Source organism: Microtus oregoni, unplaced genomic scaffold (genome assembly GCF_018167655.1).
Source record: "Microtus oregoni isolate MIOR12 unplaced genomic scaffold, Mior012 000008F_ref0000371, whole genome shotgun sequence".
NCBI lineage: Eukaryota > Metazoa > Chordata > Mammalia > Rodentia > Cricetidae > Microtus > Microtus oregoni.
In genome coordinates this window covers 26,012,501-26,130,604 of record NW_024543067.1, presented here as the reverse complement: position 1 = coordinate 26,130,604, position 118,104 = coordinate 26,012,501, and the positions used below count along the sequence as shown (strand labels likewise).

The 118,104-nt window shown below is 42.4% G+C and overlaps 2 protein-coding genes across 4 annotated transcripts; both read left to right on the top strand.

The window, feature by feature from the left end:
- The first annotated feature begins 707 nt into the window (after positions 1–707).
- On the top strand, positions 708–63,352 carry Cep126 (centrosomal protein 126). Of its 2 annotated transcripts, XM_041656732.1 has the most exons (11): positions 708–1,035; positions 2,139–2,258; positions 20,287–20,432; positions 24,262–24,373; positions 32,205–32,403; positions 33,750–35,886; positions 42,468–42,580; positions 45,811–45,880; positions 52,229–52,438; positions 55,474–55,538; positions 62,897–63,352. In XM_041656732.1, exons 1-11 carry the CDS (start codon positions 923–925, stop codon positions 62,957–62,959), a joined length of 3,348 nt encoding a protein of 1,115 aa, XP_041512666.1. In that variant the 5' UTR covers positions 708–922; the 3' UTR covers positions 62,960–63,352. The 2 variants fall into 2 exon arrangements, with proteins under 2 accessions (XP_041512666.1, XP_041512667.1); XM_041656733.1 differs by lacking the exons at positions 708–1,035; positions 2,139–2,258; positions 20,287–20,432 and adding an exon at positions 29,544–30,655 and having other exon boundaries at positions 24,309–24,373.
- Positions 63,353–88,298: 24,946 nt separating this feature from the next.
- Positions 88,299–114,317, top strand: Cfap300 (cilia and flagella associated protein 300). 2 transcript variants are annotated; one of them, XM_041657652.1, is made up of 7 exons: positions 88,299–88,408; positions 88,639–88,720; positions 96,967–97,042; positions 107,923–108,089; positions 109,242–109,414; positions 111,685–111,751; positions 112,975–114,317. In XM_041657652.1, exons 1-7 carry the CDS (start codon positions 88,299–88,301, stop codon positions 113,101–113,103), a joined length of 804 nt encoding a protein of 267 aa, XP_041513586.1. In that variant the 3' UTR covers positions 113,104–114,317. The 2 variants fall into 2 exon arrangements, with proteins under 2 accessions (XP_041513586.1, XP_041513587.1); XM_041657653.1 differs by lacking the exon at positions 111,685–111,751.
- The last annotated feature ends 3,787 nt before the right edge of the window (positions 114,318–118,104 follow it).

Genomic DNA, 118,104 nt, shown 5'->3' with positions numbered 1-118,104 from the left:
ACCAGGAGAAACAGATGCAAGATGGAAGAGAGAGAACGCCACATGATAGAACATAGATTAATATAAATTGGGTTAATTTAAGTTCTAAGAGCTAGTTAGGAATAAGCCTAAGCTATAGGCCAAGCTTTCATAAGTAATAAGAAGTCCCCAATCTTATCTGCTGGCAGTCCAATGAGAAAGTACTATCACACAACTCAGCTTGCTTTAACTTACCTCAATTTGCTTAGCTCAGCTTGCTTCAGGTCATCTCAATTTAACCTCAACTCCCCTCAGTTTACCTGAGATTACTCAGTTTGCCTCATTTTACCCTCGTTTATCTTCAGCTTGCCTCAGTATGCTTCTGCTTAATTAAGTTTCTTAAAAAAAAAAAATCTGAGCTTGCCTCAGTTTACCTCATCTCACCTCAGTAAACCTGTTTGGCTCCACTTGCCTCAGTTTATCACAGCTTCCCTCAGTTTCCCTCAATTTACAGAGGCTTACCTTCCCTCACCTCAGTGTACTTCAGTGAACCTCGGCTTCTCTTGCCTCTGTTTAACCCCGGTTTGCCACAGTTTACCTCAGCTGACTCCAGCCCGCTTTGAACGATCAGGGCCCCCATTGGCCGCTCAGGCCCCTCTCCCGCAGCCCCGCCCCCTGCCCGCAGCCCCGCCCAGCGTTCCCCCTGGTTTCCGTCGCGAAGGACGCGGCGTCGGTTGGTTGTCAAGATGGCTGCGGCGTGTTCGCAGCCGCCACTTCTGCTGTCGCCCCGCGAGGTCGCCGCTCTTCCCGCTGTCGTCGCCACAGTCGCCGCGGCCGCGAAGCCAGGACCACCGCGGCCGAGCCTGCGACGCCGGTGACGCGGTCGGGAGACGCGCGCGCGCGGGTCCGGAGCGCCGGGGAGGAGGGAGGCCGAGCGGCCATGCGGGCTGCGCTGGGGTGAAGGATGCTGGCGGGCAGGCCCGGAGCCCAGAGCGCAGGCGCGGGTCTGGGAGCCGGCGCCTCGGACTCGCTGGGCGCCCGGGACGGCAGCGGACGGCCGCGACCCGGCGCCTACCTGTATCCTTCCCTCCGCATCCCGGCGGCACCTGAGACTCCCGGGAGCACGCACGCAGGGGCATGGAAACTGGCAAGTCATTTCCAGTGCGGGTGTTCCCTTTAGCAGCTGCCACCCCACCCCATCCTGCCCCCGACCTAAAGTTACACTTTAGGTAACCACCACCCTGGCACCTCGCATCCACACTTGGACTTGGCTGTCACATTTTTGTGAATTTTAAAATGCATCGGCCCTGTATTGGATGGGCGAAGACTCGCCTTTTCGAATTACTCTTTGCTTTTATAGACACTCCGCACTTAGTTGGGGCTCTTAGAGAAATACACAGAGAGTAAAATCTTGTGCTATTCCTTTTTAGTAGTTGACCCCCGCACCCCGCACCCGTCCCAGAGCTGCTTAACCCAAGCACGTTCTGATCTTTCTGTTTCCTTTTTTCCCCCGTTGTGTTGTTAGGCATAAGAAAGACAGAGCAGGGAACCTGAAATTTGACAGACTGGATTATTTCTGATTTTTTCCCTGAGAAATAGTCGAGCTCCCATTTGATGTTACTGTTGGTAGCATAGTGGGAATGTCAGTAAGCTTTGCCTTTAAAGTATATAAAGCATCTTTATTCTTCCAGAGAACGTTGTGATAATTAGAATTGCGTTCTCAAGGGACCTTTTAGCTGACAGTGATGGCGTTGTATGGTCATCTCTGTTTTTTTCAGGGAATGGAAAGTCTTCACTTGGGTTCCTACCACCACCACCATCTCTCTCCATTTCCTTACTTCCTTAGGTCCCAACTTCTGGAATTTTTTTTTCACTCTTTTACAATTTTAATAGCAAATCATCAATTTTCGCTAAGGGTCTTCTCTTCTGCAGACCTTGCTTTAGGTTCTAAGGATGCAGATCTCCTGGGGAAGACAGGTATGTTAGGGCTCCATTAATGCCAAACACCATCTCAGCTGGTGTTTATGTATATAGCATTTGCTGTCATATACCAACACTAATATGTACGCATATTAGTTGTCCCACAAAAACATTATAGTGTCATTACCATGAGACTCTAATTTTATCGGACCTTACTCACTAAAGATACACTGTTGTTCTTAACTAAATGGCATCACTAGAGATATGAAAACCCATCTCGAGAAAAACTTAGAAGAAGAACGCCAGATACTACTACAGCAACAAAAAATATGTCGGAATCGAGCACGTAAATATTTTGTGGAGTCAAACCGGAGAAGAAAGTAAGTAATTGTATTTTATTCAGAAGTGTGAATTTGTTTTGTTTTGCTTTGTTTCTTAAAGATAGGGTTTCTCTGTGTCAGCCTGGCTGCTCTGGAACTCATTCTGTAGGCCAGGGGCCTCGAACTCACAGTTTGATATCTTCCCTGCCTCTGCCTCCAGAGTACTGGGATTAAAGGCATGTGCCACCACCCACCACCTGGTTTAAATTTTTTAAGATATTGCTATTTTTATTTTAAATGTGTATGAGTATTTGCCTGAATGTATGTAAGTGTACACATGCATACCTGATACTCACTTAAAGACCAGAAGAAGCTGTCAGATTCCCTGAACCTGAAGTTACAGATGGTTGTGAGCCACTATGTGGGTGCTGGGAACTGAATCCAAGTCCTCAGCAAGTGCTTAACCACTGAGCCATCTTTCCAGTCAGCATGGTTATCCAACATTAAAATGTTTTCGTTAGAGCTGTCCCCATATTACTGTAATTTATGGTAGTAGAGACCCCTGGGGCGCATTAGCCATGTCATTGGGCACATGCTGCGATCCCATGTGGACTACAAAATTGTTCACCTGGAAGTTCTTTCTGCCGTTGTATTTCTCTTGCACTTAATCCTTCCATCGTTCATCGATGTTGAATTATTGAATGAATAACTCAATAACTTTTTGGTTTTGTTAGTAAGCTCTTGGTCTTCTGGTACTTTTTGGCTTCAGAGGATCATATAAGGCACATGACAGCTGTCAGTAGAGATGACTATAGACTTTTATTTTATCCTGTCTGCTCAAGTTAGAGTCAGAATTGTAAGCTTTTTAGCATTTAGTATTTTCCCTTCAGACAGAGAAAAATCACCTGCCATTTTTTTCATTATCTTTGGAAGCTATCTTTAACTGTTTAAAATGTCATAGACTAAGAATCTCTTAAGATTTCATATTCTAGAAGGTAAAAAGTAAAAGACATATTCTTCCAATCAGATTGATAATAATATAGCAATGAGAGATGACACTCAGTAAGTACTGTGGTTAACTCTCATGTGAAGCAGAGCAGAAGTACATCTCATAGACTATAGGACAGGAAGAGTCCCTGGAAGAATAGTTAGCCACTGTTAGCCAAGGGACATGAAAGGAGCCATGCTTTCTGTAGCTAGAATAATATAAAGAAAGTCTAATGTTAGAAAATGTGTCAGAAGATATATGTACATGTTATGTGGAAAATGTGGATGAGGATCAGATGATAGGAGGTAATTTATGAAATAATATGTATTCCAATCTAAAAAAATTAAAGAATTTGCCCTGTGCTAGATTATAAAGAAATTATCTACATTATAATAAAGAAACAAAATTAGAGATGTTCCATGATTTAAATTTATAAATTAGCTCATTATAGCAAAGAAGAAGCAGATGAAAAAAAAACAGACTTTAAACCAAAAGTACAGTAGAAAGCTGTTCCCCTGTCTAAGCCAGTGCATAAGCATAGAGACGGATTCAGGACTGAGTAAATAAGGTCAGGAGTCAAGAGCCAGCTACAAATGCTCATGAACAGAATTGTCAGAATTCTTACAGAGCAAGAAAACTTAACATTTTAATGTAAATCTTTCTAGAATAACTTAACATGTTAAGCTTTATATTCATTGATAAAGGTAGTTTGATTTTGTACCTTAGACATATGGGTATAGCAGACATGGAATTGCCTATGCTTTTATATTACTGTATTATTCTTGAGCTATTCTGTTTTTCTGTCCTCTTCTTTTCATGTCTTTAATTCTTTTAACTATTAATTGCTTGCACATTGACTTATTCATTGTGGTTTTTTCATACATGCATGCAGTGTACTATAAGTGGGCTCTAACAGATAACATTGGTAAGATCTTTGAAGATTTTCTGTTTATAACTTTTTTGAAATTCAGCTCTTTTTTAAACTGAAGTAATACAATTTTAACTTCAGTAATTTAAAATGCAGAAATTGAAATGTAAGAATATTAAATACAACTCGTCTTCGCCTATAGCAATGATGTAAATGAAGTACTTAAAGATGTATTCAACACTTTCTCATGAAATAATTGTAACTTCATTGGCAATTGTGAGAATTTTCCATATGCCTTTGACCAAGTTACCTCCAATGACAGAATAGTAACATTGATATGGCCATGAACAACATGTCAGTGGCCACAAGGGTCACTCATGGTTCCCTTTTGTAATTACAACCTTTTCTTCTTACCCCCCTGATCTCTTGTTCTTCATTTATTGTTTGGTTTGGTTTGGTTCATTTTTGCACTGTTCAATAAATAATATTGTGTCATATGCAGCCTTTGGGGACTGAAGTTTTTCCTCTCAGAACAGCTCTGCGGTACTTCTCAGTTCTTTCATTTTTATTGTTGGGTAGTGTTCTGTATACACATGTGCCACGGATGTATTGAGCTCAAGTGTTTGAAACTTTGCTGTTGTTAGTGGTGGTGGTGGTGGTAGTTGTGGTTGACTTTTTAGTAGTAGTTTTGCTTGTTGTCATACTTCTACCACCGAGCTACAGCCACAGCCCTGCAACAACAGCATTTAAATTTTTCAAACTGCTTACCCACAGATGGTTGTGAACGTGGTGCTCTTGTGAATAGAAGCTGTAAACATTCATGTATAGTTTTCATATGAACATAAGGTTTAAATTTCTCTGGAAAGAAATGGCAAGGAGTACATTACAGGCTTGTAAACATGATCTCTAGCCTTTTACAGAATAGCCCACTGTGCCCTCAGCAGTACAACATGCAGATCTTCTACATAGCTCACTCTTTGCTTCTCTCAGTACTTCTGCATTAGCCATTCGGCTAGGTGTATAGAAAGCTCCTACTGTGTTTTATGTTTACAACTCCCTAATGACTAATGGGATAGAATGTTCGTCATGTGCTTGCTTACCATCTGTCTGTCCTTTCATGTCTTCTCTCTAATTCCTTTAACCTCAACTATTTGCACACTGATTTATTCACTGTGGGTTTTTTCATACACACATGCAGCTTTCCGTGGTCATGTCCATTCACCCTCTGTACTTTCTCGCCAGTCACTCTTTTACTCTTCCCACTATACTCTGTCTTATACCCCACTCACTTATATCCCAGTCCTTGATATTTACTCTGACACTTGAGGCCCTTTGTTTTGTTTTGTTTTAACTTTCCACATACAAGAAAAAGAAAAGACATTGCTTGGTACTCTGTGTCTCAGTATTTGTATGTTATAGTATCCTCTACTTCCATCTGCTTTTCTGCAAATGGCAGGATCTTATTCTTCCTTCTGAATGAATGACACTTCTTTGTGTATGTATACCATACTTTGTCCATTCCTCTGTTGACAAACACCTAAGTTGATGTCATAACCTGGCTTATAAGAATAGTGCTACAAGGGAGGGGGACTTGATCGGGGGAGGGGGAGGGAAATGGGAGGCGGTGGCGGGGAGGACGCAGAAATCCTTAAATAAATAAATTTAAAAAAAATAAATAAAAATATTAGCCTAAAAAAAGAATAGTGCTACAATAAACACAATAATGCAGATAGTTTGTGCCAACTTCATTTCTTCTGGATATTTTGCAAGGTGTGGAATAGCTGAATCAGAGGATATTTCTGTGTCTAGTTATTTGAAAGACATCCACACTGTTTTCATGGTGATTTGTTAGCTGACATCCCCATTTAAAAAATGTTTTAAAGCTGCCCCTACATTAATTATTCTACAAGACTGATGGATTTTATTATAATTTCAGTGAACGTAGAGAGTTAGAAGACTGCAGGTTCAGAATGAAATTATCCTAGACACTTAGTTCTCTAAAGAACAATTTATTGCCCTCCTTTATGTTTGACCTAATATTCTGTGGCTATTTGGTAAGTCCTTTCAAAATATATAGAGAGACCTCTAGCTTCCACCAACTCAAAAGGTAAGAAGACATTAGACGGAATCTGATCGAGGTGGGTCATCTTTCTATCTGTTGGTTAATTAATATCATGGTTGGTTGGTTAATATCTATCATGGGTTAATTAATAATGAAAACTGCTTGGCCCTGATAGGCACAAAATTAGGTGGGTGGAGTAAACAGAACAGGATGCTGGGAGAAAGAAGCCAAGTCAGAGAGTCACCATGATTCTCCCACTCCAGACAGATGCAGGTTAAGATCTTTCCTGGTAAGCCACCTCGTGGGCTACCCACATTATTAGAGATGGGTTAGATCGCCGGGCGGTTGTGGCGCACGCCTTTAATCCCAGCACTCGGGAGGCAGAGGCAGGCGGATCTCTATGAGTTCGAGGCCAGCCTGGTCTACAAGAGCTAGTTCCAGGACAGGAACCAAAAGCTACGGAGAAACCCTGTCTCGAAAAATCAAAAAAAAAAAAAAAAAAAAGAAATGGGTTAGATCAATATGTAAGAGTTACCCAACAAGAGGCTGGAACTAATGGGCCAGGCAGTGTTTAAAAGAATACAGTTTCTGTGTAATTATTTCGGGGCACAAGCTAGTGCTGGGCTAAATCCACTTAAAAACCTAAGAAGGCTTAAAAATAAGGGAGAGAGAGTTTAACACAGATTTTTGCTGTTTTTTGGTGGTGTGCCGTAGAGAGATTTCCTGATTTGGCAACAGCAGCAGAAAAAAAAAGCTGTGTCATTTTAAAGCATGGCTTCCTGGGACTGTGCCACCAGTGCAAACTCTGGCTTTAAAGCATTTCAATGGCTTTTATCGGACTGGATGTTTGTGTTCCCGCTTGGGATCAGAAGGAGAGTGCTCTGAGACCATGCCAATGTCTCAGGGCTCCCCGCCTGCACCTGGGCAGACAGCAGAATCAGGCTTAGGCAGGCGAAAGAGCATGGCGGATTCCTGCCGCCATACAGAGATGTGTTTTCAGACTGCATAGTGTTCTGCGTGTCAGATTTGGCTGTAACTTGGATGAAAAGAGTTTCTGTGCTGCACGCTTAGTCTCAGAATTAAACTGCTGACTGCGGCTCCAATGTGTACTTGCTTTATGTGCTTGGAACTGTGTGCGGCTCAGGGGCACCAAATAGCTCTGAGGCAGGAGCAGCTCAGCTCCGCCATGCTGAACTGTGCTGGTCTCAGGCAGGAACTTCCGTAATTACCATAATAACAGTGCAGTTAAGGTTTAGGCTGGGCAGGACACAGGTGGTACTGTATTACCTGTACATGGTGCAACTTAAGTTTTTAAGAACTGCTTAACATTTTAAGAAACTGCTCTGGATAGTAAAAAAAAAATTACAGATTCACAATAAAACAGATTCAGACATAAAGGATCACAGTGTTGGATGAATGTACGTAGGCTTGAGAGAGAGAAGAAAAAGAATATAGAGAATAAATTTAATGGTTTTAAAAAAAAGGGTAAAGTCTTTAAAGAGACAGAGTACAGATAGTTATAGATTAAGAGAAATAAAGAAAAAAGCCACATAAAAATGGAAAATTCACAGAGAGTCTGGATTATGTACATTGTGTTTTCTTTAAAATTTTTGTCTGTGAAGGAGCTAAGTACAGAGAGACATTTCATTATATGGGCTGCCAAGTGGAACCAGAACGGATATCATAAAGGTATGACTTCAAAATTTGGGTCTAAGGATATGATGCTTTGGAGAGAGTCTTCTTTTGTTTTCACATAGGATGAGACTCTATGGATTGCTTCTATCCCAATATGGTATGATAGACCACGCCCTCCTGAAAGGGAGTTCAAGAAGCTAGATGGACACCAATAGCAATGAATGATCTGAAAGAAATTAAACAAGCTATTGTTAATTGTGGCTTGCACTCTGCATATGTTAAGGAAATGATAAGGACTTGGGCTTCTAATGCTAGAGCTACCCCCCATGATTTCCATCAGGTAGTGTTTGCAGTTTTAGATAATGGACCTTCCTTGATGTTTGGAATCTATTTCAGAGAAGAATCCATCATATGGAACAGCAAAGAAGAACAAAAGGTCTGGAGGTTTCCCAAGATCAAATTCTTGGTGCAGGAGAATATGCTGATCCACAGGTCCAAGATCTTTATGAAGAAGAAGTACTGTGTCTATGTCACCAAGCAGCTTTAAATGCTTGGAATAGGATACAAGATCCAGCAAAAAGGGTTGAATCATTTACCAGGATTAGGCAGGGACAGAGAGAACCCTTTATTGACTTTTTGCAAAGATTAATTAAGGCTCTGGATATAGGGGTAACAGACCCAGAAGCTAGACAAATACTTCTTGAATCTCTAGCTTTCAAAAATGCAAACATAGAATGCAAAAAGATAATTGGGCCTTTAAAGTCTAGATCAGCACCTATGGATGAATGGATTCAGCATACGATGAATGTTGAGACGTTTAGCTAGAATGATGAATCTTGGGTAGGAGAAGTGATTTCCAAAGCAATGAGGAGACATCAAACTGCCAGGTGTTTTAATTGTGGTAAATTAGGACATTTGCAAAGGGATTGCAGGCAAAGAATTTCTAGGAATAATATCTCTTCTGGGAATGACAAAAATAGGAGACCTTGGCCTTCAGGTATATGTAGGAGATGCGGTAAAGGCCGGCATTGGTCCAACGAATACAGGTCAACAACAGACAGACGGGGCAACCCGATATCATCGGGAAACTCCTTGAGGGGCCTCTCGCAGGCCCCCAAGCCAACAGTGGCCCAGTCATTCCCAGTCACAGTGGAGAACGTGCCTCACCAAGAAAATTAAAAGCTCCAATTTCTGCTGTAAAAAGTAATACTGGTCTAAATGATGAATTACGCATGGAGGATGAGTCAAAAAACCCAGTAGCACAGAGTAAACGTATATTTTGGCAGACTTCCACTAACGATCAAAGACCAAAGCTAAGAGTCTGTATAAATGGCACTTTTATTGAAGGCTTATTAGACACAGGTGTGGATGTAAGTATCATTACTCCAGAATCTTGGCATCTGAATTGGCCTCTCCAAGAGGTAGATGTTCAGTTCCTGGGAATTGGAACCCTATCTCATGTAAAACAAAGCACAAGATGGGTTGAATGCATAGGGCCCGAAGGGCAAATAGGAAGACTAACATATTACAGGTATACCAAATAATCCTACAGGTCAGGCAGTTATAGATAGATCAAATTGTACTATAAATGACATGCTGAACAAACAGAATGGGACAGAAAATGCCCCCAGAAATAGATTGCATAATGCTTTATTAACCTTGAATTTTCTTAACGCTAATGAGAAAGGAACAACAGCAGCAGAAAGACATTGGATAATGGAAAAGTCTGCTGAACTAAATCAGCCGATTTATTTCAAAGATGTGCTGACCTCTCAATGGAAGCCAGGAGATGTGCTACGTTGGGGAAGGGGTTTTGCTCTTGTTCCCACAGGAGAAGAAAAATTGTGGATACCATCAAAATTAATAAAGTTTCGATTTGAAGAGGAGAAACCTCTTGGAAAGGAGAAATAACAGCTCATCCACAATGATGATATTTATAGAGGTGGTAAGAAAAACATAGAGTGGGGGCAGGGTTCTCTTCTTATCTCTGCAGGAAAACACTCATCTTCAGAAAATTCAAGGGACCCTGGATGTTTGAATACTGACAGATGGAAACTATTTACAACCCAATAAGAATCAGCAAGAAAATCAAATAGGTCTATGAAGAAGATGGGGCCCCATAACAACAACTCCACCTGGTTGATTTGACGTCATGATACTGATAGCTCTACTACAAGACCCGTTTTGGGTACCAGCTGCACAAGACGATCCCAACTTGGTTAGCTGAAATGGTGCACATCTTATACAACATTCTGGCCAGACCTGCACAAAATACTCCGAGACTATTTGCAATTTTAAAAGACATTGATCTTGAAATTTAAACATCATTTTACTTTCACAGAATCCCCCAGAAAGAATGTTGCCCCCATGACAGCTGGAAGTAATTCTAGAGGGTGACGTCCCCTCTCCCAGTAAAGTTTACCCTTGGGTTTAGGGACATCATTTAGGGGTTGGGAGATTGGGGGGGGAATTTTATAAGCTCAGGGATCTTTTGAAAAAAAAAAAAGAAGAGGGATAATTGGATGATGGGATAATAGATTTATAATTGTGAGTTACTGATGTGGGAGTGATTTCTTATTAATAAAGAAACTGCCTAGACCCATTTGATAGGCCAGCCCTTAGGTAGGCGGAGTAAACAGAACGGAATGCTGGGAGAAAGAAGCTGAGTCAGGGAGTCGCCATGATTCTCCCACTCCAGACAGATGCAGGTTAAGATCATTCCTGGTAAGCCAGCTCGTGGGCTACACAGATTAATAGAAATGGGTTAGATCAATATGTAAAAGCTAGCCAATAAGAAACTGAAACTAATGGGTCAGGCAGTGTTTAAAAGAATACAGTTTCCGTGTAATTATTTCGGGTAAAGCTAGCCGGGTGGCGGGACACAGCCCGCTGCTCCGTAATACAACAGAATGGCGCCCGACGTGATGGACTAAATCCACTTAAAAACCTGAGAAGGCTTAAAAATAAGGGAGAGAGACTTTAACACAGATTTTTGCTGTTTGTTGGTGGCGTGCTGTAGAGAGATTTCCTGATTCGGCAACAGCAACAGAAAAAAAAGCTGCGTCATTTTAAAGTGCGGCTTCTTGGGACTGTGCCGCCAGTGCAAACTCTGGCTTTAAAGCATTTCAATGGATTTTATGGGACTGGATGTTTGTGTTCCCGCTTGGGATCGGAAGGAGAGTGCTCTCAGCGCTCCCCGCCTGCACCTGGGCAGATGGCAGAATCAGGCTTAGGCAGGCGGAAGAGCATGGTGAAAGAGACGTGTTTTCAGACTGCGCAGTGCTCTGCGTGTCAGATTTGGTTGTAACTTGGATAAAAAGAGTTTCTGTGCTGCATGCTCAGTCTCAAAATTAAACTACTGAGTGCGGCTCCAATGAGGACTTGCTGTGTGCCTGGAACTGTGCACAGCTCAGGGGCACCAAATGGATCTGAGGCAGGAGCGGCTGCTCCTTGCTGAACTGTGCTGGTTGGCAGGAACTACCGTAATTACCATAATAACAGCACAGTTAAGGTTTAGACTGGGCAGGACACAGGTGGTACCGTATTACCTGTACATGGTGCAACTTAAGTTTTTAAGAAGTGCTTAACATTTTAAGAAATGCTCCTGGATAGTAAAAATATTACAGATTCACAATAAAACAGATTCAGACATAACAGACCTCAGTGGATCACAGCGTTGGATGAATGTACATAGGCTTGAGAGAGAGAAGAATAAGAATATAGAGAATAAAGCAAATGTCTTAAAAAAAAGGGGGTAAAGTCTTTAAAGAGACAGAGTACAGATAGTTAAGAGATTAAAAGAAATAAAGAAAAATAAGCCACGTAAAAATGGAAAATTCACAGAGAGTCTGGATTATGTACATTGTGCTTTCTTTAAAATTTTTGACTGTAAAGGAGCTAAGTACAGAGAGACATTTCATTCTATGGGCTGCCAAGTGGAACCAAAACGGATATCATGAGGGTATGATTTCAAAATTTGGATCTAAGGATATGATACTTTGGAAAGGAGTTTCTTATTTTGTTTTCACAGAGGATGAGACGCTGTTCATTTCTTCTATTCCGATTTGGTATGATAGACCACGTCCTCCTGAATGGTTCCTGTGCACGCCTTCAAAAAATTGCTTCGCTCAACTGCCAACTGAGATGAAACTAGCACACAGGTTATACCGTGAAAGACCTAATTAACGACGCCCCCATTCAGCAGGAAGCAGTTTGGAGAGAAAAAACTGCGCCCATGTTCCCAAATATGGTTTATAAACATCCTTTTACATTTTAAGGGGGATATGATATAGATATGAATAATTTACATTAGTATAGATTTTGCTTTATTGATAGAGATTTAAGGTCAATTTTGTTATATGTATAAGTGTTTCTGATTTTGATTAAGGTATTGTGATTGTGTAGTTCATTTAAATATGTACTGTATAATTAAGAAACATAGGTTGTTAATGGATAATCATCGATAATAGTAAAGCTTGTAGTCATGTTAGTTAGATTTTATAGATATATAGAGATATATTTTAGATAGACATTCTTCATGTCTTTCAAAGATTACAGAATAGGACATTTAATGTTTTAATAACTGAGGACTTTTCATGACAATGAGACACTCTGCTCCTGGCAGCACCAATGTACTTCAAGAGGAAGATGGGCATCGAAGAGGCACCTTATGGAGTTTGATAGCCATTTGGGCAAGAAACTGCTCTTGCCTGGACTATTGCATAAACTGGACACAGAGAACCCGCAGAGAGAGGACTACTGAACTTGCCTAAAGGTGAGACGGTCTTTTGGGGTTCATGACTCATGAAAGAGTCTGCGAGACATTCTACAGGACACAGCAGATAGTGACTGAACTGTCTTTGAAATTTCCTGCTTCATGGAAATGTCTGCTGGATATTATGGGCCTGAAGGCTGAAGATGGATGCCCCAACCGTACAAAGGAACTTTGGGCGACTGTCCAGGCAGTGAGATGTCTCTGTCATTTCTAGAGTTTTCTTATTTCTTGTTTACTTAGGTAGTATTATATCCTTCTGGAGTCTTTGATGGAGTTGAAGAATGAATAGATAGTTATTGTTTTCCTTAGTTATGATAAAAGATAAAATAGATATAAATATTGTAACTGTAATTCTTGCTTGATAACTGTTTTGCTATATGTAATTTTACTATGTTAAAGTTAAAGCCTTTCTTTTTTGTTTAAACAGAAAAAGGGGAAATGATGTGGGAGTGATTTCTTATTAATAAAGAAACTGCCTAGACCCATTTGATAGGCCAGCCCTTAGGTAGGCGGAGTAAACAGAACGGAATGCTGGGAGAAAGAAGCTGAGTCAGGGAGTCGCCATGATTCTCCCACTCCAGACAGATGCAGGTTAAGATCATTCCTGGTAAGCCAGCTCGTGGGCTACACAGATTAATAGAAATGGGTTAGATCAATATGTAAAAGCTAGCCAATAAGAAACTGAAACTAATGGGTCAGGCAGTGTTTAAAAGAATACAGTTTCCGTGTAATTATTTCGGGTAAAGCTAGCCGGGTGGCGGGACACAGCCCGCTGCTCCGTAATACAACAAGTTACTGTTTTTAGACAAATATATTGGTATCAATTCTTGTATATTGATACAAAGTTAAATTATATTGACTATTGTATGCATGCATGTTTCTACCTCTGTTTAAAACATTTTTATGTATTGATATATACATATAGTATATATTTACCATATTGCAGTGTACATTTCTACCTCTGATTAAGATACTTATATATTGTTTGTGTATTGATATATATTTACCATATTGCAATGTATATTTGTATATTGTTTATATTTGGAGGTAATTATCCTCATTTGTTACACAGTTTTTTATTGTCATAGTCTTTAAGTTAGATATTGAGAATTATATAGATCAATAGCTATCTAAGTTTGTCATTTATAATTAGACTAATCAGGTTCTTTAGATACATAGATTATACTCAGTATAGATAGATAATCTTCAACCTCTTCAAAGAGCTGTAGAAAATGGCCTTTAATTTAACTCAGAGTTTCGTGATAGTGAGACACAATTGCTCCTGGCAGCACTGATCTATTCCTGAGAGAATGTTGAGCACCAAAGACACTCCACCTGGAGCCTTTCTTTTTGGCAGAACTGGCCTTTGGGCAAAGAAATGCCCATACCTCAACCACTGACAGAGATACAGAGCATGCATCAATGGATAAAAACAGAACTGTCATATCCTGCCAAGACAGGATAAGATAGTTTTGAAAAGTTGCTTGCCTTTAAAAATGGTATGTCAGTTATGTTAGGCCTTAGCCAAAGTTGGTTGCTTCAACGCTGCAAACGTGACTTTGGGTGATTGCCCAGGTAGCTAGTTGTCTCTGTGATTTGTTGGATGTTTTGGAAGTTGTTTTACTGAACTTCCTAATTACCCAGGTAACATTATTTCCTTTCTCAGATCTTCGATGGGGTTGAAGACTATATAAATGTAGTTACTTTTCTCTCATGACTTGGCCAAGTTATTTATTATACAAGACCTAAGCTAGTTAGAATAGGATATTTGTACTTATTGTATATAATTTCGTAGTAGGTTTAGAACTCTCTTACTTAAACAAAAGGGGGAGGTGTTGTGGGAGGTCCTTCCGCTCCTCCAGCCAATAGCCGCTGAAATACCAGCCCATTGGGGCGTGGTTTCTCTCTTTAAAAAAGCGGCCACTTCCCTCCTCTCTCTCTCTCTTACTTCCTGCTCCACTTCCTGTGACTAGACTCCCTGATTGTGCAGAGGGCTGTTGTCTGGGACGGTGATCTGTAAGTTTTTCCCCTTTAAATAACCATTTTATTAATCATAATTCCAAACTGGTGTGGGATTGTTTGTGACTTACGCCTTCGCCTTCAAGAATCTAATCATATATGCAGCAATTTCCCTCCTTTGCTATAACCTAACCACCTGATGTTTCTACCAGTATGTTTTAAAAATATCTGGATTTATTACTTTATTTTTTCTGGAAACTTCATGAAACTGCTACCATATATGGAACATTATATTTGGAGTAATTCAAATCTACATTGCTAAGCAATGGGTCACTTACTTATATTTGGCTCCAGCATTAATTATCTCTTAGTCCCTTTCAGGTGAGAGTTATATTTTTTTGTGTGTCAATAAGCTATACTTATTTTGATTCCTGCAAGCAACATAAAAGAATCTCATTTCTCCATGTCATTGACAGTAGTTATTATAATTTATTATTCTAATGGGACAAGAGGGTGCCTAATTACTAACCTGCATTTCCTTATTATCCTAAACTTCTGGTAATAATAACTTTCAAAGACAAGATATTTGCATTATACTGTTAAATGAACTGTATAGGTACAATACCTTGAACAAGATTAGAAATATATATACACTATGTTCTAACCAAATTAATCTCAAATTTAAATCAATATACAAAATTTGTATACAATATACAAAAATCAAATCCAATGTAAAACATTTGCTTTTTAAAAGTAGATTCCATAATCTACCTTTTTATCATATCCTATCTATATCCTCCCTTTTTTCTTTTCAAAGTAGATTCAGTAATCTGCCATTTTATCCATCATATCTGTGTCCCCTTTTTTTCTTTTCAAAACAAGAACCTTGAATCTGAATTCCTTTGTTTAGATTTTTTTTCCTGACCATTATCCATATCAACTTGTAACCAACAATCTAAACAAAGACAGACATCCATAATCCAATTTTTGAGAATGTGGGCATAGTTTTCTAGGCTACTTCTTGCTGATTGGGGGCACTGATAATCTTATGGGGACCAAAGAAAATTTAGGATTATGGAGTATTCTGTGAGACTGTATCCTCTCAGGCAGCAGTCTTAAAGCTGTTCTGAATGTGGAAATCAGAGGAAACTGCAGCAGAGGTGCTCTGAAACATTGGATCATTTAGGCCATCTGCTCCTATTGGAGATTTTTCAAGGGGTCTGGCTTAATCAAACCTGATTTTTCTTAGCCCAGAATGAATCCACAGCCTCTCATTTTCTGTATTAACAAAAGCAAAACCTCGTCTTCAAAGCAACATATCTTTTGACTTAAATTTTGAAGTCAAAGGATTTTCAAAATATATAGGTTGGTTTAATACAGCAGCATTTATAATTAAATGTCTTTTTGCAGCTGTTGCTCCTTCCTCAACAGTCAAACTATTCAAAGACAACACAATAACATATAGTATCCATATTTTCTGTGTATTTTCTGTCTTTAACTCTTTTTTTTACTCTGTTTCTTTTTATTTTTAATTTTTGTTTCTTTTTATTTTTTTTTTTTTGAGACAGTTTCTCTGTGTGTCTTTGGCAGTCCTAGAACTAGCTCTTTTAGACCTGGCTGGCCTCCAACTAAAAGAGATCCGCCTTCCTCTGCCTGTTGGGTTTAAAGGTGTGTACCACCACTGCCCAGCTGATATCACAGTCTGAAGTACTGGCCAGATGGTGGTAGCACACGCCTTTAATCCCAGCACTTGGGAGGCAGAGATGGGCAGAGCTTTGTGAGTTCGAGACCAGCCTGGTCTACAGAGCTAGTTCCAGAACAGCCAGATCTGTTACTCTGAGAAACTGCCTTAAATAAAGAGAAAGGAAAAGAGAGAGAGAGAGGGAGAGGCAGTACTTTGTATTACATACATTGTTAATTCTGTCTGTTAATCAGAATGTGGGTGTTCTGTATTTGGGTGTTTTCTTCACTAGTTTGTTTGTTTTTCGTTCCAATCAAGTGAAAAGTTACCCATTGAAAAATTAGGGATTTCAGTATAGATTTGGGAAATTGTAATTAATTTTGACCTTGACAAGGACAGGGCTAATAATGTAAAGCATATGCCTCTTTGTCATGTAGAAAACTCTGGGTATTTTCTTGATTTTGTCTCTTGCAGGCTGTTAGCACCATCATTTGTTATATCTTATTCTTGAAAAAGATTTCTTCCAATTGCATTTTAATTTGAAAGGGTGCTCTGTGCCTACTTTTTAATTTCTAATACCTCAAAATGTGGTTGAGTTTTAAAGTTAAGTATCATGTTTGAAGGCTGTAACTACCTACATCTGAAACAGAGTTTTGTCCAGGAGAAAGGAAGGCACACAAAAGGCAACCTCTCCGATCCCACCCAGCACCTCTTGGGGCCCAGGTACTCTTAATGCTACTGCTTATTATGTTGCTACAGAAACTGTCGCCATGGCACATTATTAGTTCCTCGGAATACTTCCAGCAAATGATACTACACAATTGTAGACTCCTGGGGAAGAAAGCAAACAGCTTGGCATATGGTTGTCATTTAATGAGGTCGCTCACCTTGAGCCAAGGTGTTGTACGCATTTCATGAAGCAGAACTGCACACATTGAACAGACCCTTCAAAAGTCACCAAGGCCAACTGTGTCTTCTGTGAAAAATGCCAAGCTTAGAGACAATAGGAACAACAACATGGTTTTCTGAGTCTAAACCCTGTAGAGGTGGGGAAACTTTCTTCCTACATCCATCACCTGCCTCTTCATTCCCACTGCTTCTCTGAGTGCCTGACACATCACCAGATAAAAGAAATCCTGCAACTCCTGACTGAGTAAGGAAAGAACTATAATGTAAAATTGCTATACTTAATTTTTCAGACTCTATGTTAGGGCATGTCACAGAGCTCAAGAGGAAAAACACAGGCTTGCTGGCCACATTGTGTCAGTGCTTTAATTTGACACAACTTAGTGCAGGCTATATTCTATAGTCTTGAAAAGTGAGGTGTGAAATCCTTTTCTGGGCACATTTTCATATAGAGCACAGGACCACTATGGAGCAATATAAAGTAATAGAGATGATATTTTGCTTTTAGAATAATTTTATAATGCTAGCAAGGAGGATACCACCTCTTAGCTTCAGAAGCTCTCATTTCTCATTACTAAATTGGTTGTGTTTTCTCAGTTTAAATATTCAGGAGGAGGTCTGTCTTGTCTCTTTCTCTAGTTCTGAGCATTTGTTTGCCATTACTTCTGCTAGAGTACTTTCTTTCTCCAAAATTTTCATGACTGTCCAGATTAAATGTCATGTCTCCAGAGAGAAGAAATGTGACCTTCTAAACACTGTTTGTTTTAATCCAAGTACTGCATAGACGTAATGGGTGTGAGTTATCATATTTAAATAGACAAAGAAGTAAAGAACACAAGCATGGTGGCACATGCCTTTAATTCTGGCATTCATTAGACAAAGGCAGATGGATCACTATGAGTTCTAAACTAGCCTGGTCACACAGCAAGTTCCAGACCACCAGAGTACATAGTGAGAACCTGTCTCCAACAGCAAAAGCAAATGAAGTAAAAGTAGTACATAATTTATTTGTATTAAATATTTATCCCCCAACTCTGGTAAGTAACATGGTAAAAAAAAAATCAGTTTGTACTTATAATATGAGTCATTTGCTGGTCTATAACAAGCCCCCTCAAACTTGGTAACCCAAAACAGTGTATTCTGAGTGTCTGTGTTGACTGATGTAGCTGCTTGATTTTCCCGTGGAAGTCTCATGCTGTTGCACTCAGATTTCATCTGTGATTCTCCTCAAGTTTTATCTGTGCTGATCTTACGGTCCTGCTGAACTTGACATTCATTATGCTTCTTTAGTCACATGCTTTGTGCTTGCTTGATTCACCAATATTGCTGAAAGCAACCCAGACAGTTCTTTGACTGTAGCTGTTTCTTCCTTTAGCTAGCTAACTTGGGCTTTGTCTCCGCGAGGTGTTCTCAAGGTCATCAGTAATAATATTTGCATCCTGGCATTTCCTAAAGTGAGCATTCTCTAATGTAAGTTAAGTGTTGCAAAACATCCAGTGTAGCCCAGGAAGTCACATAGCATCACTGTCATGTGTCATAGCATGACATAGGAGAGTGACAGGACCAGACTCGTTAATAAGGAGCTACATAATCAGAGTGGAGAACGGATAGAACCTGTAAGCTTTGAGCCCCACTGACTAATAATCTATAAATATAGACAAGCCTTCTTTTGGAGTTCTTTCATCTGTATTTTGTAGTTTTTGGTATATGTCATTTTTGCCTCTTTGGTTGAGTTTTATCCCCAAAATATGTATGTATTGGGGGAGGGGGAGTATACATGCATGCTTAAATGCACATGCATACTCATGCATGCTATTGTAAATGAAAATGCAATGTGTTTTTTCTGGATTGTTCTTTATATAATGATGTACATAGAAATGCATTTTATTTTGTCTGTTGGTTTTATATATCTTCTGAATTTATATATTAGTATCAGCTTTATGTAGAATTTTTAGAGTTTTATGTACATCAGATCATGTTACCTGCAAACAGGTAATTTTATTTTTACAATGTGGATGCCTTGTATTTTTCTTATTTTTCTAAGCTCTCTGGCTAGTAATCCAATACTGTACTTAATGAAGCTGTGAAACAAGGTCCTTGAAATCGTTTAGGGAGATCAGACTCTCTTCCCTTCCTGTGGTGCTGCACCCCACATACTACCTCTTGAAAGCCCAAAGTTCTGTTCCTGGTGCTGCAGCTCTCTAGACGACCAGTTCCATAAACAAGGTGGGCCCTTTAATAGTGGTCCACAGTAGCCTAGAACAGGAAGGACCTTAAAATAGTTCACCTAGCTGTCCCCAAGTTCATACACGACAAAGCAGTGCCTTTGGGTGCTTTCCTGCCAGTGTCGGGTTTGCACTGTAGCCTTACGTTTTAATCAGACATGTCTTGAGTGATACAAACATATTTTGCAAGAACAAAATTAACTGTTTAAGGCAGTACAACTAAAAAAGAGAAAATAGAAAGTGCGTAAAGTTAAGAACACTGGGGATGTGGGCCAGACAGGATGACTCAGTAGGTAAAGATGCTGGCCTGACAAGCCTGGCACCTGAGTGTGACACCAGGACTCCTTAGAGAGGGAGGGAGGAAAACCAGCGCCTCAAAGTTGGCCTCTGCCCTCCACAAGTTGCTAGAGCACATGCACCACATCACAATAATAATAATAATAATAATAATAATAATAATAATAATAATAAATACCTTTTCAAACTGGACACTACAGGGCACATGTTTGTAACTTTGTCTACTGAAGAGTTCTTGGTTCATATTTATAAAACCAACATTTTTATAAAAATTGTATTTTTAGCCAAGTTAAGATTTATATGACTTCCAATTTTAAGCTTTTGCTGTAAAAGGTAGAAAAGTCATTTCCTTGACTTTCCCATAATTTACAATGCTGCTTCTTTTTCACCAGTGAATACCAGAAGCAGCATGGCTCTTAGGAAAAGCTTTTTACCCCAGCAAGGTATGGGATGTTGGGCCTTACTGAAGAACTTTCTCTTCATTCAAAAGATCTGAATGGTGGTCTGAAATTACCATTTGCCAAGGATATTTTAATTCGTAGCCAGTGGCCTGTTAAAATCAGAAATGTGTTGTCTCTAAGTAAAATGAAAACTGTTATTTCCTAAGTTGTGGTGTTTTCACATCATTCATTCTGTTTTGTTCAGAACTTCATGTCTATCTCTCCTGTTTCCGTCACATCTTATTAAATCTAGAGCTTTTGAAGAGAAGCGCAAAGAACAGGAAGAAAGAGAATATCAAATTAGAGAGCGCATCCTGCAACAGAGGAAACAGAAGTTTGAAGAAGTTACTGAAAAATTCCAGCGTGCCCATGTTCCTCTCTCTCAGAGAAAGAAAGCAGGTACCTATCATTTCTGAAACAATTCTGAAACAAAAATGAAAGTTGTAATTAAATTTAAATCAAGTAAACAATAAAATTACAGATTTAAAAAAAAATTAAGTAGAAATCAAAACCACAACAGCTTTGTGTGCTGTTTGAGTAGCAGGCACTTTAAGCAAATGAAAAACAAGAATGTGACTTAAATTGAATTTGGAGAACACTATGTTGGCTGCATTGGTAAACCCTCTTTTCACTCAAGAGTTTCTTTCAACGTCACGCTAGTTCACAGTGTTTTGTCTTTTAAAAATCAATTTTTTCTTTCAAGTAACTTAACAGAAAATTTAGCTGTTGGGTTCAGGAAATTAGTGTCACATTCATTCTGGTATTTTATTTGTAGTTCACTTCAAATTCTTATTTGAACGATTGGCAAAACACAACATCTACAAAGTAATAGAATCCAATGATATAAGGCCTGTAACCAATCAAGAATTGAAGGATATATAATTGGACGAGGAGCTGGCTTCGTGTATAAAGCACTTGTGAAGCATGAGGACTGGAGTCTGCGTCCCCAGAACCATGTAAAATGAGGCAGCTGTGACCACAGCCTGTACTCCAGCACTAAGGAAGCACAGACAGGGGATCCCTGGAGCAAGCTGCTAGCTAGTCTTGACGAGCTTTTGGTTCAATTGAGAGACCCTATCTGAATGAACCAAGTGGAGAGTAATTGAAACAGACACTCAGTGCCAACCTGCGGCCTTCACACACATCTTCACATACATGAATTCCACACATGTGAGCTTGTGTATACACAGCACATACATTTCAAAAAGGAATTTAAGTATGACTGTGATTGGTGCTTTCATATCAGATCCACATTTTTGGACCTTAAACAGCAAGACAGAACTAAAATATGTCAAGGCTTACAGAAAGAGAGCTGGCAGTACCATCATCTACCCAGCCATCATGTACTATACTGTGTTATACTCTGTCCCCAGCTATACTGAGCTACAGAAATATGAAACTGTATGCTAAAAATCACAACTTATTTTGGATAAGAATTTAAATAGTATCATTGGTACAATAATTGATGTGATAGCAGAATGTGTGAAAAGACAGGAAAGAGCATTAGCTTATGTCAGGACACGAAGTCATTGTTTCTAGAACAATGACATGCATGACTCTTGAATTAGTATCTTGACAGGCAAAGAGAAATACAAAGGGTAGCCAGAGAGAAGGAACAGTTCATACAAGTGAACTGTGTCTTTCATGTATCAGAAGCATAAGTTGGGGGATAAGAAGAGAAGAATATTAACTTGAAACTAGAAATAAGTTGGAGCCAACTCCTGAAGAACTTTGTATGTAATACTAGAAAGTTCATCTTTATCCAAAATGCCATTTTTGAACTGGAAAGCAAGCCATTTCTCTATTGGTCAGGGATCTTAGTGTAAAGAGGTGCTGCAAGGAACACTGACACCATCAAAAGACACCAAAACATGGTAGAGTTTTCTCTTTCTCTCATAGGCTAGGTCCTGAGGTCGGGGTCAAGAGCTGGTTCCATGGTTGTACAGACTTCTTCTGTCTTTCAGCTAACTACTTTCTACAGCTGGCTTCTATCTTTACTCTGTGGATATGGTAGCTGCTAGATCACCAGCCATAAGATTGGATAGATAGAAAAAAGAAGACAGGTTATGCCCTTTAAATTTCCTTAGAGGCCTCCCTTTATATAATTTAACCTATCTAGCTCCATTTGTAAGGGAAACTGAAACTTTTTCAATATTGGATATGTTTCCACTCATGACAATATGAGCTCCTTTACTAAGAAGAGGAAATGAATATTAGAGAGTCCTCCCATAGTAAGGTCTCTTTGTTAGAAGGGTAACTCTAGTGACAACATGGAATGTGGATGGAAGTAGCAACATCCTGAAGTTAAAGGCTAGGAGGAGACTAGCTCTGGGAAGATGTGTTATGTTCCTCACTCAAGCAGTAACTGTATAGACAGAAGAGGTAATCTTCTCAGATACCACAGTCAATAGGATCACTAAGTGTAGGAGTAGATAAGCTACAAGGAGAACTTGGCAAAGAGCATCACACATAATACTCTTTAATAAATGACAGTATTTTACTAGCATGTATTCATTCTATGTCATAAATTTTACCTTAATATTTTATACATGTATATAATATTATCATATTCACCCCTGTTACCCTCTCATATGTCTAGAGCTCAAGTCTGAACTAACCCCTGTGTAATTGTCAGTGACTTTGCTTTAATACCTTGGAGAAAACTACAGACTATAGAATGGTAAAGTGTTAGGTTTGTACAAAGAGTTGGACCTAGAAAAATCATCTCTTCTATCCCCAGGCTTTGAATTATATATAGAATTTGATGACTAGAACATAATATTTCCATATTTAAGGGTTGCAAGAGGCAGCATTCTTAAGAAACAGCTGTGTTTCTACCTGAATGACAGTGAGGAGAACATTAGAAAGAAAGGAAAGAAATATGTTGCATGCCTAAGTGCACATTGGAAGGCTTTCGAAGTGGATGCGTACAGAAAACAAGATAGGAGGTCTAAAGAGCTGTGTGGGGTTAGTGTCCATGTAGTGTAGTAATAGGGGCGGCGGGGCTGCGTCCCCAGCACCCCGGCTGTCTGCCCGGCTAGCTTATGCCCGAAATAACAACACACAAACTGTATTCATTTAATCACTGCTTGGCCCTTTAGCCCTAGCCCTTACTGGCTAATTCTGTTATCCCGATCAACCCATCTCTAATAATCTGTGAGCACCGGTCTTACCGGGAAAGGTTCAGCATGTCTAACCTGGCGGCTTGCTTCATGGCGTGTGTCTGCCCGGGAGCAGGGCATGGCGTCTCTCTCAGGCGTGTGCTCCTGAGAGGAGAGCTGTCGCGTCTGACCTCACTTCCTCTTCCTCCCAGCGTTCTGTTCTGTTTTCTCCTCCCACCTATCTTCTAACCAATAAAATGGACCAGGGCAGTTCCTTTATTAGCCAATGACCTTCCTCCATCAATGTAGCATATGGTCGTGAGGACATCACTTGCCTTCTTCACATACCTTGGCTTCCTCAGTTGTAAAATTCAAATAGCACGCCTTTAATCCCAGTGGCAGAGACAGGAGGGTCTTCGTGAGTTCAAGGCCAGCCTAGTTTACAGAGCTAGTTCCAGGACAGTCTCCAAAGCTATAGAGAAATCCCGTCTCAAACAACCAAAACAAAATAATAATAATAATAATAATTCAGATAGCACCTGTGCTATAGCCAGCCAGGATGAACATACTTACAAAGTGATTAAAATAAGCTCTGTAGCAGTAAATGCCCAAAGTCAATTGATGTTTTTTTTTCATTTTATTCAGAGAAATATGTAAAACTTTGTCATAAAAGTTTGAGACCATGAGATCAAATATAGAAGAGTTTATATATCAGAAAAGCCTACACACCTACACATTTTTCAAATTAACTTCTTTCCAAATAAATATCATCATAAAATTAATAATGAAGATCTCAAAGTAACAATTTTTTTTTTTTTTGGTTTTTCGAGACAGGGTTTCTCTGTGGTTTTGGAGCCTGTCCTGGAACTAGCTCTTGTAGACCAGGCTGGTCTCGAACTCACAGAGATCCGCCTGCCTCTGCCTCCCAAGTGCCGGGATTAAAGGCGTGCGCCACCACTGCCCAGCTAACAATTTCTTTTTTAGGACTAACATATCAAAGTTTAAATTTTAATTCTATTGTAAATATATTATACAAGAACTTTGAAATACTTTATCGGCCAGTTATCTATCAATAAACCATTGGTGATAAAAAATGATTCCTTATTATGTTTTTTCTATTTGCTTAGTTTTTCACAATCCAGTCCCTCCATTGGATGAGGCACTTAAACAAATTCAAGAATCCAACTTAAAATCAGAAGTAAACATTCCTCTTTACCAAAGACCAGCAACAAATTGGCGGTAAGTAATTTATTACTGTTTTAATATTATTAGACTTATCACTTTATATGTAATAACCATATGGCCTTCTGCTTGCTGAATTTGTGGTCTTTTTCATTGGTTACTTCTCTGTTTGAGGAGGTGGTGGAGTGGTTCAAGATAGGGTTTCTCTGTGTAGCGCTGGCTGTCCTGGAACTCAACCTGTAGACCAGGCTGGCCTCGAACTCACAGAGATCCACCTGCCTCTGCTTCCCAAGCACTGGGATTAAAGGCGTGTGCCATCACTGCCAAGATCATTGGTTACTTTTTTTTAAAGATTTATTTATTTATTATGTACACAGTGTTCAGCCTCCATGTATGCCTGTAGGCCAGAAGAGGGCACCAGATCTCATTACAGATGGTTGTGAGCCACCATGTGGTTGCTGGGAATTGAACTCAGGAACTCTGGAAGAGCAGTCAGTGCTCTTAACCTCTGAGCCATCTCTCCAGCCCCACTTCTTATCTCTGTTTTAGAATTTGTTCTTTTTACAAGTTAAGAATTAAGTCAATTGTAATTTGCTGTCTTATAGTCACTAATAATACAAATACTGTCAATAGTAAATAATTTTATATGAAAAAATATCAAAACTATTTTAATATATTGATGTTTATTGTTGTCTTTACTGAATAGATAACATTGCTTAAATTGTATTGATACAAATTTAGTTTTAAAAGGTAATTTTGTGGTTGCAGTGATTTTTTTCTCACTCATAATTTTTTGTTGTCATTATCTTAATAAAAACTGCAATATTTGTAGTCTCTTTACATAGTTGCATAAGTAAATCATATAAAAGCAATAGCATGGACTTGCCAGTCATTATGCTTCCTCCAATAAATGTCTTTTCCATTTTTCCCAATATTTTTGATGTTACTATGTGCAGAGAACTAGATGAAGCAATGTGGAGTAGACTGTTAAAATATAATCCCTAGAGGCTAGAGAGGTGGCTCAGTGGTTAAGAGCACTGACTTCCCTTCCAAAGGATTTTCTAACTATACATATATCGATATCTTGCCTCGCATATGTAAGGCCTGGGATTGATCCCTCGAACTCCCAAAAATGCATAGAATTACATCAAATGAACAGTAATAATCAGACATTTACTTGCATGAAGTTATTAATAATTCAGGCTATAAATTGTTTTAATATTATACCTATACAGAACATTATTCTGTTCTTAGAATTCTTCTAGTCAATAATTCTCTTGATTAGAGCTGAAAACAAATAATTCCATCCTTTCAGTATTCATTAGAGTCTGGGAAAGTACTAAACTCTCGGCTTAAAGAATCACACTAAAAAAAGGAATGCTTCAGCCAAACTCTGAAAAAAACATGAGTTAACCAGGACAAGTGGTGAATGGCACTGCAGACCGAATTCTGAGCACGTGCCAAGTTCACAAGTGACAAAGTGGTGATCGTGTCAAATCAGCTGGTGCTAGAGCTCAGCATGCACCAGACCCTGGGCTTGACCCTCGCCCTACAGAAAGAAGAGGAGAAAGGTGAAAGAGGCAGACATAGGCAAGAGACAAAGAGAGAACTCATATTTTGAGGTTATAATGGAGGTGCATGCCTGTAATCCCAGAGCTCATAATGTGGAATCAAGAACATCAAGACTTGAGAGCCTACTTCAGCTACAAGAGACCCTATCCAAAACAACAACAATAATAATAATAACAGGTGAATCAGAGAACACAAATTAAGAGCTTAACTAGAGAAGAGATTAGAAAGTGAGATGCATCTGTGTGTTAAGAAATATAAGTTTTGAGGCAATTGAGATGGCTTAGAAGGTAAATGCACTCGCCACCAAGCTTGACAATGTGCATGTGATCCCCAGGATCCATGTGGTCAAAGGAGAAAAACAACTATGTCCTCTGACTTCTGCATGCGGTCTGTGGCATATGTGTAAGGAGGCTAGTCATCAGAGGCAAGCACTTCCCTTCGTTTAATTAGTTTAATTTGACTTACATGTACAGTGAGAAGAGAGTTGTTGGTAGGAAAGTTACAAAGGAAGCCAAGAGTTAAACAGGAAGAGACTGTTAAGTAATGTGTTCTAGAAATAATTAGTGAAAAAAGTTGAAGCAAGCTCCCAATAATATGTTTTGGAAGTTTTCCCACATTTACAGACTAAATGTGGGGAAATCAGATAATCTGGTACTTCAGTTTTCAAAATGATGACTTCTTCAGAACCACCAAGGAGGAAAATAGAAGATGAAGAGTTGGGGATGGTTGCAGAGTCAGGATTGGGTCAGCAAATTGCTGGCAAAAAGTGAAACCATTTATCATAAATAAGATGCAGATAAGAAGGCAGATCTCATGTTAAACTTTTCACTACAATAAAAAGAATATGACTATGGGGAAAGAGTGGACAGATTTAGGGGGAGAATGGTCGAAAGGAAGCTAGAATGAGTTGTAAGTTTGAAATGCAGGGTTCTCAGGATAAGAATTCTAGGACATGAATATAGATGTGACAGTCTCATCACAGATAAAAACAGTGGTTGGTATCTATCGGTGGTGGCCTTGAGTTAATCAAGCAATCAAACATTGTATGGAACAAGACACTATCCTAGTATAGGAGCATTCTTTAGGGCAGGCCACAGAGCAGTTGAAAGCTAGTCTTTGCTGAGTCCATACCTCCTACAAATGACAGTACCACTGAAAACAATGCAATCACAGTAGATGAGCTACTTCCCAAGGAGCTAACTTAGAAAGGTACCCCAATGCTGAAGTAGTCCATTGAGAAGGCTAAGAGGATATTGTTAACCTTTAGACACACAGATATGTGGAACATCACAGTCAGTTTACACAAGATTCTGTGAGGAGTACTCGTAGAGTAAGAAAAGAGAGGCCAAACTCAAAGCTTCCAAAAGGCTGGCCTCAAGAATGAGCCTGCAAGGAGCAACCCGAGAAGTAGGAAAACGAAAGCCTTTAAAGACAGTGGTCAAATCCTACCTTTACAGTTACTGGGTAAGTAGTTCATCATAAGCAAAGCAACACGTTGAAGTGAAACATCTACAAATGTGTGTTAAGAAACCGAAGTTGGAGACATGAAGACTGTATGATTTTAGAATACTCTAGGAAGGCTTGTCTAGACGATAGATGGCACCTAATGGCCAAGGCAGGCAGGGCTCAGAGGAAGCTTTGAATTTAAAACTTCAAAACTACTTAACATTTTTGTACAGAGACCCTTCATTTTCCAGTTTCTTTTTCTGTATATCAACTATTATTTTGTGCTGATTAGGCATTGTCCATTTTAAAAACACTTCTTTTGCAAAATAAATGAAAACATGGTGGTTTTGTAGGAGGAGCAGCAGGCTGCGTTCCTGCTGCCCGGCTCCTGGCCACCTGGATAGCTTATACCCCAAAGTAACAACACACAAATTGTATTCATTTAAACACTGCCTGGTCCATTAGTTTCATCCTCTTATTGGCTAACTCTCACATCTTGAGTAACCCATTTCTGTTAATGTGTGTACCACCACAAGGTGGTGGCTTACCAGGAAAGATTCAGCATGTCTGACCTGGTGGCTGGATCCATGGCATCTGACTCAGAAAGGAGAGGCATGGCTATTGCCTCACTTCTTCCCAGCATTCTGTTCTGTTTACTCTGCCTACCTAATTTTCTGTCCTATCAAAGGGCCAAGGCACTTTATTAACCAATGAAATCAACTTAAAACAGAAGAAGTTTAAGATTTTCTTTAAACTGTCAGAATAACTTCAGTTCTTTGGAAGCAAACAAATATGCTATCATTTTAGCAGATGGGTAAATAATAAATATTATGTATTGTCATTGTGAGAAATAACCTACATTCTGTATCAGAATACCTGGTTTTCATAATATACTTTTGGCTGTGACATTGTGATATTCATGTGTATGTATGTATGTATGTATGTATATATATATATATATATATATATTTATGTCTTTATTTGAAAAGCCAATATGTATAATCTATGAGAGAAGATACCATGATTAACTAATAAAAAATTGGACTTCTCTCCGCAAATAACTAACAGTGTTAAATATTGTATATTAAGTATACAATGTGATAAATGCCATATAATATGAAATTTTAGACTATTAATGATCACTTATTGGTTTTATGGAAATAAGTTTCTTTCAAATGTTTTTACAAAGATTAATAAGCTATTGTCATGTTACAAATACATTTTAGTGGAATATAAACCTAAAGTAGTTAAGAAATAAAATATCACGAAACAGTTCCAAAGAAGCAGAGGATAGCAGTACTTGTGCTAGGGACTGAGAAGCCCTTTGCACAAGCGCTACCATTAGCCACAGCCTCAGCCCAAAAGGTGGCTCTAACATAGAATGCTAATTGTAAATAAAAATAAAAAATTAGAATCTAAAAGGAAAATTTGTTTAGAAAAGTGAGGGCTAATTCTTAAGCCTCAATAAAAAAAATTGGCGAATAGGATTTTAGGAATATAGAAACCCCTTTAGGAAGTAATGAGATATAAAAAATATTAATAAGGTATTAACTTTTAAACTATAAGAAATAACCAGCCTTTCATCACAATTGAGTTCTTAGCACAAAGCTAATCGGCTTGGCATATCTGGTGGATGGAGAGAAGAAGAGGGCATAGCTCTCCTGCATTAAACTCTCTGGAACAGATTGATTTTTGTTAGACAGCTATCTCCAATATCCATGTATTTGTCATGAGGTAGTCCATTCCAAACCACCCACTACCCAGAGACGTCTGCATATGCTCTTCACACTAGTGATTTAAACTAGATTTTCCAGCCGATACCCATGCAGCAGACTTTTTTTTTTTCTTTTTTTTTTTTTTCTTTTGATTTTTTTCGAGACAGGGTTTCTCTGTAGCTTTGGAGCCTGTCCTGGAACTAGCTCTTGTAGACCAGGTTGGACTCAAACTCACAGAGATCCGCCTGCCTCTGCCTCCCGAGTGCTGGGACTAAAGGCGTGCGCCACCACCAGACTTTTGAAAGGAGAAAACACGTGAGCTCGAGTCAGCTGGGTATCTGTTTCACTCAGTCAGTGTGACCAATGGAAGATCAAGCATCTACCCCAAAGGATAAAATCAATCAAAGGCCTACAGGTAGCCCAATAATAGAGTGTTTTAAATCTTAATGAGGTTCTTTCTACTTGCCTGTCCAAATACTTTCCCACCTATGCAGATCCATTCCTGCCTGTCCAGCTCTCTCCAATCCTGATCCCTACTTACCTGGTCAGCTGTCTTCTTCACGGGGCCCATTGCTACCCCATCCTCCCCAAATTCTTCCTGACTACCCTGGTGTTTGCCCCACCCACCAGACCTGTGTCCATCTATCTGTTCCCTCCACTCTTCCAAAGACCTTTCTACCCACACCATTACTATCCTATCCTATCAGATATCTCTCTCACCCTCCAGCCCCAGCTACTTCTAGTTTTTCTAGCAGTTTCCCTAGTCTGCCTGCTCCTATTCCTTCTGGGCTACCTGTCCTTCAGCCTCATCAATCCCAGAGTTCTCCCACCATTCCTGATCCTGACTCACAGAATAGGTTGTTTTATAAAACTTTCAGACCCAAACATTTGCTTGCAGCGCAGCCCTCTACCCCCGCAACTCTAAGGCCTGCCCTGATTCGCCGTTCTCTTCCAGCTCGACTGGTTCTTTCCCCAACCCCCTTGGAAGCTCTCCCTGTTTTGAAGCCTTCCAGTTTATCGAGTCATCCAGTGCAACCAGCCCCACCCCTCCCTTGTATCACTCCTTTGCCTGAACATACTGCTGGGTTTGATGCTTGTCAGTCAGTTCAGAAATCTGTTCCAAAAGGCATAACACTGTCAAATCAGCCTCGGGCCTCTGTAGACCATCTGCCTGCCTTGATTCTCCCCCACCCATCCCCATGTCCTTCTCCATCCTCTACTTTGCCTTCATCGCCTTCTGCTTCCACATCCTCGTCACCTTTGGTAGTAGTTTCTTCCTCTTCATCCAGACTTTCTTCTCCTCCTCCCTCCCCTCCCTTACCTAGTCCATCCGTCCCTCTTCTGCCCTCTCCTTTGTGTTCACCATCTTCTCCGTGTTTGCCTCCAACTTATCTAGCTTTTCCTTCTCCAGCGTCTCCTTCTCCCTCTTCTTTTATGATTTCTTCTTCCTTTCCTCCCATGTTCCACTCTATCTCCACTTCTGCCTCCCCATCTCCTTTTACTCCTATTCATCCCTTCAATCCTCCTCACTGGAGGAAGAAAGTAGAGAAGAGGAGAGAAGAAAGTGGAGTAGAGAAGAAAAAGTTGAGAGACGACAACTTTAAAGGTAAATAAATTGAATTTATTAGACATTTTGTAGAGTTAGTTCTATTTTGTTTGGGAAGGGTAACTAAAGGGGAACAATTACATAAGAGTAGAAAAGTACGGAAACAGCCGGGCAACAGTGGTGCACGCCTTTAATCCCAGCATTGGGGAGGCAGAGGCAAGGGAATCTCTGTGAGTTCAAGGCCAGCCTGGTCTACTGAGTGAGTTCCAGGAAAGGCTCCAGAGCTACACAGAGAAACCCTGTATCAAGAAAGAAAGAAAGAAAGAAAGAAAGAAAGAAAGAAAGAAAGAAAGAGAAAGAAAGAAAGAAAGAAAAGTATAAAAACAAAAATAAATAGAAACATGCCCTCACTGTTTAGGAATATATACTAAATACCTTCTCACTAGCCATGGTCTCCTGGTCATGACACAGGAATAATTAGGAATGTAGTCATCACTGATCTTGTTGATTCTGGTCTGTCTAAATAAAGACATATATGGGTATTGGAGATAGTAATGTCACATGTGGCAATATGCCACCTTCTAAAACATTTCTTTATCCTGACTTAATTGGAACTAATTTAACTGAGTTGGTAATAAATGCCCCTCAGTCAGCTGTATTCTTCATCACCCACTTGTCCTTGAAGGAACTAAGTTTTTCTCTGTGTATTACTGAAATGTAGCAAGCTCTCAGCTTCCAGACAGTACAACATTGTTAAAATATATATGTATATAGAAATATAGTCCTAATTGAACACACAAAAAATAAACTCCATTGAAGACACTCTTTTTTTTTAGGATTAAAAAATATGTTTATATGGGGCTGGAGAGATGGCTTAGGGGTTAAGAGCACTGGCTGCTCTTCCAGAGGACCCAGGTTCAATTCCTATCACTCACATGACAGTTAACAGCTATCTGTGTCTCCAGTTCCATGGGATCTGATGGCCTCATACCTCTGTGTATATACATGCAGGCAAAACCCCAATGTTCATTAAATAAGTAAATAAATTTTTTAAAAATATGCTTATATTTCTGATTATATTCCTGAAACAAACTGAAAAGAAAGGTTTATATTCTTGGTTGCATAAGAGCCACACTCCCTTGACTAGTTCTGCAGGGAGGACATTCATTATTCCCTGACAACGCAGGTTCGTAATTTCCACCTGCTTGAGTCTCAGCCCACTCTTCTAGGGATGTAGGAATTGTTACTGGTCATGACATAACTAAGGACTAAAGCTAATATTATCTATATAAACACATGCCTAGAGAAACGAGAAGTGACAACATAGGCACAGTATCGCTGTCCCTGCCCGAGTGATAAAGAATGGGCTATAGTGACGGAAGTCCTGGGTGAATAGGCATCCCTATGTGAAGCTCCTCTGCGTCTGCACTTTTCCCTCACACTCATTTTATTCAAATTCCCATTCTAATATGTCTGTAGATTGCTCCAATATCCTTGTATGTAATTATCTAGACATGTGCACATAGTATACAACTGTGTCGTTTATATACTTATAGAAATAAGTTCATTTCAGTTAAATGTACTAAATCTTCTCATATCTGGTTCACAGAGCTATAGATTCTACCTTGCCTTCGGCGTTGTCTAAAAATGATTACAAACATCAAAAATACCTCGTACGCAGAATTAATCATGATAAAGAAATGACGGGAAACAACATAGCAAGCCTAGCTACTAACAAAAATGTGTTCCAGCTTAAACTGGAGGAGACTCAGAAACTCCTAGAGAACCAACATTTAAGCAGTTTGCAAGTATGAATGATAACTATGTTACTGGTGTTATAATTTTAGTCATAATTCTGTCGTGCCTCACAGTATTCTCCACACAGCTAACAGAGGCTGTAAGAATGCTGCCTGCGGTGAGCACAGCCTCATCACAGATGCTGAAGGAACACCTGGGGTTTCCCTGGCCTGTTCCCAGGGCTCTTTCTGCTCTTCTTCTTTTTCCACCTATTTAAAAAACATAGGATGTATGTGTGTTATTTTATAACAAATATAAAAGCTGTTTGAAAGTAGTATAGTGTAATAGAAATATTATTGTTAGAGATTATATTCAAGAAAGCAGCCTAAGCTTACGATGTACAAGCTACTGAGCCATCTCTGCAGCCCCTAAAACCAGTAGTTCTTGAACCTAAATTCACATGCTTCTATAGAAATTGTACGATAAGTATAAGACTACTACATGGATCTCATGTGGGAAATGAACCAGTGGAGCCCAGACATAGATTTTTGTTGGTATTTTGTTTGGATACAGGATCTAATTTAGACCAGGTTAGCCTCAAACTTACTATGTAACCAATGCTATCCTTGAACTTCTGATCCTCACTGCCATATTTATTTTATGAAATGCTTTATCTCTTACATACAACCAGAGTTGAAAACCTTACTCCAGACCCTTATAAAAAAAGATATAATTCCTACCAACAGAAAGTTCATGTTAGAGTCACATAACATATTTTCTTTTTTAAATTCTCTTTATTTTTTGGGACTTTCCTAGTGCATATAATGTATTTGGATCTAATCCTACTATTTCCCCCCTATTCATAACCACCAGTATGTGGTGCTGGTGTTTTGTTTTTCAAGCCCACTGAGTCGACTTAGTCCTGCCTGTCCAGGCATGTGTGTAGAACTACCTGCTGGATCATGGTATCCTCCCCAGGACCACACTCAATCTCAACACGAAAGAGAAGGGGCTCAGAGCTCGTGGTGATGGTGGCTGCTGTGTCACAGAACCATCAAGAGTTTCCTTGAAGGCCAATGAGGGTTTCAGGAAGAGAATCTAATTTATAAACAAGTGTTTTCGGAATTAATTTGGTGTTATGAAACTTGAAGAAACTCCCTAACCTAAATGGAATAGCAATTATTTCTAAGCTATCATGGTGGCCAGAATAATTGAGCATTTCCTTTGGGAGTTGAAATGAAAGGAAGCACACTTTCTATGGCTTTGTTACTTTCTTTTTACCATGAGGTCTGCTTCAGGGGTGTAGCTTATACCTGTACTGTTTATAGTCACATTATTTTCTGTGTCTAGGAGAACTGAACCTAGTAACAATTGGGTGAGTCTACAACATAAAACAGTCTTCTTTTTTCTCCCTCAGAAATTCTGTGATGAAGTTAATCAGATAACCAATTCTGAAACTCTCTCGAGTGTAGACAGCCTTGAAGCTGCAGAGCGGGAAGAGATCTACTTAACACTTAGCATGGCTCCTTCCACATCAAGCCAGCCGAGTTCTGTTCCCCTCAAGTCGGCGAATCTGCAGTCAGCTCATCTAAACTGCTTTGATGAAGACAATCTGTCATTCTCTAAAACTCAGCATATAAACAATTGGCTTACAAACTTAGATGCTCAGAATACTCAGCCTGTTGCATCCTTTTCAGATATGTTCAGTAAATCTAGTGTTCTGCCCTCGTGGGAATGTTTGGCTAATAAAGAACAGAATCCACCTACTTTGAGCAGAGCCATGGAGAGAAGCACAGGAACTGCTAATGACTCAGTACTCTTGGTGTGCAGTCCTTCCGTAGTTGCTCTAGATAAAAAAGGAGGAAACCCCTCCGAAAGTCACACTGTGAGGACAAGTGATCCCGCTGATGGAGCTCTCCAGAGGGAGAGGCCGTCAGGTGCTGAGAGCCCAACATTTAAAGTCAGTAGAGCCTGGACTACTTCAGAATCCCTGACCCAGGAAGCAGCTTCATTTTCCATCCAAGAGAGACTGTCTGAGTTAAGTCAAGAAAATAGAACTGCTTCTCTTCCTACTTCGTTTGTCCCTGCATTGTCGCCCAATTCACAGTCAGGTGGCCCTTTATCAGAGAACAACACGTGCATGAAAGAAATCGATCCCGTGCAGTGTTCTGATAAGTTATATGAAATGAAAGATGTAAAATGTGAAAAGATAAACTATTTTAACTGTAATAAAGAAAAGTTGCCTCTATTTTCAGAAAATTTTCAGGCCACCTACGCACCTCAAAATTCTAATTCAAAAGATAGGAAACAAAAAGCAAGTGGGCAATCAGCACCACTGTTTAACGTAACCCCTGACTGTGACTTGCCTGACCAGCACGGTGTGAAGCCTAGTGTCCATGAACAAAATGGGGTGAGGCTGCCTAAGAGCATATTAAAGAAAGAATCCAGATACGAGCATGATTATCTCAAGGCACTAGTTATAAATCGGGGTTTTAAGTTTAGACATCAAATGGCAGAAGCTATTAGAGATAGTATTGAATTAACAAGACAGAAAGGGAAAGGTCCAGGAACCCCAAAGACTATTAAAAAGCTGCGGTGGCTTGATGAAAGTGGCAACACAGAGAACTGTGCAGGTGACGGCCACCCAGTGAGGAGCAGGGCAGGGACGGCTCCACAGTGGTTACAGTATTGTCACACCAGCAGTGGCCCCCGCAGCCTCACATCTGCTCCTGACTGCCCTGCACATTCTGCTGGTGGAAAGAAGGCCACGGATGATGGTGTCTCCGAAAATGTTGCTGATCTAGGAGGGTGTGACGCGGACAGTGTGCCCTTGAACTCTTCTATACCTTCAGGCTATAGCTTTGCTAAACAAGCCTGGTCAGCCTGCCAAAGAGAAGAGAACAAAGCCCCTGTACATGCTGGTCCTATACCTGCTGGTGATGCTAAGACTCTAAAGTCTAAGGCTCCAAGGGGAGCAAAGGTGACTAGAAGAATGGGATCTGCAAAGGTCCAGACAGGCCTTGTCCATGTGAACAGAAAAGCCACTGTCAGCCAGCCACCATCTTCAAACAAAGCCGACACGCTGGCCCAAACTCAGGGGAAACTAATTATACCTCATCCTCCGCCTAAACCACCAACAAATATTAAAAGTAGTAAAACTGTGCAAGTGTCCCCATGTCACTTAGCCACACCTGAACACTCCCAAAACACCATGACACAGAACTGTTTAAGTTCATGTGAGCTTCCAACAGAGTGCCGTTTGAACCAGTGGACTCAGGAAAGTCGCCTCCTGTTCTCAGATGCCTGTTCTGACCTACTCGCTGTGACCCCAGCTCTGCCATCTCCTTACTCTCCGGAGTGCCAAACCGCAGCAAAAGGAAACTATTCAAATGGCTCTCGCACAGGTTTCCAGCAAGATGGGATAGTATATTGTACCCAAAAAAGTCCTCTCTGTGAAGAGAGCTACCAGTCATTGGTTCCTAGAAGCACCGAAGAAGAATCAATTTTCTCATGGGGAAGAAGGAACCATGGGTGCCAAAATGAGAGAGCCACTGGTAAGGATAAAATGTATACCTTCTTCAGAGTCATGTGACATTTTCCATATTGGGTATGGCAGTGTATACTGTATAGTGAGTTATAGTATGAAGATAACTTAGCTATCCATACTATAACTTGCTCTAGTAGCTGGAGTTCTTCAGAGAATTACCTAACCCGTACTCAATTAAAATAGGAAACTTTTGCTTGCTCTCTTTTTCTATAACCTCCCTTGATGTTTAAAAAGAATAGACAATGAATAGCATCTGATCCTTATTCCTGGTGATTCTGTCATTGCTGTTGTAATTAGATTTCTGTCACGTGAGCACCATGGGAAAACAGCATTGTTTATTTAAATAGATTATGTCACAACTTACTTGTCGAAGCCCCTTCGACAAAAATACCACTTACTAGGGTAGGGAAATGGGGATTAGAAAAATAGTAAAGAGAACAAAGACGCAAATGCCTTTAATTTCTCATACACTTTTATAACCCAATACAACAGGGGGAAGAAGACAAGACTGCTTTAACGTGATACAAAGGACAACATCAAGTCATTAGCATTTTGTTATTTAGGCAGTGAACCCACCCTACACCAAGTAACCTGAAGGTGGCCACTCTCAAGGTCAAACCCCCTATCTCAAAAGAAGGACCAGAAGTATGCTTGAATGTCCTGACCATTAGTCAGGACAGAGTAGATCTACCTGTATGGGCCATCTTAATGTCAAAAGGACCAGGTAACCACACCTAGGTCAGAATGTGTAGCCCTGGTTGTTGTCAACCATTTTGAGCAACCTCAAATTCTCTGACCTTCAGACAAGGTGGAAATAGGTTCATTTTTGGGCCGCCACACTTGTTTGTTCTGTTTTGTTTGACATAGAGTATAGCTCTGTCTGGCCTGGGAACTCACTATGTAGACCAACTGGACTCAAGTTCACAGAGCTCCTCCTGCATCTGCCTCCCAGGTACTGGGATTAAAGGCATGTGCCACCATACCCGGCTTATTTTTAAAATTTTATATGAATTCCTTATATGCTAATAGTAGATGTTAACAGGCTGTCAAGGTGGCAGGTGAACACAGATGCTTCAACCAAACTTGACAGCCTGAATTCAATCCCTGAAACCTGCATGGTGGAAGGAGAGAACTGTCTACTCCTAGGTGACCTCCAAATGCCACATAGGTGCCATAAGGCAATACCTGCAGTTTAAAGAAAGAAGTGTTTTAATAAGTATACAGCCCTCCCATCCCTTCCAGAACACTGCAGCTCTGCCTCTGTTGACTTTTTGTCTGTTTTCAAGTAGTGAAAGAACAGACACCGTTGTTTGGAACAGTTTTGAGATTTACTTCTCTATTGAATGCCATTGGCCCTGTCACTCACGGCTTGTGAAGCCACTCCCCCCTTGAAGGGAATGGACTAGAAGTCCATAAAACTTCCTGCCAGTGGGAATCAGTTCCCTACTGAGAAAGAGCAAGGGCTGTTCATCGAGGGCGCTGGCACTACAGTATAACAAGTAGTGTACGCAGAGAGTTTCAGCATTCATATTCAGTGTCCTTTTTAAAGACCAGGGGTTTGCTGTGTACTGCACATCGTACTCCAGATCCCAACAGGGCCTGGCACTTAGTAGACACCCTGGCTTTTCTTTTATTCCTTCGTTTGTTTATTTGTTGTTTTTGAGACTTGAGAGGTTAGTTTTGTTTTGTTTTGTTTTGTTTTGTTTTGTTTTGTTTTGTTGAGACAGGATCTCACTGTAGAGCACTGACTGCCCTGGAGCTCAGTAAATAGATCATACTGTCCTTGAACTCACACAGGTCTGCCTGCTTCAGCCTCACACGTGCCAGGATTTACACACCTTACTTAATTTTTTTATTATTTTTTATTTGTCACTTGGTCTATGTATATCTATGCCACATGTGTGAGGATGCCTATGGAGGCCAAAAGAGGGTGTCAGGATCCCCATGACACTTGAGTACAGATTCTTGTTAGCTACCTACTGTAAGTACCAACAAACTCAGGTCCTCTGTGATGGCAACTAGGGCTCTTTTTCTATTGTTTTTATTGAGCTATATATTTTTCACTACTCCCCTCCTACTCCTTCTCTCCCACTCCACCCCTCCCTTTCAACCTTCTCCCAAAGTCCCCATGCTCCCAATTTACTCAGGAGATTTTGTCTTTTTCTACTTCCCATGTAGATTAGATCCATGTATGTCTCTCCTAAGCCCCTCATTGTTGTCTGCATTCTCTGGGATTGTGAATTGTAGGCTGGTTTTTCTTTGTTTTATGTCTAAAAGCCACTTATGAATGAGTATATATGATATTTGTCTTTCAGGGTCTGGGTTACCTCACTCAATATGATGTTTTCTAGATCCATCCATTTGCCCACAAATTTCAAGATTTCATTATTTTTTGGCTCTGTAGTACTCCATTGTGTGAATGCACCACATTTTTCTTATCCATTCTTTGGTCGAGGGATATTTAGATTGTTTCCAATTGTTCTGGCTATGACAAACAATGCTGCTATGAACATAGTTGAGCACATGTCTGTTGACATGGTAAAGGTTTCTGTCCCACACAGTCCTGCAGCCGTTCAGTCCCAAAGAAACACACAGAGGTCTACATTAATCATAAACTGCTTCTTATTAACTCTTACATTCTGTATTAAGCCATAAATTCTTGTTGGTGTCAGCCACATAGCTTGGTACGTTTCATCAGCAAGGCATTCTCATCTTGCTTCCTCTGCATCTGGGTAATGACTGCAGACTAAGCTTTTTTCTTCCCAGAATTCTCCTGTTCTGGTCACCCAACCTATACATCCTGCCTGGCTACTGGCCAATCAGCATTTTATTAAATCAATACAAATCTTTACAGAGTACAAGATCATTGTCCCACAGCACATGTCCTTGTGGTATGATTGAGCATCCTTTGGGTATATGCCCAAAAGTGCTATTACTGGGTCTTGAGGGAGGTTGTTTCCTAAATTTCTGAGGAGTTGCCTTACTAATATCCAAAGGGGCTGCACCAATGTGCACTCCCACCAGCAACAGAGGAGTGTTCCCTTTACCCCACATCCTCTCCAGCTTAAGTTGTCATCAGTGTTTTTGGTCTTGGCCATTCTGACAGGTGTAAGAAGGAATCTCAGAGTTGTTTTGACTTGCATTTCTCTAATAGCTCCCCCAGTGGTCACTCCCTAGTACCTACTCCTGTGAGCATTGCTGCCTCAGTCCTGCTCTGGTGGAGATTGCGCCTAACTAGAGCTCTTAATGAATGACCCATCCTCTTTAACCACGAAACTTTTCATAAACTGGATGGATACAAACTACATTAGCAGGTGGAAAATTAAATGCAAAGAAAGTAACCTAAATCTCTTCACTATTCACTACAAAAAATTCTAAGCAAGGATAGAGACTGAGTTTTTTAAAGAATGAAGAGAAACTGAGGGGAAAAAATATTGAGAAAAATAAGTAAAATTATTGTGGAAGTTATAAAACCTTGAAATACGTGTTATATGAGATCATATTCTAAAGTGCAGACTAATTCCTTACAGTGAAATAATTATGCTTATCCTCATCAGAAAATAAAGAAAAAATTTATAATGAATAAGCCCAACTAAAAGGTCAAATTAAACCTCTAGGGCAAAGCATGTCAACCACACTGTCAGAGTGTGGTTTGCCTGCTACTGATAAACACAGCATGCCTTCCTCCCCAGACAGGACAGGATCCTATACTAACTATGCAGCTGAGTTGGAATGGGCAACTGAAACAAAGTTAGACTAGCAATGGAGATTAGGACTTCAAAGGTACAGACTTAAAATTTTAATAATGCTATTTTTAAATAACATTAAGCCTATGAGAGTAACTGAATGTAAATATTTGAATAACCTGTAGCGAAGGCTAAAACCATGACGAAGTGAATGAACGAAGATCTGGGTGGAGAAGAAGGTACCTGCATGTTGAGGCAATGAAATTCCAACAGGCTCTGTGAAAATTGCTAGACTCTATCTAATATTTACATTATTAAGTGCATAGACCAAGAATAGTTGAGACAATTTCAAGAACAAAGTTAAAACTTTCATCTCTAAAGCCAGGTGATGGTGGCATATACCTTTAATCCCAGCATTCGGGAGGCAGAGGAAGGTAGATCTCTGTGAGTTCGAGGTCAGTCTGGTCTGCTGATCAAGTTCCAGGACAGGCTCCAAAACTACAGGGAGAAACTCTGTCTTGGAACTTTCATTTCTAGATCTAAAGCTGTAGCAATGAGCACAGTCTGGAATCTGTGCTAAGCCCACACGATGAATTGCCTGATTTTTAACAAAGCTGGCAGTGCATGGCAGGAAAAAAGGGGTTCATTTTATCCTTCAGTTGGTTAACTATGTATAATCAGTAAAGTGACTTTTCCTTAACTCATATGTAAACACCAACTCCATGTCAATTGGAGATTTAAATGTGAAAAATAAAGCTCTGGAAGTAATATGGTTTTAGAATAGTCGGATTGCTTATGCTCTCTGTAAAATATAAATTATTAAGAAAATGGTACTTATACAATGAAATTGGAGTGTTTTCCATATAAATAATTAACAAGTTAAAATGACACACCTCTGAATGGAAAAATGTATTTATAATCCTCTGGACTAATCCAGACTCATAGGTAGAATGTATAAAAGACTACAATGAATGTAAAAATGTGGCTAATTCTGTCATGAGGGCTAAACCAGAGAAGCAGTACTGGGTAAAGAGGTTTAAAGAGGTCTGCTTCAAAGCATTGATTTAAATTAATATGGGCTCAGCTAGGCAAATCTAACATTTGTAGGACAGGTTATAAAGAACAGACTAAAGGACTGCAAAAAAAAAAGGGGGCTAACACCAGTGTCCATGGTGATTGAATCAAATGCTACCATAATTATCTAGATTGTCTCCCTCAAAAAAAAATGAATGAACAAAATAATGTCACAGCAATATTGATAGTGGTTTTTAGTTGAACTGCAGACTACATCAGAAAGATCATCACTGTGCTAGGAAGATAGCACATTCAGTAAGGAGTTTGACTTGCGAACAGAGGGCCTGAAAACCCATGTTAATAGCAATAGAGCTTGAAGAGATGGCTCAGCAGTTAAGAGCACTGGCTTTTCTTATAAAGGACCCGAATTCAATTCCCATCACACACACATAGTGGTTCACATCCTCCTGGAACTCACATTTGAGGGGATCCAAGTGTCCTCTTCTGACCTCCAAAGACACAGGCGGTACACATATAGGCAAAACACTTACTAGAAAATAAAATAAGTAAATCTAATAAAAAATATTTAATGCAATGAGTGTGATGTCATATGCTTTTAATCCTTATGAAGTTGTCCTCTGACCTCCAGAGACCTGCACATGCTACCATACATGTACACCCTCCTATACATAAACATGCACGCATACACACAGAAAAACAAAGCAAAATACTAGAATAAGCTTTTCATATATAAAGCCATAAAATGGACAATAATCATGCAAATGTACATTTAGACTTTTAGATACAACTACATATATCACAGTAGCTAAAAGTAGACACATTACTAAGGGTAAGTAAGGTTTCGTATGAACTAAAAATTCTCATATCTACAAAAATTGAACATATGTAGATCCTATGACCCACCAATTCTAGACCAACAAATTATATATGTATCTGTTAACATCACAGTGTATTTCAAATAATTGTAAATATTTTATTTTGACCTGTATAACATGTTTTTGCTCTGTTATTATGTTTCATTACATAATTTTCAACCATCTTTTCAATTATGAGGACTTAATATAATATCATTACCTCACATTTTGTAAAAAAAAAAAAGTACACCTTTAAGGTAGGATTCGCTCTTTTAATTTTTTTTAGTTTCTAAGTTTATGAGACTAAGCCTGAAATGGACACTGTGACAAGACACTGTCATGACTGATGAGGGGACTATACAAGAATGAGGGGTGTGTTTGCTCTGCCTTGCTCTTTCTCACCTGTCCTTAAATTATTTTTATCATATTTGGGAACTGGCATTGTTAGAATGAGGTCTTAGTTAAGTAGCCATACAAAAAGCATAGGAAAATCTTGTGAGGAGCACCACAACTCACAGCTAAATTCTGTCTGAGAACTTGCTCAGATACTACTTGAGATGCATAAATTTACTTCCCTGGGCACACTAGGACCCTGCAAAAACTGAAGGGTGGGGCCAACCTCTTGCCCTGCAGATTTCTCTCAGGATAATTGAACTCACTATACAGTATATGACCCCTCTGGCAAATGTAACAGGTGCCATGTATAAAGTTTCATTTCTAATTTTTTGATAATGTTAAATTAGAATCTTTGAGTGTTCTTCCTGCAAACAGTATAAAATGCCTCGTGTATCTTCTTGGTATTCCCCATATTCTCTTCCATAGCAGGAACTGTGTTGAATGAATCCTTGCAAATGGGCCATGTATAGAACTTAGAGGAAAATAAATAGAAGTCTGCTGGCCAAATGGGTGAAATGTATAGGACTTTCTGCACTGCCTGACAGTGATTTGAAAATTAGAGGGATACATAATTACCTACTCAATTGTCATAATTTTTTACATTGACATTTGTTAAGATTCTGCTGTTACAAGAAGAAAACAAGTTGTTGAAAATAAGTGGAGAAAGCTGTTAGAGCAGAAGAGAAAAGTCTCTGGATCTGTAGGAATGAAGTGCACCGAGCAAATGATTGTAAGTATGGTCTCAGCAAGACTCTCTTAGTGTAGAAAACTGCTTTAAGACAGATGCTTTGGGTGTAAACTCTACCTCAGCATCAACGGGAATACAGCCAAAGGCATTCGTTAGACAATCTTGGAATCTTAATGCTAGGAGCTTATTGTACTTATTTGCTATATTTAAATGAGTCCATATGATCAGTTGCCAGTGGAGGCTTTTAACTATCTTTAAGCAATTATTTCTGGGGCTAGAGAGATGTTAAGAGTGCTGACTGCTCTTTGAGAGGACCCAGGTTCAGTTCCCAGTGCCCACATGGTAGCTCACAACCATCTCTAACTCCAGTCTGAAAAAAATCCAGAGCCACCCTCTAGCCTATAAATGCACCAGGCACAAAAGTGGTACTCACACAAACATTAGGCAAATATATATATATTATTATATTAATAATTATTAATATTATTATATATTTTAAATATATATAAATAAGAAAAAGTAATATATATGTGTATATATTAACTTATTATTTATAGCTAATTCTGTAGAAAGGTCATTTGCAACAAAATTCCCCGAAGTTATTTAAATATGCAATAAATGGGCAGGATGAAAGAAGGGGAGAAGGGAGAAGGGATGGATGTTGGTAATATTGTATGTTATACAGTACTTTTTAAATAAATGGGCAGGATGAAAGAAGGGGAGAAGGGATCGATGTTGGTAATATTGTATGTTATACAGTACTTTTTAAATAAATGGGCAGGATGAAAGAAGGGGAGAAGGGATTGATGTTGGTAATATTGTATGTTATACAGTACTTTTTAAATAAATGGGCAGGATGAAAGAAGAGGAGAAGGGATGGATGTTGGTAATATTGTATGTTATACAATACTTTTTAAATAAATGGGCAGGATGAAAGAAGGGGAGAAGAGAGAAGGGATGGATGTTGGTAATATTGTATGTTATACAGTACTTTTTAAATAAATGGGCAGGATGAAAGAAGGGGAGAAGGGATGGATGTTGGTAATATTGTATGTTATACAATACTTTTTAAATAAATGAACAGGATGAAAGAAGGGGAGAAGGGATAGATGTTGGTAATATTGTATGTTATACAATACTTTTTAAATAAATGGGCAGGATGAAAGAAGGGGAGAAGGGATGGATGTTGGTAATATTGTATGTTATACAGTACTTTTTAAATAAATGGGCAGGATGAAAGAAGGGGAGAAGGGGAGAAGGGATAGATGTTGGTAATATTGTATGTTATACAGTACTTTTTAAAAGACGTCTTCCATCTAGGAACCTTTTTATAAGAGACTATGAATTACATGATGGTTTTGTCTTTAGGAACAGTCCAACAAATCTACTATGGCTTTTGGGACAGAGATCTTGAGTATAATCCAAAGCGTAGTAACAATTTTAAATGATGCGGAAATTATATGAGGACTGAATAAGTATAGTCTAATATGACATTTTAGAGGTCTATTTAATAATTGATTTTAGAATATTGAGAAACATGAGATGAATAATTAAAAAGCATTTTACTTGGAGCTTCTACTGTAAGTATCTCTTCTTATTTTTTTATAGAATTGGATTAGGGTGCCCTGTAAAAATTGTACATATTGAAGAAGTTGAGGGTCTTGCCATTCATATAGGGAGCATTTTACACACTTCTTCCTGGTTCTGGGGATCAAACTCAGAGCTTCTTACATGCAAGGCAAACACTGAGCCACACCTATAGCCCAAGAGGTATTCATTTTCATGTGCATAAGGTTATTAAGATAGATAACAATCATGATCTAATCTTCCCAGCAAAGTGAATCATTTAGTTTATGTTTGTATAAGTTATGGTATCATTATCACTATATGATTATAGCTAAATAATAAATGTAAATACCTTCCAGATTATAAATGTAGTAGCAATTAATCAGATCCTCTTTGAAATCGCATATTATTCCCGCCATTCATATCAAGATCTATGCAGGGAATACATTATCTTTCATTAAACTTGTTTTAAGCTGTATCAGATTTGCTGGTGTATCACACACCTTTAAACCCAGCACTTGAGAGATAGAATTAAGTAAATCTCTGAGTTGCAGACTAACCAGAGCTACATAGTAAGACCCTGTCTCAAAAAAAAGGAAAGAAGGAAGAAAGAAAGGAAAAAAGAAATAAGTATCTCAAATCTTAGAAGTAGCATGTACAAGTTACAAGGTCGGTGCCCTCTCAGTTGTTTCTACTCTTTGGGCGCTGTTGTATTGCTCCTTGCCTTTTGCACCTTCCCGTGCTGTCTTCACTGTCTTCCCAGTTTCCTTTCTCTTTCACATGTCTGTCACTTACACATCTGCTTGGACACCTCACACCTTACAAGGTCTTGCCACTCTTATACTACATGAATGTTCTCCATCAAAATCAAATTTTAGAGTTGAGAATTGTTATCATTTTTGTTTGGTTTTGTTCTTTATTCTAGAGGCTGGTGAAGCATACTGTTGCTACAGTAGTGGTCCTTATCACCATGTCTTAGCAAATGTGTTTTGAAATGGCATCTTTTGCCTAGTTCTTTGTGCAAAGAATGTAAGACAGATAAAAGTGAAACGTCACCCTTACCATTTTACAGCAGATTTTCAGTGCCAGGTGTGTCAAGAGGAAAATACAGCTCGGGCAGCCTTGGGGTTGGGGCTGTTGCAGTGGCCTGTGTCGGTTACTCTTCAGATCAGCTTGGCAGAGCCACGTATAAGTCCCTGCCAGGCAGTCTGACAGGCTGTGTTCAGGAGAGCAGGGGGGTGTCTGTCAGGTAGTGTGGAATGGCACACTTTTTGAAGATGTGTTCAGATCTCTGCTGCTTCTGCCTGCAGTCTTGTAGATACTTCCTGTCCTCAACATCAGCTGCACTCGGAACAGTCTAGCAGTGACTCACACATACAAAGCCATCCCAGTGTAAAGTTAGATGGGACCTTTAACAGTTCTTTATTCCAGCTGATTACCACCCAGCATACTTTGCTCTTTTGTTATCCAAGAGAACACTGCAACCTGAAACTTTGTATTAGACATAAGACAGTTTTAAATATTTATTCACCATGAAAGGCTTTAATCCAATAGTTCTTGATTTCTGCTCCAAAACAAGAGATAGGCAAGTTATACAAAGAGTGACAACTAAAAATACAGGCAACAATTTATAGATTCTTAAAAGCCTTGACCATATCATGAATTTTAAATGTGGAATTCTATTCTTATTTAACCTATTTTTATAGCATTTTGGACAAACTATTCAAAGTGCAAGTGAGCCAATACAAGCTACAAGAGGTCCCAAGACTGAAGAAGGTACGTTTTGCTATATGTATTTTTTTTATCTTCTTTTATTGTGTATAGATTTTTTTTCTCATATCCTGATTGTAGTTCCTCTCCCTCTACTCTTCCCAGTTCCTCTCCATCTCCTCTCCCATCTGAATTCATTCCCTTTCTGTCCCATATTAGAAAATGAACAAGTTCTAAGGGATAATAGTAAAATAAAATATAACAGAATACAATATAAGATAAAACAAAAGCTAACACATTGGAATAGGACAAAACTAAACAGAAGGAAAAAGCCCATGAGGAGGCATAGCAAATAGAGACCCTCATTTGCAAATCAGAAATCCCAAAACACTACAAGCCATAATATATATGCAAAAAAACCTATAGGTTAAAAAGAAGGAATATATATATATTAAAAATAACAGGATAAATTTTTAAAAATAGGAAAAGTCCTGCCTCAATATTATAAGATAAGGACTATCCAAAGATGCCATTGAGTTAGCTTTCTATTGACCATCTACAGTTGGCATACTCTTAAGAATAGTTTGTTTCCACCAGTCATGGCACAAACCTCGGAGGCAGAGGGAAGCGGATCCCTGAGTTGGAAGCCAGCCTGGTGTAGAGTGAGTCCCAGGACAGCCAGGGCTACACAGAGAAACCCTGTCTCTGGGTGAAGTAATTTGCTTCCCCAAAGGAAACTAAATTTTCATTTGCAAGTGGCATCAATTGGAGATGGCTCCTGGGTTAGAGATGGGGCTTGTGTCTACTTCCTTCATCTCTAGGATCCCATCTGGTGGAGACCGTGCAAGCCCTATGCATGCTGCCTCAGTCCCTGTGAGTTCATATGTGTATCTGTCTTGTTGATTAGGTGACCTCATTTCTTGGTGTCCTCCATCTCCTTCTGGCTCTTTCACTCTTACTGCTTCCTCTTCTGCGGGGTTCCCTGATCTTGAGTAGAGAGATTTGATAGAGACATCCCACTTAGAGCTGAATGTTCCAAGGTCTCTCACTTTCTGCATAATGTCTGACTATGGGTCTCTATTTGTTACATCTGCTGCAGGAAGAAACTTCTCTGATAACAACTGAGAAAGACCTGATCTATGATTATTGTAAAATGTCATTAGAAGTCATTCCATTGCTACAGTTTGGTTTGGTTTTAGAACAGTAGTATTAGGTTTTACTGTAGGTCCCTAGGCAATCTAGTCTCAGGTTCTTTGTCACCCAAGCAGTGGGGAGTAAGGCTTAACTCAAATCAGATGTTGCTTAGTTACTCCAACAAGCTTTGTGCCAACATTGCACTAGCATATCGTGCTCGCACAACAACACTATTTAGGTCAAAGCTGGGTTGGCGTTTACATTTCTGCCCTGGTGGTCTGCATAGTACCTTCCTGTATCAAAGACACTAGCTCCTACGTGAGAAGGTAGGCTCTATGTAGGTACCAGTTGGACTTCTCCATGTCAGTTCAGTGAGTCATGTAGGTTTTGTCTTTAGCAATGAGGCCATGCATCAGTTTATAGAGAGCAACCAATAGTCTTGCTAATGGCCTGGGTTGTTTGGACAACATCTCAATTAGATAAAACCCAATACCAATACTGGAAGCTTCATTTGGTCACAAAAGCTGTCCAGTTGGGGCTCTGTTTCCCCCATTGTTTGGTGATGTCATTTAGATCACCTTCTCGTGTGTGTGTGTGTGTGTGTGTGTGTGTGTGTGTGTGTAAGCTTCTAGTGTACTAGATTTCCTTACTACCCCTCAAATGGTCCTTAATTTTAACTGTCTAAGTATTCCTTCCCTCATCTCCCTGTTCCCTCCCTGTCTCCACTTGATTCTCACATTCCAGTCAGCCCCCATTTATTCATAGCTATTTCTCTTTCTTAGGGAGATCTATCTGCCCCTGCTCCCCATCAGTCTCTTATTCAATGCCTAACATATGTGGTTATATCTTGGTTATTATTGACTTAACATTTAATAGTCACATATAAGAAAATATATATATTTTTCTTTCTGAGTCTGGGTTACTTCATTCAAGATGATTTTTTTTCTAGTTCCTCCATTTACCTACAAGTTTCATTATTTAATTTTTTTAATGACTGAGTAATGTTCCATTGTATATCCATTGTCTTTATCCATTCATCTATTGAGGGACATCTAGGTTGTTTCCAGATTCTGGCTCTTATGAATATAATAGAAATGAGCATAGTTGAGCCAAGTGTCTCTGTTGGAGGATAAAGCATCCTTTGGGTATATGCCCAAGAGTGGTATAGCTGGATCTTGAATAATTTCATAAAAATAATTATGATAAGATACCATTTTTACTATATTAATGCTACCAATCCATGAGCATGGGAGAGCTTTCCATCTTCTGATAGCTTTGTCAATTCTTCCTTCAAATATCTTAAAGTTTTTATCATACAAGTCTTTCTTTGTTCTGTAAGTTTAGTCTTTTGATTACCGTGTGCCGAAGGGACTTTCTTTTCTGGTCCATTCTATTCAGTGTTCTGTATGCTTCTTGTGTAATGATTGTTCTGTCTCTTTAGGAGACAAGCCACGCCCACTCCCTTCCCCATCCGCTGAGGCAAGCTGATCTTCAGCTTCTTCCAGCCTGAGTTCTCTTCCCTTCCCCCCCCCCAGGCAGCTTTGATCTCTCCTCACTCTTTCTCTCTCTCTCTCTCTCTCTCTCTCTCTCCCTCTCTGTTCGTTTCCCTTTCTTCCTTCCGTTCCATAACTACTAAATAAATATCCAACCTCACTTTGCATGGCATGCCTCCATCTGTCTCTCGCCTGCCACATGGCTTGCCGCAGGGGATGCAGCCTGGGACCAGGCACCTTCGGACACCTGTGGTGTGGTCTCATGCGCAGTCCCTGTCCCACAGCAAGCCACTCGGGGATCCACAGCAATTTTTAATAATCCATTACATCTTGTACTGTTAAAAATCAGTCTCTATGAAATTCATATGTTCACACCCACTGAGATGGTGGGGCTGATCTAATGGGAGCTCACCAAAGCAAGCTGGACTGGGACTGATGGAACATATGATCAAACCGGACTCTCTGTATGTGTCGGACAATGAGGGCTGACTGAGAAGCCAAGGACAATGGCACTGGGTTTTGATCCTACTGCATGTACTGGCTTTGTGGGAGCCTAGCCTGTTTGAATGCTCACCTTCCTAGACCTGGATGAAGAGGGGAGGACCTTGGACTTCCCACAGGGCAGGGAACCCTGACTGCTCTTTGGACTGGAGAGGCGGGGGAGGGGATGGGGGTGGGGGAGGGGGAGGGAAATGGGAGGAGGGGAGGAGGTGGAAATTTTATTTTTAAGTAAAAATAAAAAAAAGAAACTTAAAAAAAAAGAAATTCATATGTTCCAGGGTGGAAGCATGAATTAGAATTATTAAGCAAAAGGAACAGAGATATGAGAGAAATAAAAAACAGAAACACAGAACAGCATTGGGAGGGAAATTCAGTGAATACTGAATGCACCTCGCTTATTTTCCACACGCTTATTATACACTTCTCTCCAGAAGGGGAGGGGAATGCAGCAGACTTCATTAACATGATATAAGGAATAGACTTGACTTCTCTGACCTAAGGAAATTTTCTTGTATGGTTTTGTTTTTAAAAAAAAAAAATATTTTCTGTGCTTTTCACCTGAATTTCTTTTCCTTCATCTATTTCTATTATTCTTAGATTTGATCTTCCCATAGTGTCCCAGATTTTTTGGATATTTTGTACTAGAAATGTTTTATATTTAACATTTTCTTTGACAGAGCTATCTGTTTCTTCTGTTGTGTCTTCAGTCCCTGAGCTCTCTGTTGATGAGGCATGCCTCCTGAGATTTTCTGTTTGAATTCCTAAACTTCCATCTCCAGATCTCCCTCAGTGTAGGTTCTCTTTATGATTCTACTTGAACTTTCAGATCTTAAATGATTTTCTTCATTCCTTCCACTGTTTGTGTTTTCATAGAGTTCTTTGAGGGGTTTATTCATTTCCTTCTTAAGGACCTCTATTATATTCATGAAGGCTGTTTTACGGTCTTTGTCTTGCATTTCAGTTATATACTCAGGTCTACTGGGGTGGGTTGCTGGCCTCTAGTGGAGACATACTGTCCTGGCTGTAATTGACTGTGGTTCTACACTGGCAGCTAGGCTTCTGGGTTCAGAAAGATTCCCATTCTAGGTGTTGATATCTGATCTTGTCTTTGTTGGGTATGAGTTTTATTCCTTGGTTTCACTTGCCCTCTTTGGTGCTTAGGAGAGTGTGGCAGCTTTGTGTTGCCTGGGAGGGAATTCTTCTGGGATACTGCTAGGTGTGTCCACTGGGAGTTCTGGGAGCTGACACTTAAGATTCGGTGTCTCAGGGGTGTGCTGGAGGTGGGAAAGCAGGGTGTTCCTCCAGGATCAGATCAACCCACTGGTGATAGGGCAAGGGGAAAGGCCGCAGCAGTTGTCTGTTGCAGAGTTGCGCATGAGAGGAGGGCGAGTGCAGACCTGAAGTGCACCTACCTACTTAGCCAACCTCCTTGCTGCTCTGTCCTTGGCTGGCACATTCCCAGAGAATGGCTGCTGGGATAACAGGATGAGTGGGAAGGGAGCTTGGAGGAGAAGCTCAGGACCCACTGAAGATGAGCTAGACAGCAGTTGTGATGCTGCTGCAGGGGCTCTGCTACAGAGATGGAGGTGGAGCTAGGGAGTTGGTTTAGAGGAGCAGAGGGAGAGGTGAGGGCCTGCAGTCAGACTGCTACTAGAAGCGTTTCTTGGAGCTTTGTTCCCAATGTTTTGTTGCTGTTGTTGTTATTTTTGGCTTTTGGTGTTTTGTTTTGTTTTGTTTTGTTTTGTTTGAGACAGGGTTTCTTTGTATAGCCTTGGCTGTTCTAGAACTAGCTGACCTCAAACTCTCAGAGATGTGCCTGCCTTTGTCTCCACCTCCCGAGTGCTGTATTTTCTCAGGTACTTGTGAATTGTGCAGTTACATAGACTTGAACTGTCCATACGAAGGTGTATTCAGTTCCTTCCCAGTTTGTTGTTGGATAATAATGTACTAAACTATCTCCTGACTTGTCCAGTTTTTCTGTAGGATAGATTCTCAGAATTATATGTGAAGTAGATAGGGTCTCACTATATAGCTCTGGCATCTTGGAACTCACAATGTAGACCAGGCTGGCTTCAAACTCATAGAGGTCCACCCTCCTCTACCTCCCAAGTGCTGGGATTAAAAGTATGTGCCAATATTTTCTTAACTGGGGATGGGAAAATGCCAGATAAAGAGAATCCTGAAAATGTAAACGTACACTGAGCTGGAGAGATAGCTCAGGGATTAGGAATGTACACTGAGCTAGAGAGATAGCTCAGGGATAGGAATCCTGGCTGCTCTTTCCGAGGACCCAGGTTCAGTTACCAGCACTCATGTGGAGGCTCACCATCAGTTGTGACTTCAGTCCTAGGGGATTCACCACCCTCTCCTGGCCTCCTCGGGCACGAAATGCCCATGGTATACAGATATGCATATAGGCAAAACACTCATGCAAATAAATGAATAAATATTACCCCAACAATATGACTGCCTAAGACTTGAACAAGACAGACATACTAATGTGGAAGGGGAAAATATCACGGGGTCCCACCCCTAAACAAAGTACAGGCAACTAAGAAATGCTGATTAATCTTCCCCAGGGATGAGCCCCTAATTGGCTATCCAAAACCAAATGATCAGCCCTGAAATACATGTATACAAGCAACGCTAAATTAATTCACTAGGTTATTATATGTATAATTGTGTGTGTAAAACAATAACAAAACAAACTCAGGAATTAGAGGCAGTTCTAAGCTCTCTGAATCTCTGCATTCAAGATCATCCTGGTCTACAGAGTAAGTTCTGGGACAGCCAGGGCAACACAGAGAAACCTTGTCTTGAAAACCCACCCAAAAAGAAAACAAAAACAAAAAGAGGCCATGCATGGGGGGGGGGGAGGGGAAGGTATGGGAGAAGAAAGGGAAGGAGGGAAATTTGATTATGTTTTAATTTAAAAGTAATTTTTTAATCCTAGAAAAAAAAACTTAAAATTTTAAAAAGCCAGGAGGTAGTGGTGCAGGCCTTTAAATCTCAGCAATCAGGATGCAGAGGCGGGAGGATCTCTCTGAATTTGAGGCCAGCCTGTTCTACAGTGTGAGTTCCAGGACAGTCAGGGCTACACAGAAAAGCCCTGTCTCAAAAAAAAAAAAGTAAAAAAAAAATGAATAAATAAAATAAACAGTAACAGAATATTTGCTGCTGCCCTCTGCCTGTGACTTGAGCATAGACAGACATAATTTCAGTAAGTTGATATTAGGGTTGGTCCCAAAAACAAAAGTGATGGACGAGTGAAAGGCGGTTTCTGTAGTTTCAGGTAGTACTTCTGAGTGTTCGGTACCAGAAAACCTCATGAATTCTTCCATGCCTGAGGATGACATTCTGACTGCCATGAACAGCAAGCAGCTACAGAAACCAAGTCTGTCCTCCAGTAAGCCCCAGCCATCCAACATCTGCGCAGTGTCGGCTGAGGAAGAGAAGGTCTTGCAGTCCCTCCGCCATCTCAATGAAAGACTGTACTGTAAGTGTGGAGCCGCAGGTCTGTAAGAAAGGGACACCCTGTTCTTAGCTTATGCTAAATTTTTATTTAATTTAAAACTCTGAAGTAAAATTACAAAATAGAGCTAATAACTCATCTGAAATTGAGAATATTGTTACTGTTTCAGATTATTGCAGGCCCACCATATCATTTATAAAGATAGCAGTTTCTAAGCCATGCAGTTGTTGGCTTTAATCCCAGCACTTGGGAGGCAGAGGCAGGCAGATCTCTGTGTTTGAGGTCAGCCTGGTCTGCAAGAGCTAGTTTCAGGATAGACTCCAAAGTTACAGAGAAACACTATCTCAAAAAACCAAACCAAACAAACAAACAAAACAAAAAGATAGCAGTTTCTATACTATTCTGTTTTAGAAGCATATGAACATAAGGTGGGCATAGTGGTACAGACCTTTAATCTCAGTACTTGGGAGGTAGAGACAGGGTGGTTCTCTGAGGTTGAGACCAGCCTGGTCTCCAGAGCAAGTTTCAGGATAACCAGAGCTACACAGAGAAACCCTGTCTCAAACCCCTCCCCCAATAAAGGCTTAAATATATATATATGTGAACATATTACCTATGTTTTAAAAATAAACAGACTAGGTGTCTATACTGACCATCATGAAAATAACTTTATCAAGTGTTTCTTTATATTTATTTGTTTATTTATTATGTACACAATATTCTGTCTGTGTATATGTCTGCAGGCCAGAAGAGGGCACCAGACCTCATTACAGATGGTTGTGAGCCTGGGAATTGAACTCAGGACCTTTGGAAGAGCAGGCAATGCTCTTAACCTCTGAGCCATTTCTCCAGTCCCAATCAAGTGTTTTTAATTCTCAACTTTGGATACACATACACAAGATTCTTAAAGCTAAGTGTGTGCAGGCATGGAGCAAAGCCTGTAATAACAGCACGTGAGTGGCTCCCGCAGGAGCAGCAGTGCAAGCTGGCAAGCCCCAGGCCATCCTTGGGGACTTGATAAGATCCTGTCTTTAAGGGAAAAAAGTGAAAATAATTTTTAACTAGGAAAATAAGGGTAGAACACAGCTAACCTTCAAGCTGAAGATATTTGATTAGTGGAACAATACACAGTAGTGTCACAAAAGGTACTTCACCATGAAGTCGGACCATCGAGGGGGCTATGCCTTCCGCCACAAAATGTTTCCATCTCTTCAACGTCACTGTGGAGCAGCTGAGGGAAGGAAGGAAAACATCTCTGGTGCTTTAGAAATGTAGCCTAGTAGGTACCTCATAGTAATCCCAGCCGTGTTCATACACCTGCTGGTCTGTGAAGCCTGGAGTCCACCCCGTGTTCATACACCTGCTGGTCTATGAAGCCTGGAGTCCAGTCTGTGTTCATACACCTGCTGGTCTGTGAAGCCTGGAGTCCACCCCGTGTTCATACACCTGCTGGTCTATGAAGCCTGGAGTCCAGTCTGTGTTCATACACCTGCTGGTCTATGAAGCCTGGAGTCCACCCCGTGTTCATACACTTGCTGGTCTATGAAGCCTGGAGTCCACCCCGTGTTCATACACTTGCTGGTCTATGAAGCCTGGAGTCCAGTCTGTGTTCATACATCTGCTGGTCTATGAAGCCTGGAGTCCAGCCGTGTTCATACACCTGCTGGTCTGTGAAGCCTGGAGTCCACCCCGTGTTCATACACTTACTGGTCTATGAAGCCTGAAGCAAATAACATAATTGAAAATGATCTCAAATTGCTAACACCCCCAAAATCATTGAGAAAAAGTATATTAATGTCCCTTTTGGAGATGTGGTCTATATTCCAATCTTCAAAGAATGATAACAAGTGAGATCTAAGGGAAATGAATAGTCAATGATCATAAAAAACTAATCCATAAAGAAAAAAATCCATTAAAAATCAAAGAAATCACAATACATACTAAATAAATAGAACCCAAGAAATGTTATATAATAAAATTGCCAGATACAAAATACTATGAAATAACTATGTTTATATATTTTTAAATAATTAGACATATCTTTCAAAACCTAGTAAGGAAATATGCAATATAAAATGACTTAGCTATTTGGAAAATTTGAATGGAAGATATGAATAAATTTAAAATTCAACTGATTATTTAGACAACAGATTATAGACATCTGGAGGATTAACATACTAGAATATAAGTCAGAAGTGCCTATCCAGAATAAAGTACAAAGCGGTGAGAGAGAGCAGAATAGAGCTTAAATGGCGAAGCTGTGAGACATTGCAGGAATCATGGCTGCCAAGCTTGCCAATTTAACCAGTATTACAAACATATGAGCAAAAAGCCCATTTCAAAATAAATAAAAAATTCTCAAAGGCTGAAGAGAGGGCTCAGCAGTTAAGAGCACTAGCTGTTCTTCTGGGGGACCCAGGTTCAAATCCCAGCACACACATGGCAGCTCACAACTGTCTTATCTGTAACCCCAGTTCCAGGGAATCCGAAACCCTCACACAGACGTATGTGCAGGCAAAACAGAAGTGCACATAAAATTTAAAGAAGAAGGAGGGGGAGGAGGAGAAGGTAGGAGAAAAAGAGAAATTCTCTTGTGTGAGTGGGGTCCTGAGTTCAAGCCCAGCACAGGAAGTGGGGGGAGCTCATTGCATAAGACTGGCTTGCCTGGAACTCGCTCTGTAGACGAAGCTGGCCTCAAACTCAGAGACCCACCTGCCTCTGCCTTCTCACTATTGTCATTAAAGGCGTGCGCCACCACAAGCAGCAAGAAATTCTTTTTTTACTTAAAACAAAAGGAAAATGTGACATTTGAATGAAGATTGTTTCATAAAATCAAGATACTCAGAATTCCCTCTTAGCAGTCAGCTTTATTTAATTGTTCCTAATCAAATTGCTTTCATTTTTGGGGCCTATTTACATGTAAGGACTATTTCTGGGATCAGTAGGAAATGTCTTATTCAATTTTGAATACTTTGACACATGAGAATTTTGTTATTAATCCTTTAGTGAGTCTCTTATATACATAACTAATTTTTTTGTGTCGTGGTATGATTTTTCAGATGTACAAGAAGCCATTTTCAAAAACCCATCCATCAAAAATCCTTTCCAGTTAATCCCACTTCTGGTGAGTATATGCTAAGTTTCTCCTGTGCTCTTTTATGTATGCCTTGCTAGAGTGCAGCTGCAGCACTTGCTTTTGCCTAGGACCAGACTGGTGATTCTCAGTCTTCAGTGACCCTGGGTCCTGGGGATCCCATGTCCTCTTCTGGCCTGGGGGAACCAGTCATACACAGTGCACATGTGCAGGCAAACTGTCACTCACACAGAATAAAATACAGAAATCTCTTTTAATGTGAGAACTTTTGGAGATTTTGAGGGGAGAGGATAAAGACTGGGTGCCCTGAGTTCTAAAATCTTGACAGGAAAGAATAAATCTATCGAAGCTTCCACATCCCTCAATACTGTTTCTTCTGTGAAGCAATATTTGCACCATGGTGCCCTGACCCAGGTCTGACAGGCGTGGCACTGAAGAGAGCAGGAAGCTGCGCTGCCCTTTCCACCCCACTGTGCACCCCTAGGGTGCAGCATCCTTGTTGGCAAGCACTTAGTTCATTCTAGCTTGGGATTTCCCTAAATTTTTTGTAATTACCTAATTTGTTAAATTTTCCAGTGATATTTTCTCTTCCTTGAAAATTTTAAAACATTTACTTTGATTTATGCATTATTAGACATTATTTTTTAAGTATTTGTTTATTTATTATGCATACAATATTCTGTCTGTGTGTATGTCTGCAGGCCAGAAGAGGGCACCAGACCTCATTACAGATGGTTGTGAGCCACCATGTGGTTGCCGGGAATTGAACTCAGGACCTTTGGAAGAACAGGCAATGCTCTTAACCACTGAGCCATCTCTTGAGCCCCTAGACATTGTTTAATTCCAATTTTAAGTACATTTTTGTCTTAAAGGATATCAGAATCTATGCAGAAAGGTCAATTAATTACATACATAGAAGATCAAATCTGGGACACAGACACTTACACCTGTACTATTTATAATTCCAGTGAGTTATAAAAAACAGTTTTATCATGATAGGTGCTAATCGCTAATGATGGGTAACCATTTGAATCTAATAGGTTCAAATGCTGGCTTAGTGGATTTGTTTATATGTTTGTTGTTGTTTTTCGAGACAGGGTTACTCTATCTCTGACTGTCCTAGAACTCACCCTGTAGACCAGGCAGACTCTGGTTCTGGTCTTCTTCCTGTGTAGCAGGTACTCTGCTAATGCTGTAGCTGTAAAAAAGAAGGTAGCTCCTGAGACACTGGGTGAACTGTGCAGTGTAACACAGTCTCCAGGGACTGCCAAGGCCCTACAGTTGCTTAGGTGCACATTATCGAAGGAAAAAATCCCTACAAATCTTAGAATTTTTATTTTAGAGTATCTTACTTAGTTTTTTTTTTTAATTTCTACCTCCTCCCCTTCTCCCATTTCCCTCCCCGTCCTCCACCTCTCCAGTCCAAAGAGCAGTCAGGGTTCCCTGCCCTGTGGGAAGTCCAAGGTCCTCCCCACTCCATCCATCTAGGAAGGTAAACATCCAAACAGACTAGGCTCCCACAAAGCCAGTACATGCAGTAGGATCAAAACCCCGTGCAGTTGTCTTTGGCTTCTCAGTCAGCCCTCCTTGTCCACCACGTTCAGAGAGTACAGTTTGATAACATGCTCCATCTGTCCCAGTTCAGCTGTCCTTGGTGAGCTCCCATTAGATCAGCCCCACCGTCTCAGTGGGTGGGCACACCCCTCGCAGTCCTGACATCCTTGCTCATGTTCTCCCTCCTTCTGCTCCTCATTTGGACCTTGGGAGCTCAGTCCAGTGCTCCAATGTGGGTCTCTGTCTCTATCTCCTTCCATCGCCAGATGAAGGTTCTATGGTGTTATGCAAGATATTCATCAGTATGGCTGTAGGATCGGGTCATTTCAGGCTCCCATTCCTCAGCTACCCAAGGAACTAACTGAGGACATCTCCATGGACACCTGGGAACCCCTCTAGAGTCAAGTCTCTTGCCAACCCTAAAATGGCTCCCTTAATTAAGATATATACTTCCCTGCTCCCATATCCACCCTTCCTCCATCCCAACCCCCAAGCTCTCCCCATCCTCCCCTTCTCACTTTTCTCTCCCCATCTCCCTTTACCCTTACCCCCACCCCCACCCCCAAGTTTTCAATTTTTGCCTGGCAATCTTGTCTCCTTCCAATATCCAGGAGGATAACTATATGTTTTTCTTTGGGTTCACCTTCTTATTTAGCTTCTCTAGGATCACGAAGTATAGGTTCAATGTCCTTTATTTATGGCTAGAATCCACTTATGAGTGAGTACATGCCATATTCATCTTTTTGGGTCTGAGTTACCTCACTCAGGATAGTGTTTTCTTTTTTTTTTTAATATTTATTTATTTACTTATTATGTATACAATATTCTGTTTGTGTGTATGCCTGCAGGCCAGAAGAGGGCACCAGACCTCATTTCAGATGGTTGTGAGCCACCATGTGGTTGCTGGGAATTGAACTCTGGACCTTTGGAAGAGCAGTCAGTGCTCTTAACCTCTGAGCCATCTCTCCAGCCCATGGATAGTGTTTTCTATTTCCATCCATTTGCATGCAAAATTCAAGATATTGTTTTTTACCGCTAAGTAGTACTCTAATGCATACATATTCCACACTTTCTTCATCCATTCTTCCATTGAGGGGCATCTAGGTTGTTTCCAGGTTCTGGCTATTACAAATAATGCTGGTATGAACATAGTCGAACAAATGCTTTTGTAGTATGATTGGGCATCTCTTGGGTATATTCCCAGGAGTGGTATTGCTGGGTCCTGGGGTAGGTTGATCCCGAATTTCCTAAGAAACCGCCACACTGATTTCCAAAGTGGTTGTACAAGTTTGCATTCTGACCAGCAATGGATGAGTGTTCCCCTTCCTCCACATCCTCTCCAGCAAAGGCTATCATTGGTGTTTTTGATTTTAGCCATGCTGACAGGTGTAAGATGGTATCTCAAAGTTGTTTTGATTTGCATTTCCCTGATTGATAAGGGGGTTGAACATGACCTTAAGTGTCTTTTGGCCATTTGAACTACTTCTGTTGAGAATTCTCTGTTCAGTTCAGTGCCCCATTTTTAATTGGGTTAATTAGCATTTTACAGTCTATATATTTTGGAAATCAGACTTTTGTCGGCTGCGGGGTTGGTGAAGATCTTCTCCCAGTCAGTAGGTTGCCTTTTTATCTTAATGACAATGTCCTTTGCTTTACAGAAGCTTCTCAATTTTAGGAGGTCCCATTTATTCAACAATGCGCTTATTGTCTGTGCTACTGGGATTATACATAGGAAGCAGTCTCCTGTGCCCATGTGTTGTAGAGTAGTTCCTACTTTCTCTTCTATCAGGTTCAGTGTGTTCAGATTGATATTGAAGTCTTTGATCCATTTGGACTTGAGTTTTGTGCATAGTGATAGATATGGATCTATTTTCATTCTTCTACAGGTTGACATCCAGTTATGCCAGCACCATTTGTTGAAGATGCTTTCTTTCTTCCGTTATATACTTTTAGCTCCTTTGTCGAAAATCAGGTATTCATAGTTTTGTGGGTTAATATCCGGCTCTTCTATTCAATTCCATTGGTCGACTTCTCTGTTTTTATGCAAATACCAAGCTGTTTTCAGTACTGTAGCTCTGTAATAGAGTTTGAAGTCAGGGATGGTGATGCCTCCAGACGTTCCTTTATTGTATAAGATTGTTTTGGCTATCCTGGGTTTTTTGTTTTTCCATATAAAGTTGATTATTATTCTCTCAAGGTCTGTGAAGAATTTTGATGGGAATTGCATCGAATCTATAGATTGCTTTTGGTAGAATTGCCATTTTTACTATGTTGATCCTCCCAATCCAAGAGCAAGGGAGATCCTTCCACTTTCTGGTATCCTCTTAAATTTCTTTCTTCAAAAACTTAAAGTTCTTGTCAAACAGATCTTTCACTTCCTTGGTTAGAGTTACCCCAAGATATTTTATCCTATTTGTGGCTATCGTGAAAGGTGATGCTTCTCTAATTTCCCTCTCTGTTTCCTTATCCTTAGTGTATAGGAAGGCCACTGATTTTTTGGAGTTGATCTTGTATCCTGCCACATTACTAAAGCTGTTTATCAACTGTAAGAGTTCTTTGGTAGAGTTTTGGGAGTCGCTTATGTATACTATCATATCATCTGCAAATCACGAAAGCTTAACTTCTTCCTTTCCAATACGAATCCCCTTGATCCCCTTATGTTGTCTTATTGCTATTGCTAGAACTTCAAGCACTATATTGAAGAGGTATGGAGAGAGTGGACAGCCTTGTCGTGTTCCTGATTTTAGTGGGATGGCTTTGAGTTTCTCTCCATTTAATTTGATGTTAGCTGTCGGCTTGCTGTAAATAGCTTTTATTATATTTAGGTATGACCCTTGTATCCCTAATCTCTCCAAGACCTTTATCATAAAGGGATGTTGAATTTTGTCAAATGCTTTTTCAGCATCTAATGAAATGATCATGTGTTTTTTTTTCTTTCAGTTTATTTATATGGTGGATTACATTGATAGATTTGCATATGTTGAACCAACCCTGCATCTCTGGGATGAAGCCTACTTGATCATAATGGATAATTTTTTTAATGTGTTCTTGGATTCGGTTTGCCAGTATTTTATTGAGAATTTTTGCATCGATGTTCATGAGTGAGACTGGCCTATAATTCTTTTTCTTGGTTGAGTCTTTGTGTGGTTTTGGTATCAGGGTAACTGTAGCTTCATAAAAGGAATTTGGCAATGACTCTTCTGTTTCTATATTGTGAAATACATTAAGGAGTATAGGCATTAGCTCTTCTTGGAAGTTCTGGTAGAATTCTGCATTGAAACCATCTGGTCCTGGGCTTTTTTTGGTAGGGAGGTTTTTGATAACAGCTTCTAATTCTTCACGACTTACAGGTCTATTTAGATTGTTCACCTGGTCTTGGTTTAAATTTGGTATATGGTACTTATCTAAAAAAATGTCCATCTCTTACATTTTCCAATTTTGTGGCATACAGGCTTTTGTAATAAGATCTAATGATTCTCTGAATTTCCTCTGTGTCTGTGGTTATATCCCCGTTTTCATTTCTGATCTTATTAATTTGCATATTTTCTCTCTGCCGTTTGATTAGTTTGGATAAGGGTTTATCAATCTTGTTGATTTTCTCAAAGAACCAGCTCTTTGTTTCATTGATTCTTTGGATTGTTTTTTGTGTTTCTATTTTGTTGATTTCAGCCCTCAGTTTGATTATTTCCAGTCTTCTACTCCTCCTAGGTGAGTCTGCTTCTTTTTTTTCTAGAGCTTTCAGGTGTGCTGTTAAGTCTCCAATGTGTGCTTTCTCTGTTTTCTTTATGTGGGCACTTAGTGCTATGAACTTTCCTCTTAGCACTGCTTTCATGGTGTCCCATAGGTTTGGATATGTTGTGCCTTCATTTCCGTTGAATTTAAGGAAGTCTTTAATTTCTTTCTTTATTTCTTCCTTGACCCAGGGGTGGTTCGGTAGTTGACTGTTCAGTTTCCATGAGTTTGTAGGCTTTCTGGGGGTAGCATTGTTGTTGAATTCTAACTTTATTCCATGGTGATCTGATAGTACACAGGTGGTTATTATAATTTCTTTGTATATATGGATGTTTGTTTTGTTACCAATTATGTGATCAATTTTTGAGAAGGTTCCATGAGATGCTGAGAAGAAGGTTTGGGTGGAATGTTCTATAGATTGTCTGTTAAGTCCATTTGGTTCATTATATCTGTCAGATCTCTTATTTCTCTGTTAAGTTTCTGTCTGGTTGACCTGTCCATTGGTGAAAGTGGAGTGTTAAAATCTCCTACTATTAGAGTGTGGGGTTTGATGTATGCTTTGAGTTCTAGTAATGTTTCTTTTACATATGTGGGTGCTTTTATATTAGGGGCATAGATATTCAGGATTGAGACTTCCTCCTGATGAATTGTTCCTGTTTTGAGACTAAAGTGTCCTTCTCCGTCTCTTCTGATTGATTTTAGTTTGAAGTCAATTTTGTTAGATATTAGTATAGCCACACCCCCTTGTTTTGTTTCTTTGGACCATTTGATTGAAAAGCCTTTTCCCAACCCTTTATTCTGAGGTAGTGTCTGTCTTTAAGTTTGAGGTGTGTTTCTTGTAAACAGCAGAATGTTGGATCCTGTTTTCATATTCATTCTCTTAACCTGTGCCTTTTTATAGGTGAATTGAGTCCATCAATATTAAGTGTCTTATTAGTTTTTAAATTGTTTTCCCCTTTGGTTTTTCAAGACAGGATTTATGTGTATAGCCCTGGCTGTCCTGGAATTCACTTAGTAGACCAGGCTGACTTTGAACTCACAGAAATACACCCATCTCTGCCTCTCCTAAGTACTGGGATTAAAGACATGCACCACCACTACCTGGCTTAAAATAAAATAAATTTAATGAATTTTTTTTAAGAAGCAACTTTATCTTTGATCTAAAATAAATGTTAAACATTCTTAAAGCCTTACATGCTTCCAAGTGCTTTTGTTTAAAAAAAGGGGGGGGGGAGGAAGGAAGAAAAAGAGAGAGAGAGAGAGAGGGGAAAGAAAGAAAGAAAGAAAGAAAGAAAGAAAGAAAGAAAGAAGAAAGATTATATTTGGCCATTTACACAACAGATCAACAGATGACAAAAAGCTCCTCTGCATTGTGCTGTGTTTTCTGAGACAGGGCAATGTGTAGTTAGCCTTGAACTCTTGATCCTCCTGCCCTCACCTCCCAAGTGCTGAGATGATAGGAGTATGCCCGCACACCTGAATTTAGAAAGCTTTTTTTTTTTTTTTAGTTTTTCGAGACAGGGTTTCTCTGTAGCTTTGGTGCCTGTCCCGGACCAGGCTCTTGTAGACCAGGCTGGCCTCGAACTCACAGAGATCTGCCTGCCTCTGCCTCCCGAGTGCTGGGATTAAAGGCTTGCGCCACCACTGCCTCTTAAGGGCCTGGAGAGGCGCTCAGTGAGTCAAGTCCTTGCTGCACAGCGGGAGGGCCTGAGTTCAGATCCCCAGCCCACAGACCAACAGGATGTAGTCTGTGACCCAGCCCTTGGGCATGGAAGCAGGCAGATCTCAGGGCTCCACGGCCAGCCAGTTAGCCAAACGGTCATCTTCAAGTCCAGTGAAGAGACCCTGTCTCAAAAAAGTAATAATAATGTTAGTTGGGGTAGAGAAAAGGATGCCTAAAGTGCAGGGAGAGACAGGACACCTGCCCATGCACAGCCACAGCCGCACCCCTGCTCTAGGGAAGTTTCTTTGAAGCATATTACCGTTAGTAATATAAAGACTGTGAATTATTACGGCCATACGGTGCTCTACATAGAGCAGGACTCGGCATTGTTGATAATATGTACCATGACTCTAAGAGAACACTCTGAACTCTCTTACAGAACAACCAGCCGCGGGCCAGACCATCTCCTGATGTCGGATCCAGAGTGCAGAGAAAATACTGATCAACTGTGACAGTCACTATTTAGTGAAGTTATTTTTGAGAATTCTGTAAATAAATTCTGTATTTCTGCATTTGTTAATGATTTTAAATACTAGACTTTTATGTTTATAAAAGTAAATCTTAATGTAGGTAATGAAAATGAATTTACTGGCTTATATTTATGCTACAAATTATACTTTATTATGTATTTTCTTGATACATTTTTAATGAATGAAATACTTCATTGTTTTCAATAAGCATGCTAATGGATATAAATTTTCTCTATATAAAAATGAAAGAGGCTATTTTATTATTCAAATTATGTCTTAAGTATAATAGTGAAGCTTTGTTTTCTGAAATTCTTAATTCTAATACCTTTTTGTACACGTATCCAAGAAGCTTATAATAAATAGCATCCCCCCAGAATAATAAAGCTGTTTGTTTAAGACTTTGCAGGAGCTCTGCCTTTTTATGTTACCATAGGGTGAGTTACTAGCTTGCATGCTCAGTATTTAATATTATCATTTTATTCAAGAGTCATCTGTCTCCAAAAAAAACCTCTGACATTTTAAAAATTCAGCATAAGGACTAGAGTAATGGCTTAGTAGTTAAGAGTCCTTGCTGTTCTTTCAGAGGCCTGGAGTATGTTTCCAGGACCCACTTTGGTGACTCACTACAACCTGTAACCAACTCGAGCTCCAAGGGATCTCACACCTTCTTGTGGCTACCATAGGTGTGTTCACACACATGAGCAAATGCACAAACACATCCATGTAAACAACATAGTTTTAAAATCCAAAGGGGTTAGATGGCGAATGTGAGAACTGAAGTGTGCTTGATAGCTTTTCTCTAATCAGTACTTTTTATTCACTGTTAGGAAGATCCACTGTACAACTAGACTTGTATTAGAGGTTTGCTTTCTAAAATACTGAAGGAAAGCCGAAAGTTACATGATCTTTCCAAAGGGTTTATAATGATAAGACCAGTTGTGGTGGTGCACGCCTTTAATCCAGCACTTGGGAGACAGAGGTAGATGTATCTCTGTGAGTTCGAGGCCAGCCTGGCCTACATAGCAAGTTCCAGGACAGCCAGGGCTGTTAGACAGAGAAACCCTGTCTCAAAGAACAAAGCAACCAAAGAAATTATGATCGTCTCTCACTGTTTTACTTCCCTCCAGTACTTTTTGCTTCAGACCCTCATAGAGATTATTTCAGCTCAGTTTCAGCCTGATTTTTTGCTTCTGGTGGGATCTCTGCAGTGAGAATCACACGCCGTATAAAAAGCCCCATCTCTCATTGCTGGAGGAGCTTCCTTTCCTCAGGCCTTAGCCGTGTTGATCTGGTGTCTAGTGTTGTGAGTCCTGCTTTGCTGTCATCTGACGCGCCTGTCCTCCTGTGACAGTTACATCAAACTATTATTTCCCTCAGGAAAGCCTGTTTCATACCTCCATGCCTGTTCATTCAGTGTTGGAAAGGTCTCCCCACACCCTCCTAATATTCCAGGAATCGTTCATTCACTGTTTTAAATCCTGTGAGGTTGAACTTTGTTCAGTTTTTTTTTCATAATGAATCTCTACTCCTTACTCCAAACAAATGATATATTTGTACAATAAACTGAAGTTACTTGTAGACATATGTGTCTCTTCTAGGTCAAGAATTCCTGGAAAATCCATATTGTCATTTGTGTAGTCTAAACAACTGAAATGATGATAGACCTAAATCAGAAATAAAGGAGAAAACAGTCAAGCACTCTTCTGTACTGAATCTAGAAAAGAAGATAAGACAGGCTGTAGTTGATATGAGAAATGCAATTTCAAATACTTAAAATAAGCTGTGAGATGGTTATCAATTACTGCATGAAATCCGGATGGCAGTCGGAAGATAGGAGGGACGGAGGAGCTCGGAGAAACTGGCGTTTGAACAGAGGTCTGAAGTCAGGAAGGCAGCTTTGGCGGTGCTGGGGGGATGGCGCTCACACTGAGGACATGAATACAAAGTCCAGACGCCGGACCGAGTTTGAGCCTTTCGGAGTCCTCTGTATGTTATAGTAGAGAGAAAACAGCACGGGCTGAGGAAGGGCCCGGGACAAGCTCTTCCAGGAATCAGGGTCTCCTTAATAACAGCAATGGTAATAAGCAGACAGTAATGAAGATATTTTGAATTCTTATTTTCTGATAAATTTTGATGAAGTATAGAGTGGAAAGAAGAAGTCCAGTATGATTGTACTGGTGACTGTGGCCAGGCTGGCTGTGAGAACGGTGGAAATCCTGGGGTAGAGTACACGAGAGCCAAGAGTATCTGTTTTTAAAAACACATCTTTTGGGTTTTTTTTGTTTTTGTTTTTGTTTTTTGTTTGTTTGTTTTTTCGAGACAGGGTTTCTCTGTGGCTTTGGAGCCTGTCCTGGAACTAGCTCTGTAGACCAGGCTGGTCTCGAACTCACAGAGATCCGCCTGCATCTGCCTCCCGAGTGCTGGGATTAAAGGTGTGTGCCACCATCGCACGTCTTACATTTTGATTTTTCTATCAGCTGTCCCCATGGTGACTTGGCTAATTATTCCCTGAGACACTTGTGTCTGGAATGCAGGGACAGATGGACATAGAACTGGGGAGTTGTCAGTGTACCCTGATGTAAATAACCGTAAGACTGGATGAGATGACCTTAAGGGAGGAGTCGTGAGAGATTGGCTGCTATTACAGAGGAGCACTGCCACATCTAGCTTCCGGTGCTGTTTTCTTCTGTGTAGAAACCCAAGCAACACCAAAACACTGAAGGACTAATAGTACACTCTACAAAACTGTGAGATAAGATACAGAATCAACATAAAAAATTAGTGGTGTTAGTGACTTATCTGAAACAGAAATGAAGCAACATCCCTTTATAATAGCCGTCAAAAAATAAATAAAATAGCTAGGACTACACTTACCAAAGAGGTGAAAGATTATAATGACAATGAAAAGGCATTAACCAAAGAAATTAAAGGGAGCTGGGCGGTGGTGGCACAAGCCTTTAATCCCAGCACTTGGGAGGCAGAGCCAGGCGGATCTCTGGGAGTTCGAGGCTAGCCTGGTCTACAAGAGCTAGTTCCGGGACGGGCACCAAAGCTACAGAGAAACCCTGTCTAGAAAAACCAAAAAAAAAAAAAAAAAAAAAGGAAAAGAAAGAAAGAAAGAAGAAATTAAAGGGAAAACAAAAATCTTGAAAGGAATCTTGCCTTGTGTTCATGAGTTAGAATAATAAATATTATTGACCAGACTACACAAGCAGTTTAGATATTTAATGCACCCCTATCCAGAATACCAATGGCATTCTACATAGAACTAGAAAATACACCCAAAAATTTGTTTCAAACTCCTCTAAAAAAAAATAGCAAAAAAGTATTTTTAGCAAAAGTTCTAAAGTATGACTTTAAAATATTCAACAAAGCTTTAGTAATCAAAAGCTCACTATGAGCATAAAAACAGGCGCGCACAGCACAGGGTCAGAACCCAGGGCGTGGGCTAGGACCGCAGCCGCCAGTCTCTTGCAGTGCTACTATGGACGTTCACTGAGACTGGACAATCTGCTCAACGACAGTTTTATAGGAGTTACAGTCCTCCTGAATATTTGTCCTAACTCACTTTTGGAAACAAGTAAAAATTAACAGATCTCTGAGAATTCTAAACCTGAATAAAGATTCAGTACAAAATTAACTCATGATAGGTTCAAAGGGGTCAACTAGATAGCTCAGTAGATAAAAGCACTTGCCACCAAACCTGGCAACTCTAGGACCCACACGGTGGAAGAAAAAGACAACTACACCAAAACAAAACAGCTCTGCCTTGTAGTGGCAGAGCCGTCCTCTTATCAAGTAATAGAGCAACCTTCTTACATAGCAAACCCAGTTCCCATTACCTCCCCTCCTACACTTCCTTAGAGAGGGTAAGGGAATCGACAAAGTAGCACATTTGCTTTGAGGCAAGACCAAGGTCCTCACCATTCTATCTAGGCTGAGCAAGGAATCCCTCCAAAGAGCCAGTACAAGCAGGGATAAATCCTGGTCCCACTGCCAATGGCCCCACAAACTGCCCAAGACACAGAACTATCACCCACATTCAGAGGACAAAAAACTGCCCAAGACACAGAACTATCACCCACATTCAGAGGGCCTAGTTTGGTCCTATGCAGGGTCTCATCCTGTGTCCTCTCTCCCTACCAACCCCCCACACCCCTACACCCTGCTGTCAGTGCAGAGTCAGTGAGCTCCCACTAGCTCAGGTAAGCTGTTTCAGTGGGTATCCCATTAGGTCTTGACCCCTTTGCTCATTATTGCTCCTCCCTCTCTTAGACTGGACTTTGGGAGCCCAACCAGCATGCAAATGAAGTTTTAAAGTCGTGTAAATTGGTGTTAAGCTGTTGCCTGAGTACTAATGTAGTGTACTGCCCTCTAGGGGTGAAAGAAAAATAAACATTCCTGTCAGACAACACTGGTAGATTTGGTTCAGTTGGATTTAAGTTTGGTTTTATAGTTGAAAACACAAAGATTTTTTCTTTTTTTCCTTTGTGTGCATTCATTGCACTCTGGTATATAGGACATTTTCACATGGCTTATACATTGCCCCCATACTTCCCCTGCCTTCCCTCCCCACCTCTCCTCCTCCAGACAGCCCTTTTTGCTCATCTACTCAGTTTTCTTTCTAGTTTTGCACCCTTCATAAATTTCCCGATCAAAGTGTTCTGAGGAGAGCTTCCAGACACTGGAGCAATTAAAACTACATGCTGGAACTGGGGAAACACTTGATCCAACAAAAAAACAAAATGTAAATACAGACTCATTCTGTATTCATAAGAATGAAGAGATACCTTGTTTCTTATTTAATGTAAAGCCTCTATTAAAGCCTGTTTCAAAAAAACAAACAGAAAGAAAAACTTTAATTGGAAATTAGAAACAATTGGAAGTTTGTTTGTTTGTTTGTTTGTTTTAATAGAGCTGAAACAAAGCAGGGTGTTTGATAGAAGGGTGATCTGATTCCCACATATATGTACACAAAATAAACGTAAACAAAATTTAATCTGATTTGTGCACACATTGGAATGTAAAAATAAAAGATAACATGATACAAAGTGGATAAGTCGTTAAATGATTGTGGTGAGTGGAAGGAGGCCGACCTGAAAGGCCGTGTATTGCATGAAGGCATTCTTCTGGAAATGGATGGCTATTCCCAGGGCTATGAGTATGAAACAGGAAATGTGTGCAAATAGATATGCTCTTTCCAGTTGCTTATGCAAACATTCTCCAGTAAATGTTAGCATTTCGAGTCTGCGGACACTTTAAAAGCCATTGAATTATGTAACATATGGACACTGTGGTATTTGAGTTACATTTCTTTCGTTCCTCTTTTCGTTTGTTTTTGTTTCTGTTTTTCCAAGTCAGGGTTTCTTTGTGTAACTGTCCTGAAACTCCTTCTGTAGAGCAGGCTGACCTCGAACTCAGAGATCCGCCTGCCTCTGCCTCTGGAGTGCTGGGATTAAAGGTGTGCGCCACCACCCGGCTGAATTACATTTCTATATATCCGTTAGTTAAAATAATAGAACCACAAAAGATGTAATTAAAAAGAAGAAGAAGCAGCAGCAATGAGATCTGTAGGGCCAAAGAAAAAAGTAAAACTAGAAAAGAAAGAAGTGGAAAAAAATGAAATAATTCAAGAACAAGTATTTTCTAATTATAAATAAAGGAGAGAGCAGGGCAAGGCAGCTCATACCTATAGTCCCAGCACTCAGGAGGCAGAGGCAGAAGAATCAGGAGCCTAAACTCCATTCTAATTTACATACCAATTGCTAATAAAAATGGGTTGATTTTTCTTTGAAACAAATATACAATTTTAAAGGCTGGATATTAAAGCAGGCATGGTGGCACTTGCCTGAATTCTAATACTTGGATGTTGAGGAGGGAGGGATGGGTATCCAAGGACATCCTGAGCTACACAGTACATTAGAGGCCAGCATAGACTGGACTGTGAGACGGTCTCAAAACACCCATGCAAACACCATAAACAATAGCTTTTTTAAGATATGGGTTAAAATTTAAAGCTATCAAAAAGTCTATTGTAACCAACAGTGAAGTAAGGATATTTCTCCTTGACTTGACAAAAAAACAGATCATAAGAGGAATTTCTTTTTTAAAAAAGTAACCGTTGAAGTCTCTGGCTAATGTGGTAATTCTAGGAAAACCTAGTTGATCTCCCCTGGAACTGGCGCTTGTAGCCCAGGCTGGCCTCGAACTCACAGAGATTCCCCTTGCCGCTGCCTCCCGAGTGCTGGGATTAAAGGCGTGCGCCACCACCACTGCCTGGCCTAGTTGATCTCCCCTAATGCACACATCTGTTACTTGTTCAGATTGCTTTCCAAACGTGCTTACTGTCTGAAGCAAGACTTCAAAACAGGTTCTCACCAAGTGGAGGGAAGGTGTGCCCAGCCAGGAAGCCGAGACAGGCCTAGGCCCACCAAAGCGCCAGCCCAAAGTCTCCTTTCTGAGAGCGAGAGTGTGTCTGCCTTAACCGTGGAACTGTCTCATTGCCTTCCAGTCATTTCCACGGGTAATCAGTGAGAAATTACAGATTTTATTGAAGATGCTACATTAAAAAAAAGATTTATGTATTCTGCAGTATTCTGCCTACATGTACACCTGCACGCCAGAAGAGGGCGCCAGATCTCATTACAGATGGCTGTGAGCCACCATGTGGTTACTGGGAATTGAACTCAGGACCTTTGGAAGGGCAGCCAGTGCTCTAAACCTCTGAGTCTTCTCTCCAGACCCCCTGAAGATGCTACTTCTTTTTTTTTTTTAAGATTTATTTATTTATTATGTACGCAACATTCTGTCTCCATGTATGCCTGCTGGCCAGAAGAGGGCGCCAGATCTCATTACAGATGGCTGTGAGCCACCATGTGGTTGCTGGGAAATGAACTCAGGACCTCTGGAAGAACAGTCAGTGCTCTTAACCTCTGGGCCATCTCTCCAGCCCCTGAAGATGCTACTTCTAAAATTGTTTTTGAATTCACTTTGTAAATCAAATGAAGCAAGAAGTTAAATGTCTGGAAAGAGCTCCCAAGTCGGTCCTTTACAGAGCTCTCCTGGCACAATCAGTCAGTGATTTTAAATCATCTTGGAAGTTTGCCTTTTATAAACTTGATTTTCTTTTTTGATTATGTGAATGGCTGTGTGTCTGTGAGTGCAGGTGTCCCCAGAGGTAGAAGAGTGTCAGATTCTCTGGTACTGTGACAGGTGGTTGTGAGCCACATGTGCTGGGGACTATAGGATCAGGACATGTTCTTAACCCTGAGCCTTCTCTTCAACCTCTTGTGACTTCCTCTTACAGCATAGGGACCAAAACTATCACATGAAACGTTTTCATTTTTTTTTCTTAAATATTCATTAAATGTCTACTAGCATCTTAAGTATTCTGCAACTTTTAATTTCTCAATCCAAAATGAGTAACTCACTTGTTCAATCCATTTTCCCTTAACAAAGCTTATTTTACCATGCTAAGAAAAATATGTGAGAGTAGTTTGCATTCTCTCTTGACATTCTTACTTTATAGTATTGTAACAATTTGCATGAAAATAAAAATCATGTAGTTGTAGTAGTAGGCCTCACTGGAGGTTGAGGCAGGAGCATTGAGAGGCCAGCTCAGGCTACATGGGACCCTGTCTCAAAATCTGATGGGGTGGGGGCAGGTGGGATTGGGGGACAGGGTTGAGGAAGTGGCTCAGCGGGTAAGGACATTTGTTCTGCGAGTGTGAAGATGAGTTCTAACTCCCAAATCTCGTGCGAAATGACTGTGTGTGCTGTGTCTGTAAGGCCAGCATGGACAGGCAGGGACTGGACAGCCAAGTCAGCCAGCCTAGTGGGAACAGGAGCTCGGGGTCAGTGAGAGAGCTGTCCAGAGGCCATAAAATGAAGAGAGATGAGAAAGACACCGATACACTGCCCTGCTCCGTCATCTGCAGGCACAGGCACACGCACCACACACACTCACACACGTTTTATAAACAAATATTCATAAGTTATTAAAAAGAGGGAGAGAAGAAAAGTGATGAAAGGAGAGAGGGAAGGAAGGAAGCAGGGAGAAAGGAGGAGGAAGGAGGAAGGAAGGAAGGAAGGAAGGAAGGAAGTTGCATTATTTCTCTGACTAGTATTTGCTCTTGCTTAAAAACCTGTACCCTACACTTCTTTTACTAAGGAATTCTTTTTTCCCAGAAAATGTAAAACATTTTTATTACTACTCTGTGTGAGACAGACAGAGGAGTGGGAGAGAATGCCCATGTCCTTGAGCCTAAACCTTAAGGTAACATGACTGCTCTTTTTTTGTCTAGAAAAGACATTTATAAGATGATACAAGAGGCAGTGTGAAATGATTTTTTGTTACATATAGTCACTTACTTGTATGTGGGAACAGAGGAAGGGAGTGGGGGTGAGAGACAGAGAGCTCACCACAGCACCCGTTGTCAGAGGACAGCTTGCCGGTCAGTTCACCCTTTCCACTATGCATGTGCCAGGGCTGGAGCTCAGCTCGGTTTCTAGCTAGTTCTAGACCCCCAAGTACAGTGGCTCGGAACTGCCTGTACCTCCAGCTCCCAGGGATCGGTGCCATCCTCTGTCCTCCATGGGACACACACAAACATTATACACACTCACAGACACACATACACATAAATAAAATAAATATTTGATTTAAAAAAATAAAGAGGACTTTCCTGTTCTCTGTAGATCTAGCATTGCCTGTATCCTGGAACAGGCCTGAAGCATTCCCATGCCAAAGCACTGTGCTATCTCCATACCTCTGCCCCAGCTGCTGGTCTAGGTCTCCCACAAGGAAAGACAGATGCCAGGTGCAGTACTGACAATGATGATGGTAGTATAATAAGAGTTACTATTTTAAGCAAATACATGCTATTTTACCATTCTAAACATTTCTGGAGGTTTTTCATTCAAGTCCCTAAAGAAAACTTTTGTAGGTACTGAAAGACCCTCGACGAGGACCTTTTTTTCAGGAGGAGACCTCCCCAACGCCAAGGAACAGGCCGAGACCGCACGGATGCAAATCGCAAGAGGTTTATTGAGTAGACACAGGTACCTGCGGGCGGCAAGATCTCTCGGAAGACTTGCGCGCCTGCCAACTGGAGGGCAGGCTTTTTATAGGGAAGAGCAAAAAGCAAGTTTACAGAAGCAAAAGCGTGGTTATCGGAATGAGGCGGGGGGCATGAATGGTTTCCTCTCTCAGCATGGATGTCTGGCAACAGTCATCCTGTTCCTATCTTATAGATATCCTGTTTTGCAGTCAACCTGCTTTGTTGATGTCCTATCTTATCCATAGCCTGCCTTGCAGTCTTCCTATCTCATAGACATCCTGCTCTCTCAAGCACATGGGATGTTCTTACGAGAGCAGGCTGGCTGCTGATCCGGAGAATTTTTTTTTTTTAAGCAAATAGGACGTTCCCCCGGGAGCATGCTAGCTGCGGGTTTTGAGGAGGGGGTCTGTAGGGTCTTTCAGGTACAAAACCTAAAGATGCTATTTCTGGAGTCACTGTCTTTGCATCCAATAAAAAATACAGACAACAGCTGCCAAGAAAGTGTTAGGAGATATTGAGCTTTTCTTCTCTTGCTCTCTCTCTCTCTCTCTCTCTCTCTCTCTCTCTCTGTGTGTGTGTGTGTGTGTGTGTGTGTGTGTGTGTGTGTGTGTACCTACGTTTGCCTTAACAGCACTGTGGAGGTCAGAGGACAATTTATAGAGCTCATTCTCTATTTCTTTATGTGAGCCCCAGGGGGAGCCTCCTCATGGGAATCACGGACCCTAGAATGTCCCCACCCTATCTGCTCTATTGCGTCCACACTGGTTTTACTTTACTTCATCTGGGTAGCTCAAAGTATGCCCTCAGCTCCACATTCCGGAACATCAAGCTTTACTTATCTGAGATGGATCATGGAATGCCATGCTGATCAACACTGGGTTCTCTGGGATGAGGTGGGTAATGGAATGCCAAGCAGAGAAGCCCTGGTTCCTGGGATGCAGGCATGGGTGCAGATCTTAATGAACCTGAAGGGTGCCTGGAGCTGGAGGCGGTGCTGTGTATCAGCCCTCTCTTCAAGACCCGCCTGATCAACTAGGAATTGCGTCTAGTCAACTCTGGATTTTCAACTTAGCACTTCATTCAAGCAAAATAAATACAGACTTACATCACTGCTTCTGATGGGGAATTACTTCCCTTTTTCTCTAGTTTTTGTTTTTATGTGTTTGTTTGGAAATTCGTCACATTTCTTATCTAGCCAAGGCCCCTTCACAGTCTACCAGGGAGTCTGTTGAACTCCTAGTCTCTCTTCCCGCCCTCTCAGAGGCCTTGACTGCTTTGAACTGGTGGAGAGGCAGCAGCCAGCGTGACTCAGGGGCTTCTCTCTGAGGAGCCACAATAAAACTGAGAATATCAGATAGCCATTTGGTGATGGTGTCTATCTCTACAGTTTATCATATGAGCCAAGTAGCATCTCAATGTCATGGTGGTCTTCAAAAGAAATCCCAGGACAAGATCCCAAACTGATACCATCTTCAGAAGAAACCCAAGAAGAGCCCCCAAAATAATACAGTCAAGGGATCTTGCTTGAGATTGTTTTCTCTGCCAGTCAAAGACTTAAAAGGCTGGAAAAGTCTGGAATACAAGGGGTGGTGCAGAGAAAGCTCAGACAGCAACTGACAGAATCAGCCCTTGAGAAAGGTGTTTGTTGGGCGAGGAAACACATGCACACAGCAGCACAAGGAGGAAAAGACCCCGCCACCAGCGAGGCAGCCTGGCTGCCTGGGTTCTGAATTATTTGTTGGCTTCCTAGTGATGCTGGTGATTTCTATTCTGGACCCTTTAATTTGGAGTGGCTTCCAGAAGTTGAGTTCCTGTTCTTTTGACGTTAGTGCCCCTGTGGTCTGGCGAGCACACACATCCTGCTTGTGACACTGTGATGGTGCTGGTGGGTACAAGGTTCACCCCTAAGAAGCCAACTGTTAGTTTGGGAGTTTTGAAGTTCTTTTATTAATTCTTATTAACATAGAAGTCTTGAATGTGTTGACCCCTTCAAGAGTCTGCTTCTGCACTCTAGGTCTCACAAAGATGAATTGCTGTGGAAAACCATCAACATTAAAAAAAAAAAAAACTTGTTTTGTTTTGTTTCAAGACAGGGTTTCTTGGGGTAGCTTTGGCTGTTCTGGAACTCACTCTCTAGATTAGGCTGTCTCTGCCTCCCAAATGCTGGGATTAAAGGCATGTACCACGACCACCTGGCAACATTTAAACTTTTTTGTTTTATTTTTATGTATATGAGTATTTTTCCTGTATGCGTGTATATGTACCGCATGGATGCCTACTACCCAAAGAGGCCAGAAATGGTTGTTAGATTGCCTGTAACTGGAACAAGAGGTCGTTGTGAGCCATCACGTGGGTGCTGGGAAATGAATAATCTGGGTCCTCTGCGAGCAAGCGCAGCCAGTACTCTTAGTCACAGAACTCTCTCCAGCCCCAACCATCAGCATTTAAAGGTACCTTGAAAGATTTCTGTACCGATGGTAAATCTCTCCGCCATCACAGTAATCTAAACCAAGCCAAGTTAAAAATGAAAGACCAAGTTTATGGGGCAAAAAACCTTGCAGGGTGATCTTCTAGACCCAGACCCCTAGAGATGAGACGAGAGTGGGTACAAAACCACACCGTTAGTTTTCAGGAGACAATTTAAAAGCCCTGTAGGCGGGGTCTTGAGTAGCTCCGTGGAAGGAGCCACTGCTTGGGTTTTCTGAAGACATGATCTGGAGAGAGATGGAGCCCTCCCCCACTCCCCTCACACCCCCGCCCCAGCAGAGTTCCCAGTTCCCAGCTAAACAAATGCAAGACCTTATGCTCCTTCCCCAGCACCAAACATAATTGGATTTGATTTGATGGTACAAGCCAGTAACCCCAGCACCAAGGGGCGGGAAAGGGTGGAGGGGGGCGGGGAGACACGACACAACACGGGACAGGAGGATTGATTGAGAAAAAAAGAAAGTTGGTTTTTTCTTTCTTTTCTTTTTTTTTTTGGTTTTTAGCTTTGGAGCCTGTCCTGGAACTAGCTCTTGCAGACCAGGCTGGCCTCGAACTTACAAAGATCCACCTGCCTCTGCCTCCCGAGTGCTGGAATTAAAGGCATACGCCACCATCGCCTGGCTTTGGTGTGGTGACTTTTTCTAATCACAGACTAAATTGATGGTGGAAAACCTAAGTTGAAGCTTCTATGGTTTTGATTTTCCCTTAACCATCCCAGTGTGCTGAACCCGTACTTGTGACTCCCCCATCAAAATCCCATTGAGTTCAGAATAAGTTTTAGAGAAAAAGGTTTATTTAAAGCTAGCAACACCAAGACCATGGAGACCATCAGAAACAAAAACCAGTGCAGCTAAGGCCTGGAGGCACAAGACTTCCTCGTGGAGTTCTTAGGACACAAATCAGATAGGTGGACACCAAGTTTGCTAAAAACTTTTTTGGGAGTTTAAATTCAAGGTCATCCTCAGCTACATAATAAATTCCAGGCTGGCTTGTGCTGCATGAGAGTCTGTCCATAAATAAATAATTTTTCAAAATGTTTATTCCTGAACTGCCGTGGTTCCTTGTTTCCTTGTGTTTGATGATGTTGTGTGTTAACTTGAGTTTATTGTGGCTCACAGTTTGGAGGTGTCGGGCCATGACTACAGACACCATCGCATGAGGTCTCTGGTGGTTTAAGTGAGTAGCTCGACATGGCAGAAGTATCACACAATAGAGCTGTGTGGCCAGGGTGTAAAGGGAGGAAGACGGGCGCTGGGCCCCACTGTTTCCTTTGGAAGCAAGCTCCCAGGAATTGGAAGACCTCCATAGCATGAAGTTAGTCACTAAACCTCTAGCATATGGACCCTTGGGGAACATTCTATAGCCAAACAACAGCAAAGTGCTTTTTTGTTTTGTTCCACAGGTATACCTTCATCTTCATACAAGTTCATTGATGGAAATGTAGAGTGGGATAGAATGTAAATAGAAAGTCCCCGGGAGAACTAGGGAGAGAGCACAGTGTCTTATTTGGGTTTCTATTGCTATGATGAAACACCACTATCAAAGCAAACTTGGGTTTCAAACCTGGGACAACATGTCAAAGTGGACACCCGCCACCAGGTTCTCCCTGCACCCCTCAACCCCTATCTGTTGACAGGGCACTCCTGGCCAGCACACCCCACCCACTACCCTGACCTCTCCAGCCCAGGGGCTGGGCTGCTCTTCCCCCAACTGCTGTTCCCTATATAATCCAGTCACTGCAGCTACAAGTCTACTCTCTTTGGGCTCCTGACTACCGTATCTGGTCCCATTGCCCCTCCCCACCCTCAGCCCCCATACCCCAGGGTCATGTTTGCCCGGACACTCCCAGATGTTCTGCACCTGGCTATGCCCTTCCACATATCTATAGTAATTTTCTCCTCCACCACACCTAGGAGCAGTCACGTACTTTCCTTTTTATTTCTTTTTTCCATTCAAGGGGAGGAAAGGGTTTATTCAGCTTACACTTCCACATCACAGTTCAGCAGCAGAGGAAGTCAGGACCGGAACCCAAGCAGAGCAGGAACCTGGAGGCAGGTGTTTAGGTGGAAGCCCTATCCCCATCCACACATACCCAAAAAGGTTGGAATGTTTGCAATCTCCAGTTGGGTGAGGGTGAGGGCACCCAGAAGCCCCTCCAATGGTGACCTTCCCCCCAGATGCCTGGGACCTAGCCTACTGGCTGTTGAAGACCTGGTCTATAGGTCTGCCGTGTGCTCTCCTAGCTTGTGCCTTGAGGGCCACCCCGAAGTGCTCTGCTCTGCATTGCTGTTTATTAAATCTGGATTTATTAATTCAGCTTGATTTGGAGGAACCCAGCAACTGGGGATCTGATCCCTAACATCAGGAACGGAGCAAAGGCCATGGAGGGAGCTCCTCACTGGCTTGCCCACCAATGGCTTGCTGAGCCTGACCACCAGCCCTGGATGACTCCACCCACCTTGAGCTGGGCCCTCTCCCATGAATCACTAATCTTAGGGAGGCATTTACTCAAGTGAGGCTCCCTCCCCTCTGATTGACATAAAACTAGCCAGCACCTATGAACAGCACTCAGGTTATAGGGTGTTGGCCTCACAAGCAGAAAAGCTGAGTTTGAATCCCCAGCACCCACATGGAAAACAGAACATGGTGGTCTGTGCCTGTAACCCCAGTACTGGGAAGGCAGAGACAGGAAGTCTTGGGTTTACTGGGTCAACCAGAAGCCAACCTAGCCAAAAGTGACCCTGGGGGAGGACTTTGGACATGTTTCAGTGGGCAAAGAGTTTCAGCGCAAGCCTGAGAACTGAAGTTCAGATTCACACAAATGTCAACTCTAATCCAGGCACTGAAGGCAGAAATGGAATCTCCAGAACAAGCTGGATGCCTAGACTCACCTAGGTCAGATGGGAGACCCTGCCTCAACACACACACACACACACACGCATGCACGCACACACACACACTCAAACACACACGCATGCACGCGCACACACACACACACACACACACATACACGCATGGACAGAAGAGTACAGTTGAGAGATCCTGCCTCAACACACACATACACACACACACGCACACGCACGCATGCACGGAAGAGCACAGTTGAGGAAACCCAACAGCAACCTATGGCCTCCACACTAGCACGCACACCTGTCCACGTGCACGCAAACACACACATTGATGCTACTTCCAGTTTGGAGCAGCCGGAAAGGAAACTGCCGACCAAGATCACTCAGTCTAAGTCACTGGACAGGGTCTTCTATCTGAGCAGCTTTCCTCTTTATATGGTTCATGTTCGGGGCCTCGCTGAAGAAACTTTTGCTAACTCAATAGATTTTTCTCCCATTTGTTTTTTCACAGGAGTTTCACAATTTTAGATTTTTGCTTCTTCTAAGTTTAGTACATTTTGAGTTTATTTTGTAAATGACACAGTATGATTCGAAATTGTCTATTTATATTATTTATATAATCATTCCATTTGTTTGAAAAGGACTCTTTTCTCCATTTTCCCACTGTCTAGCACCAACAATAAGTCCATGATCCATGGTCCAGTGAGACACCAGAGGTGCAACAAGGTCCTTCAAACAAGGCCACACACCCGTGGTAAGAAGAACTGATTATAATCAAAACAAAGTGGGAGAGAAATCCCAGCACTCGAGAGGCTGAGACCAATTCCCACAGCTGTCCTCTGACCTACACACACACAGGTCCAGGGGAGAAGTGATGGAAGGTTGGACAGGGGCTGAGCAGAGTAACGATGCAATTTTGTTTTAATTGGCATTTCCCTAAGGACCAAGGTGTCAGCTCTCTCTTATGCTGTTTTCGTTTGATTTATCCTCTGGGGTGAGTGTCTTTTCAAACCACTAAGTCATTCTTCTTGACTTTCTTTTTGACGCTAGGATCTATACTCCCTGGGCAGCATAAAGCAAGGGAGCGACAAGGTCTTGTGTGGCTTTGTGGTTTAAGGTCTGATGACGGAGACCATTGGGAGACTCTCCCAGCCATTTTACATCTTCGGTGATCCATCTATTCTGACCATGTGTCCTTTTTCAGATAGCTTATTTCTATGATCCCGTGGGGGACTTGAAACAGAATGGCAGGATCTTTTAGCAGGTATGTGCAGTGCTCTGAGCTGAGCAGTGGCCATGAAATAAAGGCAGAATGAGAGCTCAGTGAGGAGCTCATTGTCCAAACGGGAACAGACATGGAATATTCTAGGAACAGTTCACAGAAACTGTACAAGGAAAAGATAAGAATCTAATGTCTTTTTTTGTATATATTATTAATTTCTTTAGGTTACATTTTTGTTTTGTGTGCCTGAGTGTGGAAATGTATGGGCACTTGTACCACGGCACATGTATGGTTATCAGGAGCCCTTACCAGCTAAGTCATCTCACCAGTCCTGTACACACTTGTACGGAGACAGCTTCTTGGTGTGTAGCTCTGGTTGACCTAGAAGTCCCTATAAATGTAAATGAGGCTAGCCTTAAATTTGTGGTAATCCTCCTGCCTCTGCCTCGCCAAAGCCGTAATTACAGGTTTGGGATGCCACACCCATGTGTTTTTGTTTTATTATTGTATTTGAAGCCAGTCTCCTCCTGTAGGCCAGGCTGAATACACAACAGTCTCACGCCTTTGTCTCCTGAGTACTAGGTTATAAGTGTGATCACTATGCTAGCTATTAGGTGGTTTGGTTTGGTTTTGAGACATGGTATTGCTACACAGCCCAGGTTCCCCTAATTCCTATACTTTGGACTCCAACTGTGAAGCCTCTGGATAACTGGGAAAATGGAGGAGAGGCAGGAGGGGAGGTGGCTAATGTTGACCAGGGGAAGTGAGTCTGGCCGGACACCAAGGTCACATATTAAGAAGGCCTTGGTAGATAAGCTAGAAGTCCCAGATTTTAAAATTTAGCCTATGGAGGGTGTCTTAGTCACTTATCTATTGCTGTGAGAAGGCACCATGATCAAGGCAACTGACAAGAAAGGAGAGTTTGAGGGACTCACAGTTTCAGAGGGTGGGGAGCAAGGCAGGAAGCATGCAGACCCTGGAGCAGGAGCTGAGAGCTCACATCCAGATCCACAGATGCGAGAGAGCAGACTGGGAGGGGCGTGGGCTTTTGAAACCCCAGGTTCTAGTTTACTGGTTCTTGGTAGCAGAGGGACATGTGAGGGACAGTTCATTCAAAGGAGGGTATCAGGGATCAGGTCTCTACAGGATGATATCCTCAGGGCAGAGGGAGAAACAGACGTCACCACAGTGGAAACACGGCACGTGGTGGCGAGTCAGAGAGCAAATGCTAATCCTGAACTCATGCCACAAGTCCATGTGTCGCCCATCCTCCGCGCCAGACATCTGAAGTGCTCTGGCTCCATCAGGGAGCCAAAACAGAGGAAAGTGTCTGCCCCAGAGCGTTTGGTTGGGGAAATGAAAGGAGCCAGTGTTATCAGAGCTGGAGAACAAGGGAAGCAGTGTGAGTCCCGAAGGGTGAAGAGGTAGGCAGAGGGCAGAGCACTAATGTCCTGGCATAGTTTCAGGCCAGCTGGGGGTTCATTCCTATTACCCCAGCACTTGGGATACTGAGGCAGAGAAACTGCCATCAGTTCAGAGCCAGTCTGGGCTACTTCACAAGATCCTATCTCAAAATCCAAACCATCAAATAAACAGACACACAGCAGTGTGCGATCCGGTGGTTAGGGTTGCTGTTTGTTTGTTTTGAGAGCAGGAGACTTCAGTTCTGGGGACTTAAATCAATCAGGGTCTCACATTGGCTAAACACAAACTGTACTCAAGCAGTGAGCCTCACCCAAACCCCCAAATTATCACGTATATGCCAACTCCTTTCTGTCTTTTCAGCTTTTAGAAGACCCCTCTGCCACTAATCTGGCACATGTGGTTTCTTTATGCCCTCAATAAGCAGTAACGGTGAGCATCCCAGTGCCTACTGTGCACTGAGACTGCTCTAAGTATGCTCCGTGTATCAACCAACTCATGGTGAGCATCCCAGTGCCTACTGTGCGCTGAGACTGCTCTAAGTATGCTCCGTGTATCAACCAACTCATGGTGAGCATCCCAGTGCCTACTGTGCGCTGAGACTGCTCTAAGTATGCTCCGTGTATCAACCAACTCATGGATCCTCAAAAGGCGCCACCTCGATTAGCTGGCTGAATCAGAGGCGAGCCTGGTTGTACCCAAGAATCTTGAGAAATCCGTGTGAACACAAGGGGACAGGGAGGAGACGACAGACGAGGAGACAAGTGATGGAACTCCATGTGCAGCTTCACGAGCCTCAGCACCTCTGCCACGACAAGGATTTAAAGTAACATTGACAGTGAGCTACAGGCTAAGAAACACACAGACCTGAAAATTCTACTGATTCTATAGCCAAAAAGATGGGCAAACACATGCGACAATATCTAGGACCCTACATGGGCTTGTTTGACAAAACTTTGTATTTCTGAGGAGCTTTTGATTTCAAAGCATAACAATCTCTCAAAGGCATCAGCAAGGCCCTTCCCTTTCTGGAAGTACACATATAGAACTATTTAAAAATCTCAAGAATTTGTTATCTAGGATCTGCAAAGAGACGTGTCTGGTTTGCTTCTCCCAACCTGCCCCACAGTGACATGACGAGGCAGCAGCACACAAACAGAAAGACACCTGGGGCCTGAGAGCAGCTGCACCTCCGTGACTGGGAAGCAGATAAATATCACACACACACAAGAGGCCCTGGGGAGCAGTCGCCACCTGAGCACTAGCGATGTGGCCAGAGTTCCAAATGGGAAAACAACACCTGGGGTTCAGGGTGAGGAGAGATGGCCGGGGATGTGCAGAGGCCTTGGCCCTGCTAGTGTGGGGAGCTCTAACCAAACCCAGCTTTAACACACAACAATGTGGCCCAGGGCTCAGGCTACAGCACACACAGGTTTGGCAGTGTGACTTTGTGATCCCAGCACTCAGGAGATGGAGGCAGGAGAATCGGGAATGTAAGGTCGCCCTTAGTTAGACAACAAATTCAAGGCCAGTCTGGGCTACCTGAGACCTTATCAAAGAAACAAACAAACAACAAAAGCCCCCCTAAAGCAGACTTCACAAACCAAGCTACTGGGTACTGATCTGCTTTTGATGACTGTGTGACTGTTCTCTACGTGTTTAAAGGCTCTCAGTCCTCAGGGTTGGCACTGTTGGGTAGCTGAGAATCTTTGGGAAGCAGGGCTCAATAGAAAGTACATAGGCCCTGGCAGACTTGCCCTCAGGTAGGGTGAGGAATCGGGGTCCCCTGCTTTTCGCTTGCTGGAGGAGGTGGCAAATAGCTTGCCCATCACAGGCCTCAGCAGCAGTAGCAGCAGTTCAAAGCCGTGGGCCTGGCTCTGAAATCCAACCAACAAACTCCTGACAGACAAACTGTCAGTTGCTGAGGCAGTTTTTTCTTTTTCTTTTTATTCCTCGTATTGAAAATAGATTTTTTTTTCTTCACATAACATATTCTGATTATGATTTCCCCCCTCTGCTCCTCTTAGCTCCTCTGCACTTCCTGTCCCAATCAGATCCACCCCCTTTCTGTCTCTCAGTAGAAAACGAACAGATGTCTATCGGATAATAACCTAATGTAATATAAAATAAAACAAAAAACTCATGCATTGGAATTGGGCAAAACAAGCAAACGGAAGGAAAAGACCCAAGAGTAGGCACAGAAACAGAGACCCACTTGTTTGTACACTAATGGAAACCCCAGTCAGCATTCCTGCCACAGATAGACAGGTTCCAGTCCCTGCTTGTTTACCTCTTCCAGAGGCCCTAACTCCTCCCAGGAAATCTGTCTTCCAGAAACTGAAAGGCATCAGGTTTAAGCCCAGCCTGTACCTGAAGACACATTCCATCGTGAACAGGCCTCCGCGGCACCACACAAAATCAGATGGACAGGACGTCAGTGCTCAACTGTGCTTGGCGGACACCAAGCTCTGTCAGAGAGCACCCGCATCCACACGCACGCACTGACGTATGCACGTACATCACGCACATGAGCATGTACATATACAACAGCTCTCAGAGGAAACAAAATAAAACCTTTAGGGTCTCATCAGCCAGGTAGAGAGGCAGGCAGATTTGAAGCTAACCCCTCAAATCACTGATTTGACTGTGATGCCTATAAAGTAATTTATACTTAATGCATTAAGAGTTAATATGAAAACTTTAGCAGATGGCTCAGAGGGTAAAGGCCTGAGGAAGCCTGGACACAACATGTAAAGGTGGAAGGCAAGAACTGACCCCCCCCCAGAGCTGTCCTCTGACCTCCATATGCAGGCTGGGCACACACAAACACTATGATGAAGGTTTTTTTATTTTTAGCTATAAAAATATACATTTAGCAGGGCATGGCAATGCATGTTTTTCCCCCAGAACTTGGGAGGCAGAGGTAAAGCAGATCTCTTGAGTTTGAGGCCAGCCTGATCTACACGGCAAGCCAAGGCTATACAGTGAGTCTCAAATAAATAAATAAATCGCTGAGCAGTGGGTGGTAATGCTTGCCTTTAATCCCAGCACTTAGGAGGCAGAGGCAAGTGGATCTCAGTGAGTTCGAGGCCAGCCTGGTCTACAAGAGCTAGTACAGGACAGTTTCCAAAGCTACAGAGAAGCCCTGTCTCGAACCCCCCCTTCCCCCCAAAAAAAAGTCTATGGCCATACCACACTGTACATGCCCAATCGTCTGATCTCAGAAGCTAAACAGGGTCAGCCCTGGTTAATACTTAGATGGGATACCATCTGGGAACCAGTTTAGAACCGGGTGTTACAGGCTTTAAAAAAAAAAAAAATCAAAACTACAATGTATTAAAATCAAATGTACTTTGTAAGTTAAACATGTAGACTGACGTTTTACTTTACTTTGGCTTTTTTTTTTTTAAAGCAAGGTGTCATGTGACCTGGAGCTTGCCCCTAATTCTCTGAGTACCCAAAATAACCTTGAACTTCTGATTCTCCGCAGTTTACCTCCTGAGTGTGGGTGTCACAGGCACGTGACACCACGCCCAGCTTTTACTGTTTGGAAAGGGACCTCACTTCCTGTATATGTCAGATTACCCTAGGTGTCTCAGTGACTCTCTTGCCTTCACTTTTCACGTACTGGGATTTCAGTACTGCACCACCTGCACTTCAAAATGCCATCTGACACCGAGCCACACCTGAAAACCCATAGGAGGGCAGAAAAGGAGCCTGGCATTATGGTTCCTGCGTACAATTCCAGCAACCGAAGAGGATTGTACTAAGCCTGCTGCTAGCCTGAGCTATGTTGTGAGTTCAAGGCCAGCCAGGGCTACACAATAAAACCCTGTTTCAAAACACCCTCTCCCTTCCCAAACTAGCAAGACAGAGAAGGGGAAAATACCTTTTTTTTTTTTCATGAAATTCCACACCTTTCTTTCCCTAAGTCATGACTAGCCCTCATGCATTAGAGTCTGCCCTTTAAAATGGCTATTTTTCTGTTACCTTCTGCTGAGTAGCTCCCACTCCCTCTTCAGTCTGTATGCTGGCTAGTTTTATGTCAGCTTGACACAAGATTAGAGACATCGCAGAGGAGGGAACCACAACTGAGAAAATGTCTCCCAAAGACTGAGCTGTAAACAATCCTGTCAGGCATTTTCTTAACTAGTGATTCATGGGGGAGGACCCATCCCATTGTGGGTGGTGCCATCCCTGGGCTGGTGGTCCTAGGTTCTATAAGAAAGCAGGATGAAGCCAGGTGGTTGGAGTGGTGGTACACACACCTTTAATCCCAGCACCCGGAAGGCAGATACAGGTGGATCTCTGTGAAGACAGCATCGTCGATACAGTGAGTTCCAGGACAGACTCCAAAGCTACAGAGAATCCCAAAGGGGGAAAAAAAACAAAAACAAGTTGAGCAATCCAGTAAACCGCACCCCTCTATGGCCTTCACAGCAGCTTCTGCCTCCGGGATCCTGCCCTGAGTTCCTTCCTATCCTGATCCTTCGACATTATGATCAGTGGTAAGTAAGTGTAAGCCAAATAAACCCTTTTCTCCCTTTTCTCCCCAACTTGCCTTTTGGTCATGGTGTTTCATTGCAGCAACAGAAATTCTTCCTAAGACTTCCTGACTGTGGAAGGACTTTGGAGCTTTGTGCAAGAAAAGCCACTGAACTTTTAGCACTTCATGAGCTATTCTGTAGACGTTTGGAAGATAGGAATGTTGAGGGCCAGACAGACCATGGAGGCCTGGCTTGTGAAGTTTCAGAGAGAAGTTTAAATACTGTCAGGGTCATTTATTATTCTAAATTAAGATTCTTGGTTCTTGTTATCTGGGACTGAAAAGAATCAGCTGTGAATAACAGGAGACCAGAATTACTAATGAATCCTTTGCTTTGCTGGAATAGCCAATGCTGGTTGGCGGGAGCTGAAAGATTAGTGATGACTAAGAAGAGACCAGCGTTGTCAGGTGAAATCTTCTGGGAAATGTTGGCTCAGGGTCAGCACACATAAGCTGTGTTCCGGAAGTGGTCAGGGTTTTACCGTGTGCTGGCAGCTGAACTTGGTAGTGTAAGAGTCACCCAGGTGGTGCTGGTTTCGAAGGCATGAAGAGATCGTGGAGAGCAGCTGAGGCTTGGCCCCGTGAAAGACCAGGCGAGGCCATTGTAGAAGGTGAAGACCCAGGACTGAGGGGGTCATGCAGAGAAGCTGAGGCTTGGCACCATGAAGAGAGCCTATGAGAGACCAGTGGTGAAGGTACAGCCCAGTTGCACAAAAGACCCCAGCATTTTAGAGATGCCAGTGCCAAGAGACAAGCACCGTCGAGTGGAGCTAGAAGACAAGGTGAGTGTGATGAAGAGGACAGAGTCAGAGAAGTGACCCAAGCTCCCTGGAGGAGCACAGAAAAATGCCATTGCATCCCAGACTTAGATGCTGAGTCATTTACCATTGGGGGAGTATGGTTTTGCTTTGATTGTCACTCTTCCCTGGTTCTTCCTCTTGACCTGAGAACGCAATTTATTATTATTTTAAGGAGCCCACAGTTGAGAGACTTAGAATTTTAAAAGACTTTTTATTTTAGGACGTTGGCTATTTTTTTTAAAAAGACTGACCTTTTAATGCACTTGAATTTGTAAGGACTGTAGGATTTGCAAAGGTATATTTTTAATGTGAGATTTTGGGGATGAATGAGAAAGGAAAGGTTGTGGTTTAGCAATGATGTCTTTGCGTGTCAAACTGACAAGGGGTTAATTTGCTGGACAGTTTTATGTCAAATTGACAGAAGTTAAAGTCATCTGAAAGGAGGAAATCTCAATTAAGAAAATGCCTGCATAAGATCTGATTGTAGGGCTGGAGAGATGGCTCAGCGGTTAAGAGCATTGCCTGCTCTTCCAAAGGTCCTGAGTTCAATTCCCAGCAACCACATGGTGGCTCACAACCATCTGTAATGAGGTCTGGTGCCCTTTCCTGGCTTGCAGGGATACACACAGACAGAACATTGTATACATAATAAATAAAACAAAGTTAATATTTCTAAAAAAAAAAAAGATCTGATTGTAGGCATACCTTTAGAGCATTTTCTCAATTAGTGACTGATGGTGCCGCCCCTGGGCTGTGGTCCTGGGCTCTATGAGGAAGCAAGTTAAGCTAACCATGAGGAGCAAGTCAGTAAGCAACGCTCTTCCATGGCCTCTGTATCAGCTCCTCCCTCCAGCTTCCTGCCCTTGTTTGAGCTTCTGTCCAGACTTCTTTGATGATATGGAAGTATAAGTCAAATTAACCTTTCTTCCCCAACTTGCCTTTTGCTCATGGTATTTCATAGCAGCAATAGAAACCTTAATTAAGCCAGTTTGTACTTATACCTTATAATAAAACGTTCTGGCCTTTCGCCACCTGACGCCACCGAGGTCACACGCGGGAGGCGGTCCGCAGCAGCCGACACGCCTTAGGTCCCCTCTTTTTTGCTTGCTGCCTTTGGGGGCAACTCCTCTCCTAGCGCCAAAGACTTTAAGAAGATACTAGACAGCGTGAGCATCAAGGCGGACGATGACCGGTTCAACAAGGTCATCAGTGAGCTGAATGGAAAAACATTGAGGATGTCATCGCCCAGGGTGTTGGGAAACTTGCCAGTGTGCCTGCTGGTGGGGCTGTGGCTGTTTCTGCTGTCCCTGGCTCTGCAGCTCCAGCAGCAGGTTCTGCCCCCTTCCCACGCCCCCCTCCCGCAGAGGAGAAGGATGATGACATGAGATTTGGCTTGCTTGATTAAATCTCTGCTCCCCTGCAAATAAAACCTTTCTATGTATCTTGGAAATAAATAAATAAAACGTTCTGTTTCCTTTACAAAAATACTTATGAGGGACTAGGGAGATGGTTCAGCAGTTAAGAGCACTTTCTGTTCTTGCAAGGGACAGGGATTCCCATAACCCACATGACAGCTCACAATTGTCGGTAACTGCAGGCCCAGGGGATCTGAAGCCCTCTTCTGACCTCTGAGGGCACCAAGCTCCCACATAGTGCAAGGCTGGAGGGACTGGAGGACTGGAGGGGGCTCAGCAGTTAAGAGCACTGGCTGCTCTTCCAGAGGACCCAGGTTCAATTCCCAGCACCCACATGGGAGCTAACAACTGTCTGTAACTCCAGTTTCGGTGATCTGACACCCTCACACAGACATATGCAATGTGAATAAAATAAAAATAAATTATAAAAAATAAGTAAAACAAGCAAAACATTTATAAACTTGTGAATGGTGGGAAAACTAAAAGAAAGAAAATAATCTATATAAGAATGTTCACAACTGCATCCCTAACAGCTTCAAATTGTAATAATATCACAAAAGGATAAACTGTGGCATAATAGTAGATAGTAGACAAGGCAACAGCAAAAGCAACGAGTCTCCCCCCCCCTCTCTTCCTGCCCTCCCTCCCCAGATCTATCTCTATGTCTGTGTCCTCTTGGTTTTTAAAGATCAAGAGGAAGAAGAAAAAAGTAAACCTTTACTAATTCCCCTAGCTACAGGGCTGGAGAGATGATGGTTCAGTGGTTAAGAGCACTGAATGCTCTTCTAGGGAACCCAGGTTCAATTCCCAGCACCTACATGGCAGCTAACAACCATTAACTCCAGGATCCAACACCCTCACACAGACACACATACAGGCAAAACACTAATAATAAAATAAAATATAAATAAATAAATAAATAAAAATTCTCCCCCCTAAATCCTATCCAGCTCCTATGGCAAAATCTGAAAGTTGGCTCCTGAAAGCGATTTTCAACTGATAAACGTACTTTGCTTACTGATAGCGTATTGTGGTGTAGCGCCTGCGGGATTTTTTTTTTTTTTGTCCTGAAATGCAACTTCAAAAGGAAAGCGTCTGCCACGGAAAAGCAGACTATTCTCCTTCGCAGTCCCTTTGTCTTTTAAATCAAATCAACCTAATTAGATTTTTACTTCCAGCAAAGCGTCTAAAGACGCTGTCAGTTTGAGACCGTAGACTTTGATATTAGGTCACTGGCCGGGGCAGAGTAACTGAGTTCCGGTCAGCAGAGAGCGACCGGCAACTTTTCTCCATCTCCCAACAGCCAGGCCAGGAGTTCTCAGTAGCAAGGCGTCTGCGCCAAAGGAACCAGGTCGTCTTCTCCCCGCCCCAACTCCGTCCCCCGGGCGGCGCCCCGCCCCCCAGAGCGGCGCCCCGCCCCTCAGAGCGACGCCACGCCCCCGAGCGTGGTGAGGCGCCTGCTGCTCTGTCTCTATAGAAACCGCTACTGCTTTCCTGTGGCCATAAGCAGAATGGCGGCTGGGGAGTCGAGCTATCTAGGTGGCTTCTACTTCAGATTTCTGCCTCAGAGAACTTTCTCATCCCTGAGCACCCGGGAGATCACCAGTCGGCTCCGCCAGTGGTGAGGAGCGAGAGGTGGGAGCGGCCACGCTCCCGTCCCGTGGACTTAGGGCCGCGCTCGGGGTTGCAGCTCTGCGCTCAGGGATCCGGTCTCGGGGATGCGGCTCTGCGCTCCAGTGTCAGAGATCCGGGCTCGGGGATCCGGGGTCCGGGCTCAGGGATGCGGGCTCCGGACTCTGCACTCTGCTCCCAAACTCCGGCCCCAGCCCACTGACTCTCCCCCTCTGCCAGGTCCATGCTGGGCAGAATCCAGGCGCAGGCGTTCAGCTTCGACCAGACGTTCCAGCCCTACCAGAAGGATGATTTCGTCATGGTTGGTATGGGGGGAGGGATCTCTTCTGAAGTTCTTGGGAATACTCCATGACATGTTCTTGGAGTAATAAAATGTACAGGTTGGGTTTTCTTTTTTGTTTCTTAGGGGACTTTTGAGACAGTGTCTCATTCTGTATCTGGCCTGGCACTCCCCGGATCCCCTAGCTTCTGCCTCCCAAGGGCCACCACGACCGCCTTGCAAACAGCATCTTTTACCTACCTTTGGTATTCTTCCTTAGATAACTTTACAATTCTGTAATGTTTTTAGACAGTCTCACTGTAATTCTGATGGCCTTGAACCCATGTCAGTCATCCTGCCTCAGCATCCCCTGTGCTGGAATACAGGGTTGTGCTACCAATTCTGACTGAACATTGTGAGGGGTATTTTTTTTTTAATAAGTACATCTTGTTTTTAAGTACTGTTACCTGGCTTTATCTCTGACTTTATTAAGCTTAACTCTAAATACTTCTGGTTTCTGAAAGTCACATTCATCCTGAGAAGGGGACCTCAAGTCCCAACATGGTGCCCAAACAGGACTTCCTCCCAAAGGTGTCAAGCAATGGCCTGTCTGGAAAAAGCCTTAAACTGGAGAGGAATTCTTTGAAGAAGGCAAAGTTCATTCAAAGGCGTGAATCTTAAAACCCAGCCCCACTGTTTTCAATGTTGTCTCTTACCCGACAAAGGGAAAGTATTGTTAGGTTTGTGCAGTGACCTTCATTTGTTTTTGCCATTGTCCTCTGAGTATTGGCTTTAGTTTATAGTTCACATGTAATGTATTCACCCTGACACTTCTTGAAGGCCCACAGTATGCTAGAAACTTCTCAATAGCTGGAGATAGAAAAGAGTCAAAGGATGGTCTTTGAAGAATGTTCTGTCCTTAGCAAGAATGCCAGCAAATAACACAGGTCATCTTACACACTGCCAAGAGTGAAGAGAGAAAGTCTCCTAATTCCGAAGATCAGAAGTGGTTCACTCTGCCGAAACCTGTAGAGGTGAATCTTTGCCTGCTGCTGGCTCTGGCTGGGCAGTTTCCCATAGTTCTTGTCGTTACTTCTAAAGACACCAGTCATACTGGATTAGTACCATCCTACACCATTGACAGCTGCAGTGGCCCTCTTCCTGAGGACACTTTCTGAGCTGGAAGGAAGGGCCTGAACTGACTTAAATTTGTTCACTTTCCTTTACCTGTGATAGGGTTATAATGCCACTGTAGTGTAATGATACTATTATGACATGTCTGATGCTGTATGATGTCTTATTATTTTGCCTTTGTGGGGGGGGGGCACTATCTAGCTCCCAAATGAATCACACGCGAAGGCTTATTCTTAGTTATGAATGCCTGGCCATAACGTGGCTGGTTCTAGCCAGCTTGTCCTAGCTTTAATTATCCCCACTACCTTTTGTCTCTGAGCTTTTATCTTTCTTACTTCTGTATGTCTCACTTTCCTTCCTGTTCCATGGCTGGCTGGGTGACTGGCCCCGAGTTCCTCCTTTCCTCATTCTCTTGTTCCTCCTTTTTCTCATTTCTCCTGCTGTTTATACTATCTGCCAGTCCCGCCTGTCCTTGCTCCTGCCTCACTGCTGGCTGTTCAGCTCTCTATTAGGACCATCAAGTGTTTTAGACAGGCAAAGAATCAAGGCTTCTCAGTCAATCAAATGCTGCATAAACAAAACACACCTGAAAATAATATTCCCCAACAGTCTCAGTTTATTTGTGGCTAGATTTTGATAATTAACCAGGACTGGCCCTCAACTATTTTTATTTCTTACTCTTCTTTCATACAAAACATTCTGACCACAGCCTCCCATCCCTCCACTCCTAGCGCTACCCCCCCCCAACATCCCCTCTTCTGCAGATCCACTGCACCTCCATTTCCCTTTACAAACAAAGAAGCCTCCCAAGCTATTAACTGAGCATGACATCACAAGATTCAGTAAGAATGGACACAAACCCTCATATCAAGACTGGGTAAGGCAACCCAGTAGGAGGAAACGGATCCTAAGAGCAGGCAGAAAAGTCAGATACACCCCCACTCCCACTGTTAGGAGTCCCTAAAGAACACGAAGCTGCCCAACTGTCACATATATGTAGAGGGCCTAGGCAGTTGTCTGTTCAGTCTCTGTGAGCCCCTCTGAGTTCAGGTTCGTTGATTCTGTGTTTTCTTGTGGTGTCCTCATCTCTGGATCCTACAATCCTTACTCCCCATCTTCCGCAGGGTTCCCTGAATGCCACCTACTGTTTGGCCATGGCTTGATGCATCTGCTCCCATCAACTCCTGGAAGAAGCCTCTCTGGGGTCAACTGTGCTATATATTTATCAATCTATAAATATAGCAGAATATTGTTAGGAATCATTTATTTTTTCTTGTCAGTACTGTTTGGTCTACCCTAGGTCTCTGAGCTGTCCAGCTTCTAGTCCCTGGCCATCTAAGCATACTTAACTTTTTTAAGACCAGAATTTTGGAATGCTGTAAATTTTTTTCTTTTTATTTATTTTTGAGACAGGCTCTTACTGTATGGCCCTGGTTGGGCTCAAACTGAGAGATCTGCCTGTCCAAGTCCTGGGACCAAAGGTGTGCTTCTCTTAAATTTTTGGTTGTGAGCCCAGCCTTTAACGGCTGAGCCATCTCTCCAGTCCTGGTGTGTGATTCTCAAATAAGAGATCTGCCTGTCCAGGTCCTGGGACTAAAGGTGTGTGTTACCACAACTGGCTTTTTTCTTTGATACTTTTTTTGTTTTAATATATAACTTTTTGTGTGTTTGTTTGTTTTTAAAGACAGGGTTTCTTTTTGTAGTCTTGACTCTCCTAGAACTAGCTCTGTAGACTATGGCCTCAAACTCACTGAGATCCACCTGCCTCTGCCTCCTATGTGCTGGAATAAATGACATGCAACCACTCCCCCAGCTCATCTGTAACTTTTAATATCCCTGTTTATTTATTAAATATTTCTTTAATGCTTTACCCCACTCGGGAGTAAGATAAGACCTCTTCCCAGATTGTAAGGCACACACAGTATCAACAAACCAGGTTCCACAGGACACTGAAATAGTGTTCTGATAGGTGCTGTAGAAAATGTCCTGGGACAGCAGGGAGGGTCACTTATTGCCAGGAGAGAAGGAGTACATGTCTTCCTTTTTTTTCTTTTTGGTTGCTCAGTAGAGCTCTTAAGCAGGTTCAATATTTAATCATAAAATTCAATAGATTTCTTTCCATAACCCCAAGCATTTCTGTAGTGAGGAGACGAGCAGGCCTGCTTTTCATCCCGCCCTGCTCCAGCATAGTTAGCTTTACACCTGAAATAACAACACACAAATTGTATTCTTTTAAACACTGCTTGGCACATTAGTTCTACCCTCTTATTGGCTAATTCTCACATCTTGTTTAACCCATTTCTAATAATCTGTGTAGCACCACGAGGTGGTGGCTTACCAGAAAAGATTCTAGCCTAAGAGGAGAGCTATGGCATCTGCCTGAATCTGCTTCTTTCTCCCAGCATTCTGTTCTGTCTACTCTGCCTATCTAAGCTGCTGTCCTATCAAAGGGCCAAGGCAGTTTCTTTATTAACCAATGAAAGTAACACATTGACAGAAGACCCTCCCACATCACATTTCTTTCTCATTTTAAAGTTCTTCTTGTGCTAAGGATGTAGCTGAGGTGGTAGGATACTAGTTTAGCATGCATCTCCATACTACATAAACCAGGCATGGTGATATACACCTATAATCCCAGCACTAGGAAGATGGAGGCAAGAGGATCAGAATCTGTTGTTCAAGGTCACCTTTGGACCAGGTCATCTCAAAAACCAATTAAGATTCATAGTTTAAATATTGGGGATCCAGTGTTGTAGACAGAAGTTTCAGTCCTGCCTTGTACTGCCCCCATTCAGTCCCAGAGAAAGACACAGAGGCTTATATTATTTATAAACTATTTGTCCTATTAGCTCTGATTTATTGTTAAGTAGCTCTTACAACTTAAATTAACCCCTAATTCATTTCTGTGTTTAGCCATTTGGCTTGGTACCTTTTCTCAGTAAGTCATTCTCACCTTTCTTCCTCTGTGTCTGGGTGGTGACTGGCTCTCTGCCTTTCCTCTTCCCAGAATTCTCTTAGTCTGTTTACCCCACCTATACTTCTACTTGGCTACTGGCCAATCAACTTTTTATTAAACCAATATGAGTGACAAACCTTTACAGTGTTCAAGAACATTATCCCACAGCACAGTGTGGAGGCGCATGCCTTTAATTCTAGCACTCAGAATGCAGAGGCAAGTGTATCTCTGTGAGTTTGAGGCCAGCCTGATCTACATAGTGAATTCCAGGACAGCCAGGACTACACCAAGAGACCCTGTCTAAAACAAACAAATAACTAAAATGCTGGAGAGCCGAGGAAGTGACTCAGTGGCGGAGTGCTTACTTAGCATATGCGGAGACCTGAGTTCCATCTCTGGCACTGAAAAATGTGCATACGATTCTTTGAAGTTTTGTTAAAGATTTATTTGTGGGGCAGGAGAGATGGCTTAGCTTTTAAAGACTAGAGCTCACAACCAAAATGATGAGATTTATGGGTGTGTCTGTGTATCTATATTTATATCTATGTGTATCTATTGTATGTACCTATGCCTAGACCAGAAGAGGATATTGAGTCCCTTGAAGTTTGAGTTGCATGCTTTGTGAACCATCTTACATGGGGGCTATGCTCAGTATACCAGTCCTTACGATTGAGCAGCAAGTGTTCTTAACCACTGAGCCATCTCTGCAGCCAGTTTTTACACATGTGTATCTGTGTGTAGAGGGCATATGTTCAGGTAGGTAGCACCCATGGAATTGGTCTCTGCAGATGGAGTTGCAGGAGATTGTGAGCTGCCGACTTGAGTGCAAGGAACCAAACCCAGGTCCTCTGCTAGAGCAGTATGCGCTCTTAACCACTGAGTCAGCTTTCCTTCTACTATGTAGTCCAAGCAGGGCTTGACCACCAGGCCTGGCTCAAAAGTACCTTTTTAATAAAGTAATTAAAACCAGGCATGATATCTTTTGTCTAGATTCCCAGCACCCAGAGCCTAAGGTGGGAAGAATGTGACTCCAAGACTAGCCTGGGGTATATAGTGAAACCCTGTTTTCTTTCCTTTTTGGTTTTTTGTTTGTTTGTACAAAAGGTTTCTCTGTGTATCCCTGGCAGTCCTATAACTTGCTCTGTAGACCCAACTGTCCTTAAACTCAGAATTCTACCTGATGGGATTAAAATTGGGTGCCACCATACCAGCTGTAAAGCCCTATTTTCGAAGAAAAATAATTAAAACACTAATGTCAGTTTGGCAGTTTGTAAAAGGCTGATTGCTCTGTGTAGAGTCTGGAAATAGTGAAACAAAATTGGCAACACCTCCAGACAGTGTGTGGTTTCTGCACTGGCAGTATCATGAGGACTGTGGTTGCCTTCTGGACAGTGTTTGGGGAGGCCCTCATTTTAGACTAACCCTAAAAGTGACTCAGAGACATACTTCTGAGGAAAGTGTAAGGACAAAGATTCTGAGAGTAGGGAGAAAGGAACATGTTGGACAAATCCCAGGTTTCTGTTATAGTCTGTTATAGTAGTTATATATTACTCTCTTAAACATGTAAAAGATGGAGAGTAAGTTTAGTGTTGGGTGCATCTGGGTAGCTGTCTTCTAGTTCGTTGGCTGTAAATCTCACTTTAGGGTCTAACGAGAGCTCTATCAGATGTACCCGATAATGAGAAGGACTTTTCCATGTAAACAGTGACAAGTTGTTTATTTTGCAGTTTCCCCAGAAGCTTGCACATGCTCCCATGAACATCTCAGGAGCAGAATTTAGACCATGGCTGCATCCCACCAACCCTAGCAGATGTGGGTGGGCGCATGCCGGCTCTACGGGGTGGGTGTGTTCTCTCATGGCTCCAAACAAGTTCATCTAATCTTTGTGTGCATTTTGATATCTGTATAAATTTGCTACTGCAAACTGGTTTATGAGTCAGCTGCTATTTTAGGAAAGTGCATCAGTTTTCCTAATGTTGATATACAGGAAGTCCCTTCTGATGCCTTGATGTCAGTTTTTTGTTTTTGGGTTTTTTGTTTGTTTGTTTTTGTTTTTTGTTTTTCTCTGTAGCTTAGGAGCCTGTCCTGGAACTAGTTCTGTAGACCAGGCTGGCCTCGAACTCACAGAGATCCCTCTGCTTCCCAAGTGCTGGGATTAATGGCGTGTGCCACCACCGCCCAGCTGATGTCAGTTCTATAACAAACCGACAAAACTCTTTAATTCATTTTTATGAATATAGCTGTAATTTCAATTTTTAAAGAATTGGTTTGACTTACTTAAAAGGCCTTTATTTAATTTTTATTTTATGTACATTGGTGGGGTTTTTTTTTTCACATTCATGTCTGCATGAGAATGTAGGATCACCTTGAACTGCAGTTACAAACAGTTGTGAGTTGCTATGTGGTACTGGGAATTGAACCCGGGTCCTCTGGAAGAGTAGTCAGTGCTCCTAACCTTAAGAGGCCTTTATAAAAAGTATTTGGGGACTAAAGAGATGGTTCAGTAGTTAAGAGCACTGACTGCTCTTCCTAAATGACCCAGGTTCAATTCCCAGCACCCACATGGCAGCTTACAACTGTCTGCAACTCCAGTTTCAGGTGATCTGAAACTTCCCATGGCAAAACACTAATGAACATTTAAAAAGAGTATTTTAGGGGCTGGAGATGGCTTAGCATTAAGAACACTTGTTACTGAAGAAGACCTGGGTTTGGTTCTCAGCACCCATATGGTGGTTCACAACAACCTGTAACTCCAGTTCCAGAAGATTCAGTGACCTCTTCTGGGGTACCTTCATACATACAGACCCAAAATGCTCGTGTGCACTAATAAAGTAAAATATCTTTATAAAATCTATTTTAAACACATTTTGATTGGCTTTAGGTCAACTGCTGCAAGTCAGCTGGTCTACTTCTATTTATAGCATTTAAACAGTGGCACTCAGGGTATGAGACAGGGCTGCCTTATATTCTTGATGTTCCTGCCTCCACGTGGCTTCTACGCGCTGAAGATTGTAAGCACATGCCTCATATCTGTTTAATTTCTTTCTTTTAAAAACTTTCCATTGGGGGCTGGAGAGATGGCTCAGAGGTTAAGAGCATTGCCTGCTCTTCCAAAGGTCCTGAGCTCAATTCCCAACAACCACATGGTGGCTCACAACTATCTGTAATGAGGTCTGGTGCCCTCTTCTGGCCTTCAGGCATACACACAGACAGAATATTGTATACATAATAAATAAATAAATAAATAAATAAGAACTTTCCATCATTGTCTGTGTGCATGTTCATGTGCTAGTTGAGCGTGTGCCACCGTGCACACATGGCATTGAAGGACAACTTTGGGAGTCAGTTCTTTCCTTCTACACGGACCCTGGGCATTGGGCGTGGGCCGTAAGCCTTGTGCTTTTTAGCCTCTGAACGATCTCACTGTCCCTTGTTTTCATTTCATTTGTTTCTTTTAAAAAATTCATTAGCTTTTTTCTTAAAGTTCTTCCAGTCAGTGTAATGGCACACACCTTATCCAACACCCAAAAGATAGAAGCAGGGGTCTCAGGAGTCCAGGGATAGCCTGAGGTTACCATGAGTTCCATGTGTGTGCAACACTAGCCTCAATACATGAGGTCCTGTTGCAAAAAAGGAAATATGGGGGCTAGAGAAATGGCTCAGCGGTTAAGAGCATTGGCTGCGCTTTCAGAGGACACAGGTTCATTTCCCAGAGCCCACATGGCAGCTCACAGCTGTCTGTAACTTCTTTTCCAGGAGATCTGATGCCCTCGTACAGATACACTTGCAGGCAAAACACCAATGTTCATGAAATAAAAATAAATAAAATAAAAAAAAACACAAAGTCCTTCAAGCTGGACATAATGGCTTATACCTGTTATCCTAGCACGCAGTATTGAGGCCAGAGGACTGAGGTTTTTAGGGACACTTGGAATACGAAGCAAATTCAAAGCCAGTCTGAGCTACATAATGAGACACTGTCGAAAAGTCAAGGGCTGGGGAAATAGCTCGGGAGTGAGCAGTTGCTCGGTATAGACAAGTCCTGGGTTTGATGCCCAGTACCTTCGGGAAAAAAAACCAAAACAGTAATTAAAGCAGAGCTTTTCTTCTTTACATTAAATGATATTTTATTAATTTTGTTTCAAAAGTTTATTTATGATAAAGTTTCTAACATGTTCCCTTGAAATTTGTATTTTAGGCTTTTTTCAAAGACCCAAATGTCATTCCAAATTTGCAGTTACTTTCAGATTCTTCTGGACAGTGGACCACATTAGGTAAAGAAAATTAATTTTCGTATTTCCAAGTTAACTATTTTAATAAAAGTTTGCCTCAGCAACTATTACTAGTGATTTGTGTCACTAATATACAAATTGAGACATTCATGATGTGTGACCAGCTGTAGCACGCTCGCCCTGCGTCTCTGTCCTGGAAATCTGCTATCATCCTGGCGTAGCACATCAGGGCGATTTTCTCTCAGTAGTTTAGAAAATATACACCCTCTACCTTCCATTTACTCTGCTAACGCTGTTCACATTGAGATGAGTAAAAAGAAAGGGCTCTCAGGAGGTCACTGGTACATTAAGGGATACTGGCTGGAGATGCAGCTCCGCATCCTGAGTGATGCACAAAGATCTGGGTTCAGTCTCCAGCAGCACTGTAGTGGTTTGGAAGAAAATGACCCCCAGAGGGAGTGGCACTACTAGGAGGTGTGGCCTCGGGGTAGGTGCGATCCTACTTGAGGAAGTGTGTCAGTGTGGGGGCAGGCTTTGAGGTCTCACCCATGCTCAAACCATACCCAACAAGGCAGTTCACTTCCTATTGTCTGTGGATCAAAGATGTACGAATTCTTAGAACCTTCTCTAGCACCATGTCTGCCTGCATGCGGACAACCAGCCACCATGCTCCCTGCCATGAAGATAATGGACTAAACCTCTGAAACTGTAAGCCACCACCTCTGGTGAATGTTTTTCTGTTTTTTAATGATTTATTTATTTGCATTGCTGTGTCTATGTAAGGTGTTGGATCCCCTGGAACTGGATTACAGACAATTGTAAGCTGCCGTGTGGGTGCTCAGAATTGAACCCAGATCCTCTGGAAGAGCAGGCAGTGGTCTTAACCACTGAGCCATCTCTCCAGCCCCTAACTGTTTTCCTTTATGAGAGTTGCCATGCTCATGGTGTCTCTTCACAGCAACAGAAAGCCTAACTTAGACAATCATATAAAGCCAAGTATAGTAGTACACCTGTAACTCCTGTAATCCCAACTCTGGGGAGGTAGAGACAGGAGGATCAGAGTTTATACCTAGCAAGTTGAGGCCAGCCTGGGCAATATGAGATCCTGTCTTAATAATAATAACAATAATAATAAATTAAAAAGGGAGAGAGATGTGATGGAGGGAACAAAAAAGAGGGGCTGGAGAGATGGTTCTGTTCAGCAGTTAAGAGACACTGTGCCCTTCCAGAAGTTCACGTCTCGTTGCCCATATATGGCATCACAGCCTGACTCCAGCTTCAGGGGGTCCAGGACCTGTAGCCTCTATGACACCTGTGCATACATGCACACCCTCACATGGACAGATACAGTCACATAATTAAAAATCGTGAAAGACTGTAATAGTACCTTCCAGGTTTTCCTATAGACGTGAGAGTGTGGGAGGGAGATGGCCAGTTCTACCCGGGACAGGTCCGATGACGGGAATTCCTGGGCAGGGTACAGCTGCAGCTCACACGTGATTTTCACAGGAATTGGCTAACCTGGAATTGTTTAGAATAACAAATCATAGAGAAATGACTTCTTAAAGGCAGACCCTTTCTCTAGATGACACTTTAATAATACACTAAAACAATCCTTGAAAATTCTATTTATTTATTTGGTGTGTGTGTGTGTGTGTTGTGTAGGCGTGCGCGCGCGTGTGCATGCGCCTGCCTGCCCATGCAGCATGCCATGTGGGGTCAGAGAACAATTGATTCCTACCAGTTCTTCCAAACGTACACATCCAGCATTTTACCACCTGTGCCGTCATCTCCCCCAAAGACTGCATTGAAAACCAGCATGAATACTATATTTTAGATTCAAGTTTGAGGTTTCAACTGTGGAACTGGTAACGCCATTCCATGCTGAATGGTGTTTTACGCTTTTTTTCTTTTTGGAGGGGTGGCCACCATCCAGCTCTCAAATAAATTACACACAGAGACTTATTCTTAGTTATGAATGTCTGGCATTGGCTTGTTTCTTGTCAGCTTTTCTTACTTAAATTATCCTGACTATCTTTTGTTTATAGGCTTTTACCTTTATCTATTTGTCTATCTTTTTTTACTTTTTTCTCCATGGCTCTCTGTGTAGCTGGGTGGCTGGCCCCGGTGTCCTCCTCTCATTCTCTTGTTGCTCCTCTGTCCCCCTTCCTCCTAGAGTCCTATTTATACTCTGCCTGCCAGCCCTGCCTATCCTTGCTCTTGCCTCACTATTGGCCGTTCAGCTCTTCATTATCAGGTGCTTTAGACAAGGAACAGTAACACAACTTCACAGAGTAAACAAATGCAGCGGAAACAAAAGTCACACATCTGAAAATAATATTCCCCAACAATTCCATTTAGAAAAAGGATCTGTGTATAACAACAGTGTGTAAAATTAGATGAGAACACAGCTTGCACTATGCTAGACAATAAGGAGATGGATATTCCAGTATGTAAAATAACATCACTCTTTTTGATCATTTTTGTATTGGAAAAGTTACTTTTCATAAAAAAGTCACAGTCTCTATTATTAAATGAATAAAGTTGTTTTATAATTCTACAAAAAAAAAAGAAAGAAAAAGGATCTGTGGGCTGGAGAGGGTTAGGGTCTGCCTGCAAGCAGACACGCAGCCAGAACACTATATACTTAATAAATAAAATCTTTTTTAAAAAATTAAAAAGAAAACAGTTCACAGAAGTGTGTGCAGTCTCCGTCAGGCTTCACAGAAAGGCCTGACTTGGTCCCAAGTTTAGTTCAAGTTTTTTTGTTTATTTATTTTGTTTTTCATGATTGTCTTAGGGTTTCTTTTGCTGTGAAGAGACACCATGCCCATGTCATCTCATAAAGAAAACCATTTAATGGAGGTGGCAGCTTATAGTTCAGAGGTTTAGTCCATTATCATCATGGCAGGGAGCACGGTGGCTGAGAGTATGTCCACATGCAGGCAGACATGGTGCTAGAGCAAGCTCAAAGAATTCGTACAAAAGGAAGTGAACTGACTTGCTGGGTATGGTTTGAGCATGGATGAGACCTCAAAGCCTGCCTCCACATTGATCACACCTACTCCAACGAGGCCACACCTTCTAGGAGTGGCACTCCCTCTGGGGGTCATTTTCTTTCAAACAACCACAATGATTTAATTTCTTTTTAATGTATTTTAGATTTTTAAATTATTATTATTATTTTTAGAAACAGGATTTCTCTGTGTAACAGCCTTGACTGTATTGGAACTCTCTTTATAGACCAGGCTGTTCTCGAACTCAGAGATCCACCTGCCTCTGCCTCCCGAGTGCTGTGATTAAAGGCGTGCACCACCACCACCTGGTTTCTATATTTTTAAGCTAACTCTCCAGGCCCAATAGTAGTCTGTCCAGGTGTGCATGGGTGTGGGGCATGCCCTGGAGCATGGGTAACTTACCAGTAAGGCCGTTCTCCCAAAAGAAGAATTCTCCCTCCCCCAGGGACTAACTCCTTCTTAGCTCCCCACCCCCACCCTGCACCCCTGTTGGGATTTAGCCAGCTCAGTCCTGTGCAGGTAAGCACAGCTGTGTGGAGCTGAGGGCAGCTGTCCTGCCATGTCCAGAGGACAGCATTCCACTGCATTCTGTCTGCCGCCTCTAGCAAGTGTTCCCTGAGCTTTTGCTGTTGAATTTAAAAATCACATTTATTTATGGTGTTTGCGTGTATAGGTCAGAGCACAGTTAGCAGAAGTTGGCTCTCCTTCCACCAGGAAGGTCCCAGGGATAGAACTCAGGTGCTGGGCTCATCAGGTCCCTTTCTTCCCCTCTGAGCCATCTCAGCAGACTTTATTCTAAGTGTGAAACAAAGTGTTGCACAAAGAGAGCTTCTGAGATGCCACACGTGCCTGACAGGTAGGAAAAGAACTCTAAAATTAGAAACACTTCACTTGGGTTTGTTTTTTATTTGTATGTACATGTATAGATGTGCATGTGCATGCAGGTGCCCACAGAAACCGGGAAAGGGTGTTGGCTGCCCTGGAGCTAGAGTTAGAGGCACTGAGCTGCCTGACTGATGCTGAGATCTGGAAGAGCAGCAAGTGCTCTTAACCATGAACCTTGTTTGTTTGTTTTTTTAGAGAAAGTGTTTTTTTTAATATTTATTTATTTATTATGTAGCCAATATTCTGTCTGTGTGTATGTCTGCAGGCCAGAAGAGGGCACCAGACCTCATTACAGATGGTTGTGAGCCACCATGTGGTTGCTGGGAATTGAACTCAGGACCTTTGGAAGAGCAGGCAGTGCTCTTGACCACTGAGCCATCTCTCCAGCCCAGCACTCATGTTTTTGAAGAGGAATTTTTTGAATGCTAACAATGCTTTTCTACCAACTTGGCTTCCTTTCCTCTCATTTTTTGCATTTTTTTATTGTTGTTGTTATTTTTCTGGTATATTGATGTCTTCCCCCTCAGTTTTCTTTTTTTTCCCCTCAGTTTTCATTTGGAATCTTTATATCCCTACCCCCAAAATCAGTCTGGATTGCCTAGAGTCTCAACAGCCGGGCTGTTAATTTTGAATTTAAAGCAGTCCTCCTGCCTCAGCCTCTGGAGTGCTGAAGGGCTACAGGCTTGCAGCAGCACACCCACTCTGTGCCATGCTGGGGCTTGAACCCAGGGCTTCACGGAAGCTAGGAAGTGGTTTTCCACCGCAGCTGTCTGCAGCTCAGGAAGGAGGCATGGTTAAGCAGGAGGAGTCTGGAAAGGGACGCCTGTGAACATTTATAGCCCTGCGATCGGGAGACACCAGAAACCGTGTTCTGAAGAGAACAGCAAGGGTATGCTAGGAAAACCATCTGATAAAGAGATCAGGGCGTGTCTCTGGAGTTATCAGTCATTTCAGCTGAAACCAAAAGTAGAATGGGATGGTTATCAGTAAATATGCTGATCTAAAGGGCTCTTGGACTTCTTACTCCTGTGGGCTGGGCAATAGAGTTTCTCAGCTGCCAACATGAGCTGTGTGTTAAGGAAAGATCCGGAAGGTAAATCAGGGCTCAGCAGAGCAGAACCTGTACTGCTCTTTCAGGGGGCCTGAGTTTAGTTCCCAGCACCCATGCTAGGCCATTCAGATTCTGGGGATCTAACACCTCTGACCTCTGAAGGCACCTGCATCCACATCCACACACACAGACACAGACACACACACAACACACAATTTTTAAAAAATAATCTTTGTAAAGAGTCTTTGTCCCACCAGCCAGCTCCCAAATAATGACACGGAGATTTCTTAATTATGAAAGCTTGGCTTTATCTTAGCTTTATTTCTAACTAGCCCTTATAATTTAAATTAACACATTCCCATTAATCTACATTATCTCATGGACCACCCATCCTGCTTCCTCCTTGTCTCTTTCCTGTCTCTAATCTCTCTGGCACAATTAGATTCCTCCCCCTACTTCCTCCCTCTACCTAGAAGTCCCACCTATAACTCCTGCCTGGCTATTGGCTGTTCAGCTTTTTTATTACACCAATTACAGCGATACACCTTCACACAGTGTACAAATATTCCATAACAAAACTTTTTTTTAAAATATTTATTTATTTATTATGTATACAATATTCTATCTGCGTGTATTCCTGCAGGCCAGAAGAGGGCACCAGACCTAATTACAGATGGTTGTGAGCCACCATATGGTTGCCGGGAATTGAACTCAGGACCTTTGGAAGAGCAGGTGATGCTCTTAACCACTGAGCCATCTCTCCAGCCCCATAACAAAACGTCTAAAAAATGTCAGTAAGAGGTCATTTTACCAGACCAGACAGCCTCTAATCTTATTCTCAGAGACTGGGCCACCCAGACACAGAACTTGGGGCCAAGTAAACAGAAACCTTAGGTACTGGTTCACCTGGTGTCTAATAATTGTTTATCTGGTTTGAGGGTGGAAATGGCTGTCCTGTGTTCATCTCATCAGTATATTTTATTTTTGGTTTCTCAGTCTGTAGACCAGGTTAGCCTCGAATCCAGAGATCCTCCTGCCTCTCCCTCCTGAGTTCTGGGATTAAAGGGTGTACCACCACTGCCTGGTCTACCAGTGTACTTTAGAAACATACATTTCGTGTAACAGGTTTACATAGAGAGAAATTCTGCCTCAGAATGAAGTGTACCTCAGTCTTACCTTTTAGAACATTTAGATGAAACTCTGAACCTGAACGAGTTCAAATTTGGAGTCTTTTGAAGTGGAATGAATAGTACTTTCCATGTGAGGAAACTGAAGTTAGGAGCCGGGGACGAAATCCGATTGGCTGAATTGTCTTACCTAAAGTCCAGTGCCCCGGATGACTCTGTGTGCTGAGTCACCTTGCAGCTGCTGCAGCTCAGAATGCAATGACACTGGGTTAGGCCATCATCCTCTGAACTCTGAGGTGATGGACATCAGTCCATAGTAGATGCCGTTTCCACAACTTAGACTAAGGGGTTTAGGCTGAATTTAGTAAGTTTGACTTATTAAAATGGCATGCTAGGCAAGTGGGGGTGCACACCAGTAGTCCCTTGGCTGGGTTGGGTAGATGCACGGCATTGCCAGTCCAGGACTACCTGACTTACAAAACTGTCTCCACACACACCCTACCACCATCACCTCTCCCCTGTGCTCACCAGCCCATGTTCTGGAGCTGCCAGACTCTTCACTACCCCTCAGTCTTTCGGAAGCATCCAGAGTTATCCCATCATAGTCTGTAGGCTTTTTGCCTCATCTGCTCCCTAAAAGGATTGGGCCTCAAAACTAGAAGGGCTTCTCTCAGGAGCACAGCTTTTGAAGTCATTGAAACACATAGTTCCTGGCTCCAGGCATCTTTCTTGTCCCCACGTCCAGGATCATGACCTGCAAGAACAGGTTCCAGCATGACCTGGTGGAGTCAAAGCAGGAAAGGCAAACAATTGCCAGGGTTACTTCTAAGCCCTGGCATTTCTCAGGCTAGCAATGCAGTAGTGGGGCCCAAAGATGGAACTGCGCAGTCTCATGTGCAGGGCCCTGCCTGCACTCCCTAAAACCAACAAGGTAGCCAGAAGACAAAAGAACACTGTACCAAACTGGTGTAGGTAAAAGAAAGGGAAAGCTGTTTGAGGCGATAATAAAAATATTTTTCTTAATCTTTATGGCTATGTAATTTAAGGTGTACTAACAGGAATAACTATTTTTAAAAGATATATTTAAGGAAAAAGTGTGGTGTGGGGACCAGGACTCAAAGAGGGAGGAGCTAGGGATATAAAAGAAGCCAAGCTCACCAGGCGGTGGTGGCACACACCTTTAATTCCAGCACTCAGGAGCCAGAGAGAGGTGGATCTCTGTGAGTTCAAGGCCAGCCTGGTCTACAGCGTGAGTTCTGGGACAGCCAGGGATGCACAGAGAAACCAAAAAGCGGCTGGGCCCCAGTGCGGTTGTTCCACGTTTCCCTTCTGGTCTAAGATGACGTGACCAGCCCTGCCTTGAGTGTGACCTTGGCTTGGAAAAGTGTCTGTGTCTTACACACTGTCAGCGAGATCTCATGGGAGACTTTGTAATGAAGAAAAAATATTTTCAAGGCATCTTCAAAGACTTTACAAATAATCATTAATTAAATTATTGTTTTGGTTTTGATGTTTTGTTTTCTGAAACAAGGCCTCGCTATGCAGCCCTAGTTGGAACTTGCAGTGTATGTCTGTCCTCCTGCCTTTCCCTCAAGTGACGGTGGTAGACGTAAGGCACAACAGTGCTCAGCTTCCTCTTGTTAACGTGTATTTAGTCAGTGTGTCTTTATGTGTGCATACATGCCAGACGATAATTTGCAGGAGTCATTCTGTCCTTCCACCATGTGGATTGAACTTAGGTCATCAGAACTGGTAGGAAACACCTTTGTCCACTAACTCATTGCACCAACCATTCGCATTTTGGTTTGGTGTGTGTGTGTGTTTGTGTATGTGTATGTGTGTGTGTACACATGCGTGTGTGCCTATGGAGGTCAGAGCTGTCACATCTCCTGGGAGCTGGAGTTACATAGTCTTGTGAGCCATCCATTGTGGATGCCAGAAACTGACCTCAGTTTCTCTGTAAGAGCAGTCTGTGCTCTTAACCACAGAGCCGTCTTTCTGAACTACCCCACCACACCTATACCTACCTATTTTGAGACAGGGTTTCACTTTGAAACCCAGACTGGCCCTGTAGCTGACTGAGAATGCTAGTCTACCTCAGCCTCTCGGGTGCTGGCTTTATATGTATGTGTTATCAAACTTATGGAAATCCAAATTTATGTGAAGGAATCTTATGCTTTCATTGGCAATTCTACATTTGATCTTTGCCAGAAGGCCAGGGAACAAAGTTTTCTAGGCAGTTCTGACAAATGCATTTCAGTAGAGGGCATGCCGGGCTGTAGGAGCCCTGGGTTCTGTCCCCAGCACTGACTAGAGCTAGGCATGGCTATAATCCTGTGCCTACCTGTAATCCTGTGTACACCTGTAATCCTGTGTATACCTGTAATCCTGTGCATGCCTGTAATCCTGTGTATACCTGTAATCCTGTGCATGCCTGTAATCCTGTGCCTACCTGTAATCCTGTGTATACCTGTAATCCTGTGTATACCTGTAATCCTGTGTATACCTGTAATCCTGTGTATACCTGTAATCCTGTGCACACCTGTAATCCTGTGTATACCTGTAATCCTGTGCATGCCTGTAATCCTGTGCCTACCTGTAATCCTGTGTATACCTGTAATCCTGTGCATACCTGTAATCCTGTGCACACCTGTAATCCTGTGCATACCTGTAATCCTGTGTATACCTGTAATCCTGTGCACACCTGTAATCCTGTGCCTACCTGTAATCCTGTGCCTACCTGTAATCCTGTGCACACCTGTAATCCTGTGCCTACCTGTAATCCTGTGCCTACCTGTAATCCTGTGCACACCTGTAATCCTGTGTATATCTGTAATCCTGTGCCTACCTGTAATCCTGTGCCTACCTGTAATCCTGTGCCTACCTGTAATCCTGTGCACACCTGTAATCCTGTGCCTACCTGTAATCCTGTGCCTACCTGTAATCCTGTGCCTACCTGTAATCCTGTGCACACCTGTAATCCTGTGTATACCTGTAAACCTGTGCACACCTGTAATCCTGTGCCTACCAGTAATCCTATGCACACCTGTAATCCTGTGCCTACCAGTAATCCTGTGCCTACCGGTAATCCTGTGCCTACCTGTAATCCTGTGCACACCTGTAATCCTGTGCCTACCAGTAATCCTGTGCCTACCAGTAATCCTGTGCCTACCTGTAAACCTGTGCACACCTGTAATCCTGTGTATACCTGTAATCCTGTGCATACCTGTAATCCTGTGCATACCTGTAACCCTGTGCCTACCTATAATCCTGTGCCTACCTGTAATTCTGTGCCTACCTGTAACCCTGTGCCTACCTGTAATCCTGTGTATACCTGTAATCCTGTGCCTACCTGTAATCCTGTGCACACCTGTAATCCTGTGCCTACCTATAATCCTGTGTATACCTGTAATCCTGTGCCTACCTGTAATCCTGTGCACACCTGTAATCCTGTGCACACCTGTAATCCCATCACTGAAGAGGTAGAAGCAGGAAGATCAGAAGGTCAAGCTCATCCCCAGCTACATGGTGATTTCAGAGTTAACATGGGCTATGTGAAACCTTGTCCTGATGACACCACACACATACACACACACACACACAGTCACAAACCCCCTACTAAACACACAAAGCATTTTTGCATTAAGCATTCTCTAGTTCACTGATTCTCAACCTGTGAGTCAAGACCTTTAGGGTGGAAAGACCACTTCATATCATATATCACATTCAGATATTGTTTGTGTGGGATATTTACAGTTATGAAGTAGCAATGAAATATGCTATGGCTGGGGTCACCACCACCTGAGGAGCCATATAAAGGTCGCGGCGTCAGGAAGGATGAGAACCACTACGCTAGTTTATACTCACCTAGTTCTGAAATAATATATATTTTACGTATATCCTGTAAGCCCTGGTTTAAAACTTGCTCTGCAGCCCAGCCCATCCTCAAACTGTGGCAATCCTCCTGGCTTACTGTCCTGGATGCTGGCCTTACAGCCACTAGCCAACCTGGCTCAAAACTCTTTTTATGGTTTATTTTATTAAAACCAAAACACCTAAATAAATGAAGAAGATTTATTTTTGTTTTATATCTGTGTGTTGAGGTAGGGTACCTACTGAAACTTCTTGGAGCTAGAGTTATAGGTGGTTGTGAGCCACTTGAGGAAGGTGCTGGAATCCAAATACTGGTCTTTGGGAAGAGGCAGCAAGTGTTCTTACCCACCAACTCACCTCTCTAGTCCCTAACCTTTATTTCAGGTTAATGTAGTAGTAGTAGTAGTGTGTGTGTGTGCGCGCACGCACACACGAGTGTGCCACAGAAGCTACTTTGGGAATGGGTTTTGTCTTTTCATGGTAGTTCAAGGACCTAATTCATGACTTTGTGTAGCACTTTTATCCACTGAGTCATTAAGATATGTGTTGTGTTTGGTTACTCCTTAGAATCCATGCATAATGGTTGGTTTTAGAAATTGGGGCTGGACCAGGCATGGTGGCACACAAGTTTAATCAAAGCACTTGAGAAAAGGCAACTGTCCATGAGTTTGAGGCCAGCCTCATCTTCATAGTGAGTTCCAGGACCTTGACTCAAAAAAACAAAAACAAAAATGGAGGGATGGAATTTGAATCCGTGTCCCATGACTCACGATCACCTGTTACTCCAGTTGCAGGTCGCCGGTGCTGCCTCTGGCCTCTGTGGGCACCTACACACAGGTGGCAGACACACAGACACCACAATTGCACAGAAACAAAAGATAAAAGTATATCTTTTTAAAAGTTTAGAAATAACTAAAATCACTAAATTTCACTTTTATATTGTCATTCTTTACAAAATATCTTTTTCAGGAACTGAAGTAAAAAAAATTGAAGCTATAAATGTCCCATGCACACAGCTTTCAATGTCATTTTTCCAGCGGTTATACAGTGAAAATATTGTTCGAGAGAGTGGACACATTGTCAAGTGCTTGGATTCTTTCTGCGATCCCTTTCTCATTTCAGATGAACTGAGAAAAGTAAGTACAGAGTTTTAAAATTTCACAGTGGGAGTTTATGGAAGGAAAGGAGAAAGGACCTTCAGCCGCTCAACCTGGAGTTCACTCTAGCTAGTCGACCTTCTCAGGGTGGACTGATGTGGACTGATGTGGACTGATGTGGACTGCTGACGAGACTGTGGCGGTCGGGCTGACGCTACACGTGCACAGGACGTCACTCCCGCACTCCCGACAGGTATCAGGCCCAGTGTGTCAACAGCAGAGAAACTCCGGCCTGTTTAATGATGAGCTATTGTCGTCCCTATCAGTCTCTACATCAAATGGATATTAAGAATATGCCTAAAAAGTTGATAATAGTGGCACATGCCTGTAATCCTAGCACTCAGGAGGCAGAGACAGGGAATCTAATCAGGAGTTCAAGGCCAGTCCTAGGCTACAAAGGGAGACCTATCTCAAAAGTAAGACCAACAAAACTAAACTAAAAATGGAGCTTGGGACATAGCACAGTTGAGAGAATATTTAATCTCGTGAACAAAGCCCTGGGTTTGATCTCCAGCACTTCATACACATGGCGTGATGGCACATGCCTATTAGCCTAGCCCTTGGGTTAAAGGTCACCTCATCTGTGTAGTTCAAGGTTAGCTTGGGGTACAGGAGACCCTGCCCAAGAATTAAAAGAAAAAAAGATATTAGTAATTTGGTTTTTTGTTGGTTTTTCAAGATAGGGTTTCTCTGTAGCTTTGGAGCCTGTCTCTATGCTTGCAGACCAAGCTGGTCTCGAATTCACAGAGATCTGTCTGCCTCCACCTCCTGAGTGCTGGGATTAAAGACGTGCGCCGCCATCACCTAGCAGTAGTTTGGTTTTTAAACAGATATATTTCATATGTATGAATCTTTTATCTGTATGCATGTGTATGCACCACATGTGGGCCTAGTGCTCATGAAGACCAAACAAGGTCTGGATCCCCTGGTATTGGAGTTACAGATGGTTGTGAACCACCATACAGGTGCTGGGAACTGAGCCTGAGTCCTTTGCAAAAGAGGGAAGTCTTGTTGCACAGGCTGACCTTGAACTCACTGTGTGGTTTAGGGTGGCCTCAAGCTTCTAAAAGCTCAAAATCATAACCCTGTATTATACATTGCATTGCTTGAAGATGATTTTTATCATCTTAGGTTTTGCTCATGGAAGACTCTGAAAAATATGAAGTCTTCAGCCTACTGGAAAGGGAAGAGTTCCTGTTCCGTCTTTTTAAGCATCTCTGCCTTGGAGGCTCCCTTTGTCAGTATGAAGATATGATTAAGCCGTATCTAGAGACAGCGAAGCTGATCTATAAGGATCTGGTGAGGTAATGTTCTCAGTGTGTAAATTCTTCCCAGTAGAGAAAATCCTTTTTGTTTACCCTGGTGGAATTACCCAGCATCGCTTGTGTTCGTATTGGCGACTCCACTGGCCCTTTGCAGCCTGCCTCTCTCTTCTCCAGGCCAGAAGATTTTATGTCTATGTTTTTGTTTTCAATTTTGTTTGTTTCGTGCCAGTGCTGGTATTGGACTAAGACCTTGATTTATAGGCAAATATTCTACCATTGAGGTAGCAGCCTTGTCTTTTGGGTCATTATCAGTTGTTTTGTTTTTTTTTTTTTTTTTTTTTTTTTTTTTTTTGCTTTTTCAAGACAGGGTTTCTCTGTGGTTTTGGAGCCTGTCCTGGAACTAGCTCTTGTAGACCAGGCTGGTCTCGAACTCACAGAGATCCGCCTGCCTCTGCCTCCCAAGTGCTGGGATTAAAGGCGTGCGCCACCACTGCCCGGCCTCCTTCTTTTCAATACCAAAGGAACACAAGTGATCCCAAAGGATGTGTGACTTTGCTCGTGTGTGTGTGTGTGTGTGTGTGTGTGTGTGTGTGAGAGAGAGAGAGAGAGAGAGAGAGAGAGAGAGAGAAAGAGAAAGAGAATGTGTGCAAAACCTTTATTCAAAAGAAGTGGAAGGATTTTAATTTAGATGTAATCTTTTGCCCTCCCAAATTAATCCCAAAGACGGGTAGTGAATTTTAAGTATTCTAAGGCTCACCTTCCCTCCTTCCCACCCTTCCTTACTTTCTGAAACTCAAATGAAGATTAAACTATAAACTGGAGCCTGGAGAGAAGGTCAGCACTTGGGAGAGTCTTCTGCTCTCTAAGAGGACCCAGCTCAGTTCCCAACACCCACATAGCAGCTCACTATCACCTGTAACTCCACTTCCAGGGGACCTATGGTCCTTTTCTGGCTTCTTTGGGCACTGTATGGTATATATACATGCATATAGGCAAACATTCAGACACATAAAATATAAATAAAGAAATCTTTTTTTAAAAAAAAAACATAATTTCAAGATTAGGAATTGGGAGCCATGCCTCTAATTCCAACCCTGAGGAGGTTGAATCATGAGGATCACTGCAGGTTCTAGGCTATCCTGGTCTACATACTGATTCCAGCCCTGAGGAGGCAAGGGTATGAAGATCACTGCAGGTTCTAGGCTAACCTGGTCTACACATTCTGATTCCAGGCTAGCCTAGGCTCTTTAGTGAAACTCTGCCTCAAAAAAAAAGAAAGGAAGAAAGAAAAGAAAAAGAGAACGAGAAAGAAAGGAAAGAAAAAGAAAAAAGGTCACAGAAACACGGAGGTAGCAAGCTGCTCAGCAGGTAACCATGCTAGCTAGCCAAACCACCTGAGCTCTGAGCTCAGTCCTGGAACCCATGGAAAGGGAGTAGGGGAGAGCAGACTCCACAGAGTGACTTCTGACCTCTACACTGATGCTAGGGAAAAGAAAGGAAATAAAAAGAAAGCATTTTCAGGAATATGCACCCAACATGCGAGGCAGTGCACTCTGTGAGCCCAGGAGACGGAGGCTCTCCGCACCCCAGCCGTGCACACGCTACCACACTACCATTCTGCTGCCACAGGAGTCTGTGGAATGTCTCACTGCTGTGTGTGGTAAGGAAGGGTTCACTGAGGTATTTGAAACAAACAGTTTAGAACTTAAATAGAAATGCTCTTTCTTTCTGAACCCTCCTGCAGACTCCTTTACATTTACAAAGGTTCTATTGGTAGCTTTGAATCATACATAATAATAGGCTTTATGATGATAATTTAATATACGTGTGTCCAATGTGTTTTGATTGTCTTCTCCCCATTGCCCTCTTGTACATTTTGGTGTGTTAAATTTTAAAAAGCCCTGAAGAGTAACAACCATTCATGAAAAGAGGAGCTAAGCTGATGATGCCTCTTTTTTATGATTTATCTGTGTGTGTACACATGCAAGTCCAAGGAGGCCAGGAAAGGGTGTTGGCTTGACGAGGCAAGTGACGTGGGTCCTGGAATCAAACCCAGATCCTCGGCCAAAGCAGCAATCACTCTCTTTTTAAGAATATTATAAGGGCATTTTGTCTGCGTGTCTGCCTGCTGCCTGGAGCCAGAAGAGGGTATCAGATTCCCTGGATGTTTGTAAGCAGCCTGCCATGCACATCCTGGAAAACTGAGCTCAGATCCCCTGCCAGAGCAGTGGGTGCTCACAGCCGCTGAGCCATCGCTCCAGACCCCAGGCTTGTTATGTTTTAAATGTGCCTTTTTTCCCTCCTCTTAGTGTTCGGAAACATCCTCGAACCAAGGAAATACAAATTACCTCTTCCGTCTTTAAAGTGAAGGCCTACGTGAGTATTGAGCTTCTTGATTACTCATAGATGGAGCCGCTATGTTTGTGTTGTACAGAGACTGTTATACCCGGGAGAAACAATGCCTCTGCTGACTATTCTATAACATTCTAACGTTATTGGGTACAGCTTCATGGGAGTGAGTGAGTCAGGGCTGGAACCTGGAGCCAGGGCAGAAGCAGAGACTGAAGGAGTGTCCCTGACTGGTTTCCCTCATTGCTCTTCTCCAAGGCCCTATGAAGAGCACTAAGGGCTTTCCCAGCCCAATGATCCAGACTCCTTCCACAGTCCTCCCCAAACAACATCTGGGATGAGCTTCTCCATTTGTTTGCTCTCTGCTGTGCTGAAACACTGACTAATCCAGCTGAGGGGAAGAGAGGCTTTATTTTATTCACCTTACATGTCCAAGCCTCAGTCCACTGTCAAGGAAGCCGAGACACAAGCACAAGCCTCGTGGCTTATTCAGCCTGTTTTCTTGTGCAGTCCGGACCCTGCCCAGTGTTGGCACCACCTGCAGTGGGCTAGGTCCTCTCCCATCCATCATTAGTCAGGATAATGTCCCACGGAGCAATCTGATGGAGGTAATTCCTGAATAGAGATCCCCTCTCCTAGGTGTGAGCCAAGTTGACAAAAGCAAACAGCACCCGTGGCAGGCACTTCACTCACCGAGTAGCTCAGTGGTCCATGGAAACTACCTGATAGAGTCGGGGAAGGGACACCAGGGGACTTAGGCAGAGGGCTACTGAGCTCTAGTGTAGCCTGGTCTACATGGTAAAACACAAGTAAGAAAAAAGCCAGCAGTGATGGCTCACACCTGTCATCCCAGCAGGCAGGCAGAATCCATCAGTTGAGGCCAGCCTGGGGCACACACTTACACAAAGCACAACAGAACAGCAACTGGAAAGCATGTGATTGCACTAGCCACTCCTTGAGGCCAGAGTCAAGAGTTGGGATACATGCGCACAATGGATTTGTACTGCTAGTACAACTGTTGGCGGTTTATTGACAATTTATTCTCAAAAACTTTTAGGTATGTTTAATGATTCTTGTTTATTGAGACAGACATCTTGCTGTGCATTCCACACTGGCCTCAAACTTGATCTCCTGCCTCAGCCCCCAGCGAACTGGGGTTAAAGGTGTGTGCCATGGGCAGAAAAATGTGTGACAGTCAAAGACTTCAATGCGGTTGAACACTGAAAAATTCAGGCCTGTCATCTTTTCAGGACTCTGCTGGCTTGTGCTACCCTTCAGCTAAGGAGCATGAGCAGACGTTCTCCTACTTCGTCGTGGACCCCATCAAGCGTCACGTGAACGTCCTGTACCATTGCTATGGTGTGGGGGAGATGGCTTAGTCTGGTTTGTGCCATCTGTTGTGTCTCCTCGTCAGCACTGACAGACAGACAGATGTGCTCTTGCAGATCCGTCAGAAGCAGCTGGAAAGACTATGTCGAGTTGAAGAAAGCAAACACTAAAGTGCCTTTCTCTTCGTTAGCCTGGCACACTCACACAAGAACCCCTGGTGGAGCCTGTACAAAGCAGAACGTCACAGTTTATGTTTGTTCTATCAACATGGAGCCAGTCTCAATTTCCTATTTTTTAAAATTGTTTGAGAGGCAAAGGCAGGCAGGTCTCTGTGAGTTTATGGCCAGCCTGGTCTACAGAGCTAGTTCCAGGACAGCCAGGCTACACAGAGAAACCCTGTCTCAGAAACCAAATTAATCAATTAATTACTTAGTTAACTTAAAAAATTGGTTTTAGTGTTTGAGGAAGTATCTCATGTGAGCGTTGAACTCCCTATGCAACTGAAGCTGGTCTTGAACTCCTGATCCTCTTGCCTCTACCTCTTTAGTGTTGGAATGCAAGCATGTACCACCAGGCCTTGCTCTGTGTGCTTTGTTTGGGGAACTAATTAATTCTGGTTTAGAATAGAAACATTAGACATCACCACTACCAGTCATTAATGTGAATTAATACAATTTTTAAACTTCAGTTCATGTAATTATATTTTTATCATCCCAGAAAGGTATATGTATTTCCAGTGTGGTGGCACACACCTTCAGTCCCAATACTTGGGAGGCAGAGGCAGGCGGATCTCTGTGAGTTTGAGGCCAGCCTAGTCTACAAAATGAGTTCCAGGACAGCCAGGGCTTGAAAAGAAAAAGGAAGGTTTATGTCTCTACACGTAGGAAAAACAGAGAATTCTTTTGCTTCATTTTTTTCACTTAAAATCCTCAATTAAAAATCATTATAAATTCTTAATATATAACAAGTTAAATCTCTGGCTGCCATAGAGTTTCTAACTGAAACATAGTAGTGATATGTATGTTGCGGGTCCATTGGAGGTGGTGTTGCTAGCAGTGGAACTAGCAGTGGAACCCAGCATTCTATGCATGCTAGACAACTGCTCTATCCACTAAGGTATGTCGGCACAGGGTCACATGTAGCCCAGTCTGGCCTCATACCTGATGTATAGCCAAGTATGACTGTGAACTCCTGACCCCTTGCTTCTACATCCCAGGTGCCGGGTGACAGTTGTAGGCCCTGAAAACTGGCTAGGCCTTGTATTCTCAAGTCTACCATTACTTACACCGTAACCCTGAGGGGATTGCTTAACTTTTCTTTCCTAAGTGACATTCTCTGTAAAATGTAGGAGATTCCTTCATAAATTGTTTTGAAAATTATAAAAATTAAAACGTATCTTGAGTGTACAATGGTGCCAAGTATACAGTTTAATGCTGCTAGCTGGGTGGTGGTGCCACACACTGTTAATCCCAGCACTTGGGAGGAGAGGCAGATGAACCTCTGCATTTGAAACCAGCCTGGTCTACAAAAGTGAGTTCCAGGGCAACCAGGGCTGTTACACAAAGAAAAACCTAGTCTTGAAAAACAAAAACAAGCCGGGCGTCGGTGGCTCACGCCTTTAATCCCAGCACTCGGGAGGCAGAGGCAGGCGGATCTCTGTGAGTTTGAGGCCAGCCTGGTCTACAAAGGGAGTTCCAGGACAGGCTCCAAAGCTCCAGAGAAACCGTGTCTCGAAAAACCAAAAATAGAAAAAAGAAAAAAGAAACACAAAAACAAAACAAAACAACAACAAAAAAAACAGGCCCTTTGTCTAGTTGCACTTTTCTATTAATTTGTTTGTTTTATATGTAGAGGGTTTGTTTGAGGAAGGGTCATAGACCCAGCTGGCCTCCCACTGGTCTGGTCCTCCTTCCTCTGCCTCCAGAGCACAGGGATTTCAGGGGCAGCCCCAAAGCGGCTGCCGTGGACCCATCTACACTCTGTGTTCTCAGGCGCTGGGCCTTGGAAAGACAGAGGTCTTGGACAAGGAGAAGCGGGTCCTTGGAGTGACCTTGATGAGCATGCACAGTGAGGTCGAGGGTCCCTCAGGGGCAGGGGGAAGGGAGGGCACAGAGACGGAGCCCCTCTGTAATGCATACCAGCACTTGAGTCAGCTGCTGTCTACATGCCCCATCTTAAGCTCTCTCTGCTCGGTCCCTCCAGTTATCCCTGAAGCATTTATTGGAGTTTTGAACTGTCAGAACCTGTATTTAGTAGTGCACTATGGTGTGAGATCTGAAGCCTAGGAACATACCTCAGGCCACACGATGTCTGGAAAATAGCCGTAGCCTGTGGAAAGGGCTGGGCTGGGACAGCTGACCCTGTGACAGCCGACGTGACCAGTGTCATATGAATGGTTTTCTGGGACTTCAAAATGTTCTTCAGAAATCCCAGCTGCTACTTAAGGAGGAAGGTCAGGGATTGTAATTAGGATATTAGATGAGACACGGGCAAAGGCTGGGAAATGAGGGGCACTGTAGTGCTCCCAGCGTATGGGAGACTCGGGAAACGCAGGTGCACCCGAGAGGGCAGCTGAACTGGTGGCGTTCTGACCAGGACGCTGCGCAATTCAGGAAGGCAGCTCTGCAAACAGAGGCCACCACACCGAGTGTGCAACTCCATCTGTCACAGGTAGCACATTGCCATCATCAGTAGACTGAGCAGGGGTGGTAACGCCTTAAAGCAGTACTCTGGAAAGACGACTCGTGTTGTGCTAAGCTGAAGGAAGTCCAGAGATCAGAGGCACGCTGGGAGCTATCAAGCAGCGGATCACCAGCTGTGACTCATACCAACATCACAAAGTAGACAGTGCTCAGGGAGAAGACAAAACAGGACTGGGGATGTCACTTCACTGGTTGAATGCGCCCTCGAAGACAGGCACAAAGCCCTGGGTTTGATCCCCAGCACCTCAGGAACCAGAGAACTGGAGGCAGGAGGATCATGACTTCAAGGCCATCTGAGGCCAGCCTGAGAGATGTGAATTCCTGTCTCTAAACATAAATAATAGCAAAGAATCCCAGCACTTGGGAAACAGAAGCAGACAGATTTCTGAGTTCGAGACCAGCCTGGTCTACAGAATGAGTTCCAGGACAGCTGGGGCTACACAGAGAAACCTGTCTCAGAAGACCGAAACAAAAGCCAGCAACAAAATGAAATTGATGAGCCAACAAGATGTCTCTGTGCTGAAAGGGGCTTGGTGACAAGTCTAGCAGACCTGATGTCAACTCCCAGGACACAAACAGTGGGAGAAGACAGTTAACTGCAAGATGTCCTCTGACCTCCATACCCAAATCATGGCTTATGCTTGTCTGCTCATCTACACACACACAATAAATAAGTAGAATTTTTAAAAAATGTAAATCAAGTCAGGCAGTCGTGGCACATGCCTTTAATCTCAGCACTCAGGAGACAGAAGCACAAGGATCTCTGTGAGTTTGAGGCCAGCCTGGTCTACAAGAGCTAATTCCAGGACAGGCTCCAAAGCTATAGAGAAACTCTGTCTCAAAGCTGCACCCCACCCCACCCCCCGCAAAAAAAAATTAAAATTAGGTCTGGGAGTATAGCCCCATACGAGAGCACTTGCCTACAGTGCTGTGAATTCCTGAGTTCAACCTGAACATTGCAAAAGAGGAAATAGAGTAAGACAAGATCAGTGTGGCCCCAAAAAGAAAGGGTTAGGCAAGTGGGTGAGTTCTGAGGTGACAGGCTCTGAGGACGGGAAGTGGGATTTGTGGGAGGAAGTTGTGGTTAGACGGGGAAATCCCTCAGTGGAGCCCTTCCTCTTTCTTTTCTTTATTCCTTGAGCCTTTGTTTTCTGATTCACAACCCTGTAGGCACTGTGCCGTGGGTGCTGTTCTGTGGGTGCTGTTCTGTGGGCGCTGTGCCGTGGGCATCATGCTGTGGGTGCCATGGGCACTGTGCTGTGGGCGTTGTGTTGTGGGCGCTGTGCCGTGGGCACCATGCTGTGGGTGCCGTGGGTGCTGTGCTGTGGATGCTATGCCGTGGGCACCATGCTGTGGGTGCCGTGGGTGCTGTGCAGTGGGTGCCATGGGCGCTATGCTGTGGGCGCTGTGCTGTGGGTGCCGTGGGCGCTGTGCTGTGGGTGCCGTGGGCGCTGTGCTGTGGGTGCCGTGGGCGCTATGCTGTGGGCGCTGTGCTGTGGGCGCTGTGCTGTGGGTGCCATGGGCGCTATGCTGTGGGCGCTGTGCTGTGGGTGCCGTGGGCGCTGTGCTGTGGGTGCCGTGGGCGCTATGCTGTGGGCGCTGTGCTGTGGGCGCTGTGCTGTGGGTGCCATGGGCGCTATGCTGTGGGCGCTGTGCTGTGGGTGCCGTGGGCGCTGTGCTGTGGGTGCCGTGGGCGCTATGCTGTGGGCGCTGTGCTGTGGGTGCCGTGGGTGCTGTGCTGTGGGCGCTATGCTGTGGGTGCCATGGGTGCTATTCTGTGGGCGCTATGCTGTGGGCACCATGCTGTGGGTGCCGTGGGCGCTGTGCAGTGGGCGCTGTGCTGTGGGCGCTGTGCTGTGGGCGCGGTTCTGAACCAGTGCTCAACCAGCTTCGGTTCTCACACCTTTGAAAACAGATTTGCAGATTCTAAAAGCTGGTTGGAGGCTTCTTAAGGACCACACTATCCTAAATTCTCTTAACCAATTAATCAGCAGTAAATTTATATAATAAAGCTGGTGTGATGGCAGACACCTATAATCCTAACACTTGGGAGGCTGAGACAAGAGGATCCTCTGAGTTCCAGGCCAGCCCGGGATGTAGAGTGAGCCCCTATCTAAAACAAACAAAAACCTGGCATTCATTCCACAGATGTTTATTATTATTGCCTACTGTGTTCCCGCCACGATCCACATATTATGTTAAATAATGGTTTGGAGTGGCGAGTGCTTGTAGTCTCAGTACTAGACAGGCAAGGTGGGGCGTCCTGCAAGCTGGAGGCCAGTCTGACCTGCAGTGATAGCCTGACAAAGCCAACAAAGGGCTCTTCAGAGGTCTGCGCATGCTTCCTGG

Excerpts from the sequence above, each read along its gene's own strand:
- Cep126 (XM_041656732.1), top strand. The coding sequence starts at position 923 with ATGCTGGCGGGCAGGCCCGGAGCCCAGAGCGCAGGCGCGGGTCTGGGA. Across the intron at positions 2,259-20,286 it reads GAGTCAAACCGGAGAAGAAA|AGCTTTTGAAGAGAAGCGCA; the intron begins GTAAGTAATTGT and ends TATTAAATCTAG. Across the intron at positions 35,887-42,467 it reads CCAAAATGAGAGAGCCACTG|ATTCTGCTGTTACAAGAAGA; the intron begins GTAAGGATAAAA and ends ACATTTGTTAAG.
- Cfap300 (XM_041657652.1), top strand. The coding sequence starts at position 88,299 with ATGGCGGCTGGGGAGTCGAGCTATCTAGGTGGCTTCTACTTCAGATTT. Across the intron at positions 88,721-96,966 it reads AGAAGGATGATTTCGTCATG|GCTTTTTTCAAAGACCCAAA; the intron begins GTTGGTATGGGG and ends TTTGTATTTTAG. Across the intron at positions 111,752-112,974 it reads TCTTTAAAGTGAAGGCCTAC|GACTCTGCTGGCTTGTGCTA; the intron begins GTGAGTATTGAG and ends TCATCTTTTCAG.